At 36.8% G+C, this 144,179-nt stretch overlaps 1 protein-coding gene across 3 annotated transcripts; it reads right to left on the bottom strand.

Moving 5' to 3' along the window:
- Positions 1 to 29,740: 29,740 nt before the first annotated feature.
- Positions 29,741 to 123,139, bottom strand: MDFIC (MyoD family inhibitor domain containing). Of its 3 annotated transcripts, XM_030933040.1 has the most exons (6): positions 122,525 to 123,139; positions 122,033 to 122,233; positions 101,532 to 101,654; positions 64,174 to 64,449; positions 53,233 to 53,326; positions 29,741 to 33,232 (listed from the first exon to the last, which is right to left on the bottom strand). In XM_030933040.1, the coding sequence occupies exons 2-6, from the start codon at positions 122,124 to 122,126 to the stop codon at positions 33,094 to 33,096; spliced, it is 726 nt and encodes a 241-aa protein (XP_030788900.1). In that variant the 5' UTR covers positions 122,127 to 122,233; positions 122,525 to 123,139; the 3' UTR covers positions 29,741 to 33,093. The 3 variants fall into 3 exon arrangements, with proteins under 3 accessions (XP_030788900.1, XP_010359722.1, XP_030788899.1); XM_010361420.2 differs by lacking the exon at positions 53,233 to 53,326; XM_030933039.1 differs by lacking the exon at positions 53,233 to 53,326 and having other exon boundaries at positions 122,033 to 122,230.
- Between the last annotated feature and the right edge of the window lie 21,040 nt (positions 123,140 to 144,179).

The raw sequence follows: 144,179 nt of genomic DNA, 5'->3' as shown, positions 1-144,179 counted from the left end.
TCAAATAATTCGTTACAAAAACAGAGACTGAGAAATTACCTCAATGTTCGACAGTAGATCCAGTAGTTGATTTTTACACAACAATTAAACATATAATTCTGTAAAAAAAAAAAAAATTTGTTTCCCAGCTACTCAGGAGGCTGAGGCAGGAGAATCACTTGAACCCAGAAGGCAGAGGCTGCAGTGAGCCAAGATCATGCCATTGCACTCCAGCCTTGGTGACAGAGTGAGACTCCATCTAAAAAAAAAAAAAAAAAAAAACTTGGGGGTACATAGTTGGTGTATGTATTTATGAGTTACATAAGATATTTTGATATAGGCATAAACATATAATTCTTGAAGAATACTGGCCATAGGAAAATACTCATAATTGAATGTAAAATTTTATGAAATGTAAAATTGCAAATATAGCATATATTAGTTTGTTATTGTTGCTGTGGCACAAAATACCACAAACTTTGTTGCTTAAAACAGCACTATATATTATCTTTCAGTTCTGGGAGTCAGAAGTCTGGAATGGGTTTCCTTGGGCTGAAAAGCTGTTAGCAAATCAGACTTCTTTTCTAGAAGCTATAAAGAAGTTCAGAAACTCTAATGTTTTATTGTCCTTTTCCAGGTTTTAGGGCTGTGATATGTTTAGGCTTTCTGTCCCCACTCAAATCTCATCTTGAATTGTAATCCCCAGGCGTTGAGGGAGATACCTGGTGGGAGGTGTTTGGATCATGGGAATGGTTTCCCCCATGCTATTCTCGTGATAGTGAGAGAGTTCTCACAAGATCTGATGATTTTGTAAGCGTCTGCTATTTTCCCTGCTTACATTTCTCTTTCCTGCCACTATGTGAAGAAGGTCCTTGCTTCCTCTTCACCTCCCACCATGATTGTAAGTTTCCTGAGGTTTCTCCAGTCATGTGGAACTGTGAGTCAATTAAACCTTTTTCCTTTACAAATTACCCAGTCTTGGGTATTTCTTTATAGCAGTGTGAGAACAGACTAATACAGGCTGCCTGCATTCTTTGGCTAATGGCTCTCTTCCATCTTCAAAGGCACTAACTGCTAGTCTTTACTGCATTTTATTACTCTGATATGTATGGACTCTTCTCTCACTTCCAAATTAAAGGGCTTTAGGATTACACTGGGCAGACCCAGATAATCCATGATAATCACTTTATTTCAAGATCAGTGATTAGCAAATTTAGTGCCACCTGCATCCTTAAGTCCCCCTTGTCATATAATATGTAAATTGGCAATATATAGACTAATGTATTCACAGGTTTCACGGATTAGGACATGGACATCTTTCGGACCCTTTATTCTGTGTAGCACAGTATGTTTTAAAATTTTATAAGCTGTAATACTTTTATACACATGAAATGATTTGAAGGAAATGTAATAAAATATCAAAAAACCAATCCCAGTGGTTGGATAGCAAGTAGTTTTTGTTTTTGTTTTTGTTTTTTACCTCCTCTATACTCTTTTTTTTAATTCTTTCTTTTCTTTCTGTTTTTTTTTTTTTTTTTTTTTTTTTTTTTTTTTTTTTTTTTTTTTTATACAGAATCCTGCTCCATCACCCAAGCTAGAGTGCAGTAGTACAATTATGGCTCACTGCAGCCTCAGCCTCCCAGGCTTAAGCCATCCTCCCACCTCAACCTCCCAAGTAGGTGAGACTACATGTGCATGCCACCATGCCCAGCTAACTTTTTTATTTTTATTTTTCATATAGATGGGGGAGGTCTCACCATGTTGCCAGGGCTGGTCACTAACTCCTTTGCTCAAGCAATCCTCCTGCCTCAGCTTCTCAAAATGTTGGAATTACAGGCATGAGTAACCATGCTCAGCCTACACTTTCATATCCTCCAAATTCAATGCAATGAGTCTTCTAATTTTTAAAAAGTAGAGAATAAACTTTCTTAATGACTTTATCTTTGCTATTACATTAATCTAAATTCCTTTTTATAATTGTCAAGGCAAATATTTTTAACTTCATAAATCAGACTTTCACTGATATATTCCCACCTTTTTCATCTTCCTCTCATCTTGTTCTTCTACTATTTTAATTTTACAAATATCAGCTGTCCTTCAAAGTTCAGAGTCTTAAAATGCTTCCTTAGATTATTATAGTTCTTACTCATCTAAAATTCTCCAACACAGTCTGTACCAGTGAAATTCAACCAATTGCTCGCCGCTGCGCTTTGGAAGCTCATATCTGGTATCACTAATGAAAGGTTGCTTCTCAGAAGCCAGGAGCCCCATGCTCTGTATTGCTGTCATATTTATTCATTGTACCTTGAGACATGTTAATAATATTATATGTACTCCTAAACATTTGTTGAAGTATGCTTCTAAGATTTTGATGTAATATTTCTTTGATTTCAAATCATTTTATTCATTTCTGAGGTTTTTTTTGTGTTTGTTTTTTGTTTATCTTCTCAATGAAAACCGTTTTAGATATGAAAAGAAAACCCATTGTCATCACCTTCTGACCAATAAATACTTAAAGTCATCCAATTTGTTTGCTGTTAATCCTGTAATTTCATTTTTCTTCTGTACTGATCCTCTTCTCTAGTCTATAAATTAATTAAGTCACTTACAATTAAAATAAAATTCCCACAACTCTGCATTTCCTTCCCTCTATGCACCGTCTTGTCCCATTGACAGCCAAGCCTTTTAAAAGTCTATTTTCTCTATGGCAGCCTCCTTAACTTTCTCCCATTTCTGCTTTTAGTCTCCACCAGCTCCACTGACACTGATCTGACAGGTTACCAACCCTGCTGATAGCCAAATCAAGTGGACTAACTTTAATCTTCACGATCCTTAGCTGCTCAGCAGTACTCAACAATAGTAATTGCTATCTTCTGGGCACTCTTCTTTAACTGCAAAAAATGTTTTATCAACTAGACTCTAGTCTTATTCCCACCTAGTGTGCCCTCCCTGCTTGCCACTATGATCTTTTTTTTTTTTCTTCCAGATGGAATCTCGCTCTGTCACCCAGACTGAAGTGCAGTGGCCCGATCTTGGCTCACTGCAAGCTCCACCTCCTGGGTTCACGTCATTCTCCTGCCTCAGCCTCCAGAGTAGCTGGGACTGCATCCCACCATCACGTGATGCCCACCATCATGCCTGGCTAAAAAACATAATTCAGCATGGTACTTTCTACAATATTGAGAAGGTCCTATACCTTTAAGGTCCAATATAGTAGCAACTAGAAACATGTGACCACTGAGGACATACTATGTGGCTAGTGCAACAAAGAAACTGAAGCGTTAACTGTATTTAATTCCAATTAATGATAATTTAGATGGCCACATGTAGCTAGTGGCTACAATACTAGACAAGCTAGTTCTAAAATATATGTTACTTTTTTATGGCTGCCCATTGCCAAAAAGTTCTCAAACTTTAACATGCCTAAGGATTATGTGAATAACTTGTTTAAAATGTCTATTTCAGGGTTTTAGCCTATGTATCTATGTATGTATGTATGTATGTATGTATCTATCTAATCTATCATCTTTCTATCATCTATCATCCATCTATTTACTTTAAAAGCCAACAGCCTATTGACCTAATAGTCATTTTTCTCCCCAGATACTGAAGGTGAGAGGGATAGATGAGGTGATCATTATTCTTCTTTAGATATGGACAGAGTCAATATAAAATTGTAATAGCCTTGACCTAGGCTCAGATGACTGGTTGATACATGACATACCCAGCTCCAATCACCCTCAAATTAAAAAATTTATTGACATTATGCTTTAAACACTGTTCTAAGCACTATCATTTTCCCAAGTTTCAAGGTATTAAAACCCAGATCTAGGAATGAAACAACTTCCCTACTATTAATCTCAAGGGCAGAAGTCAACATGACACAAATTAGAAACATAATCAACTTTATTGCATTAGAAAAATTAATGTAAACCAGATGGGTAGGTCGCATCTCTATGGTTAGGGTCCAGGAGTATAAATTCTTAATCTCAGGTGAATCTAATGAATACTGTAGCCTAAAATTTAAAATACAAATTCCCTACCAAGTTCTAGGAAAACCTTTCATGACTTTCCAGCTTCATCTTATTTATTACCACCACATTTTTCCTACCATCCTTTATCATTTTCACCAAGTCATGGTATGTGTGTGTGTGTGTATATATAGCATATAGTGTATATATAGATGTGTATATATATACACACACACACACACTACTTTATATATATATAATATTGCTATTAATTTAAAGTATTGCTATTAATTGAAAATTTACTATGTGTTAAGTATCCATCATGCATTTGATCATTTAATTTTTATACAGTTTCATGAGGTGGACACATCATCCATGATTTTATTAATAAATTGAGCCTTTCTTTAAGTAACTTATCCCTCATTATATAATCAACAATTAGTATGTCAGTAGAAATTATATGCAGGAGCAATGGATTAGATATGCATAAAGCAGCATAGGTAGATCTAACTCTTTTTTTTTTTTTTTTTTTTTTTTTGACACAGAGCCTTGCTCTGTCACCCAGACTGGAGTGCAGAAGTACGATCCCAGCTCACTGCAATCTCTGCCTCCCAGGTTCAAGCAATTATCTTGCCTCAGTCTTCACAGTAACTGGGATTACAGGCATGCATCATCACGCCTGGCTAATTTTTGTATTTTCAGTAGAGACAGGGTTTCACTATGCTGGCCAGGCTGCTCTAGAACTCCTGACCTCCAGTGATCTGCCTGCTTAGGCCTCCCAAAGTGCTGGGATTAGAGGCGTGAGCCACTGCGTTCAGCCAGATAGATCTAAAATATTGTTCTGAGTAGAAAAAATAGGTGATCAATATGCAATATCACTGACCAAAATTTAAAACTATATGCAAAAATTCAATAAGATATTTGATAAAATGTATCCAAAGATGATTGAGTGAGAAAGAATGGGAATATGGTGTGTGGATAAAAGACAATAAATGAATAGATAAAACAAGAGAGGGACTTTGCTTAAACCAAGTATAATATACTACAACCTGGAGAGAGAAAGAAAGAGAATTCTCACTAGCATTACAATATGTTAATAAGAGTAATTGTGAATTGTCCTCTGAGGTTTTTAAATACAAACCTACAACACTTTGTGGGCATTACCGAATGAAGGCACTAGGTGTTGAAAGCTGAGACTTTAGCAGCATCCCCTTTTTACTCACAAATGTACTTATGTTTCACTAAGGAAGCTGAGAGAGCAGTTAATTTTGTCAGTTTATGGCTTGTTCAATGCTTATTTTCCAGTTGTCTTAGTCATCCACTACATGCTTGGTTTAAGTATTGTTTCTCTTAGAATCAAAATATCTTTTTGAAAAGAAAAGAAAAAGCTGTTAGGTACTTCATTTGCTTGGTATATCCCTAATTTATTCATTCAACAAAAGCATATATTTATCTGTCTTCTAGATACAAGTGCCAGGAACTATGCTAGTTCTTTAATGAATGTAAAGTGTTTGTGATGATTATGAAGTATGAAATAGATGGCCTCCCAAAGTCTGATCATTTACCATCAAAGCTTATCATGGTTAGTATTAAATTTAATCCTTATGTCTAGAACAATCAAATTTATGCTAGCACATGCAGGTTGTTTTAATTATGTACTCCCAACCCTTCATTCCAGAAAAGAAACACACACACACACACACACACACACACACACACAACCAAAGACACATTAAACTGTAGCCTTGAATTGCAGAAAGTGATAGTGGAAAGATCTTATATGTAAGGTATTTGATCCATATTAAGTTACTCTTCAATCTATTTGTCAACAATTTACTTTCTTTGGTGTTCATCTGTATATATATATATATTTCTTACCAGAATGACTGGCACAGGGAGAATATTTTAAAAGTGTTATCTAGTCCAAAAAATGAAAAATTTAACATTCTGTGTTGTTGTTGACTGACTAAATCTGGTTCTAATACTGAGTGGAATTTCCAAACATGACCCTGGGGCAAGCAGAAAGCAAACGTCAACATATTTCCCAAGGTATTAAAACTATCAGAAGGAAGTACTAGTTTTTCCTTAAACATGCACAACACAAAATGAATCAAGATATGATGTCATGCTTTATCGAAGTATTTATTTTCATTACAATTCACACAGTTCTTCAAGGTCAAAGTGACCCTACTCTTACTAGAAAATATGGGATTTGAGTTGCATAAATCATTCTCTACTGTTTAGAAAACAATCCATGAACTTTCATGAATTTGGGACACAACTCTAGGAACTGGATGGTATCAAAATTCAAAGATAAGTGGCAATATTTCTTATTTCTTTTTTAAAGCTTTCATTGGAAAAAAAAAAAAAAGTTAACTTTTGTGGTTATGTTGAAAAAAAAATGCAAAGACCAGTACAGCCTATCCTTTTTTCTTTTAGAAGTTGTGGAGGCCTTTTTTTCAGCAGTGTGATTCCCTGACATCCCCCTACCCTGCCATTCTACTAAATTTCCTCTCACATCTTCTATACAGCCCCCTCCCACATACACAGGACAGAAGTGGAACAAGTGGAGAAGAAAATGATGAGAGTAATGCCGAGGGAAGACAGCAGTGTGTTTAACATCACAAGATCAGAGGGAGCCCAGAAGCAGAACCTAGAAAAATCCTTTCACAGCATGCAATATAGAACAAAAATCCCCAGAAAACTCAAATACTACTATTATCATGTTTCAAAACAAGAAAGCTAAGAAAGGTGACAAAAGGACCCAAGAAAAGATAGCACATACTTTCAGCCACCTGTGTGTCGAGTGGAAAGTTTTCATCAGAACCCTTTAATTCTTTCTTTTGATGTATAAGCCCAATCAAGACAATAATATGTCCTTGAACCAAAATGAATCCTCTATGATAGACTATCACTCTGGGTGATAAACAAAGCTTTTAAAGACATAAACTAGCTCTGTAGGTGGCCTTCACTCACTCCAAGAAAGCCTTTGATTAAAATAAAAATGTATGTAGGAACAAACTTGAATGAAGGCATACAAAAGTTTCATTCCATTTGGGAGAAATAAACATGAAAATGAGACCTTCTCAATACCCCTACAAGGAAAGACAAATTGATCAAACCAGACAGTAAGAAAAAAGGAGAAAAAACAAACGCCCTTCAACTGCCTCAAGATTTTTAGGGAAATAAACATCAAGGGTTGAACTACCCTAAATAATGTTTTTCTACAGTATTCCTTAACATGCTCAACAACAAATATGAACATCTGTTCAACTGGCTTACCTCAGAGTGCTGAAAAGCAACCAAAAGTTAAAGGAAGCTTGTGACTTCTGACCTAATGACCATCTGAGGCAGCCCTCTTAGATGAAGAGATGAATACTGGTGCAAACCAAGTGAAAGAAATCAAAAGACAAGTGAGAAATGAAAGAACAATGGGAAACAAAGGGATGAAATTGGAGCTGAGCTGGATTTTCGTATTAAGAACAGAACTCCTAATGGACAAACATTTCTTCTGGTTCATAACTATAGATGGCTATAATTAATAATGGAATCCCTTTCTGCCTAGTAACAACATGTGCAAACATAAGTTATTAGGTAATTCACAAAGAAAAGCAATTATAATTATTGTACATTTAATCACCTAGGAGAGTATCCTGTTGGATGTTGAATATAACATAAACAAAACTTTCTAAAGACAACTCTCATAAAGTGAATTCATAGCACAATCACTAGGAGCACAACCATTTTTCAGAATCTCAAGCGGATAAGAGAAATTCAGAATTGAGGGTACTGTTAGTAAACTCACCATTTGATGTCTCGAAGAAGACCAGAGGACTCAAAAATGACAGAGGTCAGTGGCAAACTTTACATTAGAAAAAATACCTATAAGCTTTTTGGGGAAGAGAGGTTGAATTTGGCTATTGGTTGATATGGCTAGCTATTGTTTTTCTAGGAAAACCAAAAGAAATAAAAACTGTACATGAAGAGACATTTTTTAAGCTATCACAAGTTCTGCTGACAGATTTGGTGGTTCATAGAGCAAAGATATTGCAATCTGACTTTACTGTAGAGAAAATACAAAGTAGAATTTTAATTGTTTATTGCTTCATTTTAGCATATTTTTAAATTTTAAAATACATGGAAATGCTGAAATACTATCATGTAAATAAGATAGAATTTTAAATTAATTTAAATGTTCCCTTCTCATTTATTACCTCACACTGAAATAAAAGTGAATAAATAAAAGCAATAGTTAAATACTAGTTCTTCCATAATTCAAATTTTTTTGGCCAATTCCTAAAATCATGTGTGGTGAGATATTAGCAATTCTTGATTTGTCTTAATATTAGGGTACCCGTAAGACAAGAATAATTTAAATCAATATTTATTACCCAAACTTATTTAAACTAATATTATTTTCCTTTTAGCTCATCAAATATTTCTTATTTTAAAAATCAGAATTGCTAATAATCAAAGACAGCTATTAATACACCAACAACTGAGGCTCTGTGTTTTTTTAAGTTACATATAATATATTTTATTTTTGAAAAAGTACAAAATGCTTGGAGGAAGCATCAAAAATAACTATTAATTATTGATATCCATAAGGAAACCATATATAAATGCACATAAGCACTCTTAATTGTTTTACTCAAATCATTCCAAAGATTCAGAATGACTGATTTTTGGCTTTGCGTAGTAAAGAATACTAATATAGATAAAATCAATTTAATAATAATTTTTAAACTGCCTGAAATACTTGGTCTCAGCAATTTATTTTTTTTTTCTGGCATGCTGTTTAGAAATCTGGGAAACACAGATCACAGAAAGAACAAAAATCACTGAAAGTATTCAAATCTCACCAATTAGAGGCAACCACTATTAAGCATTAGCATATTTTTCTAAAAGAGTGAAAGTGCTAGAAAGAAAATTTTATGAAATTAGGGATTTACTATTTTTTTTTTTAAAAAAGCATTGTATTCTTACATGAAGGATATCAATACCTTGTATCTTAATGTTTGTGGTAGCAATGCTCCCAGTTAGCCATTTTGCCTAATAATTTTGTTTCTGTGAAATTCATGAAATGAATCATCTTCCTGAAGTGTAATCTTTTGTAACGTTTGTTTCAACATTATGTCTTTTCCCCATTGCTTTCAAACTTAAAAAGTCACTAAATATTTACATAAAAGGTAATGATGGTTTGATCAGAGCAATTTTTTGGGGCAGCAATTTTTAAACATTTAATTTCAGGTTCCCATTACACTTGGTTATATCTGTCTATAGTTTCCATATTAGAAATTAAAACTAAGATATTTTGTGAAACTATAGTTTTAAACTCCTTCTATACAAATATCATGTTTTTGTGAAAAATAACAATATTTTCCAAAATGAAAATATTTATGAAGAAAAGTTTCGTTGTTTTTACACACTTGCAAAACTCTTTCATGTCTGTCTTAATAGACAAGAACTGTAGTCTAATATCTGTTTTTGTATTCAGTCTGTTGCAATATGGTGCTTTGGTTAAAGTAGGGGAAGAAAACTCTAGTTTCACACAGATATGTTGATAGAAAAAGAAAGAATATTATGATAGTCTTTTAAAATAATTGTAGGTATTCTTCTTTGATGGTCCTTACACACAAAATATTGCATATTTAATTGCACACACACTAGTTTCTTAAAGGTTAATTGCAACTAGAATTCTGGAACTATGTCAATAAACTTTTTGTACTGTTGCATTAAAATCTATTGACCTGTGTTGCACTTTGAATGGTCTTTCACCCTCACACAATCCTGTAACATCTTTCATCTATCTTTGGGAAATTTGGTTACCTTAGTTACGCAGAGCTTCCAAATACTAACTTTCATTATATTTCATTATCAAATGTTTTCAAATTGCACTTATTGTTATTATCATTGATTTTATTTTAAAAAAATATTCTGAGTAATGGGTACAAATTTTCAAAAATTCAAATTTTCACTTGAAAGTTCAAATTTTATTATTCACAATAAATGCTGACCGTTGTTTCCCTTGAGGTGACAGATTTACTTCATCCATGTTTGAGATAAGCCTGCCAAATACCATACCAGCCTGAAAAACTGTAGGTTGTCTATTAGTAATTGTTTCAAGTAAAAATGATTCACCACGAAAGTGGCTTGTTTAGCTCATGATTGAAACACACAAGTGTTTTTCCTCAATGCGGTCATTTGATTACAGCATGCGGAAGTATTCTTCCAGTTTTATCAAGCTGAATACATAGAAAATCTTGTGCCTAAGGGTCAAGATTGCATGCAACTAGTAGGTATTATTGCTCCATCAAAGATACTCTTAAGGGAAAATGGCAACTTCTTTTAATATCAGCTTGTGCTGACAGAGGAGACAATGATTAATTTTGCAGTTTGGTGCCAATGTCATGCTTTGTGTTAAAGATCAGTTTTACTCACCAATGCTTTTGCCCCATAAGTATACAAATATTGACATGATGAAAACTAGTATCTTCCTGTTACTATGAAAATAGTTTTAATTCCTCAAGGATCTAGAACTAGATGTACCATATGACCCAGCCATCCCACTACTGGGTATATACCCAAAGGATTATAAATTATTCTACTACAAAGACACATGCACACGTATGTTTATTGCGGCACTATTCACAATAGCAAAGACTTGGAATCAACCCAAATGTCCATCTGTGACAGACTGGATTAAGAAAATGTGGCACATATACACCATGGAATACTATGCAGCCATAAAAAAGGATGAGTTTGCGTCCTTTGTAGGGACATGGATGCAGCTGGAAACCATCATTCTTAGCAAACTATCACAAGAAGAGAAAACCAAACACCGCATGTTCTCACTCATAGGTGGGAACTGAACAATGAGATCACTTGGACTCGGGAAGGGGATCATCACACACTGGGGCCTATCATGGGGAGGGGGGAGCAGGGAGGGATTGCATTGGGGAGTTATACATGATATAAATGATGAATTGATGGGTGCTGACTAGTTGGTGGGTGCAGCACACCAACATGGCATAAGTATACATATGTAACAAACCTGCACGTTATGCACATGTACCCTAGAACTTAAAGTATAATAAAAATAAATAAATAAATAAATAAATAAATAAAATAGTTTTAATCTTGAAGACCCACTGCAAAGTTCTCATGGGCTCCCAGGAGTATGCGGACTATATTTTGAGAACCTCTACTTTAGATAATTTTTCTGACAGGATTCCTGGGGAATGCATGTGATTTATGTCATCCTATTGCTCATTGTTAGAATAATAGTTTGTTTTATTTAACGTATAACATTAATCCAAAGAATCTTTAAAAATCAGATTGGCAAGCATCCTCCTCCCGTCCGCAGCCAACCACCACTACCGAATAACCTGTCTGCGACTACCCAAGATTGCCAAGGTCATAAAAAATAAGGAAAGACTGAGAAACTGTCACAGACCAGAGGAGACAGGGGAGCCAAGTAAACTTAAAGCGATGCAACACCCTAGACTGAACTGTACAACACAAGGATATTAATGGAGAAACTGATTGAATCTAAATGAAGTCTGAAATGTGGTTAATAGTAATGTAGCAATGTTGGTTATTAATTTTGAAAAATATAATGTAAGGTATTACTAATGGGGGAAACTGGATGATAACAATATAAGAACTCTCATTGCTATCTTTGCAACTGCTCAAAAAATCCAAAGATTCTTCTAAAATTTAAAAAATAAGTTTTTCTTTTCTTTTTTTTTTTTTTTTTTGAGACGGAGTCTCGCTCTGTCGCCCAGGCTGGAGTGCAGTGGCCGGTTCTCAGCTCACTGCAAGCTCCGCCTCCCGGGTTTATGCCATTCTCCTGCCTCAACCTCCGAGTAGCTGGGACTACAGGCGCCCGCCACCTCTCCCGGCTAGTTTTTTGTATTTTTTAGTAGAGACGGGGTTTCACCGTGTTAGCCGGGATGGTCTCGATCTCCTGACCTCGTGATCCGCCCATCTCGGCCTCCCAAAGTGCTGGGATTACAGGCTTGAGCCACCGCGCCCGGCCCAAAAACAATAAGTTTTTGAGGGAGAAAAATCTTAAGGCAGATCATGGACCCACACACAGAGCTCAAATTACTCCTCTGCTGAAAATTCATTTGCTAACTATTTTGTACAACGTTAGAGCCAAAGTGCTTAGCATCCCTATATAATCTGGCCACCCACCAACTTTCTAGTATTTTTCTTAGATGGTCTTTCCCTAGCTCACTTTGCTTCAGTCATGCAGGACGCTGGGCAGTTCCTCTAACATCTTAAGTGCGTGTCTGCCTCAGGGACTTTGCTCTTGCTTTTACCTCTGCCAGGAACATTCTTCTCCCAGATAATGGAAAGATTTATTCCCTCACTTCCTTCAGGCCTCTGCACAAATTTCACCTTACTGGAGAGGTCTCCTTCATCTATTCTATATAATATAATAAGCACCCATCCCACTTTGTCACTCCTTATTCCATTTACTCTGCTTTATTTTTCTCCATCTGCTATAACATCACCAGCTAACATATATTGTTTATTGTCTCTTCTTCCTGAAGTGTAATCTTTTGAAATCAGGAACTTTATTTCAACTTGATGTCTTATTCCAACATTATGTTTCGGATTAATTTTATGTGTGTTTAAAAAGTATTTTGATCGTATGAACTAAACTTAGCAGTTTTTTTAAAACAATGTATTTTCGTAGCAAAACAAAAGAGTTGAAAATCCTGTTTATTCTTCAAACTGTTTCTGGAATTGTTACTGGTTAAGTTTGATTTTAAATTTCTGTATACTATAAGGTTCTAGGGAGATTCAGGGGGAAATATAGACTGAATATCCGAACGAGACAACATTTTAATGGCCACCATGATTAATTTAAATATTACTAGTATAAAATAGCAACATGAATATTATATCTTCTAAAATCTTATAAATCTGGTAACTTCTCTAAGAAATTTCAGGTAGAAAAACTTCTCAATAAATCTTATCTTCTGAAGGGTGTTACACAAAAATGAACTGGGAAATAATTTAGGTCATTTTTCTAAGATAAAGATTTAGTTGAGAGATGTGTTTTCGATATTTACCTAATTTTTCCACACTGAATATGTAGGTATACTGTATGTGTGTGTATATATATACATATATATATACACCTTATTTTAATTCTTATTGCTAGATAAGTGACAATCCAAGGAAAAAGTGCACAATATTAGAAAAGAAAGTCCTTCAAGGTCTGATTGCATTGTCCTTCACTAATTGTGCCTAACAATTTATTCAAACTTTGAAACCTTTTTAAAAATTATGTTTTACACCATTTATAAATAACAGCAGAAAATTAAATGCTACACTGTTGTATTTTGAGTTACCGTATTTCTTAAAAGGCAAATGGTTTTCTTTCTACATTTATAGAATTCTAAGCGATAAAAAGTTTTCGCTGAATTCTGAGCTATATTCAAATGTCGTTTCTTACTTTTGGAATTTTTAGATTTGAGATACAAAGACGGTTATGATTGGCCCAAAAATAGTGCTCATTTTTTAATATTGACAAACCTTATATATTTTTAAACTGAGCATATTAATTCCTCATGACTCCTGTGCCGATACCCTCTTCTGTCCCTGCCTCCCAGGACATCTGTGTCTGGATTCTGGGTAATTATAACTTGGTAGAACTTATAGTAATATTTAATATATGGCAAATATATAAGTGTTTTAAAGTCATCAAATTACTAGGGCAGAAAGAAAGTTCTGAGATTGGACATGAAATCAATATTTTCAACAAAACTATAAATTTGTTCTCCAAATATCTATATAGATATATATTATCTATATCTCTCTCTATATATAAATAGACAGATCCTATATATAGGAAAAGAGAGAGAGATTTTATCTCAAAACAAGCTAGATGGTGGATCTGTAGAACAGACTGAAACAGGTACATGAAGTCATAAACGAAGCCGAGGCTGTGGCCCCACTGAGCTCTGGACCCACACACAGGTCAAGATAGCAGAAAATTCTTTTACTGCTATCATGAAGCAGAAAATTCTTTTACTGCTGTCATGAAGACCCCACACAAAGTGGGGAACCTACACCAAGCTTAGTTCTTGACACAAGTACCTGGGAAGTTGTTTCCTGTTTCCTGCCCTCTGCTCCCACTGTTCTTTGAAAAGAGTATGAAAATAGGTGCTTTAAATTACTTGGGATCATAGTTTATAGGATAACATATGTTTTGAGAGGCAGGAAGAAGGGCATTCAGACTTGAAGCAAACTCAAAATCCAACTCAGATACTGGGTGTCTCACATTTCTGCATGAATAACAAGAATGTTTGTAAAATGAACATCCTTGGGAGATAGAGTTAGCATCTCCCTCTGAAGCCCTGGTCATGTTTGCTTATTCTTCAGTGTAATAAATATAACATATTTCTCCAGGAGAAAAGTAAAACACATTTGCTTTATGTGTTTTAGATTAGAAAACAGGTGAGTTCTCTAATCTTGGGTAACCCAGTCTTCTTCATGTACAAGCATTGCCTGTCCCTCTTTGTTTTATCCTGTGGGAATTGGAGCTCATAGACCTGGTGCAAATAATGTTATTTTGGATATTGCTACTTCTGTTAGTAATTATGCTCTTTGTCTTTAGCCCAGGAATCTCGTGTTTTCTGACAGCATCTATGAAACTCTGGCAGGCTGATTTTTAACTTGCAGATAGAGTAAGCTCTCAGACTCTTCACAGTTGTAGGCATTGTTAAAGGATTGATGTAAGTCTCCATGAAATGATGTGGAAAGATCTCCAAGACATATTGCTAAGGAAAAAGAATTTCAAAACTACATATGCATATATTAATACATACACATGATATATATATAATCATATGTACATATATAGATGCATGATCACATATGATATACATACACTATAAACCCATTCTTGAACTCAACACACACAAATAAATATGTAAATATTCAAAGAAAGTTCCAGAAGAATGTGCACCAAATAATTAGAGATGATTACTTATCTACCAGAAGAGAAATGTGATTGGGCATTTGGGTTGGAGGTGAGTGGGACAATAAATCAGGTATTGAGGAGAAAAGAGTTTAAGCAGTTGGCTCAGGATACATTCAGCCTCTTTGCCAATGGGAAGGACCTCTGGTTTCAAGAAAATAAGGAAAAGTAATTTGATCTAATCTCCTTGTCAGCTGGACTTCCATGCCAATAGACTGATAATATTAGCTAGGAGAAAGAGAACTTATTCACAGAAATCTCTTAGCAGAATGTCCCTGAGGAAAGGATTATTTATAATAATTATAATCCATATATAATAAATACATCCAAGTAAACCTATGGATTTATGAGGCACGACTTCCAGGAGAATGTCCCATAAATTATAGAACTTTCTTGGGTAAAAAAAAAAAGGAAATGTCATATCGTTTAAATGCTTCTGACTGTATCAAGTGACCCTGCACAACCTTTGTTGGATGCCTCATATGACTCTGGGCCAAAGATAATATGCATAATCTAAAAAGAAGGACCCAAGGAGTCACACAGAAGCCCCAGAAGTTTCTGCTTCTAGATTGAGGATATCTTTAAAATTATTTGTAAAGTTTAATTCTGGGTGTGATGTCAGATTTGTGTGAGACTGTTTTGATAATTCAATACTACATTCACCAACACACTACTTCCCTGACCACCTCTACACAACCCATACATTTTGTTTATTCTTGACAAAGTCATCAAAAATACAATAAGCCCTTTTCAGTACACTTTATGTATTTGCCTAATTAAAATTATATTTGCATTTTTTTCTTGGATTATATGATACTCTTTCTTTACGGGTATTTTTCCACCTTCTAACAATTCTACATACTTTTTTTTCTTTTGAGACGGAGTCTCGCTGTGTTGCCCAGGCTGGAGTGCAGTGGCGCAATCTTGGCTCACTGCAAGCTCCGTCTCCTGGGTTCACGCCATTCTCCTGCCTCAGCCTCCCGAGTAGCTGGGACTACAGGTGCCTGCCACCATGCCTGGCTAATTTTGTTTTTGTATTTTGGTTTCACCGTGTTAGCCAGGATGGTCTCGATCCCCGGACCTTGTGATCCACCCGCCTCAGCCTCCCAAAGTGCTGGGATTACAAGCGTGAGCCACTGCACCTGGCCTGATGAGCATTTACTTTATCCTTGGTACTTAGCCTGTATTTCCTATTTTATGCTCACAACACCCCCATAATATGTGTTATTATCTCCATTTTATCTCTCTTACAGAGGAGCATAATGAGGCTCAGAGAATGCAGTCATGTGCTCAAATTTGCACACACAGTGCATTATAGAGCCCAGATCAAACCCAATTCTTTATGCTTCCAAAGCCTGGGCGCTTACTTCTTTCCTTATTTTCTCTCTGACTCTTAAATGTTTTCCCAAAATTTCTTTTCTTACACTTCTATGCCTGCTCCAAATTTGTATTCTTAAGCTATTCTGGATCAACAGCCACTTTGAAAGCTTGAAGAAAATGATGGACTTATTTCCCAGAAAAGTGCATCTAGAAATAAACACAAACCCATTTCATACTTTCTATGACTTTCCAGTGAAATCTGGCCATGACAAGAGGTGCCGGTCTATGTGTTTATTCTAGTGAACTTAAGTCTAGTAACTTCAACAAGCACCTGTTTGTGGTCGCCTTTTATAGCAAACGCATCTAATGCCATTCACCATTAAGCACTCTAAGAGTGCTACCTCTGTTTCAGCTGTGGACAGCTTCGATAGTCCCCTGAGGGCTTGCCAATAAAATCTAGCATCATGTAACCGCTTACTAATGTTCTGCATCAAGAGTTCTAGCTCAGACCACCGTGGAATCCAGTCTGGTCGGAGTAAGTGCAGCTTGGCAATGTGGGATCTTACCACTGGGAGCAATGTCAAACAATGGAGTAGGAGTTTCCGGATTAATGTCCCTACTTCCTATCCTTTAGGTGCACATTTCTGGGAAACATTGTGTGTCTTCTCAGTGGTGGAATGGAGCCCCACTACCCACAGTGACAACCTCAGTGACACTCAACCTGGCTTTTCCTCATTATCTGTCTCCCTCTTCCTGCTCTCTCATTCCTGCTCTTGGGATCACCTCCCGAATAAACTAAATATGAATTCTTGCTTCAGACTCCTCTTTCAGGCCAACCCTATCCAAGCTAAAACAACTCTCAAATTCTCCAATTCACTTTTCTACTACTGACCTCTCTTTTGAGGTACCATCCAGCATGTCAAACTGCATGAATAATTTAACTTTCGTGTTGTATGAGACCTTCATTCTTAGCACATTCGATTTCATCTAATGTCCCTTATCTTGGTTAGTGACATCATTATAAGGAAGTTCTTCAAGATCAAAACAAAACAAAACAAAACAAAAAAACAACTTTGGTGTCGTCCTTGACTCTTTCTCATTCTGTTTGACCATCAATTATCTCCCAAATGTCTCATTTCACCCACCCTCCTCCTTTCACCACTGCCCTAGTCTTAGCATTGAGTTCGAGACAATCACTTACCTCTCTATACTAACAGCCTCATAATCTGGTCTCACTTTCTCCCTTTCCTCTCCCTCATTTCCAGTATCTTGCACTCTATTTGCCTAATGATCTCTCTAAAACACAAATCTGAAACTGCACTTCTGGCTTTAAATTATTGCAGAGAGTACAAAATATGAGTTACTTGGCATGGTGTAAAAATTTTTAAAACCTTCACAATGTAGCCACAGCTTATTTTCAGTTTCATCTTCCACTTTGTCCTTACTGTAGAAGTTGTTTTTCATCACATTGAACATACCCTGGTCTTAAAACAAGTTTGTGCTCTTCACTACTTCATCTATTTGTTGTAGCTGCTATTCCTTCTGCCTGAACAATCCTCTCTCGTGTCTGCCTGAAATCATTTTTCAAGAACTAACTCAAATAACATTTCCATCAAAATTCTTGCTCCTCCCAAGCTTTGGTCTTCTGCAATCCCATATGATTTCCACATTTCTCTGTCTTCTCACAATGTATTTTAACATTTGTTTACTTCGTTATTTTCCTGAGTCTACTGTGTGCTCCATAAATGCTGCAGTGTTGATTATCTTGTCTTCCCAGTGCCTAGAAGAAAGTGACTACTTAAAAACTATGTGCCAAACTCAATTGAAAGGTATGGAGAATGTCAAGAGTGAAGTTGATGTTGAAGAAAGGCACAGGGAAAGAATGATCAACTGAAGAGAACTTATTTATGAACAGACAGTTTGGGAGGAGTAAAGAGTGGTGAATGAAAATGGAGCTCAAATATAAAAGGAAAGCCAGAAGTCATAAGAAAAATGTCCACACCCAGAACGCAAAGAGAAGAGTAATACACATGGCATAAACAAATGCTCAGGTCCAGAGGTGTTGCCGTAATTTAAAAACAAAACTTGTCCTGCGGGTGATTAATGCTAAATTTCCAAAGTATTGCAGCTGTTTATACAAACTGCTATATTCTTAGGGTTAATCTAGCCTAATACTTCAAATTATTCTTTAAAAAATATTGTGCACATAAAGGCATTATGTTTGCAATAATATTAAGTGATTGGAATGTTATTTCCTATTTTGAAATGTTTTATAAATTGGAATTTCTCTCTTAGGAAACTTGGTGCTCCAGGCTTGTGTGTCAGAAAGAATGTCGAGCATCAGTTTCTGAGTTTCTCATATTTTACCTGATTTAAAAGCCAGAGGTGGAACCCCAGGAGTAGTGGTATTAGGCTACAAAAAGTCTCTGAAACTTTCACAAATAAAAAACTCAACATGCTTTATCATGTAAGTAACTTTAGAAGAAACCGTTTTGATTTGTGATATTAATTCTCCTTGCCAGACTATAGTACGCAAATAGATAAGATTTGAAATCTTTTTTGATTTCAATATAGAAGATATGTTGGAGAGATGCCAAATTTATTATGATGTCCCTACATTCTGAATTCATATGAAAAAGGATTTTCCAGAGTTCCAATAAAAGTAATATTTCCCTAAGAGTTCAGTGATCCTTTTCTGTTGCTCTGCAGTGATGTGATAGTCTATTGTGTCACAATTCGATGTTCTACAAATCCTTTGGCTTAAACACTGTCAATCGTCTCTGTTAATATTTTCTTAGTATGTTATAATTGTATTTATCTGTTCTCTACCTGTCCATGTTTTCTGTTAATCTGGGCTATTTTTCCATGGGTTCCCCCTGTTGGGAGGAGACAGCTTTATTCCTCATGCCTATATTATATTCAGATTTTGCTACAGTAGTGTCAGCGAACTTCCTCCTTATCAGATATTCAGAATGTTCTTCCAGGATATAGGTGATTACATCATACAAGGAGGTGAGATAGATAGATAGATAGATAGATGATAGATAGATAGATAGATAGATAGATAGATAGATAGATAGATAGATCTCCTGTATCCTAATTATGTGTGTGTGTAGGTCTTTGTATCAGTACACCATTAAAAGTTTATTATTTTCTGGAATCTCTTTATACTTAGCTCACCAGAATATAATAAAAATCTGTACTTCTAGCTGAGTTGGAAGCAACCAGAAGATACAAAAGGCCAACTTGAAAATGGCATAAACCTAATTTTTAGACCAAGAGAATATTGTTGACATCTTGTACATATAAACATAAAAAGTGATTGTATGATTTTTTATTATTCTCCTTTGATGAGGTTCAATATAGGATATTAATTTTTCTTTTACTAGAGTTTTTCTACATATGTATATATACACCAGTTTCTCCCATTACCTTGTAAGAGTTCCTGGACCATAAACTATCCCTGAGAATTGATTCCACACTCCCTCAGATATGACTTTTCATAAGCCAAGTCCTTTAAAAATACATTTCATATATTTCTCAGACTACATGTCAAATCAGTATCATGCAAACATAGTACTTTTACTACTTTCTTAGAGCATGGTGTTGAGAGGAAAGAATTTAATATATCTGTGCAACATCTACATTAATGCAATGGTGCAATATTGAAACTGCTTTTATCTGCCACATTTCTCAAATGAAAGTGGCAGCTAAATGTTATGGTAGTTAAACTGTGAACCTTGCTCACAATCTTGCCTATGTGAATGTGGCCCTTTGGTATTATTAAGGCAGTAGTCTTTATTCTGCATCTTAGACTTTAAAAGTTGCTATGGATATAAGAAGTCTATCATGTGGTCATGTCTACACCGTAAAATCTTTCCAAAGTGTGCAGCAAATTCTTGATAGAATTCACAGGTCTTTCAAGAAATTAGAGTAAAATTTCATCTGGCATTGCCACAGTGCGCTGTAGAGGAGACTGTGATCTAGCAAGGCTCCCAGAGACCCTGGAAATGAATGTGTCACTAGTTCCTGTTTGAGTTTGGACCTATCTGCCTGTCGTTTGCCTCTCCTGCTGTGTCCCTTGTAATAATCTTGTACTTCACACACATGGAAAGTGTACCTTCCACTATTTGAACAAAAAAAAATTGTAATTTGGAATTTTGAGGTAAATATATCCTTTATTAGTTATGAAAGTAATTCTTTCAGAGAAGTATACCATTAGCAGAAAAATTGGCTATAGACAAGCAATTTCCCATGCGAATATGTTTGAGTGGCTTGGAAAGGGATTATGTTTTAAATATCCTTATACTTTTATGTAAATTGAGTATGCTAGAATCCTTGCTGTGATGCTGATAAACTCCTTGCATCACCCACAGTCAACAATATCTTTTCTTTAGCTGTCCTGATTAAATGAGTGACATTCACTGTTGGTAAATCCCCACAGAGTAACTGGAGCTCACATGTGCCTAGCCACAATACCAGTAATGACATGATTCTGAGGGGATTTGAAACCCTACCTCAACAAATTTTTTTCTGTTTTTCAACATATATTCAAAGCAATACTTCGGCATTGTAATGTGATTCTTGACAGGGCTAAGGTAAATTCATCATGCTAAACTGAAATGTTTCTGGCAGATGTCTACTCCATAACAATCAAATTGTGTGTACTGTAATATATGACAACCACAGTGTTACTTCTGCTTGTAAAACTTACAAGTATAATACTTTATTAATGCAAACCTGGAATGTAATTATGCAATATGTTTTCACGCCACATTTTCTCATTTGGAAAAAACTTCTTGAAGACAGTCTGCCAACTTATAAATAATGTGAATTTTTAAATGAATATAGAAAGGATATAACTTTTTTTATCACAAAGATATTCTGGCATTTTGATACTTTTCAAAATTGTGTATTTGTTGAAATTTAAGAGAGTGGAAAAGTGAAATGTTTTCTCTTATTAAATATTAACTTTGGTCCCCATGGAAATGGTTATTTGTCAGAGATGGATGCTCTTCTTTGAAGAAGAAATAATTAAAATGCTAGCACTAAGTATTGAAATATTTTAAAAATAGATAGATTTTGTGATAACCTCTGCCTAAATATCTGCATTATCTATGCATTTAGTACAATTCATCATATTTTAGGACTAAGGGCTTAAAAATATTTGCTTGAGAGAAAATGTAATTCAAATAAATGGCAACCTTTTGACTTCAATACAAATGGAAAGCCTCAACCCATTATTCCTTTTAGTCTATGGCATTCATTCAACACAAAAACACTGATGGAATCAGAATATAACACCTTTCAAGATTCTGGTAAATTTAAGATTTTATATTATGGTTAGGATTCCCATTGCCTTGTCTCCCATGCTTTCAACAATTACTTCAAAATAAATATTTGCGAGAACAGATAAAAGCTCTTTATTCCTATTTGATGATCTAATTGCCAGATGTAAATTGAACATCTGCCTGGGAAGCTGCCTTGTGATTTCCTTTAAGTATCATCCTCTACCACTAGAGACAAAAATAATCCACGTGGCTTGCTTTTGCCCTGGTGGCACCTCTTCTCTCTTATTTTTTTTGTAAGCACCTGTATTTTAAAGACCTTGAAATTTCACTTGTATTTCCAATGCAAATTTAAATATTTACATTTTAGCATAATTATTTTTGAAAAAAAACCCCACAGATTTTCATTCCATGACCCTTTTGTAATTTATTGTGAAAATAAAATTGTTAAAGCAAGTTTGGATTATTTTATTCGGACCAAGAAAACAAAACGTGTGATGCACATAAATTATGACAAATTAGGCAATCTCTTGGGGCCAGTAAACACCCTCCCAGACTAACAAAATTTAGAACGTGCCCAACTGAGAATTTGAATCAGGTTGTGTAAAAAGACAAAGGCTGGCACAAATATAATTTTGGATTTGCTCACTAATTGCAGGGCTGCTAGAGGCCAACCAAAGAGATTTGGATCATACAATACCTAAGACTTATGATGGGAACTGAACTTCATTAAGCAAGTTAAAAATCAGTTAGCAACCAGTTGATTTAGTTAAAAATGGTCAAGTCAGTGTGTGCATATAGGTTGGTGGAAAATTTTTCTCTTTCAATTATTATGCTTGCAATTGTCATGCAGTATGCATCCTAGGACTACATATCCAATTGTTCACATTATTTAGGTTATTCATACTATAATATGCATATATATTTACCCATTCATTCACTTAAAAAACAACAAATATATAATTGTACGTCTCTTATATACCAGGTACTCTGGATATGCCTTGTCCATCTCTCCTTGGCTTCTTGTGTTTCTCCCACTTCTGCCTACCACACCCTCTGGCTAATATCCAACATTGGCATACTAGGGAACTGGAAGATTTTACTCTGGCACTTATCTTACTAGTTCACCCACCTGAGCACCACATATATTACCATTGTCATTATGTAAACCCTAATAGGAATTATGATGAAAGTTCCTAATGTTGGTGAAACTGCCTACAAATCACTTTCAAATCCATTGCGTTGCTTAAGGAAAATATAACATTTGTGACCTGAAACATGAATGTACTTTATAACTTCTATGAACTTGACTTTTATTTAACATTCATATAGTCAGTTTGTATGCAAACACTGGGCACATTTAATATGTTTATTCACCTAGGGATAGTCTTTCAATATCCTTCCAGAAAGGTATTACTTCAGTTCCGTCTCACCCATCCGTCCTTACAGCCAATGGGTTAGTTCAGGTCCTCACCATCTTTTGTGTTTGTAAATGAATGGAAACCCTTTAAACTGCCTATCCAAGTTCATTCTTCATCTCCCCAAGTTCATCATCCATACTGCTTCCCTCATAAAAATGTGATCAAAATATAAATTTGATCTCACCATTTCCTTGATTCAAATCTTCAGAAAGCTTCGTATCACCTACAAGACAAAATTGGGAGCCTTCAGCAAGACATTTAAGGTGCTACCTCACTGGACTCAGTTCTGCTTCTTCCTATCGCTCCCTACTCTCCATCCTGCTGCAACATAACTGTAAATGCACAATGTATGGATAAATAATGCATGGATGAAAACTTCTCCAAATCCAAGTATGAATGCTTCCTCTTCTGAGAAAATTTACTGATTCTCCTAGGGAGACTTAGTCACTCTCACTTCTCAACTCTCATTGCAATTACACTTGTTTCTATTCCAACCATTTAATGCTATCGAATTAACATGCATTGTCTCTCTTTAGGCCAGGCACAGTGGCTCACACCTGTAATCCCAGCACTTTGGGAAGTCGAGGTGGGTGGATCACTTGAGGTCAGGAGTTCGAGACAAGTCTGGTCAACACACTGAAACCCTGTCTCTACTAAAAGTACAAAAAATAGCCAGATGTGGTGGCACACACCTGTAATTCCAGCTACCCAGGAGGCTGAGAGGCAGGAGAATCGCTTGAACCCGGGAGGTGGAGGCTGCAGTGAGCTGAGATTGCGCCACTGCACTCCAGTCTGGTGACAAAGCAAGACTCCATCGCAAAAAAAAAAAAAGAAAAGAAAAGAAAAGAAAGAAAGTAGTGGGTTTTCTAATTTAGGATTGAACCAGGTGTTTAAGATCTGATAACAGACCTACCTTAGTTTAGAAATGTTTGGTGCCAAAGGCATATAGATGCCATATTAACTTGTATCCATTGGGTACATTTATATAGAATCCCTAAATATGGCATTTATGGGTGGATCTGTAATCTGTAAGCTAAGATTTCTCCTATGGGTATGTTTATGCTGATAATGATACTGAGCCATTTTAGGTTGTGGGGAATAAAGGAAAATTTCATCATTTGGGGATCCTAAAGCCTTGTAATTCAACCATAAGCTTTGTATCATTCATGGTATCGATACCCTCTTTCTTTCCCCGTCCCCCATCCCCAGATTGTTACAGTGTCAAAAGTTAACAGGGAGGATATGTAGGCATTGAACCAAAAATGTTGAGTAAGTTTCTGGAGTGTCTAGTGTAGTTCTTGTATTATTGTATTATTATATTTGAGTATCTGTCAATGTTAAATAGACAAAAACATCCAAGATACCCCAGGATTTATATTTTCTTAAATCTTAGAAATACATGATAACAAGATTGAACTCAGACGTGCGTCTGCACACAAACAAGCTCACTTTTTCTCACTACCTCATTATTCAGAGTACTGGCAGGAAACAGATGGCTCCCCCATAGGGTTTAATTGAAGGGAGATTAATAAAAGGGACTGTTAGCAGACAAACAATCAGTTGTAAGAAGACCAACAAAGGAGTTTGAAGTTCCAGGAACTAACAGCATTGGGAAACCTCTACTTCTCCAAGCCTGCAGAGGTACCAGGAGAGCACTGTAGCTATGGGAGAGGGGCCGTTGCACAGGAACCCCTAATGTGGAGAAAGAGAGTTATTATCAAACAACTGTCTGGAAGGAACAGGGGTAAGGGTGGGGTGGGAATTAATACTTTGACTTCTCTCTTATCTTTTGATTTCCCACCAGTGCCTACCATCAGTCAAAGCCAACTGGAAACCAGAAAGCAAGATATCCTGGCACAAAATCGGGCAGAAAGAAAAAACTGATCTGAAGGTGGTAAATGGAAAATGACTGACACCTAATATTATGAAGAACATCTAACTCTTGAGTCTTCATCCACCTAAAAACAATGGACATCATTGATAAGTAGGCACAGAACAGTAACGCATTGTGAGTTCATTGACTTTTGGGTCAACGCATGCCATGAAAGATAAGTAGTACAGTAGCTATGAATTTTATTCACCATTAGAGCCCAAGCCACGATACCCACTCAAGGTAGGAAAGATGGGAGACAAGAAACAAGCCAGGTAAGACTTCAGTTCCGCGTGTTTCCATCCCAGCTTCAAGCAAAGCTGTTTTGATTGAATCTATTTATTATATTTGGTAATATGTAAAATTACATAAGAAATATACCTGTCTAATGGAAAGATCCAGAAATAGAAATTAGGTTTCCTAGGTCTATCAGTAACTGATAATGTCACTTTAAAAAGTAAACTTAAGCAATCTGTCCCAGTTTTTTCATCTGTAAAATGGAAGTTATAACGTCTATCCTAAAAGAATCATAGTTTTGTGAAGATCAAATGAGAAAACAGACACGGTTTTCTTCTGAAAAGTTAAACAAGTTCTACAAATGTCAGCCCTATCACTTTTTCTATCTCCTAAAGCTGTCCCTGAGTGTAAGCTGCTAATCACCACATCCTCTTTTTTGGGCTATCTTTCCTCTACACATGGAGCACTTCACTCAACTCCAACTTAAACATCACACACAAAGGAAAGATAAGCAGCAAGAAAATCCAAATGCATTGGCAATACCACTGCATGTTAAAAAGAAAGAACTAGGTTCACGTTGAACTTCGTTTTCGTGGTGCATAACTCTCCTTTCCATAGGTCCTATTAACTTCAAAGGGAGCTCCGTGCATGTAAATGATTATATTTATTGGATGCGCCAACTCTTTCTTATCCTCCAGGCACAATTAGAAATATCATAGAAAAATGAATGTCAGAGACTTGGATCCATATTTGATATTCTATGGGAAATTCCCCACAGTTACAGATGTTAAAAATCCTGCCCAATGGTCCAGTTATAAATTTATAGTATTTCCTTTTCTATATCCTTGGAATTATTTTTCTCTGATTTCCTTTTTACATTAAAGGAAAAATATTCCCTTTAGGTCCAGATAAACTAGTGATAAAACCTTGGCTTGTTGTACAGCTTGATATAGTAATAAAAATTTAGACTGTGTAACCCCTCTCTTTCAAGGAACTGTTAGTGCTTCCCTGAGATTATCCCGTTAATAGTTACAGGAACTCTTCCTACTTCAAGTTCACTCTGGGAACTGCTCTTAGAGTCAGTGTCTAGGAACTCAATTCTTGGATGTTCAGCTTAATATCATATCCACTAAACCACACTGTAATTTCAGTGTTCCTTGTAAATTCAGGCCTTTATTAATATTTTTGTTAGGTGGCTAATAACCTTAGCGTTCTGTAGTTGAAGTCGCCACAATAAATTAAATTTGTATGGAGCCCTGTGCTTTTCACACCACTTTGCTGTTTGTTCACTTTAAATTTAGTAGTTTCATAGCTCACAGTGGAAGCGTCCCTAGTACTGACTCTGACAAATAATGCCCTCATTCGGTGCTATCAGTGAATATAAGGACCTTGAAAATGTTATAGACATGGCTCCTCAGCAATATTACGTATTACGTATTTTATATATAATCTAAGGGTAGGTTAACTCGTTAGCTGCATATTTTTTAAAGTGACAAAAACGGAGAAAAATAGAAGAAATCTTTCAAATTAAATATTTAGAACTACTATAAAAGAGAAAATGTTACTATTAAATGATGAAAAACATTGCTGGAAATGTACCCACATCTGATGGATGGTTGGGAAGATACAAAGGCTTTTTAAAATAATGTTTTGATAAGCAATATGACTTACAAAAGATTCATTTTAACTAGCCTTACAGACAAATAAACCATATCATGTTAATTTGAACCCATTTTTAATTATTTGTAAAAAATAAGTAAGCAAGGGCAGTCTAATTGTTGTAAATATTTATAGAGCAAAACAATCCAAACTAAATATAACAATCAAATTTCTAGTGAAAATGTGTGTAAGTAGGTTTATTTTGAAAGGAAAAGTCCTACTCCCAGTGTCATAACCAATTAAATTCTCCAGGTAATGACCCCATTTGCATAGCGAGCGGAACCCACAAGTGGGAATTTTAATGGGTACACCACCTGAGTACAGTAATTGAGAGTGACACAACTTGAACTAGTTTTGTGCTTACCCCACTGAAAATTCTACTCATATTATTTTTAATGTCAAGCTACAAGTCAAATTTCAAGATGATGGATTTGTTCTTTTTTAAGCACTGAGTTTGAATAAAAGAAATGCTTTAATTCTGTTATGCACTGCATATCTTTGCTGTAACGAATCTGTACTTCTGATTCTCACCATTGCTTCATTTTCTTCAGTGATTGGAATTTAATTTTATTCATTAATTTGTGAATAATTAGATAAAAAAATAATGTCCTCAGCAGCTAAATTGCTTTTGGATTGCGATTTAATGTACCTTTGCCAGAATATGTATTATAGTTAAGCTGGCATAACAGTTTACTAAAATGTCATTGTGTAAATATGCCCAGTTATTCTTTTTGATGATCTAACAAAATCTAATATAATACGTATTCATGGGTATTTTACTCCTCCTTCACCTCAGCACCAATAAAACACAGTTTCTGCAGAGCTGATCAGAGACACCTTGTCATCTAAAGATGTTACTTTTAAAAGATATTCTCCTTATCTCTCAGGCACTATTCATGTCCTTGAAAGAATTGTGCATTCTGATTGAGGGATCATATGACGTCCACATGAAATTATACAATAAAGGTGATTTCAAGACTCTAAAAGTCAAACACACACGATGAACTAGGTTTTGAGGTGACATTCTAAAACTTCTTTTGTTTCACTCTAAGATTGCTTGCGATCTAACTGTTTGTAGGTGTTTGACACCACTCTGCCACATCTGTAATTGGCATAGCATCCAGCAGACAGGCTCTGTACATCTTTACACTGCAACCTACCAAGTTAAGAAATGTATTGGTTCAATATAAAACAGCAGGCTGTTTTTAGACATAGTTACTAGTGCACAAGCTTTAATATGGCTTGGCTTCATCCTATAATGAGATCTTTTAGTTCCCTGCTCAACAGGCTTTTATTCCTTTGCAAAAGGCTATGAACTATGTCAAGTGGATCAGCTGCTTTTGTACACCCTCTTTCTTGGCTTTGGAGCATAATTCCTTTGCTTCTACCCCTTTATGCATCAGACAGAACTTAAGAACCTTTTCCATTTTTCAAGCTAAACTTAGAATTTGTTTGAATTTGCTTTTCACCATTTTCCTAATAATTACATTCTCAACTAAACCTCACACAAAGACCTGCCTGGAAGTGAACACCTAATTGCAGAGCTATACTTTGTCTTTAACACACATATCTGTACCCCATGTTGGTAATGTGTCAAAGGATGGTTATCTGAAATGATTTCTTCACGGTCACCTCACAGCTAAATTAATGCTTCCTTTTCAGTGAGCACTAAATGGGATGTGGTAAGGAATTGAGTGCATAAATAGACAAACAAACAATGGAAGTAGAACTACTAGCCACAGTTCAGTGAGAAGGCAGGAAGCTACTTAACTTGACATCTGGCTGCTTAAGAGTTATAGTTGAGGCTCTAGTGGAAAGTGTCATGCTATTATGACAGTTTGGTGAAGAATGGGTGGTGCAGATTCTGTTTGCATAGAGACACTGCTTTCCAGGTGGGGCTCGGCTGTGGTTTTATTTCATTTTCAGATTGTCTATTGTCTTCATTAAAATTTGGTCATAAATATGATATTTTGAGTTATAGTGCTTTAAAAGGAGCAGTCATGGTCCACTGAGAATTTTGCAAAGTATGTAGAAGATTTAGTCATCAATGATAGTTTTTGTAACACCCATCCTCCATGTTAGGGCTGCATTACAATAGCATCCCCTCTCCACAACTTCTTCCATTTTAAGCAAACTCTAAAAGCAATCTTAAATAAGGAAGTAAATACTGGCAGGTTCACTGTTGAAACTGTTTTCTCACGGGAGATGCCAAACTTCTTCCCTGGGTTGAAACTTCTTAAGGGTTATGTGACTTTCTTGAGGTGCCTAGTACCAATCCAAGCACAAAGAAAACACTCATTGCAGTTTATTGTATAGGCATATTGGAGATGAAGGGTTGAAAGGATTCTGTTTTAATACCCAATGCTTGATTATAAAAACTATAAATAGTGTGGAACAAACCCTATTAATGTATATTACCCATTGTTTAAAACAAAAATGATATGTTCTGCTGTATTAGTGTAAAAGAAAACAAACTGGATATTATGGTAGTTGATGAAATTTTCTGTCACCAGTCAGATTAGATGCAACAACCCTACAGGCCTACAAATCACAAGTAATTGGAAGGGGCATAAAAGTCTTGAATAATTTGAAAAACAATCTCATGAATAAATAACCTGGTTAATTAGGCAGTTAGGTAAATCTAAACATTTCAGTAGCATTCAAGAAAGCAAGCTATAGAGTCTCTGGGCTCAAGTCTTATTTATGTCAGGCAGTGATGTTTGACTCTTATAACATTAGAATCTAGAGCACTGATAGAGTTTGCGTGGATAAAGAATGGAAAGTTATTACATAAGGTTGCCTTGGTTACTCCTTGAACTGCTCAGATAACATTGACTATCCAGGTGAGGAAAATGGATACAGTTGATACACTGTAAAAATGAAAAAATAACTTTCTAAATAAAAAATCTTCTAAATAAAGTCATACTGTATTGTTTTAGTTAGATGCTAACTGCAAAGCATTTACAAAAATTGTGCCACTATATGCCCTACATGGAAATTCTTCTGATGATTTATTTTTGAGTGAAATTCATTAAATCTAAGACTCAATTTCATAGATGTTCGAGCATTTTTACGTTGGTTTTTAATCTCGGCACATATTGTAAAATTACCTTAGTTTTTCTAAGTAGAAATATAGTTCCAAAGTAAATAAATGAAATTAATTTACTAAAACGATGTAAAAAAACTTGTATTTTGACATATTATAAATTTTTAAAAGAACACTATGTTTTGAAATCACATATCAATGATCATTTATACCATAAACTGATCGATATTTTTCGTAGTTCATTTATGGACATGAGTCATGTGATTTACATAAGAAGACTCGGAAATCTTCAGACAGGGATGAAACAGGATAAAGACAACCTACAGGTTTTAACTTATGGTTGAATTATTTCAAATATTAGTCAATATGTCAATTAGATATAAACATATGGTAAAGCAAAATAAAGAACTCATTTTAAAAAAATTTTCAAAATAGTGTATTCAGGATAATACAAGTCCAGTTTTAAAACATTTTAAAAGCCTTTCCACATTTAAAAGGACACTGCCTATAACTATAAATTCTAGCACTTAGTCATGATAGCCATACAGTTCAACAAAACATTTTACATTAAGAAATCATAAGATATATTGAAACTATTTTCACATTTGCCTACTTTTCCTTTTTCTTATTCCTTTTAATTATACAAGATACTTTATGGAATGACTGTCTGGAGTAGACAAGAGGAAATGTACTATGAACATAAATACAAAAATAAAATTCTGGTATCCATTAACATTCTCTGTTATGGAGAAACATTATTTCAAATGTGTTAATATTTTCATTACAAATTGTGGCAGTATATGTTTAAATACTAGACTAATCACTTGGTTGAAAAACTGCATATAAAAAGCCAAATATTCTAACAATTCCAGGTCATTAGGAGGTTTCATGTGTCCATAAACAGATGATATTCTCACATCCTAATATATGAGCATAAGTTAATTTTGGGTATATGTAAATATTTAGATTGTGGTTACTGTAAAATAGTGCAAAGATTTCCTTATATTTTATGTAACAAATGAATTAAGTTCTTTAGAGGAGAAAAATGAAGACAGTTATTTACCAGAATTATATTCAGATCTCCAAATTTAAAGGTTTTGTATGTGTGTATGTACGTATAAGTAGCAATAAAAGAAAGATTCAAAAGTTTGCTAAGTTTTTTCTTTTTTAAGCCCTTTAAGTAATGATACAACTAGAAACTAGGTTTCATCTCAAAGGAAAAACCACAGGTGATTTTCTCATGCTTCAGGTTAAAAACCTCTCTTAAAAGGCTAGGTTTGCGAAAGGCTTCCTAAAATTATGCTTCTGTTGTTACTATCAATGTGATATTCAGCCAGAAAAATTAAAAATAATTATTAATCCCAAAGCATACTTTCAAAATTTCTACAAAGAAGTATATTAAATCAAACCAAACTACAATTTTAGAGAGATCAAACTGAGTAGGAGAGTGCATGGTATGAAAATTTACTCTCCCTTTTATGTAAGCCACACAGTCTCTACGTCTCAATAACTATATAATTAGTCTTGTAATTGACTGATTTCTTTACACTTAAGGATCATTATAACCTGCCATATTAGTTTACTTTAACATAAAATTGTAATACAGAAATTTGGTCACAGTAGTGGATGTCTAGATTTCTTCTGCTTTGAAAAGAATGGTTTCCATTTATCTGTGTTTACAAAAAATAGCAATGCTTAAGAAACAAACCAAAGCAAACAACTAAAATGCTCTCATCCCCAAAACACCTAAAGCTCTCAAGTAAAAGAAAGCCTATGAATAACTCAGAACACTGGGATTTTAATATGAAAAATTTCCCAATTTAAATGAAATGTGTCAGAGTACTCCATCTTCTTTATTAAATAGAGCTATTTTACTAAGGCATTATGTTTTCATCAAAAAAGTATGATAACATTTAAATTATGTGTAAGACAATGCATATTTTTAGTTAATTTAAACTTTATAGCTTTTTTAAAAAGCTGTATTACTGCAACTAATAACAAAGGATGCTGAAGGCACTGTTCTTTTAACTGGTTAAGGGCACACACGATTTAGGGTGTCCACCTAAAACTTTGTCAAAAATCTAAATAATTCATTTAAATGCCAGATGAATCACTCATTCTAAGAGAGTCTTCAAATGCCACATTCTCCCTGAAGCCTTCCTGAATATTCTGGTAGCAATTTTCTGCGTATTCCAACAGCCTTTTGAGTTTATGTCTCTTATAATCCTTACTTCAGTATGCCTTGTGGTATGGTTCATTCTTTACAGACCTCCTTAGTCTGCTAAATCTCATGTTCCTGTGGACAGGAGTGGAACTGTATCTATTCCCACAGTCTGAGGAAGAAAGTCTACACAGTAGGCATTCAGCATCTGTTAAACAAGCGGAGAAGGTAAGGGAGAGAGATCAGCACTGGTTCCCAACTACTATGTGAGTTTGTTTCCTAAAGTTTCTTTTAAAATAAAGACTGGTTTATTTATTTACATATTTATTTATTTATTTAGAGATGGAGTCTTGCTTTGTCACCCAGGCTGGAGTACAGTGGCACAATCTCAGCTCACTGCAACCTTCGACTCTTGGTTCAAGCAATTCTCCTGCCTCAGCCTCCCAAGTAGCTGGGACTACAGGCACCCGCCACCACACCCAGCTAATTTTTTGTATTTTAGTAGAGACGGGGTTTCACCATGTTGTCCTCGCTAGTCTCGAACTCTGAGCTCAGGCAGTCTGCCCACCTCGGCCTCCCAAAGTGCCAGGATTACAGGCGTGAGCCACTGTGCCTGGCCAAGACTGCTTTCATTTAATCACGAATAGATACACATCAAAATAAACTGCCAGGTTTAAATACTCACTGAAAAATAATATATTTGGAGCAAAGGGCTCCTGAGAATGGTTAGAAGAAACAGAAATATCAGTAAAAAGGAGAACACATTTAACATTTGGGGAGGGGGTGTCAAAATGTCCCAAAGTTATTGTAACATATTAAGAAGTTTATCAAACTAGTTAAAGTAGTTAAAATTTCACATATTAAACCATGAAGATTTAGTTAAAGTAAAAAGGCTTTCAGAGATTACTTACAATAATGAGTTAACAGTGCAAATTCCATGTTGTTTCATGAGAATCTTACAATGTGCTTTTCTTCCCCCCAAAAGTAAATTTTTAAACACTCTCCAGTTTTAACACAAACAAAAGATAAATATTTATGAAGGAAAACAAATTCCACAGCATTCCATACAGATTTCCAAGCAGTCTGATGATTCACAACAGGCATCCATGATGCCACAGTCCATATCACAAGGGCAGTTACAGTCATCCCCCATCTCGTCTCCACAGCAACAGCAGCAGGCTTCTGAGGTGCAGATGCCACAAGACGCTTGTCCCAGGACAATATTGCAAAGGGTCAGGAATTCGCAGAACAAGCAAGCCAGGATACAGTGGACGCAACAATCTTCATTTTCAGTGGTAAGGAGACCATGTAGTGAGAAAAAGGAGGAACACAAAAGACATGGTTATCAATAGATTCAGTAAGAATTGAGCAAAATAGTTAAGTCATCCACAACCCAAAGGAAGTTTGCTTTGTGAGCTGGAAGCTCAAAAAGGAGCTTAAGTTAAACTCTAGATGAGTGATCTTTAGAAGAAGATACTTAGTTCGAAAAAAAAAAAAGTATTGTGTGTACGCACATGTGTTCACATGTGTTAGATTATTACTCTCACAAACTGTGCAATGGCCCTTGGTCCTAGATGCCACTTCTCTATGCTTCTTATCCACCTTTCTATATGCTATTGCTCTTTATAACACTGGCTAAAACAATTGCATTTTAGTTATTAAAGTCCTTCAGAAATAGAAATTTCCTTCAATTGCTCCACCCCACCTGCTCTAAAATTGAAAAAGAACAAATTTAAATATGAAATATTTGATGTATTATTGAAAAATTAATTCAATAGTTCAACCAGAATCCATTAAGACTTCACTTTCCAATACAAATGATTCAATTTCATGGTTTTAGGCCTTTTATTTCACAAATATTAAATAAAAACAGTGAGACTCTCTGGTTGGGTCCAACTATTGTTTCTAGAAGGGTCCTTCTGCCTACTTCTAACAAAGGAATTTATACCTTAGCTAATGTGAATAATGACACAGGAACATTGCTTTCCCTCTTCCTTTGGTGGCAAAGAACTTTAACATCTCTGTTATCTCCTGACACATCTCTAATAATGCCTCTCTAAACAACAATGTTCACTAAACTTAATAAACTGATAAAGTTGAGAAATCAAAGAGATTATAATTTAATAAATTTAGATTCTAATGTTCTAATGTCCATTTCTTTATAATTCTGGGGCAAGTGAAAGGAGTAATGGAAGGAAATTTCTATTTCTAGATAACTTTAACACATGTAATAACATCATTTAAAACCAATGTTATAAGACAATTGCCTCATATCAGAAATAGTTATGAATTTTTACCAGAATTAATTCTGGGTTATTTTGTGTGGGTTCCTTGTTTTTTGTTTTTGTATTTTGTATAATATAAGTTTTAATAAGAAGATTCCACTTCCAACAATAGCAATAAGGCACAACCACCCCACCCTCTTCCCATTGTCACATGTCCTTTGTGTTTCTGTATTTGGCATTAAAATTAAGTGCCTTTGATGGAGTGTCAGCAAACTGTAAAAACCAAAGATGAAGGAAAGAAAACCAGCTTGTTGCATGGCAGCCATGCTTTAATACAAAATCATGCACTTCTCTGTAGAATGCCATATAACTGCATGTAGATGTGAATTGACAGAATTCCTCTACTACAGATTCCTTGGCTACAGATGCTTCAGGTAAGGAAAAACAAACACCAGCGTACCTACGGCAGTCTCTTAACTCTACAGGCCTATACCTAAGCATCCCGTCATAAACTCCCTAACTCTTTGAACACCCCTCTGTTTCTCTGCAGATTCTAACTTTGTAGAGAATTCAGAGGATGAAAGGAGGAAATGTGGAAACACAAAGTCATACACTCCACCTGCCAGATGGTGAAAAGGAGGAAGGGTCAGAGAGAACTCAAAAGGGAATTTCCAGAGTTGTGTTTGCAGAATTAAAGGCTAAAAGGACACACTGTTCTTTCCTTTTTTTTTAGTGCCAAGCCCACTTTTACATATGATGGTCCATGCAGCAATTGGAAAAACAAAAACAGAGTTGTGAGAGTTTTCAAGTCTTTCCATCTTCCCCTAATATTGATTTCTAGTAGTAACAAATCATTTCAGGGGAACTCTAAAATCAACCTACATGAATAAAGGCCCATGACCTTACAACATTCTGGATTTCTAGACAGTGTCCGTGGTTTCCCTTTATCAACTCTGCTGCCATACTTTCATCTCATCATCTGTCTTATATGACTCTATTCAGTTGAATTTTTCCAGAATTACATTATCGTCATGATTTGTAAAATATTTGAAATGTTATAAACAGCAAGTTTCATTATTACTTAGAAGATATTGTTTAACTGGCATCAAGTCAGTTTTATTCAATGTACCTTCAAGTGAATATCCATATTATCTATTTCCAATAATACCTCACTGAGACCTTAACTTTCTATTCCACCATGAAATGCTTAAATATCAAGATTGAGAGAGGGACTCAACAAAAACCCACTTGACATTGAAGAACCTTAAACAAAATGTTTTTAAAAGCCTAAGAGTGGTTATTGATTATGTAAATTATTTATATACTAGTCATAAAATTTATCAGACATGGAACTACATATAACGGGTCTATCCATTTTAAAGGGGAAAGAATGTCTCGTCCAGTCATAGAAATAGATGGTTACAATATTTTTGAAGCCTCCTTTGGTCCCTTCCTGAATCTATTTTCCTCTCCATAGAAGTAACCACTGTCTTAAATATTAAATATTATATGATCTTTCCCCTGCTCTTTATTGTATTTTTCACAGCAGTACATGTGTACACACCCCTAAAAAATATACCAGAATGGAAAGTATACTTTACAAATTGCTGTGAGTAGCATCTTCTGCTCAACATCCTGCATTTGAGATTTATCTATGTTGATTCATGTAGCTGTAGTTCACTCATTTTCCAGGTGCATAGTATTCCATTTAATTAATATACAATGATTGATTTATCCATTCTATTATTTTTTATTTTTCTTTTTTGAGACAGAGTCTCACTCTGTCACCCAGGCTGGAGTACAGTGGCACAATCTTGGCTCATTGCAACCTCTGCCTCCCGGATTCAAGCAATTTTCCTGCCTCAGTCTCCCCAGTAGCTGGGACTACAGGTGCCCGCCACTATGCCTGGTTAATTTTTTGTATTTTTAGTACAGACAGGGTTTTACCATGTTGGACAGGCTGGTCTCAGACTCCTGACCTCAGGTGATCCACCCGCCTTGGCCTCCCAAAGTGTTGGGATTACAGGCGTGAGCCATTGTGCCCAGCCTCATTCTACTATTTATGGATATTGTGGTCATCACCAGTGTTGTTGCTGTTCCTAACATGGCTGTTCTTAACATTGTTGTTTGAAACAATCTTATCCAGGTCTCCTAACATACATGCTAAGTAGCCAGCAATAGGATGGTTGGGTCACAGGCCTGCTCATCTTTAATCTTATTAGATAATGCCAAATTTGTTCCCGAGATTGTTGCTCCAAAATTTAGTCCCACAAACTAAGTATGAGAGTGCTCATTCTCCACATTCTCACCAATCTTTGAAACCATCACAATTTAACATGTGCAAGTTGTGTGTGAAATGGTATCTCATGGTGGTTTTATTTTGCCTTTTCTTGTTTCCTAACAGGTTTGGACATTTTTTCATGTTCATTGGCCATTCATGTTTTCTCTTCTTTGAAGTGGGTGTTCAGTATGTTCATGTTTTTTCCTAACTTTTATATTGGGTTGCCTCCTTTCTCTTACTAATTTGTAAAGGTTTTTCAGATATTCAAGATACTGATCCTTTGTTAAATATGATTGTCTTCTATCAGAATGTGACTTAATTACAATAAACTAACAAAAGGGAGATAAGTTAACTTTTGAACTCGGAGAGTTTAAGGTGAGGAAGGGAAAGCCAAATTAAATCTTGTTTGATAACACTGGATATGGGATTACATGGCTGAGGAAGTTAAGTGGCAGAGAGAAAAATCTGATAATTGATCAGCAAAAAGACGGAGAAGTGTTAGTAAGATTTGATAGCAGAATGAAACAAAAAAGTTTTAGTGTCTGATTCAAAACAAGGAACTCAGCTATGCTGATGACAGAAAAGGGGAAGAAACCAATAAGCAATTAGGAGAGAGAGATTGGATGTGATTGGTGTGAGATCAATAGCCTTGAGGATGAAGAGAGATGGGAGTGACATTCCAAACTAAACCACTAGTTGCCTCCCATAGGATATATTCATTTGAGAATTAATATTTCTTCCAGATCTTAGACTATAATGACACGTCATGAAGATTTTAAAAGCCTTAAGCCAAGAAATGAATCTCTTATAACTCCTACTTTAGTAAACAAGATTTACAAATTAATTTGCCTGTTAAAATATCATTTTATTTTTAGTAGACAAAGAATTTTTTTTTAAGTTCTTAGGTCTAAATAGATCAAACACTCCTTTGCTAACTTCTTTTCTTCAACAAAACCTGTTTTCTGTAACTGATTGGTGTAAGTGGTTACTTTACTAGAATGGGAGTTGTAGCTTTAATGCAGGAAAAGTATTTACTTGCTGTTTTCAAAATTGAGAAACATCTTAAAAGTAGAGATGTTTTCATCAATTTTTCATTTTTTTTTTTAAATGGAAACTTACTTTGTACTAAACTCTCTTTTAAGGTCTTTATAAATATTGATTAATTTTATTCTAATAATACTCCTAAGAAGTCATACCGGTATTATGCCTATTTTACCAACGCAGAGACTGATTCACAGAAAATTTAGGAAATTTTCCCAAGGTCATAGAGGGAGTGAGTAGCAGAAACAGGATCAGGACCCAGACAGTTAACCTCCTGAGACCATGCTCTCAGTCAGCAAGCCATGCTGCTGTTACAGGAGTGGGTCACTTCTAACACTGGGATAATGTTCCTTGGAGGAAGATCACTTACAAATCCAAAACTTTCTGCTGATTTGTTTTGTTCATCTATCTGTTTTTAGCCTTGGTTCATGTTCCTTTTCTTTTTTAAAAATTATTCTGCTGTAATCCCAGCACTTTGGGAGGCCGAGACGGGCGGATCACAAGGTCAGGAGATCGAGACCATCCTGGCTAACACGGTGAAACCCCGTCTCTACTAAAAAATACAAAAAACTAGCCGGGCGAGGTGGCGGGCGCCTGTAGTCCCAGCTACTCGGGAGGCTGAGGCAGGAGAATGGCGTGAACCCGGGAGGCGGAGCTTGCAGTGAGCTGAGATCCGGCCACTGCACTCCAGCCCCGGCGACAGAGTGAGACTCCGTCTCAAAAAAAAAAAAAAAAAAAAAAAAAAAAAATTATTCTGAATTTTAGTTTTAACAAAAAGTTGAAAGTAAATGTTACCCTTCAATATGTAAGAACAAAGTCATCACTAAGTTGAAGAATTAATAAACTGCCAGTTGCATTGTTAAAACAGACATAAGAGAGAAGGCAGTGTGGAGAGAGATGATGTCTCAATCAAAAGAAACAAATCTATAAATTTAAAACATAAATTTAAGGACTGTAGCTACATGATCAAGAGCTCCATATGCAGTAGCTCTTTATGTCAATATTAAAACTTACAAAATGGAGACATTGTTTTAAAACGTAAGTCCTTTATATTTTACTAGAAAAGTACTTTGGGTTACTCTGAAAAACCAAATCTATTAACAGGCATCTAAAGAAGCCGCAAACCAAAATGCATTTACAAGATCATAGAGATGTTAAACAAGATGTATCTACAGAAGTATCTACCAGAAACACATTCATATTCTTATTTTTTAAATAGAGAAATATCTAGAAATTACAACAAAAATTAGCCAAAAAAATTCCTTAAATCCTACCAAATTGTTATTCCTTGCCAAAAATCATTTTTTTTTTGTTTTTTTTTTTGTTTGTTTGTTTGTTTGTTTTGGTGGATCTCTTTATAAAACCCTTCTATTTGTAACCTTCTATTTCTGTCATAGTTTGACTGCGACTCAGGGTAATGAAAAGGTTAAAGTAAACTAAGAAAAAACAGTTGTTATAGTTTCTATCCCTGCCACTGCCAACAGGAATCAAGAATCATAAAAGGCACGATAATGATGGTTTTATTTGAGGTAAAGAGAAGATCACAAGAATGATCAAACTTAAGAAGGCTTGAATAGAGAAACAAACTTTTTTTTTAAAAATGAGTCATCTGCATCCATGTGGCTTGCAGTCAGGAATCATCTTTTTCCCCGTTCTTGAGATTTCAGTTTTTATGGTTTTATTCAGTCAGTATTTACAGTTTTTGCCAAAACTGTTTAACCTCTGAGAAGTCCACTGGGTTCTGGGAAAGGTGCCTGTCCAAAACTGGGCCAAGCAAGAATTGCACAATTCAGTGTACTTAAGAGGAGAACTCAGCACAAGACTGGCAGCTACTGTAAATTTAGGAAAACAAAGTAACACTTTAGAAGCTAAGTAGCTAAAAGGAGAGCATAAAAGGAAATATTTACCATGTTTGATTTAAAAAGCAAAACAAAACCACAAAAGCTGTGATGAATTACTGAAGACACAACCCCACACAAAATCTTTGAGTGCTACGAAAGGTCATCAGTGTTATGCTCAGGCAGCTGGCCTGTTATCTGGAGAGCTCCTAGCTCCTCAACAGCATTCAAGAAACAACTGGAACTGACTTCAACAGCATCTTAGAAGTCTGGTGACAATGTCTGTGACTGATCCCAGGAACTCTGTGCTGCTTAAAATAAGAGTGAAGACTAGCTTTTGTAAAAACAAGTAAGTTTATAATGAAATTATCCCAATTGATACTGATACCTGATCAATATGTGGCCAAATTACACTAGGGAATATGAGGAATGCACTTTATCAAAGTGAAAGGAACCCTGATTGAGTCACCAGAAAACTACACAATAAACTCAGCTCTCCTCTAAACGAGCCTCTTTTATCTCTTTCATTTCCTCCTTTTAAGATGTGGTATGACAGGTGCTCTGAATTTCTTGGAACAGAGATACCAAACAGCTACAGTGGAGTACAGGAAAGGACAGACAGCAGAGAATTCGGAGAATAACCCACAACCCATTTCCATTTTTAAGAGAATACAGATTGAATAGGTCTTATCTTATTTCTAATAAAGTTTCCTATGAAATAAGATGCTTGAAAGTACTTTCTTAATCAAATCCCCATCATGTAAGCTACATGCTGAGAAACAATGGTTTATTAGCATTTATCAGGCCAATAGTATGCCAAACAAAGACCGCGGATTAGAACATGAGCAATAAGAGTTATGTGTATTTAGTAATTTAGGAAATTGCTTTGAGGTCAAACCTGACTCTGTAGCTTTAAGATCAATGCCACAGAGCACCCCCAGTTGTTCCCCATTCTTTAGCTGCTATGACTATCATCTGCCCAGTGGTGGTATAACAGGACTCTGTGCAAAAGTCTGACTAGGTGAAGGCTTTCCTCTTCCTAGATACTGCTTTACTGCGACTGTTCTTTCCCAATAGGAAAATCAAAAAGCAAGCTAGAAGCGGGCTGTGGTTATCCTGAATCACAGCCGAGATGGCTAAGTGAGCATCTAGCCTCTGTAAAAACCCAGCTGCGAGGGACCAGACACAGACATCTCTGGGGAGTTCTGCTCCTCAAGTGTGTGTGGGGGTGGGAAATGTTTACTAATACCACACGGTAGCTCAGCTCTAAGTAGCTCCGTGTCTACAAGACAGAGGACGCACAGCACTTCTGGCCAACAGCCCTAGCCTGACCTGCTGCCTGAATAAACTGGCCTAAAGTGAGCCTCCTACACAGAACGCTCTGGCACAAAACTCTCCCGAGAGGCCACACATCTTAGCCAGAATCCAGTCAACATTTTCCTAGTGGGGAACAAAGTGAGATGGGTCAGGAGGTAAAAAGAAAGTTAGAGAAAAGCTACATTTTCCACTGCAGGACAAAGAAAACCATACTTTGGGAAATTGAACAATAATCTTTACTATTATCTTTCCTCTCAACAAAGTCAAAAAGAAACTAGGAAAAAACACAGCACTGCCCTCCCACATCCCACAAAGTGACTCCTCAATAAGTTTCCTACCACATGTGCAAATCCTAGAATCCATCTCCATCCTATGGGAGGTGCTTTTGTATTTTAAATGACAGCCAGTGGATAGCACAGATTTTTTTCCTTCTATTTGTTTACCTTTGTTGCCTGATCTGTGGTTGATTCATTAAATATTCCAAACTCTCACAGAGATCGAATCCAGTAATTGTTGGTCATGACTTAACTCTAACACTGGTTAAGTAGTCCTTTCTAAAGAGATGCATTTTACAAAGTGTAGGAAGTTAGACTCGGGGGAGGTAGTTCACGCCTGGAATCCCGAGGTGGGCAGAATCCCAAGGGGGGCGGATCCCTTGAGCCCAGGTGTTTGACTACCCTGGGCAACATGACAAAACTGTTTCTACCAAAAAAAAAAAATAGCTGAGTATGGTGGCGAGTATCTGTAGTCTCAGCTATTTTGGGGAGGGGGTAGGGATGGTGGGGGGTGGAGTGCTAAGGTAGGAAGATCACCTGAGCCCCAGGAGGTCCAGGCTGTAGTGAGCCATAATCATGCCACTGCACTCCAGCCTGGGTGTCAGAATGAGACCCTATCTCAAAAGCAAAACAAAGTCCAGGAAATATGTATATACACACATACACTTGATAGATAGGTAGATCTCAGAAAATATTTTGATTCTTAGAAGCTTAACACAGAAATCTGAAGAGAGGTAAAAGTTTAGTTATTGGAAGTGCTTATTTAAATTATTTTACCTAGAAAGTCAGTTTTTGGGCAGAAAGGAGGGAAACAAAGACTAGAAAATATCAATGGTGCAAATAATATTTACATTCACTTACTGAATCTCTACATTTTAAGATCACAAGCTTAATAGCTGGTAATAACATTACTGTCCTTATAGGGTTATGATGAAGATTAAAAGAGATAATTTATGCACATTAAGTACTTAATAAAGGATTTAACATGCAAGTGCTTACTAAATATTATTACTGTGACAGCTGTGAAGTTGATAGCAAAATATTTATTCTAGGAAAACCACACCTCTCCACCTACCTATGTTCCATTTACTCTGGTTACCACACTGACATAGGGCCATTCTATTTTAACCTAAGGAGGTTTGTAAAAGACTCTGACCACAGCTCAAACACTTGAAAGAACAAACCAAGAAGGCAACTCTAAGAAACAGAATTTGTAGAGGAGTGAAGCATCAATCTACCCAGAGAGACTTAGTAACCTTGTGTTTGGCTACAGCAGAAGATTTAAAAATAATAACCTATTTTTTCCATATTTCAATTATTATCTATTTATTTTTTCCAGAGGCTAGAAAGCAAAAACAGTAAAACTATACTTTACTCGAACCTATTCGGTGCTGGCTATTTTCAGTTGGCCAGTTGAAATACTTCTAATATAACAAGTTTAAATAATAACAAAGTTGAATATAATTTCTGGATAATAAAATATACTTTAGATCTTAAACACATTTTCTTAGAAAAGATCAATATGCAACAGTTCACTCAAGTTGGTAACAATACCATTTATGGCTATAACAAAAATACATGCAAGTACATCCTCTAGCTTTAATGAAAATGCATATTGGGGTCAAAATAATCCAAAATATCTCTCCCAAATGCTTAATATATTTTCCAATTTTATTTTCCCAACTGTGTTTATTTCACAGTTCACATTTCAGCTTCATCTCTTTTTCATTTGTCCTTGGCATATACATTGTGCAAGTTACAAATGAAAATAAACCAGTTTTGTCTTGTTAACAAAACTTAAACCATAATGTACCCACTGGGTGATTCTGTAAAACGTGATGATGATGATGATGATGATGATGATGATGATGATGATACTGATGAGCAAAATAACACCCTGGTTATATCCAATGTTTTCCATCACTGATACTAGCCTATTGCAGAGATGCACAGGGTTGGCCAGGCCACCTAGGACATAAGGTCTTTATGGCAGCAAGGGAGGAAACAAACACACTAAAAGAAGGCTGACTGATGCTGACAATATTCACAGGACTGGGATCATACACAACAATTCTCCAGGCACTTGACCAGCCAGGGCTCAGCAAGAGTCCAAAGGGCACTTTTGCAATCCAAAGGGCTGAGAGGTCCCCAGCAGTGACTGTTCCTGTAGGACCCCTGGAGGCAGGGGCAGCATCCCCAGCAGGAGGTGCAGACCTCACACAGGCAGGAGGAGCCTCGCCTGAGAAGACCCAGGATGCACTCCCCAGCCCCGACAGAAGAGACAGGCCCCAACCAAAGAAGCACAGCGGTCTAACAGACAGGCCAGGCAAGATGAAGCGAAGCAAGCAGAGTGAAATGTTACAGCGAAATGAGACACCAAAGCACGTTTCAAAGCAGTGCACAGGAGGTAAATCCTATTATTTATGGAATTAATTTGTGAATCAACGATGGCATTGTTACTCTTTGCACATCCCTCCCTCTCCACCCATGTTATCTACTAATACCATTTGATTTTTTTAAGTCACTATTGCAAGCCTCAGATGAACAGGACAGCATGACATTGAAATTATAAGGTATAAATACCTCCGCCTTAATTTAGTGTACAAACAATTCCAGAGCCAAAAACAATCTATGAACATGTTGTTTACAAGTATACTCTAAAATTGCTGAAAACAGATAAACCTAGTTTTCTCATGCAATAAAAATTTTGTGGCCTAGTGTATTATTACTTTAAACTAGGGAAAATAAGATAAAAATTAAAACCCTCTTCCTGAGGTGCTTCCCAATTCCCTGCGTTTCATCTGAGCCACCCCCTAACTGAGTTATTCCTGTCACAGCTCATTACCTCCTATTACCATTTGGGCAAGCTAATTCCAGAACTACAAAAAGAAAGGATTGTAAGTGTCTGTGGTTGTTACTGCTGTTTGTTTGGTTTAAATAAGGCTACTAGCAACAGGGACACAACATAGTGGGGGCACAGAAACAAAGGTATTTCAATTAATGATCACCCTTCCATCTTCATAAGTGGCAAAGACAGCCAAGTATTAGTGTATGTATAGGGACTGTGATGCTGGAAACTTAAAACCAGCTTTTTGGTCCTGGCTCTGTCACTACTTGGCTGAGTGAGTATCTTGAACAGGTCATTTCACTTGGTGTCGACACACATACAAGGAAAGGGAAAATGCTTTCTAAGTCTGTGTCAACCTCTAAAGTTCTAGGAAGATATAATCTATTTTCTATAACCAATAGATAGTTAAATCTAGCACAGGGTATTTTCTTGGCCCCCTTGAACAGGACCATTACTGGATTTAATGCAATATTCAAAACAGAACGGAAAGTTAATTAATGCTGAATACAAGTTGACTGTAAGTTGGCTAAGCCCCAGGAGCAAATAGCCATACTGTGCAGAAACCCCACAAAGACAGGGCCTTGCCTGCCTTGTCGTAGATACTGAATGTGGGCCTGGAAAGTAGGCGTCAGATAAATGATGGCCAATGGTCAAAGTAAACTGTGTACTCTGGTCCATTAAAGACATTAGAGGCACATGGAATTAGCCACAGAAGACTCTCTAAGAGTGCTGAGTTTATAAGAAGTGGAAAAAAAAATGGAATAAATACAGTTTTCATTCCTAACCAGCATAGGAGCCTGAAGACAATGCCTTCATAGTCAAATGTTCATTCAACAAGCCTTCATTGAGCATTTGACTACATGTCAGATTCTGCCCAAACTTCAGAGACAAAGATTAAGGAACATAAAGTGTAGGTGAATAAAAATATAGTTACGATACAGTGTGATAACTGTTGTGATTTGGACAAACACATTGTGCAGGTGGAGTAAGTAATGAGTACATTTATTTCGTTTTTTTGTCCTTTTTTTCTTTTCTCTTTGTGGAGAACAGCTTCTCACTACATTGCCTAGGCAGGTCTTCAACTCCTTGGGTTCAGGCTATCCTTTTGCCTCTGCCTTCCTAAGTGCTGGGATTACAGGCATGAGCTACTAGGAGTATAGGCGTGAGCCACTGTGCCCAACTGGAGGAAATAATGAGCAAGGAGTGTTACATAGTCAGTGTCTCGCAGGCATTACCTCTGCATCACAGACAATCTCATAAGGTGAACATCTGGCTCATTTTATAGGTGAAAAACCTGAGGTTCAAAATCTTTATATAGTGGCTTGAGGTGCAAAGCTACTAAGGGGAGGTCTGGGATTCAAATTTAGATCTATGTGATTCCAAAGGTTGTTCTCATCACCAATATATAGTTTCCCATATTTTATTGTATTTTTAAAATTTTTATTTAGCAACGTTTTATATAGTGCTTACTATATTTGAGGCACTGCTATAAGTAGTTTATAAATATTTACTCACTAAACTCTTAGAATAATTGTATGAGATAAATGCTATTATTAACCCCATTTTACAGATGAAAAACTGAGGCACAAATGGATGGAATATCCAATATCCAATTCAGATTTGTAAGATGGAGCTCTGAAAGGGGAGAGGAGAGAGCATAGGGTAGAAGGAGAAAGTAAGGGTGATTCCTGGGCTATGTCTTAAAGAAGAAGACTATGTTAGATGAAATAAAAGCAAAGATTGTTCCAGTCAGTGGGGAAGTTATGCAAAGACACAGAGGCAAGCAGTTTTAGAGATGCCAGTGGCTCCATATTTTTGTTGGATCTAAAGACACCAGGTAAATATCTTCAATTTTCCGTGTCAGAAATGAGGAAGCAGGAACGGCATGCAGCGATAATACAGTACCAATGGGGTCAGGCAGGAGGACTCTGAGGAAATACCAAGAAAGTGGGATTAGCATGCGTTGATAAGACCTCAGATGAAGCAGTGATGAGAAGAGTGAAGCGTGACTCCCCTGGTTTCTGAAGCCATTTACTAAGGAAGAAATCCAGGAGGAAAAAGAGTTTGGTTTAAAATACATTGAGTGTGAGACTTGCTAAGTCTGGGGATACTCAAATGGAAATGTTCAAGAGGCAGCCAGTGACCATGATCTGGAGTTTGGGGGTAGTTAGTCCGGGGCGAGGAGATGAAACATGGCTGAAACTGTCATAGTGAATGGGCTTATTCAGCTGCCCAGGGAGAATGTACTCAGTGATGAGGGATTCAAGGTAACAAAAGCATCTAAGGAAGGGAGGAGCTGGCAGAGGAGACAGAGGAGTAAACACGGAAGTAGAAACTCTAGGAAAGGGAGATCCCATGGAATTGAGAGATAACAATATTTCAAGGAGGTTGTGTCAGATACTGTGTTTGGCCAGAGAAATTATAGTGATGTGTTCGGGCTAGAAATGAATAGCAGTGACATGAGGAGTACTGAAAAGTGAGGGAACAGGGACCACACATGCAGCTATCTTTCCAAGACATCTATTTGTAAACAGAAAGAGAAAACTGAGGATGCAGAGTCCATGAAGAGATACACTCCCACCTATACACACTCCCTACATGTACATTTTTAGACAGGAAAGACTTACATATGTTCACTGTTCTCCAGAAAAAAGTTCAAACTGAATGCAGAAAGGGCCACTCAATGGAGTGAGTGTATTAAAAGGTGGGCAGTGATGGGGTGTGTACTGCAACAGGAAGAGCTGTATCTCCTCCTTTGAATGGAAAGTAAAAACAGGCTCAGAATTAGGTAAGTTTGTAGGTAGGGCCCAGGGTGGAGAGACCCTGAGGAAAAGCTGGATGGCCTCTTCTACCCCTAGAGAGGGAGGGAAAGTTGCCAGGTGCTTCTTTAAAGAAAACAGCACCAACATGAGATGGCCACTGTGGAAAATGGGAGAGGGCAGGTCTGCTTGTTTTTGTAGTTCATTGCTATGTCCCCAGACTGTACCTAGAAGAGTGTGGCACTTATCTGCCACAGAGTAAGTGCTCGAGAACGATTTGTTGCAGGAATTTGGGACATATTGAAGTTCTGTGGAGGGATTCTGAGGCTCTGTTGAGACCCAAGACCACACATGTGTAGTGATAGTGATTTTTACGGTCATCAAGGTTTTTTCAGGAGTGTTTAGCTCCCTAGTATAGACAGGAGTTGAAAAGACAGATAATCCAGATTTTTGGTTCTGAAAGGATGGTATGCCAGAATGACAGGGTCATAAGTAAGTTTGATGTTTCACCAGGAAATCCAATTCTGGATAACAGGAAAAAAATAACATATGGGAGGCCAGTTTTTTCTGTTTTTTTTTTTTGTTTTTTTGTTTTTTGTTTTTTTGAGATAGAGTCTTGCTCTGTCATCCGGGCTGGAGTGTAGTGGCACAATCTCGGCTCACTGCAACCTCCGCCTCCTGGGCTCAAGCGATTCTCCTGCCTCAGCCTCCCAAGTATCTGGGATTACAGGCATGTGCCACCACACCTGGTTAATTTTTGTATTTTTAGTAGAGACAGGGTTTCTCCATGTTGGCCAGGTTGGTCTCGAACTCCCGACCTCAGGTGATCTGCCCACCTTGGCCTCCCAAAGTGTTGGGGTTACAGGTGTAAGTCAGTGTGCCGGGCTGGGAGGCCAGTTTTAAATGTATTTATACACATACATATATATAATTTTTCATGGTTAATTGGAGTTCAAGAGCCAGTAGCTTCATACTTATTTCTAACTAAGGGTATAATTTTTAAAAGCAACAGGAACAAAAAAATCAAAGGCACTTGATTAAGAAACAAAACAGGACTTCTCTACAAACTCCAGCACACTGGCCTGGACATATAGCAGACCCTTAATAAACACCTGTTGACTCCATGCAATTCAATTTTATGGCCTAAGGTAATGATGGCTTTTGGTTTTAGCTTCTCCTGTCACTCCACAGTACACATTTCCTAGGAGATATCTACCATAGATGTTAAAATGTTCTTTCTAAAATAACTACTTTTCTGTCATTCCAAAAATGCAATTTCTGCATCCTTCCCTGAGCATAATTATTAGGAAAAAAATAAACTTCAACTTCTAGTGTCAACTTCAAATTATGTTATGTTATGGTGATATTATTCCCCAAGAGGTCCAGTTCCTCCAGTTTGATTTCCCAAGAGAAGTTATAGTGGAAATTTGGGGAAATTTAATATTTCTTTGGAAAACTAGTATATTAATCCATTTTGCTCTTTTCTTTCAATTATCTTCACATTTTCCCCAAACTCCTGGATTTCTCAGTCTTCTAAGAGACAACTACTATTTATTTGTATGAGTATTTTTTCTCCTTCAAAGTGAGCAGAATGATTAATATCCTTGAGCAAACTACTTAATAATTATTCAATTTTATTCTTCTAATTGCCTCCTATATCCACTTGAGAGGATGTCTACCATCTTCAATTTTTCCCTTCAGTCAAGTATACAAGAGGAAGGAAAGCTGGTACAAATTACCAGAGTCCTGTGCTTGGATGGGGGCCTGAGGCCACACTATGTTGCATATCAATTAAAATCCCATGGGAAGATTTGCCTGAAAACCCTGAAAAATATGTGTCACCAGGTTGTTGACTTCGAAGCACTTCCTCTGTTTTCTCTTGTACTTATTTATGGAAATTTAAATTAAGACTATCTAAATTGTGGCATATAAAACCCAATAAGTTCATTTTCTCCGTTCTTCTGCATCCTGGCATTGCAGGCTATGCATTGGTAAAAGCATGACATTAAAATGCAAACATGAAAACAAGTTACTTAGGGATTTAATATTTAACACAGTTTTTTAAGGTGAGAAATTGAATATGTCCTTTATTATCATTTCAATTTAATGTAAGCAAAAAGAAGCTGTTCAAAAAAAAAATCTGTGTTCTCTGCATTGTGAAAATTACACACAGAAACGCAAATTTATAAAATGTGTATGTTACAAAGTAAATTACTTTTACTATAAAGAATGCTTTGGATTCTGAGGGGCAAGAGCAGACATTTTTAGTTTTCAGTGGTGTGTCACGGAGATAAAGTATTTTTAAATCCATAAAATAGAATACACAGGATTTTGAAGGAAACCAATTATGTTTAAATACAGGGACATATTCTGAGGAAGGAATCATTAGGTGATTTCATCATTGTATGAATATCAGAGAGTGCACTTACACAAGTCTGGATGGTATAGTCAATGACATACTTAGGCTATATGGTATAGCCTATCACTCCTAGGCTACAAAGTTGTTCAGCATGTTACTGTACTGAGTACTGTAGGTACCTGTAACACAATGGTAAGTATTTGTATATGTAAACATAGAAAAGGTACAGTAAAAATACAGTGTTCTAATTTTATGGGACCACCATGCTATATGCGGTTCATAGTTGAATGAAATGTTATGTGGCCCCACGACTATAGTTGATAATATTAAAGTTGAGGTAGAATAAACATGTGCTTCTTTTTAAACACATTAATAACAAGTTCTAGTGGTGATCTGATAAGTACTATTTTAAAAGTAGCAATTGGTATAAATGATACTTCACGATTTCTGCAACAACTTTAATACATGAAAATGTCATCAACAAAGCCACGGGTACTATTAATGCCACTGAAGTTTATTGTCTATATGTATAATTGAGAGAAATACTAAATTTAATTTAAAGTTTAGAAATTAGTGAAATTAAGTTGGTTATTTTTTCTCAGACTTAGCATTGGACCCTCCCCCAGTGCTAAGGCCCCTGAGCTGGAGGTTCATAAGTGAATCTTCCTAATACCTTCCTGGTGTATTCAACTTAAACCATCCATATTTTTAAAAATTCCCCTTACAAGAGTTTTTAAGAAATATGTCAACTTTAAACTATAAGGTTCCTTCTATACTATTTTACAATATACTAGTCGAGAATTATACCTATTAATTATAAAAGATTCTCAAAACTATAATAGTTTAACACTATATGTAAGTAATTTAAATAGCAAAAGCATTTCTAAGAGAATTTAGTATTTCTAAGTTGCTTCAGTTAGTTTTGGGAGTCAGGATGGGTCATCTTGGAATGTAATTAAAAAAACAGCAAATAGCTAAATAAGTATGTATTTTGAAAGAATAATAATCAATTCAAATACCATGAGAATCTAATTAAATCTAGAAAGAAAAAATCATTGTTGAAAAATTCCGGGTGTTTGATGGAGATTTTTGGAGCTATTTCTTTTAAGCTATGTACTTATAACTCACAAACATATAAGCTAAGAATAAAACTAAAAAAAATTAAAATATTATTATGGAAAATGTCATTAATCACTGCCATAGGGTTTCTATAAATGGTAGTTAATAACTGAATGAAATCACGTAAAATTTGCAAGTGAAACAGGTAAGGGGAGGGGAGGGAGAGAAAGTATGAAATAGAAAAATGAGAGAAAAGAGGAAGGAGAGATGAAGAAGAGACATGGGGAACAGAGACAGTCAGATAGAGATATGGAAGGTGTACTTTGGAGTAACAACCAAAATGAGATAACCAAAACTATGGAGGTGGCAGGCTTGATCTGCAAAGGTAGATGCTCCTCCTCCTAAAGCATAAAACAGTCACACCCCTCGACATGAGTGGTACCCTTCTGTTCTTATTCCTTCGAAATCTTTTTTAAAAACTTCATGTTCAAAATTAATTTTTCCCCAATATTAACATACTCTATTCTTAAACATTTTGGTGTCAATTCAGCCAGGCAAACAACAGATATTTTAAGTATATATATAGAGATGGAAGCACACAAAAAGAAATGGAAAGAATATAGTAACAAAACATTGGGGGGAAAACAGGTAATTTATAAAGGCACCAGAGGCAATAACAAAAAATATACAATATAGTATTGTAAGAAGTAGTTTCAGTTAATGACAAAGAATATAAATATAACCTTGAAATTTAGAATGTTCTCCATTCTGCAGATTTCCAAAGGATCATGCGACATTTGGACATGAATTAAGGCATGCATTACACATCAGTATATTTCTTTAGTCCAGTTGATTTAAATATACTCACTCTTCCACCCTCAACAATACAACTCATTTTTCTAAAAGGTAAAATATTTTAGCCAAAGTAAAATTCAGGCTAAAGCAAAATGCAAAATATAAAGAAAATATTTTTTTTAACATGAGCATCTGAGATAAAGTTTTACTATAGGTGGTTATCTCAAATAACTGAAGTTGAAAGCTATATTGAATGAATAATACTCTAATACTATTTTTCTCTATGTATACCCCTTAAAAACTACAAGACACTCATGAGTCATTAGACAGTTTTGTCAGAAAATTCAAACATCCAGCACAACCTGTATTTTTCCCCAAAACTTCCTCCTCTGAATTGTAGTATTATGTAGTGTCTAGTGCTATTATTGTAACTAAGAAATAATTTTTTGAAATGGTTCTAAAATGAAATGGAAACTTTTAGTGTATTTTCCTCATCCCAAATGATAAAATATTTTCTTAGGTGGAAAGTCTCCAAAACTTGTAAATCTACTGTGCCATATTCTACTGGTCATTTGAAAGAGCTCCATTTAAACAAATTGAAAGTGCCTCATGTGTGTAAGACACAGAAATAAAGGAATCACTGTAAAAAACAGTGCTCTGCAGGCATGGGCCCTTTCTTTTCTCCCTTCCCTTCCCTTCCCTTCCCTTCCCTTCCCTTCCCTTCCCTTCCCTTCCCTTCCCTTCCCTTCCCTTCCCTTCCCTTCCCTTCCCTCCCTCCCTCCCCTCCCCTCCCCTCCCCTCCCCTCCCCTCCCCTCCCCTCCCCTCCCCTCCCCTCCCCTCCCCTCCCTTCCCTTCCCTTTCCTTTTCTTCCTTCCTTCCTTCCTTTCTTTTTTTTTTCTATTTAGATGCAGGGTCATGCTTTCACACTCTGTTGCCCAGCCTGGAGTGCAGTGGCACAACCATAACTCACCACAGCCTCAGTCTCCTGGATTCAAGGGATGCTCCTGTCTCAGCCTCCTAAGTAAAGTAGCTAGGACCACAGGCATGCAGCACCATGTCTGGATAATTTTCTTTTTTTTCTTCGTGTAGAGATGAGGTCCAGACTGGTCTCGAATTCCTAACCTCAATGAGGTCCAGACTGGTCTCGAATTCCTAACCTCAAGCCATTCTCCCGCTTTGGCCCCACAAAGTGCCAGGATTACAAATGTGAGCCACTGCCCTGGGTGACCCTTTCTTTAAAATCTGAGAGAGATAAAACACACACATACACACACACACACACCCCTACAACACCACAGGGTACTTTGTAATGAATTTCCTCCCCTCTCACCTTCTCAAAAACATCATGCTCCCACATCATCAGTGTCTCCTCTACTAGTTCATTACCAGTAGCACTCAACCATGTACCCCATTTCTAAAAAAATTCACTTTTATATCCCAGCCTTTTTACTTACTCCCCTTTTGGAAAACTCCTTGATAGAGTAATCCAGATTTGCAATTTTCAATTTTTCTTTTCTTATTTTCTCTGGAATCTATCTCAATCAGACTCTATCCCCATCACAACAACAAAAGTATGAAGGTCACCAATGACTTCTACATGACAATTTCAATGGTCACTTCTCATTCATCTTACTGGATTTCTCAGTTGCTTTTGAAACATGATCACTCCATCTGTTTTAAAATACTTCCTTCATTTAGTTTCCAAGCTGCCCCTCTTTATCCCTGCTCCATTACTAGTTACTCATTCTCACTTTTTTGATAGTTTCTCTTTGTTTTATACTGTCTGCATAATGGCCCAGGGCTCAGTTTTTGGAGTACTTTTGCACTTTTTCTATTTTCTGGACAAGAGTTCTTAATCCTGCATTCAAATTAGAATCACATAGGGAGCTTCTAAAGGATGCTGACACCATGGATCTACTCCATTGCAAATGAATCATAATTGTTGATTTGTATTTTACTTCCTATTCCCTTTGCCCTAAAGCTTTTTCTCCAAATATCCAGAGGCCAGGGTTGAGAACCCCAGTTGCCAGTGGTCTCATCCACTGTACATTCTGCACCATGAAAACTCACAAAACATATCTCAAGCTGCAGACCTTTCCTTTGAACTCCAGACTCCCTTATCCAAACACCTTGTCCACATCACCACTTGTACAGATAATGGGTATCTCAAATTCAATGTATTCAAAAACAAACATGACCTTCCTCCATGAACCAAACCCCATGCTTCCTATAGTCTTCTCACCTCAGTTAATAGCTACTCCATACTTTCAACTGCTCAGGCCCATAAACTTGGAGTCATCCTTAATCCCTGTCTTTCACACCAAAATCTCATTCTTCAGCAAATCTTGTTCTGCCTTCAAAATACACCCAAATGCAACATCTCGTCACCTCCATCACTGTCACCCCGATCCAATCCTATTACCTCCCATGTGAATCACAGCAATAGTGTCATGGCAGGTCTCCCTTTTTTGAACCCTGTGTACCTGTAGTCCACTCTCAGCACAAAAGGCAAAGTGATGTTTAAAAATGGTAAGTCAGATCGTGTCGGCCATCTGCTCATAGTCTCATGCAGTTTTCCTACCTCAAAATTAAAAACATTACAATGGCTCATTAGGCACCTCATAATCTGGTCAGTTCTTAGAGATGTTTGATTTTAGATCTGAAATTATCCAATCTCTTCAGTTACCTTCAAGAATAACACAGTGCTAACAGGATCTTGTTGTCTGTCTTTAAAGCTTTGCAGGGGGAAATAATAACTCTTGTCAGATTCTCAAAGAAGCCCGTATGATCAAAAATGATCAGAATCATTGTGTAAAAGATTATCACAATTAATCAAAACTCCTTTTTATTATAGATTAAGCTTTAACCTTTTCAAGCCTTTGTTTGTGGTAGTAATTCAATGATGAGTAGGGCATACTAAAGCATAAATTTACTTTAAATATATTTTAAAATTAACCTACTGTTTCCCATTTGTACGGATTTTGCAGTGGTTTCTTTACTTATTTTTTCTTCTCTTTAACTGTTTGCTTAGCTATGTTTGTTTTACTTCTTATACTATACTATGTGTAAAAGCTATGGCTAAATTCAATTAAGAGCCTTATGAACATAAAGTATAAGATGCTATTGATTTTCATCAATTTGTGATCCAAAACACAAAAGTGAGAGATTTGGAATTCAGAATCATAAGGCCCTATCCATCCCCTCCATTCAAACTCGATGAATGCTCATGGAATGAGGTAGGAGTAGGGTTTTGAGAAAGGCTTTTTAGTCACCAAAGGTTACATGTCCTCATACCAAATCATTCCATAGAGGTTACTCAGAAGTCTTCTAAAATTAATCAACCACATAACCCCTACAGAGCAGAGCCATCGAGGGTAACAATTTGGTAAATGCTTCTCTGGTTGCTCAATTCTCTTGCTTTGACAATGTAAATGCATTCATTTAGTTCAGTGTATTAAACTATAGATCTAAAGTCTAAAGACACTATATGCTGGCTTGTCAAGAAGGTATCATTATTGCCTTCTCATAACTTCAAATGTTCCTTCTCTCCTGGATCTTTTCCAGCTGAATGTAAACATACTGAAATTGTTCCTATCTTAAAAGAATACACACCAAACGAACAACCCTTCTGGACTTGCACTTCTGCCATGAAATTTGGCCTTTCTAGAACTGTTTTCATATTCCACAACCCACATCATTGTGGCTTCTCCATGAAAATGACTCTTAATAAGGTCACTAAATGATGTCCACGTTGTGACAACATCCAGAAGAGTCGACAACCAACAGAAATATTTCAGTGCTCATCTTACTGAACCTGTCATCTGGTGCACCTTGATATAGTTCTCTTCCTCTTTTTAAAACATTCTTTCCCTGCCTCATGATATCATTTTCTCCAGTCTGTCTCTCTTCTCACATTTCTTGTTTCCTCTCAGCCAGATAATCATCCTCTTCTCTTTGCACTGTGACCTCTCCTCTAGGCTATCTTATCAGTATGGTCCTACTCTGTCTTACTGTCTATCTGATATTACCTCTGGAGAAAAATCTGAACTTTCCATGGGATTGCCTCCCAAGCACACAAGCTGAACCCACACTCCCATCCCACCAAACTGGCTGGCCTCCAGTGATTGCTGAGTCACTCAGTTCTCAGCCATCTGACCTTTTCTCTGAAATCTCTACTTTAAAAAAACTCATCCAGATTTATAGTGAAATGTCTCCTCTATGAGAACAAATATAAATAAGTATATTTGCCTCTAACTCCTTCTCTCCAGCTCCAATTGTATATTTTCAAGTGCATTTTGGAATTCTCCTCTTGAATTATGTATAATCATACACAACTAAACAGATCTAAAACTCAACTCATGATCATCTCCAAACTATATTCAGCTATTCCTCCTAATTTCCTAATTTCTATTCAATTTCCAAACTAATTGAACTAAAATGTTAATGACAGTCCTGCTCAGAATAATACATACCTGACTGCTCTTTCAAGTCTACCCAGATTTAGCTCTGGACCTCATTTAATCCTGAAACTCTAAAGCAAGTCTTCAATTCCTCTATTGCCTGCACTTAACACAGCTCTAGGGGTTGAATCCCTCACAAACAAACTTTCATCTCCAGCCTGGCTGCTGAGCCTATGTATTATGTTTGACCTAAAAAAATCACCTAACATTTCATCACTGTACTAAAAAACAAAACAAAAGAAAACAAAACTTTGGTGCATTAATAGAGTCATAGGATTTATTCAATTCTTTCCATTATTCTGAAGCCTGGTTTCTAAATAGTCTCCTCATCCAACTATCCCACACCCCAAAGCTTCCTGGCCAATCTATCTGTATCTCTATTGTTTTATTTCCTCCCCACCCATCTCCTGAGTGAATGCTGAGCTAATTTAGTTTGCTAGAGCAGTGACCTAAGATAGCTTGTCTACAAACCCAAAAAACCAACGGTGAAGTCCATACATAGCTGGTAGCTTCTAGCTCTTCTTTAAGATGGCCGATAAATTGTTGGTTATTACAAAAGAAGAGCTCTGGGGCTTGAGGCATATTTTGAGTTATCTCTATGTTTCAATATTAAGTTATATATTTTTCAGAACCTTGAAAATATTTTCTTTGCTCCTCACTAAATACATAGGTATGAGAACAAACTACATAGTTAACTTATTTTCCAAAACTCTAAAGATAAGGTACTTAAATGTTTACTTTTGACCCTACAGAAACACTTACTATTTATAAATACTTCTGATGGATACTTGCTTTAATTTTTTTTTTAAAAAAAGCTAATTAAAATATTTCAAGTAAACAAAAATTAATGATTTATATGTGCAGAATGATTTATACTTTGATATAGTCAACTTTGATCATGCCTACTCTCCACACACACACTCCTCATTGTGTTACTATTTTTCCATTTAATGTGTTGGCTGAGCAGTGACATTTCTTCAAGTCCTGTTTTCCAAAGAACTAGCAAATATTGCATTGGAAAGGAGAATTCTAAACCTTTTGCCCACACCATTATTGTGACATTGGCTGGAAGGCACTGTGCCTGAGAAAACATAACATAACAAAACAAAACATCATCCAAGCAAATTAAATATTTTGAGGAATGCAGTGACATATCTTGCCAAAGTCACAGAAAATTTGTTTCTGGAAGCTCTGATTATAACTTTATGGTCATATCATGAGCTCCTATTATTATCTTTCCACTAAAATACTACTGTAGTACTTCTACAATTACAGGCAAAGCGGAAAAGCTTTTTATGGGAAAAAATGAATATAAGACTTTACAATACTGTTGAAACCAACAGCAAACAACACAATTTCTTTTCTTTTGCCTTTTATTATTATTATTATTATTATTTTTTGTATTTTTAGTAGAGACAGGATCTTACCATGTTGGCCAAGCTGGTCTCGAACGCTTGACCTCAGGTGATCCACCTGCCTCAGCCTCCCAAAGTGCTGGGATCACAGGTGTGAGCCACGACGCCCGGCTCAAACAACTCAATTTCAATTTTATCTTTCTAATTTCTTTTCACAGCTTCAGGATTCAAGAATATATAGTTGTTTGAAACCCATATGGAATAGTGAGAAAACTTGATGGGCTGGGAGGTAGGAGCTCTGAGTTACAGTCCTCCCTCTGCTGGGTCTCTTTTTGTATTTCTTTTAGCTCAAATATTTGCCCTTCCTTTTATTCCTTCACATTCTCTCCCTTAAGGATTACAGCCATTCCTGTCCTTTCAACCACAATGTCTATGGAGTGATAAAGACAAAGTCTAGTTCTCCAGTTGACACTCCTAACTCACTTTTTACTGAACTTGTATAAGCCAGGAACTAGGCTGTATGCAAAACATTAAAAGATAAGTAAGATGGAATCTTGCTTTCAATGAGATTACATTTTAATACAGAAAGGAAGATAAATAGATCAACTTCAGTATAATTTTGTGCCCCAAGCATGCTGTGGAGACCAAACAAAAGGGGCAATTCGCCCAAAATGGAGCATCAGGAGATGATGACTAAGAGGAGTTCTGAAAAAAATATGTAGAGATCAAGAATGCAAAGAGTTATGAGACCATTCCAGGCTCAGGGGAGAGAAGAAACAAAGGCATTCAGCAGTTTCACCTGACCATGCGTACAGACATGTCTATGCATTACAGTGGAGGCACAATTCCAAGTGCAAGGAGTTAGACCTGGAGTTTGCAAACGGTGAAAGGAAGGGGAAATAGTGAGGTCAAGGAAAGATATTTTTACCATTTTACCAGTGATTCACAAGGAAGGAGGGGAAATCACTTTATGAGCTTTTCTAATTGTCCTGCCCAATTCTGGTTAATCCCTTTTTAACGCTGTGTACTCTACACAGACTGTCTCCTAGAGAATCTTGGCTGTACTCCTACTGGTGGGGAGTATGCACTATCCCTCTGGTATATTCTGAAAAACTGCTCTGCTATAAATGCAAGAGAAAATGCACCAAAAAGACAAAGAAGCGAAGCCTAAAAAGAAAACAAAGAAAGGTCATAGACCTCAGAAACCACAAAATAGTTTAAAAAAAAAATAAAGCAGAAAAAGCCTGTAAAATACAAACCGGGTTTCAGTCCTTCCGCAGGTCCAAATGTCTCCTGTATAGCTCATTAACATCCCAAGCTCAACACCTCTAAAACCAATTAATCATTTCCTTTTTGATAACAGTTCATTATTAATGTACCAAAAAAACTGCAAAGATAATCAGGGTGCAGATGGTAGGGCACGTTAATACATAGCAGTATTGGCTACAGGTGAGAAAGCACCCTGATTCTATATAATTCCAACCATGGAATTTTTGTATTACAGAGAGAAAAGAAAACAAAATTTTTCAAAAAAGTATATATGGGATATGATGTCCTTTAGATAAATCATACAGATCTATGTGATATTAATAGCTTCAGAAGAATGGGGCATCACAGGCTCCATAGAATGGTTCATTCCTACTCATCTAGTATCTTCTCTACTAATTTAGCTTTTCAGCAACAGCAAACTGTTTGTGGTTCTCTGAATAAAACATATGAAATCAGGAATTTACATAGAGGGGAGCAACACACACTGGGAACTTTCAGAGAGGGGGGTGGTGAGAGGAGGGAGAGGATCGGAAAAAAATAACAGTGGCCACTAGGCTTAATACCTGGGGGATGAATAATCTGTACAACAAACCCCCATAACACATGTTTACTTATCTAACAAACCTTACTTATCAAACAAACAAAAAGAGGAGCGTGCACGTGCGCGCGCACACACACACACACACACACACAAAAAGAAAAGAAAAGAAAAGAAAAGAAAAGAAAAAGAAAAACAAAATCCTTTGGCTTTGAATGCCTCCCTCTATTCTCAACTCCCTAAACTATCTTTGTCTTGTCTTTCAGGTCCCCAGCCAGGCACTGACTTTTCCAAGAAGCTAACATTCCTGACCCCTCTATGAACCTTAATACTAACGATCATAACAGCAGCTAACACATATTGAACACTTCATCTGAGCCGGTCTGTATTCTAAGCACTAAGCAGTACCAATTCAAGTCTTCTTCATAACAATCCTATGAAGTAGGTACTAATAATATCCCCATTTTAGAGATGAGACACTGATGCAAAAAGAGGCTAAGTAACTTGCCTAAAGACACATCACTGGTGAGTAGCAAAGCCAATATTTGATCCCAATCAGGCTAGTTTCAGAGTCTGTGCTCTAATTACTACACCACACTGCTTCTATGTCATTAAAAATGCGATGACTATAGTTACTTCCATCCACATAATGCTCTTCACTGTCCTGTTCAGCATTTAGGTTCAATGATATACTAGGACTGGATATGTATTTCTCTATGCATACTAAATGTAGAATATCAAGTATGGAGTGTAAATTAACTATCAAAAATTCCTAAAAAGTATAAAATCTCTTTAAAAGTATTTTGCTGGAACTTAATTTTTACAAAACTATATAGATGTAACCGGCACATGTAAAACATATTAGGATTTACCATTCCTGTGATAAGAAAAGTGTCTTTGAGTCTAATGAAAACCCTTGGCAATTTGAATATTATATGATACTAAATTATACTATAATTATTTCAAAGGTCAAGAATCTTAAACATTTAGTCTTAAAACTCTCCATGCAATCAGAAAATTAAAGTATGTATGAAAATATTTAATTATACAAAATAAGTAGAAAGCTACAAATTTAATAACCTTTAAATAAAATGTGCAATTTTTTTCCCACATGGATTTTTTTCCTCCATTGCAAAAATGGAACTTTTTAAAAGAACATTATTTTTTGTGACCATGAGCAAACATTTTATTTTCCAGGGCTGGTTTCAAGGAAGGGTAGGATAAAATGATTTGGAATAGAGCACTGTATTACTTACTAACTCATGAGAAACTCTATGATGCTTTTATGCTGGGCACCACTGTACAATTTAAAAAAAAAAAAATTGACTCAGATTCAATCCAGCCTTTTCAGGAATTCACAGTCTAGTAGGAAAAGGAAAACAGACAGCACAGGTGTGAGAGTTGTTTTTAAAACTGTGGTAAGAAGAGCTTTAAGAGACAAATGTGTACTAAGAAGAAGATCCCTGCTTGGTCCACAGCTGTAACTTTAGTCACACAAAATAGCACAGAGGTTAGGAACATGGACTGTGGAACCAGAATTTTGAGTTTGAGTCTCAATTTTGCCATGTTCCGGTTGCCTTTGGTGGTTTCCTTTAACTTCTCTGTGCCTCAGTTTCCTCATTTATAATTAGATAATTTCATAGAATTCATAGAATTGCAGTGTTGTTGGGAGGACTAAATGAGTTCATGTGAGAGAAGCAAGTAGCATATAGAAGGCACTCTAATAATATGAATTAACATCACTTAAAAAATACCTGATGGGGATGCTGAGGTGGGTGGATCACCTGAGGTCAGGAGTTCAAGACCAGCCTGGCCAACATGGCGAGATCCCGTCTCTACTAAAAATACAAAAAAATTAGCTAGGCGTGATGATGGGCGCCTGTAATTGCAGCTACTCAGGAGGCTGAGGCAGGAGAATCGCTTGAATCTGGGCGGCAGAGGTTTCAGTGAGCTGAGATCACACCATTGCACTTCAGCCTGAGCAACAGAGTAAGACATCGCCTCAAAAAAAAAAAAAAAAAAGGACCTGATGAAGTGCAGCTTTCTTTGTTCTCAGGCTTTAGGACATTCACAGTTAAAGACATGTTAAAACATCTTGCCAACCCCCCACAGACTCAATTATGGCTGGTTCAAACCTTACCTCTGTATAAGCAATGGATCATGTCTTAGTGTTTTTGCTATCCTGGTTAGAAAATAAGCCCTTAGTGTTCTCAATCAAACACTAGAAAATTTGTAAATATTTTATTCCATTATCTGAACCAAAAAAAAGTTATTCCAGTTGTTGATACAATTTGTATGCAGTACAAAAATTACAACCACAAGCACCATGTACCCAGACAAACAAAACATTGTCAAAGTGCGCATGATTAGCTGCTTTGAGAATTTCAGTTAACATTATTTTGCTACTTGTTTGCTCATTTGCCCTTGGAAGAACAGGCATAGAAGATGACCATTTAACAAAAATGTGAAGCAGAACAGCCATAAAACTGAGAAAAGCCTTGTGCTATGGTTTGAATGTCACCTCTCCAAAACTCAGATGTTGAAACGTCATGGCCAATGTGATGGTATTAACAGGTCAATCCTTTAAGAGGTGATTTGGCCATGAGGGCTTCTCCCTCAGAATGAGATTAAAGCCATTATAAAGAGGCTTCATGCAGTTTTTGATCTCTTGCCCTTCTGCTTTCTGCCATGTGAGAACACAGCGCTCCTCCCTTTCCAAGGATGTAGCAACAAGGCATCATCTTAGAAGCAGAGAATGGTCATCACCAGAAAACCTAACCTGCCAGCACCTTGATTTTGCTCTTCCCAGCCTCCAGAACTGAGAGAAAATAAACTTCTGATCTTTATCAAATACTCAGTCTCAGGTGTTTATTTATTTATTTATTTATTTTAGAGACGGGGTCTCACTCTGTCACCCAGGCTGGAATATAGTGGCACAATCACAGTTCACTGTAATCTCAAACTCCTGGGCTCAAATGATCCTCCCACCTCAGTCTCCTGAGTACTTAAGACCACAGGTGCATGCCACTGTGCCCAGCTAGATTTTTTTTCTTTTTTGTAGAGATGAGATCTTTCTATGTAGCCAGGCTGGTCTTGAACTCCTAGTCTCATACAATCCTCCGCAATGGCCCTTTCAAAGTGCTGGGATTACAGGTATGAGCCAACCTGACCGACCTTTAGTCTCAGGTATTTTGTTACAGCAGCACAAATAGACTAAGATACCTAGCCACTAAATCTCCCCATTCTTATTGCTTTATAAAATATCATTTCCATCCACTTTTATTTGCACAATAAATCATGCCGCCTATTCAAGGCCTACTGTTCTGACATATGTGCCTCCTGAAATTCAGGTGCTATTTCTGTTCACAACTATTTCTGCCACTGCCCCACTCTGCACATCAGGTTTTAGGTGTTTCCTCAACAAGAGATCACATATTCTATATAGCAAGAGATCTATCCTGAGAGTAAAGCAAGTGCTGTAAAAAGAGACTCATAGAATCTTGGAACCAAACTTAATTTTTAAAATTATCTAATCCAAACCCTTCATTTCACAGAAAAAGCAGGCCCATAGAAACTCAAGTACCCCAGCAAGCTGGTGGCAGAATTGAGAATGTTTTTCCTTTTAATTTGCCATCTACCACTTCTGTGGATTTTTTGTTTTGGTTTGGTTTTGGTTTTTATTACAGGACATTGCCAGAGAATAAACATAACTTCAAAACTGACAGTCAGAAGAAACACAAAATTTTAGGGCACAACCTTAAATAGTGACAAATCATGAAGACATCGAACTTTGAGAAAAATATAGACAATGGAATTTTAATCTAGACTCAAGCAATCGCAATAAAACAAACCTACACTTGTCTAAATTCTATGGTCTTACAATGAAGATATGGATAAGACTTTGCAAAATATATTTATACATTTAAATTTGTATTTTATGTTCCTCTTTTCCCCAATCCAGTCTGAAACATATTTTGTGATAAAAGCAGATTACACAGATTACAAAAGACTTCCCTTATCCAGAGCTCTGTGGTAGGCCATAAGTGTGAATGTGAGCATGAGAGGAGAAGAGAAAGAAAAAGAAAAAGCGGGAGGGAAGAGGGAGAAGGAAGGAGAAGGGAGAGAGAGGAAGAGTAAAACTATATCTCATTCATATGCTGATGATTTTCTTCCTCCTTCATATGTTACTTATGAAGCTGCATTGCTACATTACAAATAAATTCAGACATGGTATTAAAGGCAAGCAATAATAAATAATTTTATAAACAATCCATAAGCTATTTCAAGTTAGGATTGATATGCAAATGTTACCATTCTTTAATACAAAAATAAGTAAATATCAAACGCAAAATAAGAGGTTAGGGACGTAATAAGTACATTCAAATGTACAAAACAAGTAGATTTCAATTGCATTCAATTATTTCACCCAATCACCTAGAAGCGAAGATCCTCTAAAGAAAATTGCATTGCCTTCCCAACTCCTTGGAGAGCCAGTTTAGTTAACAGCCTACCTATGCTTCAGAGATGACCATGCAGCTTACATGTCAAACTCATTTTAAAGTGTCAATCAAGTCCCTTTCAATCTAATTAGTTTGGAAAGTAGTGTCACTGACCTGGAACTATGCAGACCATTTATTATCATATCATTTGATCAACCTAACACTTTATCTCAGTTGAGTTTGAGACACCTGTAGCCAAAATGTAATATCCTTTCTCCCACTCATTACTGGTAATTCTCAATACAATTTCCTATTTACAACTCAATTTGTCTCTATGAATAAGCATGACCAACTTCACAGAGGCATTTCACAGAATTTCTCTTACTTAAGATTTCATAGCAAAATAGAAAGGAAAAGGAATAAGGAGAAATATATGTATATCAGATACATATAACAGATTGAGGACTTTAGACATCCAATAACCGCTAAAAGGGGAAAGGAGGAAAACCAGAGGACCATGGATACATGGAAAGAAATTCAGATCCTTAAATACGGGAGGAGATTTTTATTTTTTAAATGTAATACAATGAATCATATAAAGGGAGTCTGTTTTAATTGTCACCATGTGCAATTTGTTTAATAAAGAAAAACTTTCTCAGGTTCATAGTATTTAATCTGTTTTTAACCCAGCCAAGGGCAGGATGAGATAGAACTGAAGAGGTAATAACTAGTTCCTCGGGGGACAGAGAACACAGCCAGGTGCCTCCAAAGGAGAAGCTGAAGACCAGACCACAGTGAGGCTGGAATGGGATGGGAGTGGAGATGGTTGAGGTGCTGACCAACACGGCGGCTGGAAGATGCTGGTCAGTCAAGCAACAGAAATCACCTGGCCCATTCCCTGGCAAGAGCATGAAAGTTACCTAATCTTTCTCTCATTTTAGCTTTGTCTATTTAAGAACTGATTTGCAAGACAAAAATACAAGCAGGTAATCTTATCTCTGAACTATAGAATAACATATTGCATCAGGGAGAGATAAAAATACACACATACACTCATGTATGCCATCAAAATGTTGTATTTATATTTTTAAATGTGGCATTAAAAAAAGAAGTATAGCAGTTATATTTAAAGTAATGACTATTCACTCTAGAAGACGATTATCTAAAAGCAGGATGTCAGCTGCCACTGCTTCCTTTTCTATCTTGTGCTTTCCTTTGGGGAAGTTAATCTGCATTTTACCAAAATTCCTGTTTGTCTGAAGGATAAGCAAGATTCTTCAATTATATTTGCTTGATCAAATAATTACCAGGAAATATTATTTTACATCTGGTCAAATAAAATCTACATATATCTCAAACTTACCTTCAGGTGAAGAGCCTGTCTTTTGGGAAAAGACAGCATTTACTTTGCTCTTCTTACTGATATCACTGTTTACAGACAAGCTGGACTGAATTTTTCTATGCATTTTTTGAGAAACAGGTGCTGAAAGTTTGCGATTATCTGCAGATCCGTGTTTGGCCCCATGGTGAATTCCATTTCCATTGCTCAGACCTGTGTGGCCATTCTTTATCTTGCCTATTTCCTCATCACTCGGCACCTGTGCTGAAGTCTGACGCTGAGGCAAGCGCTGAGGTTGGGCTAAATTAAAAACAGGAAAAAGTCAGCCAGTTAAAGAAAAAGAAATTAATATTTTAAAATAATGAAAATACATTCAGTAGCAGAGATTAGGGGTTTTACCCATGATACACTGAAGAGGCAACAAAGAAAAGAAAGAAAAATACTAACATAGACATAGAGAAAGTATAATTTACTAAAACAGAAAATGGGAACAGGGTTGTCAAAAGTGGGTTTGTGCAAGGATATAAAAAATAGACCAGAGAAATACTGTTTTGGGAGGTTTTAAAGAAAATTTAAGTTAGAAATCTGAAAAGGTAATTTAAGACTCATTCAGAGAATGCTGATTGTTTTCTATGTGCTGAGCCCTCTTTGTGCATAGACACAACAGTGTTATTTCAATACTACTACTAATAACAAACTACTCAATTGTCTTTTCAAATAAAAGGAAAGAAATGATAAGTTCTGGTATTCAAAGCTGAACAATACAAAGAAAAATACGGTGTTTTTAAAAAACATCCCATTGTGAATCCTGCAGAAGAAAATCTTTTCTATATTTATTCTTTAATTTGACTTTGAAATAAACCAGTTATGAAAAGTTAGGAATACAAGATAATTTCTTTAATAAAACATATCTACCAAAATTAAATGTCAGGACTTTAGAAGTACGTCAAATGCCCATCCTTACGTGACTTATGTAACATTATGCAGGAGATCATAGTACAAGCAATAAACAAGACAAAGAAATTTAATAGGTCTGACTTCTAGACAGGAGTATACAAAATTTTTGAGATGTGTACAGAGTTTAATGTTCTGGGGAACATTCAAATATATAGTATACACATAATCTAAGTTTAAGACTATAAATACTGAAAGTCTAAAAATGTAGCAAGATTGATACACAACCATATAAAATCAACAATGCTCCTGTAAGCAGACAGTAAAACCAATTTAAAAATATACAAGAAAAACAACTCTTCACAATAACAAAAAAAGAAAAGAACAAGCCAACAAACAAACAAAAGACGCTATACGTATCTTGGAATTAAACTAGAAAAAAAGGGACAGAGGTTTTATGGCAAAAATTACAAAACACTACTGAAATGCATAGAAGAAACCCAAATAAGTGGAGAGAGTATAAATATGTTAATTATGTTAATTCTCCCCGATTTATTATTTAATGCCATTTCCATAACATTTCCAACAGGCTTGTTTATGGAACTTGACAAACTGATCCAAAAATGTATTATGGAAGAGTAATCAAGAAGGACCAAGGAAATTTTAAGAAGAAAAAGAGGGTTGTAGGATTTGATGTATGAGCCATTTCTATCACAGTACCTAAAGCAGTACAGCATTGGACCAGGCTTAGACATACAAGCCAATGAAGCTTATGAAATTATTAAGCCCCAAATATGGGACTCATATATTAATATAACATAGACATGCACACACCTACATATTTGGGTACAATATAATTAACATGCATAATTATCTTATATAAATTAATATAATTATATCAATATAAATATTAATGTTTTTAATCAGTATAATCTAATATAATTAATTATGTTGATTATATATTTATATAATATATAAAATATATAAATAAAACATGATTAATTATATAAATATTAATGTTTATACAATTAATATTTGGGTATCATATGCTTAATATAATTAGTATATGTAAATTCCAAATTTATTAAATGCCCATATATAAAAAAACCTTTTTATTTAAAGAGCAAATAGAGGAGACTGTTTTAATAGCATAAGCACAAACAAATACGATTTTTTAGACAATGAATCATAAAACAAATGTGAATATTCACCTATTGTGTTGTGTTGTCCAGCATTTCTGGTCACAATCATGGAGTTACGTAAATTCCTCTACAACATCCCTAGGCTATCCTGGAGCTAAAGGACAAGGATGTGACCTACGTTCTGCCAAACAGAAGTATGGCTTGCATTTGGAAGTGATCGATGCAAGCTGTTAGCCACACCAGGGTGGCGGAGCCTCTCAACACACGGAGTGAAGAGGTATTTGTTGATTTTAGCAGTGAGGGAAAACTTATGGTGTCCACCTCCTAGCAAAGAGTGGCCTAGTGCTACAGCAGTGGGGTTTTCAATAGAAAAGCCCTACTGAATGGATGGACATGATCCTTGGCTGTATAACTCTGGGATTACCTATGTGCTGCTAATAAATTTATTTTCTATTTAAATTAGCCAAGATTTTTGCAGCTAAAAGCCCTGATGCCCCCCAAAAGTTATCTGTTTACATTGATTAAGTATTAAAATCATCATTTACCTTCATTATATAAATTTTAAGCAAAGTTATATATCACAGCTTTTCAGCAAAAAACACGAGCAACAACAAAAATCATTCACGTGAAAATTGTACTGTGCTATACTTTCCTGGAATTTAAAAATCTAAAACTCACTGTTTTAATTAGTCTTTTGTTCTGTTTATGATTATGAGCAATTATGAAATGTAAATTACAAAAGACTATGAGGAACTATTCCACTTGGAAAAGTATTGCATGTAAGGATGTAACAGTTATACACATTGGGTTGATAAATGTGCTAAAGAGGACTTATTATCGTTGGGGTCTACATAAGACTTGAAGCATTTTTCAGAAAAAAAAGACAGTTTGCATCTGAGTAAGTCTTTAGTAAGCCATTGTATACTTCAATTCTTTTTCATACATCCTATGTATTGTGAAGAAAAACACCTTAACATGTCAAAATATTCTACTCATTTATTAGCATATTTTAAGAAAAATGATGGATTTTTTTACTTAAACGCATACTTTCATACCAAGTTTATTGACATTAATATCTGATGTATAAAAACTAATATAGGACATCCTGTTATAGTTTTTCAGTTCTTTACTGATAAAGAGGAATAATAGTCTAAAAGTAAACATCTGTTTAGCAGTTATATAATGCCCTTTTCATAACTAAAATCTACACAGCATCTGTAAAAGGAGATCTATTTCTTATGAGTGTGCAATGGTTTGATTTAGAGATGAATTTGCTGCTTCTGTAACTTCTTGTATCTACTAGAATGACATGCTAAAGACTGCTATTGAACATAAAGCTAGTTATGCATATGTATTTAAAAAGATGCCAAAAAAGACAGTTAAACCTAATTTGGTGTTATTTTCAGAGCACTTTCCAGTAATCTCACCAAATAAATGGAATGTTTTCGGCCACTTTTTCCTCTGGAAAGAATATTTCAAGCAATCTGAGAGCTTGATTGAGTTGAAATGGCATTGACCAAAGCTGGAGAGACTCCTTGTCAATCAAAAACGTCCTGTCATATTTCATAATTCAAAATAAATTTAGAATTACTATGCAATAAATATTTTTCATAAATAAAAATAAGAGTGGTAAAAGACACTTGTATCCTGGTTACCAAATTCTAAAATTGATATATTTGACCTTTTTCTGCTATCAAAATTGACTATGTGCAAATTACTAGGTATGGCTGGAGTGACATTCTCACGCATGCTTAATGATTTATCTACATTTCAATCTTCAAAATGATATCCATTTCTGTTGGCAGATAAATAACAGTACATTATTTTTGTTTCACTGTCACCTAATTGTTTTCACTATAGTTTGGATTATGATCAGATAACCAAGCATTATCCCTTTACACCAGTTTTTCTAACATTAAAATATTTCTTAGTTGAATGATTTTGCCAGATGTGTGTATTATGTAAGTCAAATCAAAACTGGATAAGCCTTAAATACATTAGCTATCTCAATAGAAATTAAATTTAACTTTATTGATAATTATTTATGGATACGACTTGAATCTTATGGTAAAATTGCAGTTAAAACCAAGTAGGAAACATGATTTTATTTTCAAATAAAGAACAAAAACGCCTCACTGATTAAACCACAACAACTTGGCTTTAAACAGATTTCCTTCCTTATTGTGTCAAAGTTGTGTATGGCTTTAAAAAAAAAAAAAACACGCTAATATGGAAACGACACAATGCTTCTTAAAACACAAGTGATGCCTAGGGACCCTCGCTCTCCCTTTAATGATCCACTGCTCTCATTCAGCTGTCTTTCTTTTTTCAAATCTTTACATATGTGACAGCTCTCAAAAGTAGACCATAGACCATCTGGCATTTTTCAGAGGTGTAACTTGTGCAAATTCAGCTCTATTGGGAGCGCACTGCTATCTTCTGCCTGCGTTATAAAGGGACAATAGAATGTAGAACTTTTGAGTTGTTTTGAATTATTCATTTTTTTGCCTGTATATTCAAGAAATTTTACAAACTCTGCATTTTGTACTACATAATCACATGCGTTAAAGGTACAAAGAAACTTTTTGACACCTCTTTTCTACAGAAAGCTGGCATTTTGTTTGATATGTGAACATTCAGCATCTGTTATATCATTCTAAACAGGATGAGTACTTCTACAAAAGACCCCATTTTAAATTTACTCCATAATACTAGCAAAAAAAAAAAAAAGTATTCTTGATATTCAGTAATGAATGCAATACACATCAAAATTTCAAATACCACTTATAAGAACATTCAGCGTCTTCAAACCTGGATAGCATTGGTCATCCGCTTAGCATATGTGTAAAGATGTTTTTTAAAAAAATCATTGCTGACACAATACAGCATGATTGTAATTTTAATATCCATGATGAATAGTTACAAATGTCTTAAGAAATACTGCACTTTCTAGGTTCAAATGTTTTCAATCAGGAAGGAAACCAATAAAATTAGGTCTAGTGATTTTCAATAAGAATAATAAATATGGGAGTAAATGAGTCAATAGCATGAACTTCTTTTGATAATTAAAAAAAAAAACTGGTGATATTGTAGCTAGTAATAACTATACTGGAAACCACAGCTGCTGGAGTGGCAATATAAAGCAACATTTGCTATAGCGAATAATCTATTAGTATGTGCAAATCATCTTCAGCCACTGGTCTCTTTACACAAGTCAGATTTAATAAAATTAAAAAGAATTCTCATGCTATTCAGCTTAAATGGTTGTTGTACACATAAAAAATCAAAATTAAATGCTCAGGATGTAAAATTGTTAACAACAAAATGGTCAATGTAGAATATGGAGGGAGAAAATGACTTGGTGTAAATCTAAATGATTTTTCCCAGGGATGGCAACAAAGCTTTTACTGGTGCCCACGACTTTGCTACTCCATGGTCACAATGGGACAAATACACACACAGATAGTAGAAGATATATATATAATATATATGATATGCACAGATATACAACAGCTTTAAAAGGAAGATGAAAAGTTACTTCAATATGCACTAATATGATAAAAACTATTTTACATTTTTATTGCAATATAGTGTGAATTTAGGCTAAAATCAACTAAAATGAACATCCTAATGCCCAGTTCTTTTCATCAACTTGATCCAAATCTTTCTCAATATGGAAACCCTACATGGACCCTATATCCCAATACTGACAGTCTAGAAGTTTCTGGCACTTTCTGTATCTGTTTCTTTAGTTTCCCATCAAGGGTCTTCTAATTTTGTTTTTGTATTTACCTCTTGATCTTCTGGACTCTTTTTTGACATAATATTTTCCATCTTCATTTGATGTAGATAATTAATATGCTGAAATACACTTTGGAATCCTGACATTTTTCGGAACACTCATCAATTTAAGGATTCCAGTCAAATTCTGTAACTACCTGGCTGGGAACTCTCAAAGGAGGCAATTGTTTTATGATTATATCGTATCTTACAGAATTTTTAACATGAGTTTGGTTTTAATGATTGCAAAATAAACCTCCAGATGACAACAGGAAGTACAACTACCCCCATCCCCAAAGAAAGGATAAAACTTTAGAAGTTGTTTAGAGAGGCAGTAATTTTTCTGTATTTCATAAAGAACATTTAGAGAGTACTTAGATTTAAATAATGCCTGGAGTAAGAGACTCTTCTCCAAATTAATTTTCCCAATTGTCCTGAGTATGTGGCTAGTACCATTTCTCTGCAACCCTAACCTTGCAGTTAGGTTTAGCTATGTATCTATGTTCTCTCTAAAGGAATGAGAGCAGGAATTATTTCTGCCACTTTTAGGACTGGGTCTTAAAACCTGGGTGTGCCCTCTCTATACTTTCTGTTTTGCAGTTGGCAGCAAACCAGTTTTGACCACAGCTGAGTGAAATATCTTAAGAGATGTTCCAGATACCAAACAAAAGGAATCTGTATGGCAGCAGGGAGGGGCGCCTCTTGCTGACCTGGAACGCTCATTTCCTACTGCTCCATAAGGAATTAATTTTTATCCTATTTAAGCTACAGAATTAATGCTGAGACTCCATAAGACATTAATGGCTTCTATCAAGGCCTATTAACAACTATGTACTATGAATATATACATACATATATACACGTACATATATTCATATATATGTGTGTATGTGTGTATGTGTATATATATATATATGATATATAAACTGCCCTTAACCCAAATGACTCAAAATATGCCAAATTTCACAGGAAAGAAATGCTTAAATGATGATTGGCTAAAAATATACACAATCTATTAACAACATATAAACAATCTCTTAACAGGAGTAGGAAGAATGCTACTAAATCTACAGCTACAGTGGATCTTAGAGAGTAGACAATCCGAGCCAGGTGCAGAGCCCAGTGCTTTGAGAGGCTGAAGTCGGAGGATCACTTGAGCCTAGGAGTTCGAGACCAGCCAGAGCAACATAGTAAAACTCTGTTTCTACAAAAAAATTAAAAATTAACTGGGTGTGATGGCATGTGCCTGTATCCCAGCTACGTGGGAGGCTACGGTGGGAGGATGGCTTGAGCCCAGGAGGGCAAGGTTATAGTGAACCATGATCAGGCCACTGCACTCCACCCTGAGTGACAGACAGAGATCCTATCTCAAGAAAGAAAAAAAAAAGAGAAAGAAGAGAGAGAAAAAGAAACAGTTGACAATCTTTACAATGCAAGGTCTAATTATGAGGTATAATAATGATATCATGTAGTTTTGTAGAAAAAGTATCCATCCCACCTTACTTTGCCATTTGAAGACCAGTATATAAAATTTTCTTAAATTTCCATCCTAATCATGGCTAGGAGGATATCAGATAGGGTGACCCAACAATCCCAGTTTACTCAGGACTAAGGGGGTGGTGGAGTGTGGTGGGGCTTCCTGGGATGAAGAATTTTTAGTTTTAAAACCAGGTCTGTCCCCGACAGTCTGGGATGAATTGATCACCTTTGTATCAGGAGTAATTTATGTGTAACTGCTAATAACTTTCCTCAAACAAGATATTCACAACAATAGTGGTAAACCTATAGATTTTGAACAAGACAAACTGGGGTTTGAATGCTAGAGTAAGTATTTCCCATTTCTGTTGTCTTACAAAAGTTACTTCACCCTTTACCCTAAACATTCCCTCCCTCCCCCACATTAGGACTTCACTTGCGAATGAGAGAAATGACAGGTCCTCCTATGTACCGGGAGGCCTAGCTTTCCAGCTCCTAACCCTTGTTTTTTCCTTTCCTTATCCTCCTCTACATAATTTTCCCCATTTATTCCTGAATTACTATTTGTCTTTTGTTTTTTTATTCTGTGTTATTAGCTTTTTTTTTTCCTGTAAATCAGCAGAAAACCTTTTTGCAAATAAACATTTTTCAAGTTAATATACAAACATTTTTTTTCATTTTTCAGAAAAATTATGATGTGATAGAAAAGTAAATCCAAATATAGACAGTTTTAAAGAGAATAATCAGCATTTTGTTTTAAGATCTGCATGTATTACTAAAACATCCCGAGATAGTAAACCAATGAAGAAAAAAAAAATCCACTATATTTTATCCACGTACAGCTTTTCTCTAACGCTTGTTATCCAGAGAAATTAACTAGAAATTTTGATGTACAAAAGCTAGCCTGATGTAAAGCCAAATTTGTCATTCATTTGAAGATAAAAGCATAAAAGCAAGCAATAGAGGCCACAGAACATGCAAGAAGACCTCCCATTAAGAAGCATGCAGCACTCTCAGGTTTCACCTCAATGAATGTGTCGACAAACTTAGATAGATGCAGAACACTTTTCCAATATAGGTCCCAGACCCAGCACTGCTTTTGGATTCCTTTACTCTCCTCCATATGATTCAGGCTCTCTAATAAAACAAGGGTATATATCAAAAAGTTTGAAACCAAGAACTCTGGCCTAATGTAAACACCTGTATCAGAAGTAGATTGTTGAAATGTGAAGTTAGCTAAGTAAAGGCAAGAATGGGAACAATGAGATCCCTCCATCCTAACCTGAAAAATCAGCAGTTAATATTAAAGTGCAGCTAGCTAGTTAGTTAATACAAGCCTCATCAGTTCTTGGAATGTGTATACTAAGACTGGATCCTCACAGTATTCTGCAGAAAACTGCCCATGTGTTTGTATATTAGATTTCTTATGGCCTTGAGAAGTTCCTACAACAAAACAACAAACTACATTCTAACTAGTTGAAGTGAAAACCAACTAGAAAAAGTAGACAGCTTTATTAAAAGATGTTTTTTTACCTACAGGTGATACAGCCATAGCCAGCAATGTGCAAATAAATTTGTTATAGTGTAAACTCAAAAAGGTCCTCTCCTCTGTATAGACACATTTCACAAAGTCATGCTTGCTGTGGTTCAAGCGCTGGTGAGTAGAGGAAGAACTGAAGTTCAGCCCCCACTTGTCTTTATGCAATTCACACATATACAAACTAAGGAACAGCCTTGGTAGCCAGGGATCTAGAACCAGTAAAGTTAAGATAATCATATACATGTTAGCTGAATTTAGCACCACATTACTTGTTACAATTTGAATTTAGTGTGCTGACTGAAGTGCTGGAAATACTAGGGAGGAGATTGAACTGTTGAAGACTGAACTCCAGGCTCATCCAAGTGCCTCCCCAACTCACTGCCTTTAAGTCATTCAGATCATTCATTCACAAGGAGTAAATCCTGGGGGAGGCGCAGCAACACAGGTCAAGCCTCATCACTTGCAGAAGTAGAGCTAGTGACAGGAAGCTATTAAACTGATACAAAAGGAGATATGGAGAGCCCAGAGCCCAAAAACTAAAGTGGTAAAGCAAGGGACCAGAGTCAAAGATCATTATTTGACACAAATTTGGAGGCAGTGACCAGAAAATGAAATCCTCTACTGCCACCTCCAAAAAATAAGACAGATAAAGCAATCAACAAAAATCATAAAGACACTGTATTGCTAGAAACATCCCCTGCTGAGCAAATAAAGGCTTATGACTCTTCCACCCTAAGGAAATCTGAATCCAAGGCTTTGTTGCCAACAAGGAAAGAACTGCTAAGGCATCTCCAAGGAAATCCTTCCTGAACCCCTCTTCAGAGATGGCTATGAGGGACCCCAAACAAGGGGAATCTTCTTAATAGATAATCCTGCAGTAAACAAATCCACTGGGACAGAACCCAGACCAAGATCAGGGAAGAAACTCAACAACAAGATGGTTATGATAGTCCCTGGCCATATTATCTTCTGTACCACCCTAACCAGGGAAATACGGTGCATTCCCTAGACCAACACTGTACTTCAGAGTACACTGTGATTATCCTACATTCTGTCTATCCAGATGTGTTTTAAGCCATATGTTGCAGGATCATGAAGGGCTACTTCCAAATTTGATGTAGGTCAGGTTTCTGAATTACTTCAGAGGAGGAACAAACACCACCTAGAGGTCTGTGGAATAACATGACGCTAGCTCTAGATGCTTCATCTGGATGTGACTTTGATTTGTCTCCCATTAGGGAGAGAGGTACATATACATTTGTGTGAGGGATCATTGGATCTCATTAAGTAAAAATATTGTGGCATTATCTGCATGTTTATACACCCATAAGTGTGTGCTGATCAGCCAAAAACAAGACCGTAGTAGATAACTGCTCGTGGTCTATCCAATATCACCCCTTTCTTCTGATAGCAGTATAGATACTGAGTCTGGAACCTCAATTTACTGACATGAACCCTTCACAAAAACAAAGTATTTTTAGTAATATACATTTTGTACACAGAGTTTGACAACACTGGGCATTTGCTGACTTGCCTTGATTATATAGAGTTCCTTAAGTACAAGATCCTATATTCTTAGAATTCCATCAACCTTATCAGACACATATATGCTGATAAAGAGCCTTGTACGATGTTCAGCACCCAGTGGACACCCAGTGAAAATTAACTGATGATGATGAATTATACTAGCTTTTAAGCTGTCACTTGATCCCAGCATATAACAACCTTCCTGAATAAATCAAGCAACAGTTTGGTATTCAATACCATTATAAACTTCATCCTTCACCTTCCTGAGTCTAGGGAATTGCTGTAAAAGCATAATATAAGGATGGTGGAACTGTAGCAAGGATTCAAGAAATTCACTCTGTTGTAACAAGGGAATTAAAGATTCAGTTACAGATATCATACTATGTGTAGAGAAATGCATCAAAAATACTAGTTAAGTAACCTTTTTGAAAACAGCGTCAGAAAAGTCAAAGTCAAATTATGTATCTAAAGTTCCTTCCTCCTTGTAATAAAAGCAAACCCAACTTAATATACAAGTGAAACTGTTATCTCCTTGAGATTAGGGCAGTGGGAATGCAAATGAAGTTCCAGTTATGAGATATGGAATTAGGTAGAGGAGCATACAGATTGCTAACTGAACACTTAAAAAATTAAACTTATTTCTGGTGGTTTACACAAGGTAAATCAGAAGAAAATCAATTCTATTGTTATACATTTACAAAGCTTTAATAGTAGTGCTCATAGCCCTCAAAGTTCATTGGTGAGTAGTTGTTACTAGGAGGGCTTCCATAAATTCCCTTAAAATGCAGACTGAGAAAAAGAAATCTTTGTGCTTTAATTCTAATAACAGTTCTCATTATAGATGGCCCTCTGATATAATTTGGTAATTTAGCACTGCAAGCAAAGTTCTAAGAATTGACTTAGGAAAAAACTGGGATGGTGCTAATTATCTTGTCCAACCCATATAGAAGATCTGGTGAGTTTCTTCCATAAAGAAATAATGAACAAGCTGCTTATCTCACATAAACGAACAACAATATTCAGATAAATCATGCAACAAAAGTTTCCAAACTTGTAGAAGTAGATTCACATATACGATTTTTAAATTCTTTGTTATATGTGAAAGATAGCTTAAACATAATGAAAATTTCTAGCACATAAATGAGTAAGTAAAAATGACACTATTTTCTCATTATTCTCATTTGCTTTCTCCTGAGGTTAAAATCTTGCCCACGTTTTAATTTTTTGGAGCATGATTTGGGGGGTATGAATTCTAGATTTTGTCTTCATCAAAGTAGCAAGACAATTTTAAACTCCTGAGAATAAAATGTTACTTAACATATAAGCATCTGCAAATAGCACAGAAAGACAAACTCATTAACAACATTTCGAGACTAACACAATTGAGGCTGGGCACAGTGGCTCATGCCTGTAATCCCAGCACTTTGGGAGGCTGAGGCAGGAGGATCCCTTGAGCCTACAACTTTGACACCAGCCTGGGCAACATAGCGAGACTCTATCTTTTTAAAAAGAATGGGGCATGGTGGCATGTGCCTGTGGTCTCAGCAACTCGAGAGGCTAAGGTGTTAGAATTGCTTGACACTGGGAAGTCTAGGCTACAGTAAGCTGAGATTGCACCACTCCAGCCTGGACAACAAAAAGAGACTCCATCAAAAAAAAAGAAAAGAAAAGAAATAAAAGTTTAACATGATTGAGACCATTTACACAGATGTTTTTCCTCTAATTGTGCCATTAAAACCCACTAAATCTCTCAAGGTAACTTTGGCTGCAAACTGACTTAAATACATTATATAATACTTGTTTTATATACTATGGTGCCAGGCACCATTCTAGGAATAAGGGATGTTACAAAGAATAAACATACAAAGACCTGGCCCTCATAGAGCTTACAATTATTTATCATCTCACATAACAGAAAATCCAAAAATAGGGCAGCTGTACTATTATTCATTTCACAGCTTTACATCATGAAAGACAAAGGTTCCATATGTTTACAGTAATCTCCAGCATGTCAACTTTCTCATCTGACTGTTGCCCTCATAGTTATGAGTCTATGATGCAGCTTCAGGTATTTCATCAAAGAATGACATCAAGCCTTGAAAAAAGGAGGCATTCTCCCTTAATGTCTTTTTCTAAAAATATTTAAAAACCTTTTTCCAGAAACCCTCCAGGAGATGTCCTCTCACATCTCATTGGTCAGCACTGAGTCACAGTCTGACCCCCAAACCAGTCACTTGCAAGGGAAACAGGATGACCGTGACTGGCTGAAACTAATCAGAATCTTTTCACCTGACTTTGGTACATCTGAACAAAATCTGTAATCTCTTAAGAAAGAAGCAAATGTTCAGAGAGTAACAAGCAATTTCAACTGCATCAACACTTTTTAAAAAATTTAAACACAGAAAAGTATTGGGAATAATATATAACACCCAGAAATTTACCAGAATTTTAAAAATTTGAACTTTTTACATATTTGCTTTAAGTAGGTATATTTAATTTTTTTATTAAAAAAAGATCCAACGCACTTTTTTGAATGACTGAGTATTAGCACCTTCATCCCTTAACATCACTAAGAAGCTAAATTCTGTCCATTAACAATCTCTTAGAATAGTCTCTCCTCCATATTGTTCTATCACTACTAACCAGGCTTCCCAGATACAACTTCTACATACACTCTACAGGCCTAACCCTGCCCTGCCACATCAAAATCTTCCAGGGAATGGAACCCAGAAATAATATTTGAAAAAAGCTTTCACGTGATCCTGATGTACAACCAGATTTCAAACTATTGCTCTAGTATAAACTGTTATTCTGTAAATATTATTTTATTCTTTTATTATAGTGTTTAGTGACACAAACAACCTGTTCTTTTTGATATATTGTTGGTGGGAGCTGTAGTCATGTGACTGTGGGTTGTAAAAAGTCAAGATGACGCCTTCCACCTAGGACTCAACAGCCTGAAGTGCAGGTGGGTGCTTCAAAAATGTTATCTTGGTGATTTTGTCTTGAAGATAGAAAAAATTACCATATTAAAATGACATCACCCATTTTGGTTGTGTCTTTCCTTTTCTTTTCTTTCCTTTTCTTTTTTTTTTTTTTTCCTGACTAGGATATCAGAGTGAGCACAATGAGCACACACTCTCCCAATCATAAATCAGAAGCAACAACAGGCTCACAATTTCAACACAGCCAAGCCCAGTGGCACTCACAAATCATTCTTTACCTTCGGGAATTTACTTTGATAATGTAAAACACTATTATTGTTGACATTATAAAGAACTAATTTTGCTACAAAAAATAAATAATATACCCTACTAAAACTAAATTTATTTTCTAAATTTTTTTATTTAAATTTATTTTTCTAAATTTGCTCAAAAGATTGCTTTCATTAATAAAATTCTGAAATTTAATCAATGCTTATCTTCAATGACAATGACATCTGGCAAATATGTGAAACACTAAAGTAACTTTAAAGAAATTTGAGTTTTAAACGTTCTCTCTAGAAACAGCATCCTTTTGGCATACTGTACATATATAGAAAAATTATAACCTGAAGCAACACTGTATGGAGGTATGTTATTCTATTTTGCATGTGATACATTTTAACCAAAGTACTCTTCTAGGGGAAAACAAAAGCAAAACTAAGAAATAGTGTCATAATACAAGGATAAAATGTAAGAAAAAATGAAATAATAAAGTAGGGAAAGATACAACCAAATGAGAGATAAAGAAAATATTACTTATTCTCATACAATAAACTTTTATTGAGCACCTAATAATATCCAGAAGACTCTGTGCTAGTTAATAGAGGTCAGAGAGGGAATAAATCTCAAAAACTCTCCCAGATTACAAAATGGGCCCATCCCTGCTCATCCCCCACCACCTGTCACTAACTGAATCAGTAGCCTTTGCTGTGTGCCTTGCACACAAATATCTCTCAGATGTCAACTGTGTTCCATAATCCATTTTTGCCTTTCCATCTTCCTTGCCAACATCAATTTAAGTCTTCATCATCTCTTATCTAGGTTATCTTGGTCTCCTAACCTGAACTCCCGGCCTCCAGATTTTCTCTTCCAGTCCATCTTCCATTTCACTGCCAAAAATACATTTCTAAAAAATAAAACCAAAAGCAAAACTTGTTTACACTAATGTCCTAGATGAAAGCTCCAGTATTTACCTACCGCCAGGATAAAATCACAACTCAGTAGCTTCTTCCAAACTCTTCACAGTATTGCTCCAAACTCCTATGCCATTGTTTTCTCTTGTTTTCCCATGCCCTAGCTACACTGAATTTCTCCTAATTCCCAAATATCATAATCTTTTCATGCCTCTAGGCCTTGCACCTACTACTCCTCTCCTTGGAATGCCCTTCACTACCTCTTACTCTTACATTAACACTTAGGTGAAATGTCATCTACTATCTGCCTTTGCTAAGTGGTTCCCCTGGGAACCTTGTGGCTCTCTCCTCTGCTTCTATAGCAAAATTTGTTTAAAGATCTATCCTCTCCACCAAACGGTATGCTTTTCCATAACAAGAAACATTCCACTCTTTCATTCATATAGTCACTCAACAAACATTTATTAAATGACACGTGGAAGTCCACACACATACAGTGCTATTCCTCTGATCCAGCACTGAGAATAGTGGCCACATAGAAAAATGACATCAAGGGTCCAGGCGTGGTGGGTCACACCTGTAATCCTAGCACTTTGGGAGGCCTAGGCAGGTGGATAACGAGGTCACGAGTTCGAGACCAGCCTGGCCAATATGGGGAAACTCTGTGTCTACTAAAAATACAAAAATTAGCTGAGCATGGTGGCAGATGCCTGTAATCCCAGCTACTCGGGAGGCTGAGGCAGGAGAATTGCTTGAACCTAGGAGGCGGAGGTTGCAGTGGGTCAAGATCATGCCATGGCACTCCAGCCTGGGTGACAGAGTGAGACCCTGAAGAAAAGAAAGAGAGAAAAAAAGAGAGAAAGAGAGAAAGAGAGAAAGAGAGAAAGAGAGAAAGAGAGAGAGAGAGAGAGAGAGAGAGAAGAGAGAAAGAGAGAAAGAGAGAGAGAGAGAAGAGAGAGAGGGAGGGAGGGAGGGAGGGAGGGAGGAAGGAAGGAAGGAAGGAAGGAAGGAAGGAAGGAAGGAAGGAAGGAAGGAAGGAAGGAAGGAAGGAAGGAAGGAAGGAAGGGAAGGAAGGACATCAAGGAAGAATAGAAAGACACAATAATGTTCTTGCTCCCTATTTCAATTCTTTAAATAAAATCTTAATAAGTACATATTGCTTACCTAGAAAAGCAAATTAAGAAAAATAATGCAATTGCCTTATCCCTGTAGTTCCCTGATACAACGCTTCTTCTACTTAAGCCTGATGATATTTAAAACCTGTAGCAAGTGCCTGCCTGTTTCAAACTCCGATAAACCATCCCATGCACATAATTCACAACGCCAATTATTATTTCTAAGTCAAATGAGTTGGAAAAATGACAATGTCATATGTATTCATCACCACAGACCTCACATTAATTCCATTAATAGTTAGAAAAATATAACTCTGTATTCCAACAGTAGACAAAAACCCATGAATAATACATGAAGCTAATAAAAAAAATAAAACAATAAAAAGATTTCAGCACTTGAAGAAAAACAGGAAGTGGAAATACCCATTATATATAGCATTATGTTTTATTTATGTTATGCATTCTTTAACCATACATTTATCTAGTAAGAACCAGACACAGTGCTAAGATGAGTTAAATAAAGGTAAACAAAAATACACTAAACATCTAAGTAAACAAAGCCCAGCACAGTGGCTCACATCTGTAATCCCAGCACTTTGGAAGGCCAAGGTGGGAGGATCAGTTGAGGCCATGAATTCAAGACCAGCTTGGGCAACATAACAAGACCCCATCTCTACAAAAACAATAAAATTAACCAGGCATGGTGGCACGTACCTGTACTCCTAGCTACTCAGGAGGCTGAGGCTGGTAGATGGCTGGAGCACAGGAGGTTGAGGCTGCAGTGAGCAATGATTGTGCCACTGCACTCCAGCCTGGATGACAGGCTGACACATCTTGCCTCAAAAACATACAAACAGATAATAGATACACAATTTTAAATTACGGCAACTAGTATAAAAGTACTACTGGCAGAGAGAATATCAAAGGAAATTTGTTAGTTTGGATGGTGAGGAACGGCATTTCAGCAAAGATCTGAAAGGGAAGGGCCCTCACAAAGACAAGGAGCAACAGCATCTCAGACCAGACTAACAACCTGCAAAGGTCTCAGACCAGACTAACCTGCAAAGCCCTGAAGCCGAACAAGGCTCAGCACATTTGCTGACCTGATGGGAAGCCAGTGTGGCTAGAGAATACACACACTGTCCTCTAGACTGTATATTTATTGCCTAATTCAAATTATAAACATTAACAAATATATTAGAAAAATCACAGACTGTACTTCCACAAACCATTCCCAGCAATAGTCTTCCAAATATTGTGCTTATTTACCATATAAGCCATTACCTTCATAAATTATTCATTTATAAGACCACTCTCAGTATAAATGACCAGAAGTTGGCTTGAATATTTATTGCAAACTAAGACACTCTCAATAAAACGTTCTTCAAAGTTACATAAAGCGGCCTTCAACTGTATATAAATGTAAAATGCAACCATAATTTGGAATATTAGAAAACACTTATAGAAATTTTATACTTTAATTACTTTCCAAGAAAGAAACACATACATTCATTTCTCTGAAATACACAAGCCTATTTGAAATTGAGTGAAAATTGTTCTTAGGCTAGAGAGAATAGCATGAATGATTTGATACTCTTTAATAATGAAATGAATAGTCGTGAGGGAATCATGTTGCCATTCTTATGAATCTACTCAGATTTTAGAAAGGAGACTATTACTCTGATTTGTATCTATCTTCATATTTTAGTCTAATTTCATAAATCTGGTTCCTTTACTCAATGAAAACACATAATTCTCCAGCAGTAGTTCTCAACCTTTTTCCAACTCCACAGAGTTTATCTGAGCACCGCACATCCTTTCATCCTTTAGTAATATCCTGTGTGGTTCAAAAAACAGACTCCTCCTCCAAAGATGCTTATGTCTCCTGCCTTATGAACTTCACTGGAGAATCATAATTCTAATACCGGAAGCATGTATGGTTAGAATGATGACCAAGGGCAGTTTTTACCATAAAGTCAAAACCTTATGGGAGAACAAAATGGGCAACTTGACAGTGAATTAAATGTCTATCTATCTGGGAACTTAAAAATTCCCATTAATTTCAAGTAATTATTTTCTATTAATATAGCCTTTCAAATCCCATATCATGGTTTACAAATTGCAAGTGATTACTACATATTCTCATCGATTATCAAAGATCATTTTCAAAAGTTACAGCTCTGGCTCTGCCACTATCTGAGTATTCTTAGGCAAACTGCTTACTTCTCCGCTTCAATTTGTCAATTGAGAAACACAGAGGCTGAACACACTGATCTCTTGATCACCTTCCCTATCTTTAAATTACAAGAGTATGGATCCCTAATACATTGTCAACATGTAGAAAAACAATGTGTATATGACATGATATCAAGAAAAAAATACGGAAAGAATCCATGTAAGGACCCACTTCATTATGCCTTGCAATTCAGAATCTAAGCCATCTAAATAATATTTATCAACATCATTATTAAAATTTTATTTTTCTAGAGAAACAAGTAAGAGAAGGCAGAAGGTATATCTTCAGTGGGAACATTCAGTTACAGTGAAATTAACCTGCAGGAGTGACATGGTTTGGATTTGTGTCCCTGCCCAAAGGGAGGTAAGATTAAATCTCTTCCTTTCTTTGCTTCGAGTTAAAAAACTAGGGAATAAAAGAGAATATGAAAACTAACATGTTCTCTCATTCATAATCTCTGGTTCATGGCTATCACTGATCAAGAGAGAAAGAGGTTAGGAGTGTTCATGTGTTGTTGGGAAAAAGGATTGTGTCTCATCCTTTAGAGAGTCGATTTCACTGAGTGCCCTGTGTTTAGTACGACACTTCCATGCTTGCTCTGCTATTCCAAATCTTGTACACTCTTCTTCTCAAGTCTAAATTTTATCCCATCTTCCAAGAGCCTTGGGTCCTCCAAATCTTGAGACTTTGGGGCTAGTACTGTGTTTTGTGTCATATTGACATTTAGGTTCCAGATTTTCAGAACTACAAAATCAGTTATTATTTCTCCATCTACTTGCTACCTTCAATAAATATCTTGACATATTTGATCCACTATTGTTTCCTTGTCTATGCCTCTCCTTAAACATATGTCTTTTAAAAATGTATTATTAATTTACTATAATTTAAGTGGAATTTCAAAAACCATAGAATATACATATTGAATCTGCATGTTGAACAAAATATGTTTTATTTCTTAAGAGGCAAACAAAAAAACTCCAGAAAATTTGACAAAATGTTAACACTTACTAAATATGAGTGTCTGGGACATTGGTGCTTATAATATTCTCGTGTAAAGTTTTCTATCTGATCAAGATCTTTCATTATATTTAAAAGTGAAAATTAATTTTGAAATAAAAGAGGTCTATTCAGTGAAGAAGCTCATTTTCTCATATTTAGAAATCCCTATTGATATGTGTTTGTAGGGTTTTTAAAGACTATATTTTAAAAAGGCCATGGTACACCTACTAGACTCTTTCCTGCTTACTCTTGGATAATCAGTGAGAGGATCCAGGGGCCAGGCTCTACTTTTCTCCCTGGTTCTTTGCTTAGCATCTCTGGATCAGCCTGAAAATGCAGTAAGGAAGAGGTTCTATGTTTTCCATGGCATAACTCACAAAGGCCCTGTACTTCTTTCTTTAACCAAGTGCTGGTTATTCTTGTCACTCTGTGTAACTCATATCCACCTAGAGACTCTGAGACTTAACAAAATATTTCCATTTCGATTTTCATATTTCACCCTTAACCAACCCCATGAGGTAGTGAGGAAAGGGATTTTCTCCAAGTACATTTCACTGATGCAAAAGTTAAAGTTAAAAGACAAAGTGACTCACCCATTGTCCCACAGTGAATAAGTTTTAGTGAGGATTAGTATTCACACTTCACCTTCCCTATGTGCGCATAGTCTTTCACTATACACTGGTGTTACGTGCTGCCTGCACCTTTGCAATGTCTAACTAGGAACCTCACTCCTATTAAATAGGAAGTGGCTGATGAGAAAGGTATACTTTTAATCATTCTTTTATTTTCACTTTTCTTCCAGTCGCATTATTATTAGTAGTAGTAGTAATAGTCTATTTAGAATGTGGGAGTCAAGATAATTAGCTTACCACAGGTGTGCCTTCCAATATTCTTTTTCAAAGCACCATTCTATGTTTCTGTCTATAGTCACTGATGCTTCCACTTATTCCAAAGTCTTCCTACATAATCATTATGTGTGTGAAATTTCAGCAGTTATTTCCCAAGGCACACTAGAGTGGAAATGCAATAGGCCTGACTGACTGGAAACTCTCTAAGTTGAAATTAAGTTATCTGAATAATGAAACTTCTTTATGGCATTTTCCAAAAGACTAAGTTTTAATGTTGTATGCCAAAACAATATCATGCAGATTTGTCAAAAGGTGAGATGCACATGATAATGAGCCTGTCTTCCAAGAGAACTTTCACAAATATTTTCACATTTGTACTAATGTAAAAAGATGTGAAAATGACACTACACCTTCGATTAAGAGGAAGAAGAATAAAACCATCCCCAAATGATTTAATGTCTTCTTTGCTCTCTGAGAAATACTATTCTAGGACTATAAACCACCCATTTTTCAATTCACTGTAATTTAGTTTTCAAACACTAAAATGGACACTAAAATCTGTCATTATTACTGACCAGGCTATGATCACACCTACTCAGTCATGCCAGAGCTGTACATTCTGACTCTGAGAGCTTAGTTTTTTTAGGCTCAATAAGTAATAGTTGGTCTTGTGTTTGTTCATTTTTAGTAAAATGAAAAATTAAATTCAGAAAATGAACACTCCCACACATTTGTACTTTTTGCACGTTAAACATGTACTCTGTGAACTGTATCATTTAAATATTTTTACTTTAACACTGTAGAAGTCATAACACAAACAAATAAAATTGAAGACGTCTTCCCAGTGAGTGTTACAACAAAACCCTCATTTCCTCTAGGCTTAAAGAGGACAAGGAACTGATCATGAACCCAGTGTTTATCAAAATAAGCAAACCTGAGGAAGATGACAAACAAGGAGTGTTGAATCCTTAGCTAAGTAATGGGCTGCATATTTTAGGAAAAATCATTTTTTTGTTTGCTTGTTTGTTATTTTGTTGTTGTTGTTTTTTTCTTGAGACGGAGTTTCACTCTTGTCACCCAGGCTGGAGTGCAATGGCGTGATCTCAGCTCACTGCCACCTCTGCCTCCTGGTTTCAAGCAATTTTCCTGCTTCAGTCTCCCAAGTAGCTGGGATTACAGGCGTGCACCATCACACCCAGCTGATTTTTGTATTATTAGTAGAGATGGGGTTTCACCATGTTAGCCAGGCTGGTCTTGAACTCCTGATCTCAGGTGATCCACCTCTGCCTCCCAAAGTGCTGGGATGACAGGTGTGAACCACCACTCCCAGCCAGGAAAAGAGTTTTAAACATATTTAAGGTAACGGTGATAACCTTCATCAATTTCAGAGTAAAGACTTCACAGAATTGTGCAAAAAATAAAAAGAGTGTATTTTGTTTGTGTGTCTCCAAAAAATCCAGAGTACATGGTAAACTGTGCTTGCATATGGTCTTATGGACTGTGTATGTTGTATCCTAGTTTCCACAGAAACACTAAAGTCATTGAAGGAACTCCCTCAACGTTAGAGTGATTAGAATTCTACTCTGCAAGAACAGTTTAGTTTATAATATTTATTCCTGGTAGCTAAATAGTTCCTTCCACAGAGGCAGTTTCTTCACTTTTAATAAAATCAACTTATTACAAGCTGTGTTCCTTCTGCTGTTTCTCAGCACATATTTATTTCACAACAAGTAATCCTACCTTGTGAGTGTTAGTTTTTCTGGAGTAAGTCCATGACTCACTTTTTAATAAAAGAGTAACTTTTAATAATTAATTGACCAAGCCCTATTAAATGCTTAAATACTGTGATACAGATTATTCTTACACAAGCAAATAATTATTATTGGCTTATTTGACCAAAATGGTGCCAAAAGTTGTACAGATGCAATGTTTTCCTAGCAGGCCTATAAATATTTGCTATTATCTTTGTTTTGGTAACTACTCCTAAACAAGCAAACTATGGACTTTTATACAGTAAGAATGGCTTCAAGCTGCCCCTAATAAATCTTCTTAGTCTTATGCTATATTTCCATACCATTTGAAAGAAAAAGCTGATATTACACAGTTTTGAAATACACTGTTCTCCAAAGTATTTGCTTCATCAGCGATTTATTTTAACATCCACATCTCCCTCTCAAAGGGAATTGAAACTAATTATGTATTGTCCCAAATGCCTAGATACCACTGATACCATATGAATTCATATATTATTCAAAAAGCTGATTTTTTTTTTTTTTACTTATTAATATGACTTTTAGGTAAACTGTATCTCTATTATAAGAGACTTTGCTTTACACCAAGAATAAACTCTAGCTATAATAGTTAAGGAGACATTATTTCCAATATATCTACAAACACTTCATTGGAAGGCTGCTTATTTCAGAAATTTTTAACTAAAAAACACAGTTTACTCCAATTCAGGAACAAAGTGTCAAAGGAAGATGAAAGAAGCAGGTGTCTGTCATTCTTCAGAAAAAATAGGCAAAATAGTTTTCATCCTTAAAAACTTTACTCATATATAACATAAACCTTGATTTCAATTTAATATATCAAGAATCTTAAGATAATAAAATAATTTCTTATGACTACATCTGAAGGATTTTGAATTCCTTTCACTGTACCATTTAGCCAGACTACCTGTGCAAATTATAATCATTCTTTTGTAATATTATAAAACTTAGGTAAAAGTGTTACAAAGTAAAACTAAAAGTAAGAAACACATTCTGAACAATGTTGACATCTCTTGAGAAAATAACTTCCCAAAAGAGCCAAGGGTTAAGCTAAGGAGCCAATACATGGACTATCCCAAACAGACAGCCATACCTATCAGTTCCTGCGGGCCATCAGTCATAACTGTAAGAAACCACTTTCTGGAACAAGGTCTTTAAGTATTTAAATAAGTGACTAATATTCAACTTATTTTTCAAGCTTTGTTTTAGGGCAATATTTTCAGTCAAAAACCTTAATACTTGATCTGTGCTGCCCTTCAGAATTACCTGGGGGCTTACAAATGCCCAAGCCCTACCCCTAATGATTCTAAGTTCATGGGCCTAGGGTGGGTTCTGCACATCAGCATGTATTTTAATCCAAGATAAAGAGTTGAGAACCATTATTTCACACAAAAGGATATGACTATAGAATCATAATGCCTACCCCACCTCATATCATCACTTCAGTTATCAAGATTTTGCCTTGCTGCAGAAGGAAAATGCATATCTATCACACATTAAAAATGGCGTATGCTAAGATTCTCTACCTATCCATTGGAATGAGACCAAGCTCTCCAGGAGGCAATAAGTAAATGCTATTAAAGAATAAAAAAAGCCTTCTTTCTAAGATGTCAAATATATATATATATATAATATATTAAGCCCAAGAACTGTTTTGAATTTAGCACAACAAAGATGGTTTTCTGAAGGAGTACAGTATACTGCAATTTTTCCAACTTTTCTCTTGCCAACACAAGGGCAGAATGCAGTCTTATTAATATTGGTGGTAAAAGAGCAGTAAGTTTCAACTAGGAAAGTGTACTAGAATTGGGAGCTTGGAATAAGGTTACAACTTGGAAAAACTGTCCCCTCTCCTATGATTCCAACACTCTCTAGAGGACCATATACATCACAAAGTCCTTTCCCTACCCTTATCTCTACCCCACTCTCTATTTGAGAATCACTCTAGGGTTAAAGCTGTATGCTGAAAAAACAAGATATTAGCTGCATGGCCCTAGGCCAGTTGCTTGACTTTTCTGAGCTCAGTCTTATCGATAAATAATAATGACACTTATCCCATATGCTTGAGCTGCTGATAAGCCAGGTTAGATCAATATATGAAAAACTTCATTAACTGTAAAAAGCTATGGTAATAACATTGTTAATATTACTAATAAAAACATCCTTTAATATGAATGAACTGTGGACTGAGAAAATTAGCTCCTTAAGAGAAGTAAAGATAGTCAATCCACATTTTAAACAAATTACCATAGCTTAACTAATTGAAAGCTGTCAGTCTCCTACAGAGACGCTAAATGTAGTCAAAAGGTAAAGACTTTCATTTATTCAACAATTAACATAAATGTACTGGGAGAAAACTATGTGCATGGCCCTGGGCTGAGGGATGTGGGGGCTACAGAGCTAAATGAGACACCAATCTTACCCTTAAGGAGCCTTCAGTCCAGTAATGGAGAAGAGGGTCATAAACACCTTTATTACAATTTTGAAATTAATGAGTCCTTTAGGAGAGATACAGTTAAACACTGCAAGTCCCAGATGAGGCAGAAATCACACGGGCCTTGCTTGTTGAGCAAGAGACATGGAGAGACAGGTAACATGAGTGAAGCCTGGGAAAAGAAAAATACTAGACAAGTGGACAGAGGCGCAAGTAACATATTTTGGCTATGGCAAAAGTTCATGAAAGGAAGCAGTAGAGAAAAAAATCAATTTATTTTAATTTTTAAAATCAGTCATCCAAATTTGTTTGATGAAAGTTTACTGTCATCCTGGAATTATGCTGATTGCTTGGGGTACAACTTAGAGCCAGCAGACATTAGACATGTGAATTGCACAAATAAATTACGAACTGTGGCAACAGCTAAAAAGGAAAGGGCGTTGTGAGAAATAGGAAAAGCCATTGTAGATGGGGGTCTGGGAAGGCCTTTCTGAAGGGACAAACCTGAAGGAATATCTGGTATGCAAAAGACAAGAGGCAGAAAGGAACCCAGTGGCATCTGAGAGACTGAAAGGAAGACAACATGAACTATAGAGGCAGAAAGGGGTGAGGGGAGTGGCAAGATAGGGAGGGAATTTCAAGCAGAAAACATGGCCTGTCAAATGCTACAGATAGAATAAGGACTGAGAAGAGCCCACTGCACTAAATGAGAAACATGACCTATCAGTCTCAAACCACTATTGCAGTAGTATTTACTAATTCTTCCAGGATACAGACCAAGATGGCTTAAGGTATCAGGCATATAGACAAGAACTGGATTTGACTACTAAGAGCTATGCTTAAATGTAAGCTACAATGACCCAGAAATGAGAGGACTAGAATATAATCTGAATTCTTATAGAACAGTAAGTGTCATAAAATCAAAAGGCAAGAATGAACCAAAAATGGAAACCAACAAAAAACTGAGAAGCAGAGACATTTCAATTGAGATTAGAGAACACATATTTATTCTATAATTAATCATTCCACTACATGACACTCTTCCTCTATGCCCCACAGGCTCGGAACCTGAAGTGAGAAGACCGATGAGTGGTCTGTTACCATAGTTTCAGCATAAGCATGGCAGAAATGCCATAAGATTATGGAATTTAGGGAGATCATGAAAGATCATTTGCAGATTCCAGCTGACCATGAAAACAGTCAGGTGAAGTTGAGAAGGGGATAAGATACTACAAAGGAAAAGAACATAATTAGCAGATTAGGCACAATTATTATTAAGGAAAAGGACAGGGAGAAATGAGAATGTGAATTTCTGGTTTCAAAGCCTTAGAATGGAGCAGATCTCCATAATAAAAAATTTCAAGATATATCAATATGTTGTGTAGGGCGGAATGAGTGAAATAGGTTTAGCTGTTAGACTTGAAGTCAAGAATCAATGTGATTTCAAAGAAATGAAAAGAATCTCTACATCAGGCTGAGACTGGAAAGTCCTGACCTAGAAGGGCAAATAAGACACTAAAATCAGCTCCCTGTGTCTATGGATCTGTGGATTCAGTCAATCACAAATCAAAAATATCCAGCAGTGGGGGAAAGGTGTTTGTAACTATCCCGAACATGTGCAAAGTTTTTTTTTTAAATTATTCCCTAGACAATACAGTACAACAACTATTTACATAGCATTTACATTGTATTAGGTATTATAAGTAATCTACAGATGATTTAAAGTATATTAGAAGATATGCATAAGTTATATGCAAATACCATGCCATTTTATATAAGGCACCTGAGCATCCGAATATTAGGGTATGCTCAGGGGCCCTGGAACCAAACCTCCATGGATACCGAAGGAACAACTATAGAAGAGATCACATAGCTAGAAAGTGGAGCCGAAGGCATAAAAAGTCACAGCCATATCACACTCAACACCGTTTCACACAATGACTGATTGACTAAGGTACTGCTATTTGATTGTCTGTGACACCTGAGAATTAATATAATATCAACATCACTTCACATCAACTATCCAGGACCCAGATTGGTAACTAGCTTCAAATTTAATGTTGAAATAATCAGAAGTTCTTGTAGCCTGAAATTGTTCAGTCTACTATGAATTAGTCCAAACACATGTAGCTTTTATGGCAAAAATCAATATTATTCCAATCCTCTTTTTAAAAAATATTTTATTATACATACCTTTTTTTTTTATTTCATTGGGGTAAAATCTTTGAAATTTAATAAATTTAAAAGACAACCTTTTATTTAGAAATCAAAAAACAACTTATATGTATTTGAATAAAACATGCTGAATGACTTGTTCTTGTTCTTTAAAATATGTAAAGCTAGACTAAAAATCAACTATCACAAATTGGCTAAAATACTGAAAACTTAAATATGTAAGAATATGGGTTTAATCTTCCATGTTCAGTAGTAAATATTTTTACACAAAACCATTTGATAAGACTTAAAAATCTACTGAATATGGGAGAAGCGTAATAATAAGAACTCAACTCACAAAGAATAGAAAGAAAATGGTAATTATTAATAATCACACCATTCGTTGGGTGTGTTGTTGTTGCCACTGCTGCCTACATTATCAGTCTCCTTTGTAATTATGACAGCGCCTTTGCAATGCTGAAGGAATATCGTGAAGATAACCTGCAAAGACAGGCCTACACATAAATGATACATTAATATCTTTTTCATAGACAGGGAATGATGGGCAGCATCCGAAGTATAATCTTATTATGATCACACTGGCATGAATCAATTATTCATGACAATTTCAGATGGTGGGAATCTTTTTTTCTCTTAAATTTTCTAATAGGAGTTCTCACAAGTTCTCATGAACCATGGAAAATATACTTAATTAAAGAATGTTCCAAAGCAGAACAAATTTCTCTACCCACTCTCTTCTATGGTTAACTTTAATGTAATTTTCACCCTCTAGGACAGCATCTGTGTGTTTTAGAAGAGATTTCCCTTGACTTCTGGGTATCTTGCTGCAGAACTCAGGGACCTGGAAAAAATCCAGCCTTTGGTGGAAAACTGTGGAGCATGGATTTGTCACTAACTCCTTAAAGACTAATAAAAAAAAAAAAAAAAAAAAAAAAAAAAAAAAAACAAGGGAGGGGGGCAAATCAGGTACTGATTCTCAGCTTGCTAGAGAGGGATTTCCACCAGCCCCTCTCATTCTGATAGACCCCTACATGCTGTACTGAGCCTTGGATAAAACTGGAAGCAGGTCTTCCTGCCTTCTGCTGGCTGTGGCCAGCTAAGAGCTGAGAACCACTGCCTTCCGGAGCTTGCTCATGGCAATTGTTTCACATAGCTATACAAGTTACTCACGTTTGTGACTAGCATAGCAACTGATTTGCCCAAGCCTAGAAAAACTCCTTCTTTCCTGAATTCTTGGAATTTACTGATAAAACAATTATAAAATAGATACAGAATATTACTTTATGTTTACCAGAAATGGAGTCCCACTCCTTCAATGCCTACAGCCAGGCCCAGCATCATGGGTGTGAAACTATGCAGTTGCGGAAAGCCCTGTACTTATAAGGACTCCCATGCCTGCCTTAATGTTTTGCTGTTGTTCTCTTGAAATTCGTAATAATGTTTTAATAAGAGACCCTGCGTTCTCATTCTGCACTGCCCTCCATCTTCCAAATCATGTAGCTGGTCCTGTCTCCTACAGAACCTGGAGGAAGCTGAATGTCCTGGTCTACCCATAAACTGAAGCATCTTCTACAGGTGACTGGGCTCTAATGCTACTTTGAAGAGCTGGTACCCCACCCTGATATTTTGCCATATCATGAGATAATTTTCTTTTAAAAATATTTTTGTTTTAATATAATAAAATAATTCACTTCATGGGGAAAAAAACACAGAAAAGAGAATACAGAACATTAAGTAGGAGTCCTCTTCACCCATATGCTTTCACTCAGCTTCATCTAACTCCCCAAAGGTAACTATTGTGAGGAAATGGATCTATATCTTGCATTAAGAAAAAAATAAACACACATGTATAATTTGATGTTAATCTTTCCTTCATATACATATGTGCCTATATGTACACACACACACATACATGTTTTTTTTTTAATTATAATTTTGTATATCTACTAGACTAAATGGAGAAGACTCTTTAGAATCTTACAATAATGAAGACTGGTTCAAAAAAAATCTGTATTTTTTTCCCAGTTATTTCAGGGACCTCACCTTAGAGAATATGAAACTACTATTCCATTCATCCCCAACAGGTGACTGACATTTGGCCAAAGCAGCAAAGAACCAGAGATGACCAAACCAACTGGCTATTCTTTCTAAACCATTTGTCTTTCTTTTCTTTTCTTTTTTTCTTTTTTAGACAGGGTTTCCCTCTGTCGCCCATGCTGGAATACAGTGATGCAATCACAGTTCACTGCAGTCTCGACCTCCTAGGCTCAAGCTATCTTCCCACCTCAGCCTCCCAAGTAACTGGGACTACAGGCAGGCACCACCATGTCTAGCTAATGATTGTTTTGTGTGTTTGTTTTGTTTTATGGAGTCAGGGTTTCACTATATTGCCCTGGCTTGGCTCAAACTCCTGAAATCAAGCAATCCTCATGCCTTGGCTTCCCGAAGTGCTGGGATTACAGGTGTGAGCCACTGTGCCTGGCCCCTCCTGAACCTTTAAGGTTCAATGAGGCATTTGAAATTCAAGAAACATTGATTAAAAACCCAGCTTTAGCTATTATTGGATATATTTGATTAAAAGAAACCTCTAGATCTCCTCTTCCCCGACTGTTATACATGGCAATTTTTATGCAGCCTTTTCCGAATATAGCACTTTTAGTTCGGGAGAAACTATTTCAGTCACTCATCCTCCTTATGACTATACTTTGAGCCTTTACCTTCCCTGAGGCTATTCCAACTCAGAAATCTTAAATTCATACTTCTCATTCTCATACTGCATCTTCTCTTCCCATATTTTCTATTTATCTATATATCTATACCTGTTTTATTTCTGAAACAACAGGGAACTTATGGACTATTAACCCCTCTGATGTTTTTTCTTATTTGTGATAGCCTTCTTGTCTTTATTTCCTTCCCTACACATTTTATAGCCACAGCTCATCACTTCACACCCTCTTTGGACAACATCCACAAATCATTTGCCCCACTGTCATTTCATCACAACTATCACTTGTCCAAACTAAAACCTTGGCCTCACTCTCAGCACCTGTAATTCCTTTCACCCTCCACGTCTTACTGACTGCGTCCCATAGAAAGCTGACTCCATCTCCTCCTTGTAATCCTACCTGTCATTACCCCACTCCAAGACACCTTCCTTTCTCAGAGGGATTACACAACAGTCTTCCAGTTGATCTCTTAATGCCTTCAGTCCTTCCCATTCCTATTTATTTTCTCAGTGTTTCAAGAGTCATCATCCTAAACTATAGCCAAACTAAAACACACTGTTGATTAGGTCACTACTCCCTTCAATACTTTCTATCTTCCCTTAGGTCTTTAACAGATTCTTTCTCTCTCATCTCTCTCCACGCCTCATCTAACATTTACATCCCAGTTTACACAAAACTTCCCCAGCTCTCCTGAAAATGGCCATGTCCTGTCTTACCTCTAGAACTGTAGGTGTGCTGTGCTTTGGGCTTTAACACCCAATCCTCAGCCCCTCCCATGAACGGCTTCAGTTAGTGGACGCCCTTTAGGTATCACCGACAACAGTTCTACTGGAAAGCTCTCTCTGGCCCTCTCCCCACATTAGGGTTTGTGTTATCCCATAAGAACCTACCACAACCTGCACTTCCCCACTGGAGCACCCATAATACACATTATCATATCACAATAAATTGTCTCTCCCACAAGACTGTAAACTTTGAATGAAGAACCCACACCCGTCACTGTATCTCCAACATAATGAAGTTGGTAAACCATTAACATTCAGTCTTCATGTAATCAATTTTTAATTTTGTTTTTAAAATTATACTTTAATTCCTAATTCACAAATTTCAATAAAACAACACAATCTGCAAAAACATAATTTATCTTTAAGTTCACAGAGTGTTCAGATGCAGGAAGTTTGAGGTTTGAGAACTAAAATTATCTAGACCACAGCATTTGTGGTCTTGATCATTAAATGTTATTTATTTCTTCAGTGGTTAGCATTTTTGGGATGATCTCTAAGCCAGTTCCCAAGCCTCAGCTCCTTCCTGAGGCTCAGAAACACTCTCAAATAGGAGAGGAATAAATCTACCTCCTCACTGAGCCCTTGTCCACCACGTACACTTTAATGCCATCTCATTTCCCCCAATAATGACCCAAATAATTTAGGAATACAGGAAGAGATTAAAAACCTTTAACCAAAGAAGTAGGATATAGATTACAAATCAAATGTCATTGAATATAATAAAACTGAAAGGTAAGGTAATAGATTAGAATAATGATATTAATGATAATAAGACAACAATAACAACACACATTGTGCTTTATGGTATACAAAGCACTTTAAAATAATCTTATCCAATCTTCATGAAAACAAATCCGATCACTTAAGCATAATGGAAAGTATCTAGAAAAACACAAAAAGGAGCTTTGTTTGGGGGAAACACAGAGAAGTATACATAGAAACATCCATAAATTGCAAAGCAGTCTCTTTCTTTCTTACTTCCATAAATTGCAAAGCAGTCTCTTTCTTTCTTACACTCCGAAAATTCATTTGTATATAACTTGTTATTTCACAACTCATTAAAATCCATGAGAAAATTCCAATTTACAAAACCAGAGAAGTAGAGGTAAATATGAGGATGCATTTATTACCAATTACAATCTTTAAATAGTAATGGACTTCATTACATATACCTTTATACAGATGAACAATATCTACATATGCAGTAGGACTACACATATCTGTTAGAAAGGCAGAGAATAATATGAGAAAGAAGAAGAAAAGAGGAAAAGAAGAAAAGAGGAATAAAAGGAAGACAAAAGAATGGGAGGGAGAGAAGGAAGGATGGAAGGAAAGTCCATCCAAGCTGGAGGGAGGGACACAAAAGGCAGGGAGGGAACTAAGGTTGTCTCGAATTTTTTTTTCTTATGGGTAGGCATGAAAACTAAGGAACATGGGATGCAAGAAAGGCCATAAAGAAAGTGTCATTTCTATTCACCTCCTCAGAAAATGAATGTTATACAGAGCACTACCATAAGAACTTCACTGAAAACTCTTCAAAGTAGCCTTATCAGTAAATGATAGTCAAATTTAGAACTTGATTGCTTTAATATCATAAAAGTAATCTACACATACTTCAAACTTGACATGAATAAACCATATGCAGCTTGGGAGTAAGAAGGGAGTTAGAAAGAATAAATGGAATACTGTAGTGATTTAGAACCTTCATCTCAGGACCTTAACATCTGAAATAATACAGGCAAGGTAGGTAAAGCATCTCTTCCCTCCCCCTCATTAATTCAATACACTTAAGTCATCATGCATTTATTAAGCACAAACCATGCAGCAATCAATGTGCTGGTTATTGTTGTAGACAATATCAAGGGTGTCGGAAAGACATTATCTTTTGGATCCAGCCTGTCTGGACATGTAACCCAATGGAGCCATGATGAAAAAATAAAACAAAACAAGCCTTAGAACTAATAGTTGGGCTCAAGGGTAATAATAATGAAAACCAATAAATTCAGTGCATGCCTACTCATTTGGCTCTGTGCTAAGGAAGCATACAATATGCATTTTCTTGTATAATCATCAAAATGACAATGAGGCATAAAGTGTTAGCACCTCCCTTTTAAAAATGAGATGTTAGAGCTCACAGAGGGTAGGTAACTGGCCTAGCATTAGTAGTAATGATGCAGCCACAGTCTGACTCCTGGAAGCCAGTTTCCATTGACCTCTCAGCCCCTGAACATTAAATGGTCAAAACAAAAAACGGCTCAAAATGAAATGGTTCTCCCCAATTTCTGGGCAGAAGCCAGATGAGGATAGAATAATGCAGCCTAAGAAGAAGTGTGTCAGGTAACTTGACCTCCATTCTAGAATACAGCCTAATGGTTGCCACTGACCAATGAGATAAATACAGAAGCCCATCAAAAATGACTTAGGATTATCCACCCAACCTTGAACCCAAACGATTAGTTTGATTTTGGAATAACTGACCATAAACATCCTCCTCTAAAACAATAATCAAAGCATGTGTACTACAGTCACATAACTGTTTGCCCAACATATTGAACAAACAGAGAATTTTTCTGAGAGCCAAATGGAGGAGGAAAAGACATCGAGCAAGGCAAAAGTCAGAATTACTTGCTTCCAACATGTGCTCCCAAAAATGAATGAGCATGAAATATTAGGGAAAAACTCCTAGATTACCCAAGAAACATAATACGATAGCTGGATCTTCCAGTCTTAACTAGGTCATAGTTATCTAGGGGCTGGTTGATGGCCTTTTCCATATAAAGTGAATTCTAAAGAAATCCAAATTAACACTTACTGAAATGTGCCTTCAAAGGAGAGCTGTCAAATAAACTTAATACAAACCTCTCAATGCTCTTTCCTTACCAACAAAGTAAAAATGCTCTAAGTATATAAATAGAACACCTGAGTATCTGCTTTTCTTTCAGTATTTTACATAAAGGAGGCATTCCCTAAAGTGATTAAATGGTATGCATTAAAGGGTGATCCGCATTAAGTTGGCAAAGGCTAGGAAAAGAAATAATAGAGCTCCTAATAACAGAGCCTGTTGATGTGGAGAGGAAATGCAGATGATGCCAAGAGAAAGGTTTCAAGTAGCAGGATGAGTGAAAAGGCATGATACAGCAGCTCCATAAGGGTGAGCAACTGTGAGATGGAGACGAGCTTGCATTCTACTGCCAATTAAGTGCTTACTATTATGAGAGCCAAAAACTCTTCAAAATGAATAAATGGGTTAAATAGAATGGGGATTACCATTTAAGTAGAGCATTCTAACTTTGCTTCAGATCATGGGAATTCTATAAAATCACAAAGGAGAGAATTAGCTGAACAAAATAGTTTAATTTAATGGGAAATTTATTTCAGAAGAGAAGCTAAGGAAAATTTCTGGAGTTAAGTAATGACATTTAGAATTAGGAGACGTTTATGTAAAAGCAATGTCCAAGGATAAAGTTAACTAATAAGAATTTTCAGAAAGACCTAGAAAAACCTGAGATAGAGACCTGAGGCACTTCATAAAGAGGAACAAAGAAAAATGTAAGCTCTCTATTGGAAATAATTAGAATAGTAGAATTTGACCTAAATTAAAGGAAAATATTACACATGCCTGAGTGTAAGCACAGTAACACACACACACACACACACACATACACACACACACTTCTTCCTACCTTAGAAATCCCCCCAAAGACTGAGATCGAAATGTTGCTTCTGTTGCTTCTGTTCCTTTTCCTATCTAATTAAAACATGAAATGTTGCCTATTGCCTGTTATCAGTTTATGCATATTATGGGTTAAGCAGAAAAATTAATATTAATTGATGGTGTAGCTTCACTGTAACATTTATTTTACTAAGTCAGAGGAATAGTGATAATTAAAACAAGGCATAGCTTCAAATTATATACGATACCATACATCCTAATCTGAGGGGAAAAGCCAAAGGCTTAGTTGGTGCTCTTAAAAATTCCAAAAATTTAAGCCACCTTTCAGAAATTAAATTATACACCAAAATATGTTCTGAGAATATAAAAGTCTTTTGAACTGTAAAAAGGATAAAAAGTCATAAAATAAAAAAAAAAAAGAATATCCAATTATAAACTTTTTTTTCATAAAACCTTTATTGTTTTTAATTCTTTACTAATTTGGTTCAGAAATTTTTAAACAAATTTAAGTGGCTGGAATTGTCTTTTTAAATTTAAATTTCATAAGAAAGAGAACCAAAATGTGCATTCTCTGACCAGATAGTGTGGGGCCTATTTATTCAAAATGTTTGATTCCACATGAGTTTCCTCCTTTTATTTATTACTTCCATAATGTGTTCTCTGTAATAAGTTAGCAATTCAAGGGCAACCAATCTGAAATCCATACCCTGAAAAACCATAGTACCGCAGGCCTGCCACCTGCAATGTTTTCTAGGTGGACCAGGGAAAGCAGACTAAGTACAAACTTCTGTGTAGAGCATGAACCAAGTATGATTTCAAGCAGGTAGTCTGCTAAGGTCAGGGTTAAAGTTCACAGAATAATCTGGAAATTATTCTCAGCTTGAATATCCCTTATGAGGCCTGAGAATACACCCTTTAATTAGAATACAATTTCCAAAGCAGCCACTCCCTTGACTTTCCAGAGCTCAGTTATTCTCAGCAAAGTAAAAACAGCCTTATTACACTGACAGCTAACAGTCCCCTATAAATTATGCCTTGAGTGTCCCGCAAAGACGGCAGCAGCCACCCGGCACAACGGAGACACGAGCTGCCAAGCCCCCACCACTTTCAAGAGTAAAGAAAAAGAAGTCACATTCGACCGCGTCTCTCTCCTTCACTTCTTGGGTATGCAAGCTGAGCTGCCCCATGGAAGCTTGGAAAATGTGTGGGTTGTGCATTTGAAAATGTTCCCACACCCAGCCAGCCTCATTTTTCTGATGATCCCTCTATTCAGCCAAACTCACACTACAGTGGGAACACTAACATCAATTCCGTGAGAGCCAGCTGTCTGCCTCTTCCACGGTGCTCAGAGAGCCACACAGGACTCCTGGAACGGGAGCCAGCCCGGGCCTGACTCAACACAGATGTTCCCCTCCTCCCATGAAGCTCTGAGCCAGAGTCTCCTTTTCCAGGGCCTATTGTTATTACAAAAGAGTTTCTGGGCCCCCAAAATGTGCGAGATGTTTAAGCAAGAGGAAAATACACATCTTTCTAACTTCAGAGTTCAGACAGACAGACATTAAATTACACAGAGATGGCCAGTGACTCTGTGAGGAAGGCCAAAGAAGGAAAGTCAGGCAGTTCTGAGAGTTTAGTATCAAAGGAGTTGGAATAGCAGAAGCTACCACAATACAAAACTTTCAAATGCTATCCAGAATTGAGTCAGTTTTAAAGATGATATAAAATGTTCCACTTCTGCAAATCCAGATATCAATTTTTTTCTGTTGATCCAACAAAGTAGACTTTGTCTAGAAAAGCATGACTGGGAAAATAACAAAAATTGAGTTTTTGAAATTTATAATCAAAATTCAGAGTCAGATTTCACCCACCAATATTTGGAAATGCTTGCCAGCTTATGTTTCAGGCAGGAGTGGCATTGCTATCTTTGGCCGGTATTTTTTGTATATCCATTCATCTGTCAGTTTTCCCAGCAGCCCTTTCAGAGGGGGGCTTAAATTTCTGTATCGCTTCATTCCTTCAGTGAATATTAGTAAGAAACTAGACAGTTGTTTCCTAATGTTCCAAAGTCCCATGGGACAGGGTACATCATTATCTCAATAAAGAAACTCATGCAATTTACAATATATTTGATTTGATACCCACTTAACCAATTAAACCATAGAGTAAATCATTTTAATTAATTCTTTTTAATGGTACGGATTCCATGACTAATATGAGCTTAACCAAATAATATAAACACATTTAACACATTAGCATGACTCTCCATATTCTTATTTAATACTGTTTTTTTTTTTTTTTTTTTTTTTTTGAGACAGAGTTTGCTCTGTTGCCCAGGCTGGAGTGCAGTGTTGCGATCTTGGCTCACAGCAAACTCCGCCCCCGCCGGGGTTCATACTATTCTCCTGCCTCAACCTCCCGAGTAGCTGAGACCACAGGCGCCCACCACCACGCCCAGTTAATTTTTTTGTATTTTTAGTAGAGATGGGGTTTCACAGTGTTCACCAGGAAGGTCTCGATCTCCTGACCTCGTGATCCACCCGCCTTGGACTCCCAAAGTGCTGGGATTACAGGCGTGAGCCACTGTGCCCGCCCTAGTGTTTATATTTTTTATTGTTGTTGTTCTAAGAAATCTTACTCACATTTTCCTAATGTGGGCCCTAGGAAAAGAGATAAAGGAAATAAACAAATTAAATGAAACACAAACTTAAAATTGTTACAACTGAAAAAACAAAGTGAGAAAACCATTTTGTTTCCCAACAGATAGAGGTAAAATTGTCTCTAGAACTTCTTCTAGTGCTCACTAACTCTGATTGCTAGGAAATCAGAGATAAAATAGGCCAGTTATTCCACAAAATCATGTGTCTCACAATAGCAGAGTCAATATTAGATAAAAGCTAATCAATATATGTTTTTGAGATAAATTTTTACTTGAAATAATGTTTATTTGATTCCTTGGATAAAGCTATATAAATCTTCCTCCTCACTAATTTCTGAGTCTCATTTCCTTCCTTCCTACTCCCTTCTCCAAGACCAAAGTGTATAAAAACCAAATGGTCCTAAAATTAACATAAAACATACTCATTTTTAGAGTTTTTGTTAGAAACCTGGAAATTTCCTTCAATAGTGTTTTTATTGTTGTTGTTTATTTTCTCCTAAGTTGGACTCTTCCTTCTTTTTTTCTAATTTTTTGTTTAGTTTTCAGTTAGAGACAGGCATTCTAGAGAGGAAAGAAATGTTCTAAGTTTCAAAGTAAGTGTAATGTAGAAGACAGTAAAGGGTCAATAGTATGAAATTATTTAAACTGAAGAAATAAGTTTTAAAAATAAAATAAACATTTGATCCCAGAAGTAAATTCTCCTCTACCCACTCTGAAAACCTGAGAAGGGAACATGGTAGTTTGGTTACTCTAAAGGGGAAATATCAAAAGATTTACTCTCTGTGCTCTTCCAGGTGTGGCCTAGCAGCAATATTTACACCTACGTGTTTGCTATGTCCAATAATTCATTGTATGGCAAATTCACCTTGAACACACCTAGGGGAACTTAGTGACCAGAACGTCAGCTCCAGGAGCTCGAGAGCAGAACCTCACATTGGATCAGCATTCTGATCAGCACCCAAAAGACATGGTATTGCAGGGCATTCAAAGAGTAACATGAAAATAGACCAAAGCTTTTGTATGCAATTTTAGGAAGAAGAATATCACAAAAAATTTTTAACCAACAGTGATAAAATATTAATCAAAAAAAAAAATTTAGAGTCAGTTAGCTAGGAGAAGAGAGACCACAGTAGCATTAATCTTTTAGCTCCACCATCTTTCTCTTGTTAGTTTCTCCATCCGCATATACTTAGAGTTGTTTGACTTCCACTTAGTTGCTACTCAAAAAGGAACTGAATTTTGACTAAATCTCTCTGAGAATAGAGTCCAACATTTACGGGTCAATTCTTCCTTTCTGAGGAAAGACAACACTGACAGCATTATGTATAACCTAGCTTTAGCTCTGCAATTTAAAATATGAATGCAACCACTTTTAGATAAACTCTGTTGATTTACGAATTTGTAGCAGAATTATCTGGGACAATTAACGAAGAATATATTATCATAGTCGTATCCCAAAATCACTCAAAGTTTTTTCTAAAAATACTTACTTCTGATGAGTTCACCATCTGAAGAATTTCCCCAAATGGACTGGTCTTGCATCTCTCCATGTGTGAAGTGGCTATTGGTAGCTTGAGTTATATCTTTCTCAGTATTGTCTTTATCACATTTTCCTGAATTAAAAAAGATACATTTAATATAATTGAATTTATATATTTTTCTCTTTTTTTAGTATATACATTTTTCTAAATGCTTCCAAGTCTGCCATAATGTAAGGATATAGAACAGGTCTATCTCTATTGACTGCTGCCTATGTTATTGACTCAGTAACAGGTATTTACTGAGCACCTACTATCAGCCTGACATTAAAGAATCAGAGATGTTCATGGTAAAAATAATCTGTTAAGTTTACAGTAAACAAGTAATTTTAATACAGCAAGTGATGTGCCATGATAGAGAAATGTGGAAACGTTACAGGAAGGATGAAAGTGAGTGAGTCCATGCATGTAGAGGGCTGATCAGCAGGGAAAGGAGTGAAAGAGAAGAAGCTCTGATGAGTGGTAGAGATGAAAAGTCAGCCCGCAGCTGAATGAGGAGAGACTCAGTAGTGAGGAGGTATAGAAAGCAACTACAGCATTCTCTCTCTAGAAAGTGAAGAAAGGCCGGGCGCGGTGGCTCAAGCCTGTAATCTCAGCACTTTGGGAGGCCGAGACGGCGGATCACGAGGTCAGCAGATCGAGACCATCCTGGCTAACACGGTGAAACCCCGTCTCTACTAAAAATACAAAACACTAGCCGGGCGAGGTGGCAGGCGCCTGTAGTCCCAGCTACTCAGGAGGCTGAGGCAGGAGAATGGCGTAAACCCGGGAGGCGGCGACTGCAGTGAGCTGAGATCCGGCCACTGCACTCCAGCCTGGGTGACAGAGCCAGACTCCGTCTCAAAAAAAAAAAAAAAAAAAAAAAAAAAAAAAAAAAAAAACAACAACAACAACAAAAGAAAGTGAAGAAAAAGTCAAGGACTGTGTAATGCATCCTCCGAGAAGGGGGTGTTTAGGAGGAGAGAATCGCAGGTGGGTTTATGGGTTCTCAGGGAGAAAACCAACATGTACGGAAACGTAAAGTCTTTGGGAAGCATAAGTCAAGCCAAAAGCAAACTGGCAATAAGGTAAAATGCATGCTATGAGAGGTCCAGATCACCAAAGAGGTTCAAAGGAAGCAAAAATACTCATCAGGATTCAGAGATCAAGAAAAGCACTGAGAAAAAGGTACATGTTGGATGGTCTTTACAAGATTAGTTGGATTTCCAAAAGTCCAGATGGGAGAAAGGTAGAAGAACAGCACAGGCAAACTCCAAAAGCAGACGTTTGGGTAAAGGTTCCAACTCTGGACTGTGAACGACTATGAGTAGAAAATTAGGAGAGAAGGCTGTGAAGGTTTGATTAGAGACATTGTGTGGATTTTATAATGCTAAGGTGAGAAATGTGGATGAAATTCAAAAGCAAGAAAAATAAGTCAAACTAGCCACTGAACCTTTATGAAATGCCTTATCAGAGCCACGCCTTAGGAAGATTAATAAACTTGTGCACACTTGTGATTCTCAGTTCTGGATGCACTTTAATTCACTTGGCTAGTTTTTTGTTTTGTTTTGTTTTGTTTTTGTTGTTTGTCTGTTTGTTTTGAAACAGAGTCTCCCGTTTGTTTGTTTGTTTGTTTGTTTGTTTGTTTTGAAACAGAGTCTCCCTCTGTCGCCCAGGCTCCGCCTGCCGGGTTCACGCCATTCTCCTGCCTCAGCCTCGCCAGCAGCTGGGACTACAGGTGCCTGCCACCATGCCCGGCTAATTTTTTTGTATTTTTAGTAGAGACGGGGTTTCACCATGTTAGCCAGGATGGTCTCGATCTCCTGGCTCGTGATCTGCCCTTCTCGGCCTCCCAAAGTGCTGGGATTACAGACGTGAGGCACTGCGCCAGGCCGCTTAACATGTTCCTGGGTACCAAAATCAAAGATTCTATTTCAACTGAGGGAGAAGAGGTTGAACTCAGATGATTCCATTGGAGTATGGATATATCTAAGAGGGAGAATACAGTAAGGGAAACTAAAAGAGAGACTTCGCAAAGCCCATATTGAAGTTGATAAGAGTATAATTAACTGGATAACAAGACAGAATAGAGAGTAAATGTGAGAAATTAACTAGAGGTTTGTAGAGATAATCAAGGAAGGTGGGGCTGGATATGACCAAGTTCTCAGTCTGGATTTGACTGGGAAAGCCTAAAAATCAGGAGACCAATTTATTCTTTTAGTAATATATATTTTTGCATAGTAGATGTTTAGGCATTGTGCTAGTTGATGAGGATACAATGAATTATGAAATGCTGCCCAGGCCTTCTTGGAGTTTACAGTGTAGTGAATGAATTAAGTATTGGACATTTGAATTTGCAAGTCAGAAAAAAGGTTATAGCTAGAAATAGTCATCTTTCTAAACTTGATTTCCAAAGCCATTCAAATTAATGAGCTCACTAAAAGAGCGAATATATTAAGAAATATCAAGAAGAGTACCAAGTACCAAGAAGAGTCCGTACAATTAGGAAGGAGTTAGAGAAGAAAAACTGCATGATGTTAAGCCATGGAAGCAAAGAAAGGAAAGAGATTCAAACAGAAGTTGTTAGTCAACCGTGTTAACATTTCCAGGGGAAGGAAAAAATTTCTGCACATGCAAAAATTTTTCATGTACCATGGGGATTTCACAACAATTAAAAAGTTCTGCCATGAAACAAATTTCAACACATAAAAATAGATGGACACCCACTTGGGACCAAGTCCAGAGGCTAAGGTCTCTGAAGCAAATGGGGTCTTAAATTCCAAGGATTTTTATAAACAAAACCATATTCAAATAGCAGTAAAATATAAATTGAAAATATACTAAACCAATATGTTCTAGATTTATGTAACATTTACTCAGCATTATCATAGAGAAATGTAATCTTCATGAGATATGTTAGTTTCAATTAAAATCTTTACTTTTTTAAACAACTCCAGAAATCTTTCCACTGCTACAGTCAACTCAAGGACATTCTGAGATTATCAATAAAAGAGATTTTTCATGGAAACTCACTAGTAGATATGAACTAGCTCATCAGCAGAGTCCTAAATACTTGCTGCCATTGTTATGTAGCTGACTGCCGCCAGGTGTCATGCTAGTAGGCTTGATTCAATTAGTAACTTTAATTGAAGCTGAATGAAATTAATTATATAATTTTGAGCTGTTCAAGTTTAATTCCATTAAAATTAATTCATGAAACCAAGGCATTATGAAGCATTGCTGACTAAAAGAAAATAGGTATGAATAAAGCCTCTAGACACACTTAACTCATATTTGAATCATGTCCAATATTCGAGTGCTAAACACAGACCCTCTCAACTCTCCATTGAATAAATGAAAATGCCATGTGGTCCGTATACACATAGATGTACAACTGTATAACCCACTCTAGGTAAAAAATAAAGTTCTTCCTGCTCTAAACTGTTATTAATGGACAATTTATCACATTTTTTTAAAAGTCTCCTTATCTGTGAAATTCTAGAATTAGGTGATTCCCAGTGTCCATCTCAGGTCAAAAAAGAAAAAAACTGTCATTCTCTGTCTGATTATATTCAGTAAATAATATGCAGTTACTATTAATTCACTATTCTCAGTCTATTCAACTTTGCTTCTCTTGAAAACTAAATGTCTTGGCTCAAAAGCTGGTCTCAGGGTTTTGCTGTGATCTGCAGCACTCAGCCCAAAGCAAGATTCAAAAAAAGGTTCCCAATAAAAATAATTTAAATTGACTGTTGCCAATTGTCCACTTGTATAAACTAAACTTCTGTGACCACTTGACTGTTCTGTGACTTTCAAATGTATGCATGTCATTTTATTAATATATTCTTACTATTTACTCATTTCAATGAGCTACCCATATGGCAGTCTCATAAATGGTGGGCAGTTACATATAACACTGAAGAAATGCTCTGAAGAGAGAGCAGGATTTATTGATAGATAATTGTAAGATGGGGACCATGATATCCAAACATGAAACCAACCTTACTAAAGCTTTCAATTGGTTGAGTCAGCCACTACTCATTACAATAACAAAATGGAAGTTTCTAGTAACCAATTTCTATTATCAAAGTAGATTTTTTGTGTTATTTCTGAAATGAGAAACAGAGAACTCAGCCCTGGTTTAATAAATTTCACTCTGTATAATGGAGGTTTGTAGTTGCAACTCAACTAGCAGGTAGGCCTGAAAGATAACCCATAGGTAGTCAGGTGATTTTGGTCACGTATGAAATCAGTCTGTACCTTTCTACAAGATTTCTATTTACATGTCCAACAGGCAGACATCTCCCCCACCCAAAGTAGCAATTTTCTCTTAAAAGGGGGCCTTCATTATCTCAACAATGCTGTCCTTCTAAGCCAATGGTCCTTTACTTTGGCTTGGGGTTAGAACCACTGTACAGCTCTTGAAACATAAACATGCACAGGCCCAACCTAAGAGATTTCAACTCAGGTGTGTGTGGGGCTGGGGGAGTGATGTCGTCATGATATATGGCCCGGCTTGAGGGGCACTATTCTAAGTCAACTCTTATCTTGTACTACACAACTATTTATATCAAAAAAAACTTAGGTATATCAAATATTGAGATACAGACTTTGATACTCATCCCCTTGTCACAGTATTCTAAGTACTAGAAAATAGATTTGTATCTAATCATTGAATTACTATAGAGGTATTTATTTCTGTCTCCATGTAAGGATAACTATTAAGAATACAAAATCTGGCTGGGCACGGTGGCTCACGCCTATAATCCCAGCATTTTGGGAGGCTGAGGCAGGTGGATCACCTGAGGTCAGGAGTTCGAGACTAGCCTGACCAACATGGTAAAACCCCGTCTCCACTAAATACAAAAAATTAGCTGGGCATGGTGGCGCATTCCTGTAATCTCAGCTACTTGGGGGCTGAGGCAGGAGAATCGCTTGAATCCAAGAAGACAGAGGTTGCAGTGAGCCAAGATCATGCCACTGCACTCCAGCCTGGGCAACAAGACCGAAACACCATCTCAAAAAATAAAAAAGAACGCGAAATCTGAATTATATATCATGCTAATCAATTCTACTAATAATGGGATAAAAGAAATATGTTTTAGATTTCAAAATAAAAATTGAAGATGCATTAAAAATAGTACTAGATCAAAGGATAGTTGAACACCACTGGCATCTACTTCCAAAGGTTAGCTCCTGAGCATCCTAGTATGTCTACTCTGGACAAACAAGTGACGAAGAACTACTTTTCTCTGGATGAGGAAAAAGGCTAGTTCCCTGGCAACAAATACTCTCACTGGGGAGACCAAACACACACACATAAACAATCAAGCAACTGCAAAACAGAAGGTAGTGACAACTGCTCCAACATAATTCTGGCTCAAAGGCTGACCAGCTGTGTGACTGGGACTCATTGTCTTCATCCTCTTCATTAGGAAATTAGAGCGTTAAACTGGATGAACGCAGAGGCCTTTCTGGCTCTAAAATTCTGCAAATCTGATTCTGCACAAGAGCTAAACAATAGAGCCAAAAGCTCATACACATGCAGAAGAGTGTTTAAAATGGAGTCAAGGAAATCATAGAAAAGCCATTGTAGGGCATTGGATTTGAATTAATTCTCAAAGAAAGTGACGAACATGAATTGAGTGAGAGTAAATGGAAAAAGTAAGGGTTCCAAATGATCAATTTAAATACAATATGTCCTACTCAGAAATGACTATCTTACAGAATCAATACCCTTTATCTTCCTGTTTCTAAAGAGGGGCATGAATGGTAAGAAACAATCTTCTCCAATCTCAATTCTTCCTGTTGAAGGAGAACGAAAAATATTCAGGTAAATAGAATTTCCGTTTAATTTAAAATTCTATAACACTTTACCTAGTTTGCATTATCTAAATTTAAAACTTGGTAGTTTTACTTGTCTACAACAGTTGGAGGATAAAATAATAAGATGGTGATTAGCAAGAGAGAAAAATCTAAGAACATTAAAAATAAATTAGAAAACAACATATAAAATATGATATATGCCACATAACAGCCACTCAACTAGTATGTGTTTGTTACATAAGTTTCAAAAAATAAAAATGTTTTCTTTGTTGAAAGAATAATCAATGTTTGGAATTACAGTACTAACAGTTTTCAAAGGACTTCAATATATAATATTTATTTGATCTTCAGAACCATCAACAGTGTAATAAAGAGAAAAACTTAGCCCAGTTTTACTGATGAGAAAACAGAGTCTCAGAGATAGATATTCAGTTGGAAACAGGAAGATAAAATCCAGAGTTGGAAAAGATCTGCAGCTCAGCTAGTTTCATATCCCACTCAATGTAGAAATGTCTACCGTAATATTCAGCCCTTCTCCAAAATTTCAGTGATTGCTACTTCACAAGGGGACACCTTGTATTCTTGGTCAGATTGGTGCATTGACAAGTTATTCTTTTTTTTTTTTTAACATAAATCTGCTATTAAGTCATTTATAACTATTCTTAGTTCTGCCCTTTGTAGGTAGGAATAGTAAGCTTTACCTTTTCTATAAGACAATTGTTCAAACTATTGAAGAGGGATATTTTTCCAACAATTTATAATCAAGCAATAATATTATCTCCATAACTGAATGCTTTTAACAAATAATATTATAGTAACAGAAAAACCTGAGAATGTTGCTTCAAATTTCTGTACATGCCACAGTTTTCAAAAAAATGGGGGCAATATTGCCACTGAAAAGTCCAAATACTTGAAGCCTTCCTGATGAAAAAAAGGATTCTCATTAGTGTCTCTGGGACAGAAGGACTCTCTCCTAATTTTACTCTGCACTAGAGAAGCAACTAAAAGCAAAGGATCTAAAATCAGGGTGCCTGCGTCCACCACTAATGATGTGGATCCTGGACAAGTTAATCTTTGTCAGTTTCTTCATCTTTAAATGGGAATAAAAACAGTCTCTATCTCGTAAGGTGGATGTGGAAATAAATGAAATCAAGCCAGGAAAGCACAGTGTCTGATATAGAATAAGAGCTCATTCACACTGGCTATTGTTATTCCATTAAGTGTTATTGCAATAAGCACCTTTTTAAAACATGCTATAAATAAATCATAAGGAGGCTGGTAAGGGCAGTATCCATTCAGTAATCTCTATATGAAAAACCAGACAATAAGTATGTTTCCAGACTGAATACAAGGAAAAGTATTGTTTCCTTTGAGTAGCTGTATGTTATTTTTTTCCTTATAGACAATGAAAAGTATATCCTCCAAAAGTTTTCTTTTGAGTGCACATCTACATACAAAATTGAATAACTGTGTTTGACCCCACAGCCTATACCTATACATTCTGATTTCCCCAGGCTTAGGTTTCCTAGTCTACTTATATTTACCGTTATTCTGTTTTAATGCTTTTTAAAAATATTCCTATAAGCCACCTCAAATATTCTACTGAACCAGGCAGAAGTGTGTGTAAACTCACAAACCAAAAAAACAAAAACAAAAAAGAAAAATACATTTTCTACTTGTTATCCATACTTTATTTGCTTACTTCAAGAAAGACTAATATAAATTATGTTCCTTGGCAGGAATCTTTATAAAACCTCATAAAACTTAATCAGGGTAAAATATACTTCTATTCTTATAAAAAGGAGTATAACTAGCTCTCTTTGTGTTTAAATTTTGAGACTTTTGCATGTTAGCTCTCATACACTTCCATTAAATATTTGATGATAATCTATGACAGAGCATTTGTAATCTGCATATTATATATAGTTATTGCTGATATGCAATCTATATTCATACCTCCCTTATCTATAACAAACTTGCTTTAAACAATTTCATATTTACTCTTCCATTAAAATGCCAGCATTATTACAGATGATTGATACGTATTCTAGTTCATGAAATTTCAAGTAATCTGAGACTAAAATCTCTGGGAAAAGTAACCAAAAAAAAAAAACTAGGTCTGTATTTTCCCCGCAGTTCAGAATAATGTGGAAATTCTGCAAATGTTTCCCAACTGTAACCTTTAAAAAACCAAAGATAAGGCAGCTTTCAGGAAGACCTCCGGCTCTGGAATTTTACTTCTTCACTGATCCAAAAAAAAAAGCCCTCAAGCTTAATGACCTTTAAGGAACATTGCAAAACCAACCTGCTTTGCCTAACATTCTAAAATGGATTAAAATCGCATTGTCCGAAAATACACGTTAAGATAACCAAAGCATTTAAACAGATGAGTGAATGAACATATGCATAAATTTCAAGACTTTGCAAACACAAGGAAGTTATATAATTATACACTATAAATGTTTGTTGAGTAAGTCAAATGCTTAAATCAACGTAATTTAATTAATTCATTGTTATCAGTATTTTGAAAAATAAGAAGACTTCTGAGCAAGATCTAAAATATATTCCTTTGAAGGGCTTCTTATGTATTTGGAAGCATATGGTATATTTAGACCCAAAAGAATGGTGGGCAAATTATACTGACTCAATCACTTTATAGGTTTGGGGTAGGTAAAAGGAATGGAATATGTACAAACAAAATTGGAAAACAAATTACAAAATTATATGAAAATCCAATTGAGTATAAATATGCAAAGAAATAGGTACAAAGTGCAGCAATCATTTAACATACATCTCAATAAATCAGTGCTCTAAATTCATGAAGGGAGAAGGAAGAATTGTGTGCTTTCCACTCAAGAAAATAAGCGCTTGGGACCGGGCGCGCTGACTCACGCCTGTAATCCCAGCACTTTAGGACGCCGAGGCGGGTGGATCACGAGGTCAGGAAAAGGCGACCATCCCTGGCTAACATAGTGAAACCCCGTCTCTACTAAAAATACAAAAAAAAAAAAATAGCCGGGCGTGGTTGCGGGCGCCTGTAGACCCAGCTACTTGAGAGGCTGAGGCCGGAGAATGGCTTGAACCCGGAAGGCGGAGGTTGCAGTGAGTGGAGATCGCGCCACTGCACTCCAGCCTGGGCGACGGAGGGAGACTCCCTCTGAGAAAAAAAAAAAGAAAAGAAAAGAATCCCTTGGATAACAGCAATCTGATATGAGGACCCAGGACACATCTCAGTCATCTTAGTCTCTTGCACCTTTTACATCTAAACTTACTTTTCGTCACTCTAAGAATAAATTTTTAGGATGATTGACCGTGAGGCACAGCAAACTCCTTCCTTCTTACATACAGGTTCAGTTATGTTTACTCAGCCAAACAATATGTTCATACTAAAGCCAAACATTCATGGGCTTATGAAATCTGGAGTTAAATGGGCTCTCAGAGGCCCCTCTGACAACCTGATAAAATAAATTCAGACGAAAACATTCGACATTCAACATTCTCAAGAATAGGCCAAGGACTGTAGGTATGAATACTTACAGGGATAGAGAAATGGCCTCAGAAAATAGCTTACTCCACTTCTGGTATTTTAATTATTCAGACCATCCTCACATTTGGCTAAAATCTACTTCCCTAAAATTTTCACTGATTCATCGTATTTTGCTTTTTGCAAAATCAAACAAAGTAAAAAAAAAACAAAGTCTAATCTTCTCTCCATTTGACAGTGCCATATTAGAAAGTATCTTATGTTCCTCTGTCTTCTCTGTGCTAAATATGCCCAGTTCATTCAATGGTTTTTCAGAGGCATCACATTCTAATCACTCTTATAGGCACAATAGCCTTCTTAATCTTGTCTAGAAAACTATCATGTCCATCTGTGACAGACTGGATTAAGAAAATGTGGCACATATACACCATGGAATACTATGCAGCCATAAAAAAGGATGAGTTTGCGTCCTTTGTAGGGACATGGGTGCAGCTGGAAACCATCATTCTTAGCAAACTATCACAAGAACAGAAAACCAAACACCGCATGTTCTCACTCATAGGTGGGAACTGAACGATGACATCACTTGGACTCGGGAAGGGGAACATCACACACCGGGGCCTATCATGGGGAGGGGGGAGGGGGGAGGGATTGCATTGGGAGTTATACCTGATATAAATGATGAATTGATGGGTGCTGACGAGTTGATGGGTGCAGCACACCAACATGGTACAAGTATACATATGTAACAAACCTGCACGTTATGCACATGTACCCTAGAACTTAAAGAATAATAAAAAAAAAAAAAAAAAAAGAAAGAAATTGTCTGATTGCCAAAATCCAGAGACACCATATCTATAGCAGGTACCTTAACTGGCAGTCTATTAACTCCATTATAAAAAGGAATGGAGGCTGGGCACAGTGGCTCACGCCTGTAATCCCAGCACTTTGGGAGGCCGAGGTGGGAGGATCACAAGGTCAGGAGTTCAAGACCAGCCTGACTAACATGGTGAAACCCTGTCTCTACTGAAAATACAAAAATTAGCTGGGCGCAGTGGTGCACGCCTGTAATCCCAGCCACTCAAGAGGCTGAGGCAAGAGACTTGCTTGAACCTGGGAGGCGGAGGTTGCAGTGAGCCAAGATCACGCCATTGCACTCCAGCCTGGGTGACAGAGTGACACTCCATCTCAAAAGAAAAAAGAAGGAATGGAAGATTCACACCCATCTTTAGTCTTTCAGCATAGTAACTTGCATATGCACCACAGTTTAAAAACCTTTCTGTTACCTCTCAGTTACACAGAGTTATTTTATCAAGAACACTTTTAGTCTCAAGCTCTCTAGTTAAGCAATGAACTCTTACTTGGCACTATTACAAGAATGAAGGCTAGTGGAAATCAAAAGTGAATCAAAGGGGGTTGTTTAATCTGTAAGAGCATTTCAGCGTTATGATTTGAGTCTGATCTTGAAATAAATAAATAGATGACAGAGAAGAGTTTTTCAAATAGTGGCAAATGCACAAATAAGATAATTGTAAGTGAATTTGAAGTATATTGAAATTAATTTCTGGGACTTCAGAATGGTAGATATAGAACTGAAATCAGAAGGTGTGTCCTCTCAATTTTCATAAAGGCCCAAATCAGGAACTTCTTATAAACTTCAGTAACTCAGCCTCTCAATTTCTGGGCCCTCCCCACCCTTGCTGTGGAGGAATGAGTTCTTTGGATTCTCCTCGAAGACCACAACCTATATTCTTCTGGCTCTACCATCTTTGCAGTCTCATCAACTTCTACAGTTTCAGTAAACTTCAGGAAGATAACTTGTAGATCCATTATCCTAGCCCTGACACCTATCCTGAGCTACAGATTTGAAGTTTTAACTCTACATAAATATATCTTTAGCAACTCAGACTCAAAATTTCCCAAAAATCATCAACACTTTTCTTCTCTTCCTGCCTGTTTCCGTAACTGTTGCCTGTGTCTTAGTTAATAGTAGTCACAGAATCACCTTCAACTCTTTATTTTCTTTTTATGTCGCCTATTCCAAAATAATCAGTTACCAGATTCTGCTAGTAATAATTCCCCAATTTCTTGCAAATCTATACTTTCTTTTCCACACCCACTACCAGTGCCTCAGTCTCTTTACCCTCCAATCAAAAATACTTCCTAACACCAAGATTAAATATGTTACTCCTTAGCTGATGTACGAATTATATCCATTTTGCATATTGATGAAAAACTGATATAGTTATTTGAACATTGTGTATATTTTATGTTGTAAACTCCCATACTTTCTCATGCCTAATAATTTTATCTTGTATCCCCATGAGAAGTAAATAGTACAACCCGTCAGATCTTATGTTTTGCTTGGATAATGAAAGAAATAAGAACTATGTTTATAAAGACCCAAAAGCAGTGTCTACGTTTACAAACACCAGAAAGATCAGGCTGATTTGCCATGAAAAAGAGTAGGAGGACAATGCCTCGGAGTGGCAAAAGTAAAGAGAGGAAGCTGGTTCCTTCATACTCTGCCACCTAGTTTCAGAGAGCCTGTCACCCGCTCGACCACAAGGTACCTTAGTTTCAAGGCTCAACCCAGCATAATACTCACCAAAAAACCCTACAAACTGTGTATTCTTTAACTATGGTCACTAGCAGTCCAAATTAGACAAAACTGATTCCTTCTCGCCATCCTGAAATCCTCTCTCAAACTCTAAATTTACCTGCTCCAAGATGATACCAGTCAGTTGGCATCTGGCCATAAATTAATCTGTCACGTGGCTGTTATTCTAATCTTGAATCGATATTTCAGTAAGAGATTGCAATTTAATTTAGTAAACATTTGTGTCTCATCCTCTCTCATCCTGTTGAGAAATTCCTTGCAGACAAAACTATACATTCTTAATCTTCACAGCACCTTGTAGGCACACCGAAAAGTATTTGTGGGCAGGGTTTTCCCATTCAAATCTCTCAATAGCAAAATACATGTGCTAGCATAAAAATTAATTTCAGACTTTGTTCCTGAAACTAATTGGGCATAAAAGCACATGTATATGAATCATCTCACTTGAGATCATGTGGGTGTGAATCTGAAAACAGAAGTAGACTGTAAGTAAAAACCACAAACGAAATTAAATTCATGTTAAAATAACTCTTCTCATAGTTTCTACTTAGCAAACCCTAAGTGATTAGAAGAAGAATCTATAAAATATAACTAGACTTTAAAAACTTAAGGTTAAAAAGCTTTCCTCCTTCAGGACATGTAGGCTAATGTAAAAAGAAGATATTAAAAGTTTAAGTAACTTCAGTAAAGTTACTGGAAAGACAAAGAGAGAGGGAGAGGGAGGAGGAAAAGGGGAGGGAGGGAGAGAGATCAAGTATCCAAAATACTGGTGCATACACATAGCACTGTTTAAGACAGAAGGGCGGCAGCATCTTTCTTTGATCTACTCTAATGAATCACTGTAGTTAAACTGTCCAAAATCTAGAATCTAGTCAGTACATAATATATTCTCTTAATAAAAACCGAATACTTTGAGAAGTAGAAACATGGAAACCACTTGATTTATCCTCTGCCTTTGTACAGAAGAATACTTACATTGTCTCAGAAAGATAATCTGGTTGAATTTTTTTATCTGTTTCATGTGTTGTTGTTCTAAATAACTTTGTATTTGCAAATGGCCTAACTTTAGATTGTGTCAATTGAAGTTTCCTTGTTATCCCCAAACCTTTTATTATTATAGAAATATAATCCAGTAAAATACTTGTACACTGTTATTAGGCCTTGTTTCCATGAAATCATCTCAACAAGATCCAGGAAACGAGGTTCAAAGAAACAGGAAAAGCCTTTACACACCCAAAAATTCCACAGTTTCCCTCATAGCCCTGTAAAGGTCACTCAATCATATATGTTAAATCCTTGTAAGTGAACTGACCAAACAAAGCAACAGCCATAATTTTTTATCGCCAGAGGTCTTAGTCTGTCAATCGCATTTCTGGTCTCTGGATTATCTTCCCAGCCTGGAATATAAGACGAGTTAACATAAACACACTCTTCCCACACATGCGTGATACACATCCCTTGTCATCCTCTCATCACTCCCACCCTGCCAACCTCTAACCGTATGCTAACTGCAAAATCCATTCTATCTGTTTCCCTTCCCAAGCTCCTGCATGCTCCTTGGCTGAGAAAGACAACCAACCATGCTGATCACTTCCAGTAAGAATTCATGCCATTCAGTCCTAGTTAATCTCTTTGTGTTACCCAGCAGGCATTTTATTTGCCGCAGATTGACTACCTCTTTAATTCTTCCCTCTTCCAAATCTTTTCCAGACATCTCAGATTTCTTGATTCATCCTAACCTCCTTTGCTCTCAGAAATTGTTGCCATTTACTTTGCCGGGATATAGGCCCTCAATATTTATTTTGATATCAAATTTTGTCTAGATTATCACCTATCCTTTTCTCCCACCTCCATCTCAAAGAGGAATATTCCCAACTTTCCAAAGACTGGTCTCTTCATCCCATTCTTTCCTAGAATTTTTATCTTTCCCTTACAAATACCTACTGCACCACTTCCTCCTTCCTCTATTTCCTTTCTTCAATTTCTCTCTATCTTCTGGCTTTCTTCTCATTAGTGCACAGTGAATGTACTCAATCCACCCATCCAAGCAAGAGAAGTCTTCCATGCACCCTGTTTCTCCTTAAACAAACCAAAACTCTTTTCATCTTTTGTATCCACCAAATATCCAATGCTCCTGTGACTAAGAAGACTCAACAGCTCTTCCTAGGTTTCCACTCAGGCTCCAAAGCAAACTTATTAATTACCTTAAATTTCTACTTCTCCACCATCTCCCATATAAAATATTTTGCCCAACCACCGGCCAGCCACGGTGGCTCACACCTGAAATCCAGAACTTTGGGAGGCTGTGCGGCAGGCGGATCACAAGGTCAGGAGTTTGAGACCAACCTGGCCAACATAGTGAAACTCATCTCTACTAAAAAATACAACAAATTAGCCAGGTGTGGTGGCACGCAACTGTAGTCCCAGCTACCCAGGAGGCTGAGGCAGAAGAATCGCTTGAACCTGGGAGATGGAGGTTGCAGTGAGCCGAGATCACACCACTACACTCCAGCCTGGGCAACAGGGTAAGACTCCATCTCAAAATAGATAGATACACAGATAGATAGATAGATAGATAGATAGATAGATAGATAGATAGATAGACATCTATATCTATATCTTTTACCCAATCATATCAGTTCATCAAAATGTGCACACTGTGCTTGGTCTCAGGAGTTTCAAAGATGAATAAGTAAAAATCTATTCCCTCAGCGGTTCTCACAGCTAAGTAAAGCTCTATCCTACTTTTGCTATTGTTCTTAAATCAATTTCCTCAATTTTACTCCTGCTAATGCCAAGTCCTCTAATCTTTTGTCAGCCTATTATAATCACTGCCTCCACTCTTGCTTCTTCCTCCAAAATCATTCTATGAACTGTCACCAGAACAGTTTTCCTAAAAACACCAGTGAGTCCTGTCCTTTTCTTCTTAAGAAAATTCAGTGGTCACCAACTCCTACAGAAGGGATATGCAAGCTCCTCAGCAAGAGAATCAGGGCCCTCCTGAACTGACTTTAGCCTACCTTGTTCTGTGCCCCTTCATACAGCCCATACAATGGTCTTGGTGAAGTACCCAATATTCTGTAATCATCTCCCCCAAGATTTCTTTGCTACCAGGTATCTCCACAGAGCTGAGTCCTACAACTATGCTATACTTCCTGGTCCAACTCAAATCAAAACTTTTCTTGAGGATTTTCCGAATCCCCTACTAGAGACATTTTCTCTCACCCAGGTTCTGCCGTCACACTTTCTTTGTGCCTCTACTATGGCACTGATTTCCTTAATATGCCAGCCACAGGCTCAGCATGTACCATGCTATTCCTTAGAACTTTTTTTTTCACAGTTCTCAACTAAAACAGGTCAACCTCTCCAAATGCTTTCTTAAATTTACAGATATATCTTCTTTAACCACTTCCTTCCTCCCTTTTTAGTTTTTTCCCAGTTACATCCTTCTCTTACTCATTTAGTTCTTTTTTTAACAAAGGGAAAATGAATATGCCCAGCTGATAAGGCCTCCACTTGTATAACTGAAATCATAGAATGTACATTAGGTCCTTTAGACATAAAAAATTAGAAGTATAAGTTAAAAGATCCATTTTCTAAATTGAAAATGTTCCCAAATCCTCTTTCAAATCTACGTCTTTCTATATTCTTCTGATTAAGCCTGTCCTTCCTCAAGCAACTGTATTCAAAAAGTGTTTTAAACCAATTTCTATTCAGTTTAATTTTATTCTTGGTTATTTGTATTTGCTGCCAGTTTTATAATAGTATGTTTTCTGTGAGTTATTATAGGCAGACACAATTTAATAAAACTTAATTCTAACAATCTTATGACATTTATTAGGGAACTAAATATAATTTATCACTCTGTTTCTATGAGAAAGTAGAATCCAGGTTCCAAAAGTCCAATTTACAATGGAACACAACTCATGCGAAAACTGGAGACTTCTTTCCTTGTTTTGCCATATGTTGGAGTCTCCAAAGTGTAGGATAGCAAGAATATCTGCTGAGATAGTAAAATAAATATTAAAATTCTATTTATTTAGTCTGTTATTCTTTTTAAATTTTACTTTTGCATTTCTTTTATAATGTTCAAAATGTATTTTTATTATAGTACATATAATTATGAAAAAAATAAGCTTTTTTGAGGATGACTATGCAGCAGTATTTTGAGGATGAATTGAAGCATACGATAAAAATCTTGGAGAGGATCATTAGAGAGTTTACATGGAGTGATAATAATTTAAACTTTGGAACTTCAAAAGGTGAACTTTTAAAAAGCTTTCTGAAGCCTTTCCCTCCAAAAAAAAAAAAAGAAAGAAAAAAAGAAAAAAAAAAAAAGACTGTTTTTAAAAGTCTACCAATATAACACATCTTTTCAGAGATTAAAGCCTATAAAACAATGGTTCTCAACTGGAGTTAAGAAGCACCTGAAGCTTGATTAAAATGCAGATTCTTGGCTCTTACATCCAGAGATCCTAATTCTATAAGTCTGGGATGAAGCCAAAAACATCAGTTGCCTCAAGGATAGCAGGGTTTCTCAATCTCAACATTACTGTTGATTCTTTCTTGTAAAGGCTGTCCTATCCTATGCATTACAGAATGTTCAGAAGTGCCCCTGACCTCCACTCACTAGATGCTAGTAGCACCCCCATTATGACCATCAAACATGCCTCCAGATACCGCCAAATGTTTCCTGAAGAACAAAATTGTCCCCAGTAGAGAACCAGGATTAGAAACTGTTCAAAGATGACACATTTTGTGAAATGCCATCCTTAATCAAAAGGATAAAATAATATGATAAAAATAGGAGAATACAGATATGTACAAGTATACATTATGTACACTGAAATAAACTGGCTTCCCAAAAAGAAAATCTGATTAGCCTCTATAAGCTACTGACAACTCATCTAAGCTTCTAAGTCAAAGCTCTTCTTATGTAATTTCAACTTGATTTTCTCCCCAGCTTCTATTTTAGATTATTTTTAATTAACTTCACTGGCATTTTGCATCCTGCTAAGAGAAGTCCGCCTAATAGTCTCAGAGGACTCTCCCACGAGAGAAGAGTGCATTAAATCACACATTATCACATTAAAGTATATTCCAGCACTCAGAGTCCAACGGTCTACATCTTGGCAAATGTAATGTGGTGGGGGTTGGGGGAAAGATACAGGGATGGGAACAAGCTCAAGTGATTCATGATATCCCAAGCCTGTTGTCAATGAATCCAGCCCTATAAAAAAGTTGAACTGACTCTCTACTTCAACTGCATTTATCACAATGGCATACAATTTATGTTATAATTTGTGCTTCCACCCTGATTTCTTGCCACTGACTGCATATGAGACCTTGGGCAAGTCACTTAAATTCTTTGGACACCCTTTCCCTTATCTAAAAAATGAGCAGACTGGATTAAATTATTTCTAAAGATCTCTCTAGTTACAAATCTCAAACTTATGAAAGAAGCAATTAATTCAAAGGCTCTTTGGATTATAGGAGTTCTAGTAACTATTGCACCAAAGGTCAAATACCTACATTTTCAATGTTGTTTTATAACACAAATTTTAAAATACTTAATCAACACAGGACAAATGGCAATTAGAGGGACCACATAAACAAGATCCATTCTCTCTTAAAATAAAATTAAGTATAATTCAAATGGCTTTTCACCTATCAAGACATGTATACAAGTACTTTGCATGAGAAAGTAAATCAATATTTCACAAGGTAGTCACAAATAAGAATATAGCTTTAAATTACATGTTTACTTTCTATTTTCTGTAAGAGAGATCACCAATCAGCTGCTCAGAGGCCACATCCAGCCTACAGTTGTGGTGGTTTGTTTGGCCTGGACAAAATTTGTTTAATTAGTTGCAAATTCTTAAAAATGGAGAGATGATACATACAAATCTGGATTTCCAGTATCACTTGAAATATCTGAAGATATTAACCCACTTGGCAACAATTAGCTAAAACTGAGGAATGTTGTTTCCTGATCCATGAGCTCTCCAGTTCCCTAAACTCCCCATTGCTCCATACTGTTTGACATCTATCCTGGTTCTTTCTTACAGCCTGGAGCATGTAAGCTTGTGTCCCTGCTCTGTAACTATTTTCAAAACACATGGGAAAGTTTTGTAATGCTTTTTAATGCTTTCAAAACAATAGAAAAGCTTGCAGAACCACAGCAAAAAGGCAGAAATTTTAAGGAGGGAGAGTATGCGTTTAATATAGACAACCTTTCTAATTCTTAATGTTAATACTAGAATGGGCTGCACTACAGGTTTTTTTAACAAAACACCTAAAAGGATATAGAACTGAATTTTAGACTTGACGTGGAGTTCAGATTAGAGAATCCCTAAAATTACTTTCAACTGTAATGTTCCATGCCTTTGGTTAACAGTATGGATAGCTCATCACAATATAGTACAGTAATAAATGTAGAGCCTGTAAATGTCATTATTAACCTATATATGTATATTTAACTTTGCAGAGATAGACTTGATCATATCCTTCATGTTCCTGAAATAATTTTTTTTCTGTTAATTTGTATTTAAAATTCCACTTTTCTTACTGACTTTAATATAAAGAATTTAAAAATTGGGTTTCTATTAACTAAGCAGCCATATCCTACTGAAGAATTATTAGGCTGTTCTTCAGAAAGGATGACAAAGAATCCAAGGACAGAAGCAAGAGGATAAAAGAACTTGAGAAAGGGCTTAAGAGTAGAGTGGCCTTCGAGCAAAGCTTCTTCACAAATGTCTTTATCAATAAAACCAACCTAACCAAGCTTCCCTTGAAGCTTTCCTCTACCCATTTGCTCCAAGAATTTCTTTCTTTAAATACACCTTATGAGATCGCCTGTTTAAAATACAGTATTTTAACAAGATTCTGCAGATTCTCTTTTTAAAAATCAACTTTATGTTTAAATTAAATTGATCCCCATTTAAAGAAAGTTTTCAATCAAAGTTAAACTAATAATAATTTTTAAAAATGTCTAACTATGTTGCTAAAGCTAAGGCAATTTTCAGGTAAAATATAACCCAAGAGTTTCTACACTGATAATGTGTGTTGTACCCAACAAATGTGCTACTTCAGGCCATTCTAGATGCTCTGGTTCTTAAGGTCAGATCACATGACACAATCCAGCATTCTAATGCACAGATACAAGTACCACTGCACATTCTCCCAGATGATTTTAAAAATGCAAACTATTAAAGTTGGATATTGTAGATATTAGCTATTTCCAAATCAAATTATTTTCCTTGGGTGTTTGATGTTGATTTTTGACATAAGCCTAGTTTAACAATAGTGATTAGCAGCTCAAGTGTGAGCATAAACAGCCCATCAATGAGTCGATATGACTACTAACAGCATGCCTAATGACAGGAAAATGATTGTGCTGACAATACAATGTGGAGAACATGGGCTGCTTCTGAGAAAACATATGTTTATCATTCTAGTGCTCTGATTTTCTGCAGTTAATCATTTTTATTTTCTCTGTTTAGAAAACGGAGTCACTCATTTAGAGGCAAAAAATAATGATAAATATAATTCAGTTTAACAGCCCTGGGTACCAGAACATTTTAATTTAACCACAGACGTTTTCTGCTTTTACCTATTGTGGCTTGAAAGTTAACTCCTTTCCCAATTTTGCTGCCTTAAAAAAGTCTCCCTAAGATTCACTACATTAGTACTAGAAGTGAGAAATAAAGCTATCAGATATGCCTAAAATCAAGGGTATAGGGTAGGTTTTTGAGAACTGGAAAAATTACTTAGTTCTGATAGATCAGTGACAGAATTATTTAGCTCAAAACCATCCTTAGAGTAAAATGCATTAGAAGTTTAAGAACTTTCCTCTCTGTCACCAATGGAAACCTGAAGTATATTGCCTTCAAGAGAAGAAAAGTTCAACTCGTTTAGAAGTTTGTTATGGAAGTTTCCCAGACGCAAGAGTATTTTATAGGCTGTGTGTGTTTACACTTTGGAAGAACACAAAGAAGCTAATTCATTCTTGGAAAGTGTTTCTTATAAACCTTGTTTATTTCAAAACAAACCAGTTACTGAAAACATGCATAAGCCATTCCAAAGCTATTGGTCACAGAAAACAGAATTATCAACTGGGTCGTAGAGGAGCCAACAAGAAACAGAAAGATGAAACGGAGTGAGTGCATGCTTGTTCAGAGGGCTGGGGCAGTCCTGGACCTGCTGAAGAGACCTAGAGGAGAAGTGCTTCAGAACCTACACATTGAGTCTTAGGCCCAAACATGCATATGCTTAAGAAAGAAGCAATCCTGTCATCCTGTTTCTTCGCAACCAAAGGAAGGGGGAGTGGAGGGACCAACGGATCCCGCCCTCTTACCCGGTTGTTGATCTAGGGAAAGGATCCTTAAGAACTTGCCTGAGTAACGCGAACTGTGCAAAAGTTCTCAACTATGAGGTGGGAGCCCCTCCTCACGGCACTCCACCTACCCCCATCCGTACACGTGTGAGCAAACTGAAAAAGGCAACAACGACAAAGAAGCTTGCCACTGGCAAGCGCGCACTCACCCTGGGCTGTGGAGCCCAGCCGGCCGCCGCCCGCCTCGGCCGCGCGCTGCGGCCCCGCGGGCCCGGGAGCGAGGGTTTCGCCCGCGCCGGACATGGGCCGCTCCGCCAAGCCCGCGCCGCGCCGCTGCCGCCTAGCTCGCCGCCCCGCAGGGCGCCCGGAGGAAGGGCTGTGAGGTGCTGGGTGCAGGGAACTGACTGCTTCTGGCGAAAAAATGTACAAAAATTTTTTAAAAAAATGTTTTTAGAGAAGAGCACACCACCCCTACGGGACGTTCCCTCCGCCTCCACTTCCCTCCCTCAAACTCCACCCCGGGGAAGTTTTGATTTGAAACTAGCGAGGAAAACTGTTACAACGCAAGTTGACAGCTGCGGGGTCCCCGGGGTCCGAGGTGGACCAAGCGGGGAGGGGCTGGAAAGAGAGATCGGGTTTGGGAGAAGCCCGGGGATAAGGATCAAACCCCTCCTCTTCCCAGCCCGGAGACGACCACCTACCTCCGCATCCCCCCCAATCGCTCCAAGCCCCTTCCTCCGCCGCCTCCTCTTCCGCCTCGGAAAGTTAGCGAGGCTCCGGCAGCGGCCGCATTTTCGCCCCGGTGGCCTGACGACGGCGGCGGCCGCCCCTGCGCGTCCCTCCCGCCTCCCTCCGGCTCAGCCCAGACGCCGCAGTGGCGGCAACTGCGGCAGCGGTGGCGGCTCTGACTCCGCGCACTCCGCCCCCTCTTTCCAGCCAGCTCACTCCAGCCGGCTCCCCTGCAAGGGGGCCTTCCCCCTCTCTGCCTCTCTTTCCCCCCTTCCACTCCTACACTCCTACACTCCTGAAACACTTCTCCCTCTGTTGCTCCTTTTCATCACATCCGGATCGGGGAGGCCTCGAACTCTCGGCTGGAGGCCCCGAGGCTGAGGGCGGCGCGACCCGGGCTCGGCCGAGCGATCCCTAGCGCCCTGCGCTGTCTGGGTCAGGAGGCCAGAGCCGGCCTGGGCTGGCGCGGGCTCCCCACCCGGGCGCTGCGCCCTCCCGGGGCTGGGAAAGAGGAGTGAATGGGCAGGTCCCTGGCTGCCCAGACGTCTCCCCACCCCGTCCAAAAAGTCACCTCATCCTTTCTCCTTACTCCTGCCCCAAGACAGACGGAGGCTTTGGGAATATCCTGAAGAAAACCTTTAGGGTGGACAAGGAGAAACGAAAACACTATTACAGTATCGAACTTTCCTGGTGGGATAGACGAAGTGTGTGTTTGAAACCTTGACCCGTGGGTTGAACGTTTACTCACTTCATCTCTGGCTTCTAAATTACTCTTCGGTCAAACAGGGTTCCTGATCAGGTAAAACCAGTTGCAGCTGCACGAATCCGCTGGAGGAATCCAGGCAAACAAGATTGGCACCCTTGTGGATGCCCTGGTACTGGCCCCAGCCTGGCCTATGGCAAGCTGAATGCCTCACTGGATCAGTGGTATCTGAGGGGAGATAAACTTGTGGTCGGAAGTAAAAAGCTGATCAACTTTCCTTTTATAAATGAGACATTCTGATTGTAGCTTAATCTGATAAGCTGAGAATAGCACTTGTAAAGTAATTTACAGATATATAGTACTTCAATGGTATACTCAGATAACTTTTGCTCTTTATTTCATTTTGAGTGAAATGCAGAATTCATTTGTAGAAAGCTAGAACGAACTCATTCTTCGATTCCTTGGACAAGCGAGGAATCACAGTAACGTTATCAAAAATGAAGAAAATGTACATTGGATTCATTGTCTTTCTAGGTGCATCGTTAATAATATCCCAGAAATTTCATTTCTTCAGAAAACGCATTGGAATTGATTCCAATTGTTTACAATGATTTGTTACCTATGAAGAGACAGTGCACTCTAACTTGATTTCAATGATCATAAAAAAGACAGCCTTCGGCCGGGCGCGGTGGTTCACGCCTGTAATCCCAGCACTTTGGGAGGGTGAGGGGGGTGGATCACCTGAGGTCAAGAGCTCAAGACCAGCCTGGCCAACATGGTGAAACCCCATCTCTACCAAAAATAGAAAAAAGTAGCTGGGCATTGTGGCGGGCACTGGTAATTCTAGCTACTGGGAGGCTGAAGCAGAAGAATCCCTTGAACCCAGGAGGCGAAGGTTGCAGTGAGACGAAATCGTGCCATTGCACTCCAGCCTGGGCGATAAGAGCAAGACGCCACCACAAAAAAAAAAAAAAAAAGAAAAAGAAAAAGAAAAAAAAAACAGCCTTCAAAGTTGCTGATGACAGTCATTCAGACCATACTCCCCAAAAAGACAAATGACACTTTGCCCCATGACCCATAACTAACATTTTTTTTTCATGTGGAGATTTCAGAAATGGTATGAATTCAAGTGCATTAACTCTCTTGAAAACTTGTCTAGGAGCCTGGACTATTTGGAATTTGTTTGATGGAAGCAGATCAATTCTGAAGATGACTTCATCACCACCAGAGAACAAACATTTAGGATGTCTCAGAGCCAAATGTAGCATCATCTGCACTCAAAATTTACCTGCTCTGGAAAATTCTGTTTTATCCCTGTACCATTCCTTGCCCTATTTTTAAAATTCTCTCACAAAGATGTTAAGGTGCAATAATATAAAGAAGTTACAGCTTTCTTCTAGAAAGTCATAATCAATGATAAATATTTGTTCACTTAATTTCACACAGTCCTTAATATTGCACACGTGGTGGTTGATTCCATAGATATTCCTTAAATTAAATTTTAAAATCTTACTCTTTAATGGAGAAGACACAAAATTAAAATAACATTAGGAGCAAATGAGAAGCTGTAGGGTAGAATCACCAAGGTTGTCAAATACTGTACCTCTTTCAGCTGTGTGACTTTGGACAGTTAGTCACCCACTCTATATACCTTGCTTGCCTCATAATATGAGAATGAAATTCTTCGTAGAGTTTCTTTTTGAGCACTAAGTAAGGTAGTTTTCCTATAGAATTTGGAAGACTGTCAAATAAGGGAAAAAGTGTTCAAAAGTATCAACTGTTACTACTATTTACACAGAAGCATCTTGAGGGGTAAAGCTTACCATGACATAATGACTGTATCAAAAGGGTCATATCAAAATACCAGGTTGTCATGCCATGCACCTGACGCAAATGAGCTCAATGAATTCTTCCATCTGTCCATCTGCCCTATAAGTAAATTGCCAAGATTGTACCTTCAGGATTAGAACTCAGGTCTGTCTCTCTTGCAGGCTATCCTGCATCCCTAGGTAACTCAGGTCTTCCTTCTGGAGGATCTAGAAGTGGTCTTAATGCCATTAGCCTGGTGTCTGATATGCCAGGAGTTAAGTGTGGGCTCCTGAGTGTCCCTCACACCTCCCATTTCCCACATCCCTGGCTGCACTTGCTTGTTCTGATTGCTTAGTTTGTTTCCTGACAAGCACTCCCTTACGTTCATCTCTCACTCTTTCACTCAGTGTCGTGAACTAAGTTTGTGTTTCCCCAAAATTCATATGCTGAAATCTTAGCCCCTAATGTCAGTGGGGCTAAGTGGGGTGTTAGTAAGTGGGGCCTTAGGTTATAAGAGTGGGGCCCTCATGAATGGAATTAATGATCTAACAAAAAGACACAAGAGGCCAGATGTGGTGGCTCACACTAAGGCAGGGAGACCTTTTGAGGCAAGCACTCTAGGACCAGCCTGGGCAACATACAAAGACCCCATCTCTACAAAATTGTTTTTAAAAAATTAGCAGGGCATAGTGGCATACTCCTGTAGTCAGTCACTCTAGAGGTTGAAGCGGGAGGATCACTCAATCCCAAGAGTTGGAAGTTACCGTGTGCTATGTGGGATACTGCACTCCAGTTTGGCAACAAAGCAAGATCCTGTCTCTTAAAAAAAACAGACACACAAGAGTTTCCCAAGGCCCCACCTTCTAATACTATCATCTTGATGATTAGGATTCAACATATGAATGTTGGGGGACTACAAACATTCAGACTCTACAAAGGGGAGACATATTTTCTAAGTTACTATTTATAAAAGCCACTCTGGTATTATGCATAAAATTGTTCGGAGGACTGAGAGTGGATCTAGGGAGTCCAATTTGGAGGCAAGGGTTGATGCTGGCAGAGGGAGTGAAGCCAAGTAGATAGGGATAAAGGATGAGGAAGCTAGAGGAATTGAGAGCAACTGCCAACTTTCTGCATCTAGGTCGATGATGGTGGTACGACCTACAGAGATGAAAACATTCAGGAGAAACAGTTTTTGGGGAAAGCTCCTGAGCTAATCATGTAAATTATGCAGCATGTATGAGACACCTAATTGGAACTGTCCTACATAGGCTGCTGGACATGGGACTGGATTATAAGCATATAAATGGTACTTTACTAACTAGGAGGTTATCAGAGTGCCCAAGGCAACTGCGCAGAGTAAAAGGTGCCCTGGAACTCAATCCACATGTATCCTTACTTGCCTCTCTCACTTTCTCCACATCCTTCCCAGTGACATAATACTATTATCTGCTTGGCTTGGAGAACCACTACTGTTTAAGTACTACTACTGTCCGTGTCCCACTTGCTACCCCAGATCCCCCTGGGTTGTCTTTATTAAGCTAGATTTTTCCATGTCTTATGCTATCTTAATCTGGGTGGGTGGAAATTCTCCAGGGGTATCAGCTTGCTGGTGAAACTCAATGCCCTACCCTGGATCAGTCCCCCTGCCTTTGAAATTCTTGTGTGCCTTACAACCATTCCTGCCTAGTGATGTGCACACTAATGATGATATAATAGTATGTGAACACATTGTGAAAGAGGTCTGACATGAGCTAAGCAAATGAAATAAAGAACTAATTAAAAGAGTTTATAAAGCATCCTTATGGACTACTTAATCTTCATCATCCATTCATTAAACATTCATCAAACATTTATTGTGCATCTACTATATAGTAGGCCACATATTAGGCTCTGGAGATAAAGAAATTTGATTTGATGTCTTGAAAAGCGGCTAAATTAGTTTTCACTTGGGCAGAGGCTTATTTGCCTAGTAAAGTCAAAATTAATCTCCTTACATAGATATCTAAACCAGAGGTCTACAACTGGGGTGTGTAATTGTAAGGGCATTCCAAGGGATGCATAAGACAATCTACTGAAATTTGGGCAGAAAATATTAGAGTGAGCATTTATATATGATTTTATGTTATAATTTTTAATTTCTATTTTTGAGTATCTTTTTATACGGTGTATTGCGCATTTGTACAAAAGTACTTGGGTATGATTTATAAGTAAACATACATTAAGGGTTCACATTCAAATACCCTCTTTGTTTAAAAAAAAACTTTTTACCTTTAAAGAGTCATTCCCGGCCGGGCGCGGTGGCTCAAGCCTGTAATCCCAGCACTTTGGGAGGCCGAGATGGGCGGATCACGAGGTCAGGAGATCGAGACCATCCTGGCTAATACGGTGAAACCCCGTCTCTACTAAAAAATACAAAAAACTAGCCGGGCGACGAGGCGGGCGCCTGTAGTCCCAGCTACTGGGGAGGCTGAGACAGGAGAATGGCGTGAACCCGGGAGGCGGAGCTTGCAGTGAGCTGAGAGCTGGCCACTGCACTCCAGCCTGGGTGGCAGAGCAAGACTCCGTCTCAAAAAAAAAAAAAAAAAAAAAAAAAAAAAAAAAAAAAGTGATTCCCAGATTATATCAAGGGTAGTTTTTCTGGAAAATACGTTTACCTCATTTATGTTAGAAGCAGGACTTTAGCAATCTCCAAACCCAATGACCTAGAAACCAGGAAATAACAACAACATAATAAATACCTAAAATAACCTTCACGATGTTCAGAAAACGACAACACAAAAGACATAATCCTTCTCAAATCTTACTTGTTCTTTTGTGAATACACACCTCTAATCAAACTTTATTTTCCATTGTTTCAGCTCACAGTGTTTTAGAAGAAGAAAACTTAGGGCGCAGGGACATGGAGGGGAAGGGATTAGCTAAGGGAGCTATTAGGTCAGAAAAACTGACAGCAGGAGAGATGATAGCTGACAGACAACGAAGATACAGGAAAATAAACATGTTGTAACAACGCCTTTGTGAATTCAGCTTCGTGAAATAGTCTATGCTCCTAATGAGAGCCTGAGTCATTAAGGAAAGAGTCAGTTAGTTATATGAGTGCTATATTCTGTTTTTAGGGGATCAGGTCAATCTTTTTACATTCCAGGAAAAACTCTTTCAAACATGTTCAAAAATTCCTTTAAAAATAGGTTGCTACTTGAAAGAGTAAATTCCACGGAATAACAATTTTACAGCTGCAAGGGGAATTAGCAATCATAATTCCAGGCCAAGCTGTCTTGATCGCATTGCTCTACCTCCTAGTACTGTGTCAGGTGCAATCAGGTGCAGGGGAGGTCAGGTGCACAGGTTTCCGGAAGGCTGCTCTTAGAGTAGAGGACTTTCTTCCTTTTCTCCATAATGTATTAGTCCTTCTCTTAAATTTTAACTGAAACAACTGGTTCTTCTGCTTTTTAAAAGTTTAAAAATCACCAGTTTTGCCCAACTCCTTCATTTAATGTGTAAAAAAAAATACAAAGACATAAAGTTTACTCACTAGGTTCAACAAACATATATGGAATGTTTACTATATGTCAAACCACATGCCAGACACTAGAGTTTCAAGTGTAGAAGAAACACTGTTTTAGTCTTCTGAGAATTCATGGTCTATAAGGCCAGAGGCAGAAGAAGGCAGCAATGTAGCAGCAGAACAGTCACACAAATACTTACCATACTGCAGGAGCAAAAAGGAAGCAGCACCTACCTAACTCAGCTCAGGCGTAGGTGGGGAGAGTCAGGGTACATTTTAGAAAGAAGATAATACCAAATTGAGTATTGTCGATGAGTAAGTTTGCCTGTCAAAGAAGTTAGGGAATTTCAGACAGAAGTAACACTTACAAAGACAAAGAAATACGAAAGCCCCAGAGAAGTTAAATGACTTGGCAAAGGTCAGTTCATGGATTAATTACAGAGCCAGTCTTAGGAGCCTAAATTTCTTGTCATCGAGGCTTCTTGCTCCAGCTATCTGGATAATGCATGTAAATGAATCCATCATTTCTAAGTGATGGCAAAGTAAGGTCGTGCCTGTTGTTATATTTTTAAGTTCCAAAGATTTTCTGTTATGAATGGGTAACCGAAGAACCAGGCATAAAGTCTCCTGTTGCTGAATTAGTCCTCTCCAAGGTCTCAGTTAGTGTCCCTTTCAGTTGGCTGACTTCTCTGGCCTGGGGCACTGGCTTTCAGGGTCTCTCCTTGCTGTCACTGTACTTTCCTTCTTGTATTTTAAAGGAAGGGAGGGAGATGTTAAGGCATACAGAGGCACTTGTCAGATAAAAGCAACATGACTGAAGACAGAAATGAGAATGGTCATAACATATGCAGTAGACAATAAGTAGACATTTGCTTCATACTAAGAAACTGAACCTAGATATACCAGGAGAATAAAAATTGTGAAAAATTTTCAATACAAGGAGCTCCTGAAAATAATGACCGATCTGCTGAAACTGCAGTTGAAAATAATGTCAGCATGATGATCATGACAAAAATGTTTAAAATGGTGTAGAAGATGAGGATTCTTTTGTTACTATAACCCCTAAACTCATTTAAATTCTCAAGTAAAGAAAAAAATATCATCTCTGACATTTGAATCAGTGCCCCCATTTCTCAAAGTTTTGTATTAAGAAATACATGCTAAATTTAAAAAGCAGGATTGCAACAAAACTACAGTCATGAGCAACATAACAATGTTTCAGTCAACAATGGGTGGCATATATGACAGCGGTCCCATAAGATTGTAACAGAACTGCTTTATGCAGGTATACCAGTTTTTATCTTTCATGCCATATTTTACTCTACCTTTTTGTTGTTGTTGTTTAGATATACAGATACTGACCATTGTGTTACAATAGCCCACAGTTCTCAGTAGAGTAGCATGTTGTACAGGTTTTTATTCTTTCCTTCCCTTTTCCTTCCCTTTTCCTTCCTTCCTTCCTTCCTCCTCCTTCTCTTTCTTTCTTTCTTTCTTTCTTTCTTTCTTTCTTTCTTTCTTTCTTTCTTTCTTTCTTTCTTTCTTTCTTTCTTTCTTTCTTTCTTTTTCTTTCTTTCTTCGTTTTCTTTCTTTCTTTCCTTCTCTCTCTCTCTCTCTCTCTCTCTCTCTCTCTCTCTCTCTCTCTCCCTCTCCCTCTCTCTTTCTTTCTTTCCTTCTTTCTTTCATATGGAGTCTTGCTCAGTCCCCCAGGCTGGAGTGCAGTGGCATGATCTCAGCTCACTGCAACCTCTGCCTCCCAGGTTCAAGCAATTCCCTGCCTCAGCCTTCCAAGTAGCTAAGATTACAGGTGTCTGCCACCACGCCTAGCAAATTTTTGTATTTTTTAGTAGAGACGGGATTTCACCATCTTGGCCAGGCTGGTCTTGAACTCCTGACCTCGTGATCCACCTGCCTCAGCCTCCCAATGTGCTGGGATTACAGGCGTGAGCCACCATGCCTGGCCTGTCGTACAGGTGTATAGCCTAGGATCAGTAGAGTATACCATACCACATAAAGGTGTAGCAGGCTATATTATCTAGGTTTGTGAACTCTATAATGTTCACACAACAATGAAATCAACCAGTGACACATTTCTCAGGACATATCCCCACCAATTAAGCTATGCATGACTGTATATTGTTCACCCAAGCATGGGACCCATAATGAACTCTAGGAAAAAGTCAAGGTTTCCTAAATATCCTTCCACCTCCCATCCTTCTTTTCTCTCCTACTTCAAACAGCCCCTGTCTGTCACCCCAGCACCTGCAGCTCTATATTCTTTTCTTGCTACCATAGGTTCTCAACTTTAGACAGTGTGCAAATCTGGGCCAAGCATTATAAGGAATAAATTTGATTTTACATGTTAAATACAAATATATGAATAACTCATGATCTTTTTAATTCTACCAGCAACAGTTATGTCTCTATCTTCATAGACCCTCAAAAATGAACTTAGGCCCACAGGGAGACATGGAGAGGTTATTTATTGCCACACTACTTGTGTGGCAGGGAGTTGAAGTCAACCTAGGCAGCCATCCTTGGGAAAGCAGGAAGTTGATTATGTAGATGAAGAGCATGGGGTATTGTGTAGCTATTAGAAGGAACAGATGATAAACACATGTAGAAACAAAGTAGATCTAAAAATGATACTTAGTGAAATGTGCAAGAAGCAGAATGTAATTTTTGTTCAGCACCAATTAATAACTAAAAATATGTGCAGGGAAAACAGAGCACATTTTATAAGAACACACACAAACAAGAATGTGCATAAACATCTGAGAATGCTAAACTATGAGGAGACAAAGAAGAGAGTGGAGACTGGGAATTAGAGAGAGCAAATAAATATATGCAGACAAACATAGGTATAAAAAGGGAGGCCTTGCACAGACCAGTGAAGATAATGTACCATATACGAAGGTGCTGATTAACTCAACTGTGGTCTAGGGGTTCAAAATAATGACTATGACCATCAGTATGACAACTTTTACTACTACTACTATCACCATCACCGCCAAAAATCATCATCATCATAATAAAAGTGTTACACCAATTTGTATTGATAGATTATCAGGTAATATAATAAAATTATCAGAATAAATGAAGATGTTGTAGGGATATACATTGGGGGAGGAGTACTTTACACATATCCCTAAAATACCTAAAATTAGGGAGAAGCAACTACTTAGTTTGGCTTTGTTTCAGATCAGCAGCGCTAGCAAATTTTGGTTGAAACAGCAAATCTATACAAAGGTTTTGTTTGTTTGTTTGTTTTTGTTTTTGTTTTTTACCGAAGCTCCCCCAGGTTGAGCATCCCTAATCCAAAAATTTGAAATCTAAAATGCTCCAAAATCCAAAGAACTGACATGACACCACAGTGGAAAATTTCACACCTGACCTCATGTGACAGGTCACATATATTATTAAAATTATTACATAAAATTCTCTTCAGGCTACATGTATGAGGTCTTTATAAAACATAAATGAATTTCATATTAAGACTCAGGTCCAAGCCCCAAGATATCCATGATGTATGTGCAAATATTCTAATATCTGAAAAAATCCAAAATTCAAACTGTTTTTGGTCCCAAACATTTTCAATAAGGGATACTCAACCTGTATAGACTGTGGTAGTGAGCTGAATGGTGGCTCATTAAAAGATATGTCCATGTCCTCAGAACCTGTGAACGTTACCTGTTTGGGTAAAGAGTCTTGCAGATGTAATTAAGTTAAATATTGTGAGATGAAGAGATACTCCTGGATTATCCAGGTAGGCCCTAATTTCAGTGGCAAATATCCTTATAAGGGACACACAGAGGAGAAGACAGGCATAGAGGAGAAGGTGATATAAAGATGGACACAGAGGTTAGAGTTAAATGGCCACAAGCAGAAGAAGCTGTCTCACCATTAGAAATCAGAAGAGTCATGGAGTGGATTCTCCCCTAGGGCCTCAAGATGGAGGATGAACTTACAGCACCTCAATTTCAGGCTTCTGGTCTCTATGATTGTGAGAATAATCTTTTGTTCTTTTAAGCTACAAATTTAGGGTAATTTGGTACAGTGGCCACAGGAAACCAATACAACTTGTCTTCAGGAATAGTGAAATTGAGACTATTTAGACTCAATGTGCTGTTCTTTCCCTATCAAGAAGAAAAGTCATCTTACTCTTGAATTCCTGAAGGAACGCAGTCCTTTCATCAAAAAAAACTTTTTTTGAGGCTGACATATGTCTGTCCCAATACCTCTGCAGCTCCAGCCCATCTCTTAGCATTCATTGTAATCACTCCCATGTACAAAGTCCCTTAAAATGTACACACATTTTTTAACCACATGTCATTCAATTTTATCCTTGGGATAACACTATGTAACTGGTATTAATGTATTGTCATCTCCACTCTATAAGTTAAAAAGTTTGGACTTTAACTGAAATTCACATCTAATTATTCATCAGATATATACTGAGTGCATACTGTACACCAGACTTCCTGTTAGGTCCAAGCAATACAGAATTCATTTGGTCAACAACAGAGATTCGTTGCTTTGCAAACACTGGAATAAAGTGGGAAAGAAAGCTGATGTTTTCTGGCTCTATAAAGTTTAGTCATGAGGCAGATAGACATTAATCAAGTAATCACACATGTAAATATATAAGCACAAATAGTGTTCAGTGATGAAAATGATGGAATGCTATGAGACTGTGTAGGAGGCACATAGAATTAGAAACAAAGGACCAGGCACTGTAGCTCATGCCTGTAATCCCAATACTTTGGGAGGCTGAGGTGGATGGATCACTTGGGGTTAGGAGTTTGAGACGAGCCTGGCCAACATGGTGAAACCCCGTCTCTACTAAAAATACAAAAATTAGCCAGGTATGCTGGCACGTGCCTGTAATCCCGGCTACTCAGGAGGCAGAGTCAGGAGAATCATTTGAACCTAGGAGGCAGAGGTTGCAGTGAGCCGAGATCGCACCACCGCACTCTGACCTGGGCGAGAATGAGACTCTGTCTCAAACATACATACATACATATATACATGCATACATACATACATAAGAGACAAAGTCCCTGCTCTAACAGAACTTAAAAGTAGAGTAGGGGAAAAGGCCAAGTAAAGAGAAGATTAAGATATAAAGAGAAGATTAAAATAAGATTTTCATCTTAAAAAAGATCTTCATGGAAGATTCATACTATGAGGTAGGAGTAAGGTTCTGTGGAAGGAAGGAAGAGGCAGCACGAAATCCAACCTGAAGACAAAGGAATTTGAGAAATAAAATGGGTTTGGAGAAGACATCCTGGTTGAGTAGGTGTTAATCATGGAAAGAAGGAAAAGAAGGGAAAATAATGCAGTGTGTGCAAAGATACAGAAGACAGAAGTAAGACATTCAGAGAACAAATCTCATGCCTGCTCTGTTGTATTTCTTAAAATGCGTATCAAAATAGGGCATTTATACATTCCGGAAGTTTTAAGTTCATCTCAGAATTCTTTTATAGGGCTTTACTCTCTAACAATGAGACCATTCATGCAATTTCCCCCTAAGTCATCAGACAAAAACCCATTTGAAGCATGTCCAAGATACCCTTGGCTGCATGTTGCTGGCAAAAATTCACATGACAGAAAACAACAACAACAACAACAAAAACCCAGTATTCTTAGAAAGCTTACATGCATTAACATTATAAACTGAACCACCAATATTAGAATAGTGTTGCTTCACTTCATAGGTTCCATAGTGTTGTTAAACTGTGACCTCGGCTAGAGGCTCTTGGTCCATCTCTTTTTATCCTATACTCTTTATCTTTTAGTTTCTGAGGAGCAGGCAAATCTCTCCTGGGTCTCTCAGTAACCAGGAAACTGGTATTTTGAAAGCCCACTAGTGAGTAAGAGATAATTTTTTTAACAAAATAAGGAGAGTGGTGCTTATAAAGGTATAATTATTAAACTATGTCAAAAGAAATATATAAGCCATGTAAAACATAAACATAAATGCCAAAGATTATAAAAAGGCAAGGTTAAAACTAACCATTACAAAATGAAACCATTTGATTTACAGTTGCTGGAATGGCTTTAGAATATCTCATTTGGTATGCACTCAGACCCACAGTACTCTTCTCTTAGATACTGGCTGACGGACATTGTCTGTGATTGCTCAGTGTTACAGAGACTAAATCTCTTTCATACAAAGGAGCTGATGCCTTCCACATCAGACAGAAGCAACTTCTTAGAGCCACCCAGATTTTTGCCTTCTGATAAATCAGTCCTTATAGAGAGTCTGAGATTTTCTCAATTTCACTTTTGTAAAGGCATTTTAAAAGTTAAGTGTAATTTTCAAAAGTAAGCATAACTACCTTCAAAACAAGGCTATTGAGGATTCTTCAACTCAAATTATGATTCTGACTTTTAGGTCAGCATAAGGAACATAAATAACTTTCTTTCTTCAGCTTTGCTAAAGTCATGCTTTCCAAGACTCAATGGTTCTTATATCAAGGAGCCACATCCCTCTCCCAGTCCCACTCCTCAGTCAGTATAGACAATGGAACAACAGGGAAAGACAAGACTTTTGATTAATTAGAAAATCCTAAACCTTAATCCAAGGGTAAACTGAAATATTATAGCAAAATAACCAGCAGTTTGAGATATTTCCTTATTGGCATTGGACCCAAAGCAACAGATATATGAAAAGTAGCACATATTTAACTGAGACAAAATGAGGAAAATTCATCTTTTCATCTTGGTGAATATAACGTCATTCTTTTGATTTCTTAAAATTCTTCCAAAAAAATGATGAACTCTACTTAAAAGAATCTTGCTTTCAGAATTTGGATAATATGAAAGCTTAACTCATACAATATATTAATAAAAACGTTTACCTATCTATGAACATGTAGTTTCATGATTTCAATAGAAAACAAATGGAAATTTCCAAATATTGTATAAAATATACATATTTTTTAAATTAGAAAAAAATTTCAAACTATTTTGTTATCCTACATGTTTTAAGTGCATAATAATAGTAGTGTAATTAATAAATTCCTTAAAATCAATGCCTTTTAAAAATCTTCTTTAAATTAAATAATTCTTTTCGGTGTTCTGAGATGAGCTCTTTCATTGACATATCAGGCCAATAAGTAATTAATTTTTCATACAATCAAATTATATCTATTATATCTATACAAACTATTAAAACACATAATACACAAATTTATATTTCTGAAAATGATACCATCAACTTAAAAAATCTAGTTAATTCACAGTAGCCAAGATTTAAAAGCAACCTAAGTGTCCAACAGACAAATGGATAAAAGATAATATAGTACTCCATATACAAAACGGAGTGCTATTGAGTCATAAGGAGCATGAGATCCAGTCACTTGCAACGACATGGATGAAACTGGGGAATTATGTTAAGTGAAATAAGTCAGGCACAGAAACTCAAGCTTCACATTTACTCACTATTTGTGGGAGCTAAAAATTAAAACTATTGAACTCATGAAGATAGAGAGTAGAAGGATGGTTACCAGAGGCTGGGAAGGGTAGTGGTGGGGGTGAAGGGATAGGGCATGGTTAATAGATATGAAAATATAGATAAAATGAATAAGATCTATTTGATTGCACAGCAAGGTGACTACAGTCAACAATAATTTTTTGCACATTTATAAATAACTAAGAGTGAATTGGATTTGTTTACAACACAAAGAAAGAACAAATGCTTGAGATAATGAATGCCTCATTTCTCCTGATGTGCTTATTACACATTATATGTCTGTTTCAGAATATTTCATGTACTCCTTGAATATACACCCCCACTGTGTACCCACAAAAATTAAAAATTAAATAAATAAAACGCACTGCATTCCTTCTTAAGTAAAAAAAAATCAAGTTAAATTACTTTATGTAGGTCATATTACCTTTAGTACTTAATTTTACAAATTTTAGTGGAAATGTAATAATTTATGACTCTGAAAGATTTTCTTCCCATATCAGTATTTATATTATACAACTATCTGATATATATATTACATGATATATACATGCAATGATAATATACAAATGATAATATACAAAATTTATATGATGCTATATTATATGATAATATACAAATGATAATATATAAATTTATATGATGCTATAGAGAAAATACAGAAATCTTTAAATATATCTTCATGTTACACAGTTGTTATATATGTTATATATACATATATATCATATGTATATATACATATATGACATATATGTATATATAACATATGTATAACAACTGTGTAATATGAAGATATATTTAAAGATTGCTGTATTTTCTCTATAGCATCATATAAATTTCTCAACATTAAGGTAAAAGAACTCATACTGAAGTCCAGAAAATATAATTTTCCTTGAAATAGTATATTACACTATTATATTACACTATTATACAAATACTAGGTAAGTATCTCCTTACCTAGACACATTATTAAGTATCTTACCAGGTAGCATTCCAAGATAATCTTTAATGATCCTCACCTCCTATGTAGCTAAACTCAGTAACTTACTTCTAATGAGTACAATAAGGCAAAATCATGAAATATTTCTTCTAGGATTAGGTTACAAAAGCCTGAATGTTTCTATCTTGTATGCTTGTGCTCTCTTGCACTCTCTTGCTCTCTCTCTATCTCTCTGTCTCTCTCCCCCTCATGTTGGCACTTACTCTCTCTGTCTTCTTTACAGCAAGGAACTGAGGGTGACTTTCAGCCAATAGCCCATGAAGAAGTGAATCCTGTTGAAAACCCTATGAGTAAGTTTAGAAGAAGATCCTTCCCTATTTGAGCCTTCAAATGAGACCATAGCCTGCTGACAACTTGATTTCGGCCTATGAGAAACCCTGAAGTAGAGAACCTAGCTAAACCTTGCTTAGATTCCAGACCCACTGAATCTATGGAATATCAAATGGGTGTTGTTTTAAGCCACTAAATTTTGGAGTAATTTGTAATGCAGCAATAGATAACCAATATAATCATTTACTCACTTGTCTCTATCTAAATCTGCAGTGTACAATAGAACACCATTCAGAACTATAAGGAGAGAGCTTTAGCCTTGGCAACTGTCTTATTGCCCAGCACTTATGCTGACATTTCTGAAGCAGAGGACCATTGTTCCTTTACTTCTAAATCCAAATAAATACAGGAGTTATCTTTCAGTCTATTTCATGATAAATGTGTACCTACTTTACTAGGGTCTGAATATTTTCCATCATACCTATGAATAGATAAGTGAATTTTTCTACCCCCATAGAATATCAGATATTCTGATATTTTAACTGAGATATGAGTAATATGTAAGAAAATGAACAGAGCATAAATGTTTAGTTTGATAAGTTTTGAACAATTGTATATACCTATTTAACCACCACCCAAAAAGCCATGGAATATTTCCATTACCCTAGAAAATTTATTCTTGCATTTTTTTGTCTGTCACTATTTCTTTCCACTCAACTCTCCAACTATAAATTATCTAATTTCTATCAACATATATTAGCTTGCCTTAAGTAGATTTTATATGAATGCATTTAAACACACTGTGTAGTGTTTTGTGTCTGGATCACTAAGCTTAACATTATAATTTTTATATTTATTCATGTTGCTGCATGTATTAGTAGTTTCATTTTCTATTGCTGAGATTATTTCATTTAAGTGGATATACTACTGTTCGCTTATTCATTCATCTGCTGTTGGGCATTTGGGTTATTTAAAGTTTTGCCTATTATGAATAAATCTACTATAAATATTTGAGGCCAAGTCTTTGTGTAAATATATGTTTTTATTTGTGCTTGGCAAGTACCTGGGGGCTGATTTCTTTGTAAGCATATAGATAACTTTTTGAAAAACTGTCAGTTGTTTTCCATTTTATAACCACATTAGAAATTTTGGAGAGTTCCAGTTGCTTGACATCCTTGGTAACATTGCATCTTTTCAGTAGTATTTATCTTAGCCATCATAGTAGGTAAAAATGATGTCTCGCTGTGGTATTAATTTGAATTTCTTTGATAGATAATGAGGTTATGCACTTTTTCATGTGTTTATTGACCATTCATATATATCTTGCTGATTTTTAAGTTGAGTTGCTTGGAGTTTTATTGCCATATATGTATGTGCGTATTATATATGAAATATTGGATATAATATTGTAATTATATAGTATATGTCTTTTATTTCGATGTATATACTGTGAATATTTTTCCCAGATAGTAGCTTGCTTATTGATTTCTTGACAGAGTCTTTTGATGAGCCAAAATGTTAAGTTTTGATAATGTCCAATTACCTCTTTTTAAATGTTATGGTTTATGCTTATCTTAGCTTGTTCAAGAAATTTTTGTCAGCTTTGAGGCTGTGAATTTTCTTTGAGAACTTCATGGTTCTGATTTTTAAATTTAGGTTTATGATCTATCTCAATTGTCCTTTCTGGGCATGTTAATTGAGGTAGGAGTCTCGATTAACTTTTTTATATATAGACATTCAGTGGTTCCAGCAAAATGTGTTAAATACGTCTCTTTCCCTCATCCAGTGAATTTGCCAGTTTTGTCAAACCTCAGCTATAAATCCATGGGTCTGTTTCTGGACTCTAGCCTGTTCCATCAATTATTTTTCATTACATGAATTCATTACATGTAGAATTCATTACATGAATACCACACCATATCTCTAGTTTTACTGTAAGCATTAAAGTCATAAAGTTCAAGTCTCCCAGTATTTTTTTCCAAAATTGATTTAACTGTTTTAAGTGCTCTAACTTTTCATATGAATTTTAGAATGATTTTGTGTATTATGTATTTCTTAAAAACAGCTTTTAGAATGATCTTGAGTATTATGTATTTCTTGAAAACAGCCGGCCGGGCGCGGTGGCTCAAGCCTGTAATCCCAGCACTTTGGGAGGCCGAGACGGGCGGATCACGAGGTAAGGAGATCGAGACCATCCTGGTGAACACGGTGAAACCCCGTCTCTACTAAAAAAAAAATTCAAAAAACTAGCTGGACGTGGTGGCGGGCGCCTGTAGTCCCAGCTACTCGGGAGGCAGAGGCAGGAGAATGGCGTGAACCCGGGAGGCGGAGCTTGCAGTGAGCTGAGATCCGGCCACTGCACTCCAGCCTGGATGACAGAGCGAGACTCCGTCTCAAAAAAAAAAAAAAAAAAAAAAAAAAAACAGCCTTGTGTATTAACTTACACAATTGCAAGGTGGTGACAAAGAAATTTGGAGAAGAGATATATATGAATGGATCTCTCTGGGTGGCCAAAAACTGCGAAGATATTTATATCCTATGTGAGTGCTCACCAACGGGTGACATCGGCAGAGGAGAATTTTAATAATCAAGTGGCTTTTGGTGTTTTAGACATGAAGTCCTTGCCCATGCCTATGTCCTGAATGGGATTGTAAACTAGTTCAACCATTATGGAAAACAGTATGGCAATTCCTCAAGGATCTAGAACTAGATGTACCATATGACCCAGCCATCCCACTACTGGGTATATACCCAAAGGATTATAAATTAGTCTACTACAAAGACACATGTACACGTATGTTTATTGCGGCACTATTCACAATAGCAAAGACTTGGAATCAACCCAAATGTCCATCTGTGACAGACTGGATTAAGAAAATGTGGCACATATACACCATGGAATACTATGCAGCCATAAAAAAGGATGAGTTTGCGTCCTTTGTAGGGACATGGATGCAGCTGGAAACCATCATTCTTAGCAAACTATCACAAGAAGAGAAAACCAAACACCGCATGTTCTCACTCATAGGGGGAACTGAACAATGAGATCACTTGGACGCGGGAAGGGGAACATCACACACTGGGGTCTATCATGGGGAGGGGGAGGGGGAGGAGGGAGGGATTGCATTGGGGAGTTATACATGATATAAATGATGAATTGATGGGTGCTGACGAGTTGATGGGTGCAGCACACCAACATGGCATAAGTATACATATGTAACAAACCTGCACGTTATGCACATGTACCCTAGAACTTAAAGTATAATAAAAAAAAAAAAAAAAAAAAAAAAAAAAAAAAAAAAAAAAAAAAATAATCAAGTGGATAGAATGACTTGTTCTGTGGACACCAGTCATCCTCTTTCCCCAGCCACCCCTGTCATTGCCCAGTGGGCCCATGAAAAAAGTGGCCATGATGGCAGGGATGGAGGTTACACATGGGCTTAACAACATGGGCTTCCACTCGCCAAAGCTGATCTGGCTACAGCCACTGCTGAGTGCCCAATTTCCCAGCAGCAGAGACCAACACTGAGCCCTTGATATGACACCATTCCTCAGGGTGATCAGCCAGCTACTTGGTGCAGGTTGATTGTATTGGACCTCTACTAACATGGAAAGGGTAGAATTTTATCTTTACTTGAATAGACAATTACTACTCTGGACGTGGGTTTGCCTATCCTGAACACAATGCTTCTGCCAAGACTACCATCCATGGACTCATGAAATGTCTTATCCACCATCATGGTATTCCACACAGCATTGGCTCTGACCAAGGCACTCATTTTATGACTAAAGAAGTGCAGCAGTGGGCTCATGCTTATGGAATTCACTGGTCTTACCATGTTCCCCATCATCCTGAAGCAGCCGGATTGATAGAACAGTGGAATGGCCTTTTGAACTCACAATTACAATACCAACTATGTGACAATACTTTGCAGGACTGGGGCAAAGTTATCTAGAAGGCCATGTATGCTCTGAATCAGCGTCCAATATATGGTACTGTTACTCTCATAGCCAGAGTTAATGGATCCAGGAATCAAGGGGTGGAAGTGGAAGTGGCACCACTCACCATCGCCCCTAGTGATCTACTAGCAAAATTGTGTGCTTCCTGCTCCCACAACATTACGTTCTGCTGGCCTAGAGGTCTTAGTTCCAGAGGGAGGAATGCTGCCACCAGGAGACCCAACAATGATTCCATTAAACTGGAAGTTAAGATTGCCACCTGAACACTTTGGGCTCCTCCTACATTTAAGTCAACAGACTGAGAAGGGAGTTACAGTGTTGGCTGGGGTGATTGACCCGGACTATCAAGATGAAATCAGTCTACTACTCCATAACAAAGGTAAGGAAGAGTGTACATGGAATACAGAAGATCCATTAGGGCATCTCTTAGTATTACCATGTCCTATGATTAAAGTCAATGAGAAACTACAACAGCCCAATCCAGGAAGGACTACAGACGGTCCAGACCCCTCAGGATTGAAGGTTTGGGTCACTCCACCAGGAAAAAAACCATGACCTGCTGAGGTGCTTGTTGAGGGCAAAAGGAATACAGAATGGGTAGTAAAAGGTAGTCATCAATACCAACTATGACCAAGTGACCAGCTGCAGAACCAAGGACTGTAACTGTCATGAGTATTTCCACCTTCTTTTGTTAAAAACATGTTTGTGCATGTATACACTTGTACTAAGAAAACATCTTCATTTTATTTCCTTTTCCTTTATCATGTGACATAAGATTTATTGACTTCATAAAAGCATTTAAGCATTGTTAACTTTATGTAATAGCATTTGGGTTGGGCATTGGTCCATTTCCGGTTGTACGAAGGATACTTGTACTTTGTTAGGCGTAATTATGACCTTATTATTGTCTTTATTTGAAGATTATGTATGATCTCAGGAGTTGTGTATGGGTTCAAGTTGAAGAGGGTGGACTTGGCTGGGCACGGTGACTTATACCTGTAATCGCAGCATTTTGGGAGGCCGAGGTGGAAGGATCACCTGAGATCAAGAGTTCGAGACTAGTGTGGCCAACGTGGGGAAATCCTGTCTCCGCTAAAAATACAGAGATTAGCTGGGTGTGGTGTCTGATGCCTGTAATCCTAGCTACTCAGGGGGCTGAGGCAGGGGAATCGCTTGAACCTGGGAGGCAGAGGTTGCAGTGAGCCGCGATCATGCTATGGCACTCCAACCTGGATGACAAGAGTGAGATTCCATCTCAAAAATAAAAAAGAAAAAGAAAAAGGAAAAGAAAAGAAAAGAAAGAAAGAAGGAAAGAAAAAGAAAAGGGGTGGACTTGTTATGGTTAATACTGAGTGTCAACTTGATTGGATTGAAGCATGCAAAGTATTGATCTAGGGTGTGTCTGTGAGGGTGTTGATTAACAGGAGATTAACATTTGAGTCAGTGGACTGGGGAAGGCAAACCCACCCTTAATCTTGTGGGCACAATCTAATCAACTGCCAGTGAATATAAAGCTGGCAGAAAAATGTGAAAAGGTTTAGACTAGACTAGCCTCCCAGCCTATATCTTTCTCCCATGCTGGATGCTTCCTGCCCTCAAACATCAGACTCCAAGTTCTTCAGTTTTGAGACTCAGACTGTCTCTCCTTGCTCTTCAGGTTTGCAGACAGCCTATTGTGGAATCTTGTGATTGTGTAAGTTAATACTTAATAAACTCCCCTTTATATATATATGTATGATATATATATGCACACAACAGTAGGATATATATATGTATACAACAATAGGATATATATCCTATTAGTTCTGTCCCTCTAGGGAATCCTTACTAATACACTCACCTATGAGACTATTGACATAATTATGTTTCTTATGCATAGTTTGACTAAGGTGCCAGTCGGTGCCAGTTTTTCATAAGTTATCGATCACAGGCCTCATGCCATTTCTTTCTATATGTACCTCTCTATAAAATATCACAACATGGCACCTAGCTTCATCAGAGCAAGTGAGAAAGTGGGCAAGAGAGCGCCAGAAAGAGTGTGAGCAAGAGAGAAGACACCTGATGACACAAGTGATATCTCATCACTTTTGTCATATTTGTTGGTTTGAAGCACGTGTAGCCTACCCTAAAGAAGAGTAGATAGCATGAGTGGGTAAATAGTAACTGGTGGGGATCACTGGGAACCATGTCAGAAGCTGCCTACCACAGTGTGTTTAATCATCATAACCTTTCTATGATATTCTCTAGTGTTTTCCTAACGCATATATTTAAAGCTCCATGGTTAGAAAACAAATATAATACCAAGAATCTACTTCCCAAGTCTGCATTTTATTCAACAACTCTATTGAATTGTTACTGTATATTTTTTTGTCCTTTCTAAGAAATCTTTGCCTGTACTGAGATCACAGATTTTCTGTTTTATCTGGTGTCAGTTCTGGTAAACTGTATTTCAAGAAGTTAAATTTTTTGGCACAATGTTATTGTTAACATTCTCCTGTTATTCTTTTAATATGTACAAGATATGACATGAAAATCCATCACTTGTTCTTGATGTTACCCACACTCTCTCTTTATTTTCTTATTCTGTCTAGTAGAAGCTTATCAATTTTATCGGTCCTTTCAAATAATCCAATTTTTAACTCTAAAATTTTCGTGATTGCTTGTCTATTTCATTGATTTCTACTCTATATATTTCTTTTTTTTTTCTATGCAAAATGGATTTAATTTGCTCTACATTTTCTAGGTTCTTAAGGTGCATCATTGATTTGGAACTTTCTTCTTTTCACATAGAAATATTTAAAGCTATTACTTTCCCTCTAAACACTGCTTTAGCTCTGTATCACCAAGTTTGACATATTGTATTTTCAATATCACTGTTAAAAATGTTATCTAATTTTCACGGCAAT

The sequence above is a fragment of the Rhinopithecus roxellana genome, chromosome 6, assembly GCF_007565055.1.
Source record: "Rhinopithecus roxellana isolate Shanxi Qingling chromosome 6, ASM756505v1, whole genome shotgun sequence".
Taxonomy (NCBI): Eukaryota; Metazoa; Chordata; class Mammalia; order Primates; family Cercopithecidae; genus Rhinopithecus; species Rhinopithecus roxellana.
Note: the sequence above shows the minus strand (reverse complement) of the source record. Positions and strands in the feature narration are given on the sequence as shown.

Coding starts and splice junctions, on each gene's coding strand:
- MDFIC (XM_010361420.2), bottom strand. CDS start 122,126: ATGTCCGGCGCGGGCGAAACCCTCGCTCCCGGGCCCGCGGGGCCGCAG. Junction 64,450..101,531: donor AGATGGTGAACTCATCAGAA/GTAAGTATTTTT, acceptor TTTTTAATTTAG/CCCAACCTCAGCGCTTGCCT. Junction 33,233..64,173: donor GACAGGCTCTTCACCTGAAG/GTAAGTTTGAGA, acceptor CTGAAAATGAAG/ATTGTTGCGTCCACTGTATC.